The sequence below is a fragment of the Macaca nemestrina genome, chromosome 7 (genome assembly GCF_043159975.1).
Source record: "Macaca nemestrina isolate mMacNem1 chromosome 7, mMacNem.hap1, whole genome shotgun sequence".
Classification (NCBI taxonomy): Eukaryota; Metazoa; Chordata; class Mammalia; order Primates; family Cercopithecidae; genus Macaca; species Macaca nemestrina.
Window position 1 is genome coordinate 8,026,668 of NC_092131.1, and position 129,461 is coordinate 8,156,128.

Genomic DNA, 129,461 nt, shown 5'->3' on the forward strand with positions numbered 1-129,461 from the left:
CAAGTGATACCACCACGGAGGACATGGCCGGGACCAGGAGCTACGTGAAGTGTGGCCACCCGTCATCTCGCTCTGCTCTCCAGAGCTGCTGCGACCATCATGTCCATGTCACAGAGGGGTTAAGCGACCCACCCAAGGCCACCGGGTCAGTATGGGGCGTGAGCAGGATCTGGAGCCAGGCTGTCTGTCTCCACGCTGCAGGAAGGCCATCCCTTGCCTTTGATTGTTTGGCCAACAGCAGCCAGTACTTCAGGCATCTACTGTGTGCTGAGTGAGCCACATGTTGAGGGTCGACAGGGGATAGAGGCGGGATCCCCAGGGGTAGCCATCTGGTCCTGGCACAGTGTGGGTGCTCAGGAAATACTGGTTGAAAGAATGCACTCCAGCAAGCTCTTAGTATGCTCTCGTTGTGTACCTGGCTCACAGCCAATCCATCCCCGCCCCTGGTCCCCACAAAGTACAGGGCAGAACCTGCAAAGGGCTGGAGATACCAGAGGCATCACCCCAGGGCTGGGTCTGCTGTGCCCCCTCAGGCTCTAGGTCTACCCAGTTCTGTATGCAGAGACCAGAGGGAGTGAAATGGCTTAAAGAGAAGGGAGAGAAACTCAATCCGAGAGCTCCAGGAGGGCTTCCTGGAAGAGCTGGCATTTGAGTTATCGTTAAGTGAAAATAAAGTCTGTTCTTTTTCTTTCTTTTATTTTTATTTTATTTTATTTTATTTTTTGCCACAGGGTCACTCTGGGGTGCAGTGGTACAATCACAGCTCATGGCAGCCTTAACCTCCTGGGCTCAGGTGATTCTCCCCGCTTCAGTCTCCCTAGCTGAGCCCACAGGTCTGTGCCACCACACTTAGCTAACTATTTTTTGTAGAGAGGGGGTCTCACCACGTCGCTCTGAGTGGTCTTGAATTCCCTAGCTCAAGCAGTTCTCGTGCTTCGGCCTCCCAAAGTGCTGCATTATAGGTGTGAGCCACTGTGCTCAGTCCAGAAAGTTCTTTCATTTTTTTGTTTTTGTTTTTGTTTTAAGATGGAGTCTTGCTGTTGCCCAGGCTGGAGTACAGTGGCGCCATCTCGGCTCACTGCGACCTCCGCCTCCTGGGTTCAAGCAGTTCTCCTGCCTCAGCCTCCTGAGTAGCTGGGATTATGGGCACCTGCCACCATGCCCGGCTAATTTTTGTATTTTTAGTAGAGACGAGGTTTCACCATGTTGGCCAAGCTGATATCGAACTCCTGATCTCAAGTGATCCCAAAATGCCTCGGCCTCCCAAAGTGCTGGGATTACAGGCATGAGCCACCGCGCCCGGCCCAGAAAGCTTTTCGAAGGGAATGGAGGGTGTTCTAGGAAGACAAGCCAGCAGGTGTGGAGGTGAGAAAGCCCAGCTGAAGAATGGCAGGGGTCTCCGGCAGGGCTGGAGGTTGCAGCAAGCCTGAGAAGAAGGATGTTGCTTATGGCAGGGGAGTCCTCAGGACTAGGGAAATCAGAGGAGGCTTCCTGGAGAAGGGGGCAGATGCTGGCACTGAGGATACATAAGCCTCAGGAAAATGAGAAGTGGGTGGAGCAGCGTGCTGAGGCATCCTGGCAGCTCTTCCATCTGCACTGAGGCCTTTCCTGGCTCAGGGACCTGGGGAGTGAAGGCAGGAGGACGAGGCCTCCATGTTTCCAAAGGAAGCCCTATCTGTGGGTGGGGTGTGGAGGAGGGCTGTGAAGTCACAGCCTCTACTCTTCACCCCTGCACTGGCCATCAGAGAGAAAGAACTGAATCCCTATGGTATAGGCATTTGCCTGTGCTGTTCCCTTGGCCTAGGAATTCTCTGTCCTCCTCTTTCCGTGGGAAGCCGTGGCTGCCCCTAAAGGCAGCTCAGGGGCCCTGCTCCTTTTCCACTGGCCCCACACTCCATTCTGCCAACTCCAACCTCGCTGTGGTCAGTGCCTAGTCCTGGCTGTGTCCACCTCTTGGTTGGCTCTTGCTGCCCTGTCAGATAATGAGCTCACCGTCACTGAGGGTATTCAAGCAGGGCTGGGCAGCTGCTGGATGGGGACACAGCGGAGGGAGCTCAAGCATCATGTAGGGTTAGATGAAATGGCTGTGGGCTCCCTCCCAGGTGACCAACTTGTCCCATTTCCCTGGGACTTCCCCTGTTTTAGCACTGAATGCCCTCCATGGATCCTGGAAACTACCCCCCTGGCCAGCTTCAGACAAATCAGGACTGGTGGCCATCCTGAGTCCCTCCTAACTGAAGTTTTTGTTCCTCCTAACTGAAACTTTAATTTTAAGAGAAAAAAGAGAAAGACAAGGCCAGACCTCCCCTGGAACTGTCTCCTCCACCCCGAAAATTCCCCTCCTCCCTCTGCAACCCCTGGGTGTTAGATTCCAGGACAACTCTGGGGGCAGGGCGGGGGTGGAACCCTGGCACTCTGTGCCTTGGGCTGGGTTGTGGGCTGGGGTGAGGGGGCAGCAGGGAGAAAATCGGATGCAGGTCAGCAAAGAGAGAAGCCCAGTGACTCCCCTGCAAAGTAGGAGGAGCCCCACCTGCCCGGCTGTGGGCTGGACTGAGATAGCTCTGCAGCACTCGGCAGACTTCAGGTATGCACAGGTGGTTTCTGTATCCCCGGGGAGGCGGTGTGACCGGGGAAGGAATGGCATGAGTCCCTCGCTGGGCACCTCTGCTTTGCCTTGGCGTGGCAGCTGGTGTCAGGCACTGGAGGGAGTGGGAGGCATGGAATGGGGGCTGATCTGTCTCCTAGGTAGGTCCCACCCCACCGTATGGGCTTCACACATTGTGGCCCCTCTTGGTGCCTGCTGTCCGGCACACCCAGGCCCATGGGTCAATGCCAGGCAGGGCCTGTGGCCCCATCTTGGGTCTCAACTCCTGTCACCCTTGCTCTGGGCTCCCTGGGATGGGCTAGGCTGATGGAGGGGCATGCCGTGGGACAGAGGGGACCAGTGCTGACCCCCCAGGAGCCCCCATGAGACTGCCAGAGTCCAGCCCGGGGTTCTACAGGTGTGGGATGCACCCTGGTGCTGGACAAACAGTGGGGCTGCAGAACAGAGCCCTGCCACAGCACCCACCTCCCCAGCAGAGGCCTCACCTGGGCCCAAGTGGGCTGTGGGACCAGGGCTGGGAGGAGCCTGGTGTCAGATGAACCCAGGTCAAATCCCAGCTCCAGCAGCCTTCCTGGGTGATGGGGACAGCCTGGCCCCAGCCTTGGTTTCTTGCCCAGAAGGGGTGATGCCCATCGGGGCTGTGGTGAAGATTAAACCAGGGCAAGATGTCACGGAGGGGCATTCCACCTCCCCACCCTGCAGCCATCTGTCTGCCTGCCCCTGCGTCTCCCCCAAGCAGACCGCCCAGTGTCCACTGGCTGGAGCTGGTTCCCTGCGACAGGCCACTTCCCCTTCCTGTGTCTGGCCCCAAGTCCCTTCCTGTTTTCTTTATCATGGGAACATGTGTTGGGAATAAACAGCTTGAGTCCCCTGCTCCCGAGGCCACTGCACACGTGCAAGAATGTGTGTAAGTGGATATGTGTGGTGATGCCTGTGTGTTCACTGGTACAAGTGCACAGGTGCAGTGGGCACGTGTGGAAGTGTGTGCATGCAAAAATGTGTGTGTAAGTGAACACGTGTGATGCATGTGTGTGTGCCTAGGTTGGATGGCAGTGGGCACGTGTGTGGGAGAGTGTGTGTGTGTGTGTGAGAGAATGTGTGGGTGTGTGTGCCCATACAAGCTTGTGATGTCCACATGCGGGAGTGTGTCTGCGTGTCGGGTGTGTGTGTACATGTTGCGTCTCCTGCAGCTCACCCTGAAGCTGCAACCGTTTGTGTGCCCGCTGGCCCCCAAGGGCTCACCTATGTCTGATTTAGCTGGTCTCAATAGCTACTCCATGGTCACCACGACGGGGAAGCCGCTGCCGGGGCCTGAACAAACCTTGGGCGCAGCCTCTCAGGGCCCACAGGCTTGTGGGTGGAGGAGCGCTGGTGAAGGAACTGAGGTCAGGAAGGGCAGGTGGTCAGGGAGGACCTCTGAGAGTCATTCGTGCAGAGACCTGGGAGGTGAGGGATGGGGGTGGGGACGGATAGGACAAGATGGGCCTGGTGGGAAAGAGGTGGGGCACCCAGGAATGGTTCGAGATGGCTGGACAGTGGCGTGAAATCTGGTCGGGCAGGAGTTGGGGCCATTGGAAGGGCACGGGGCAAAGGGAGGGGAACACATATACTGATGCCTGTGGGGCCCAGCCCAGAGCCAGTGCCCTTCCTGGGTTCCCTGTGACATCACAGCATCATGCCGCTTAACCAGGGGAGGCCCTGCAGTGACTGCTCACCCACCGTGTGCCCAGGCCCCTCCCCTGCTGCCACCGCCTGGAGGAAGGCCGGCCCCTGGGTTCCCACACTGTTTGGCCAGCCAGCACCAGCACTGGCGGGAAAGTGTCCCTGGAGGGACAGAGGAGGGTCAGTAATCAAAGGTGGAGAGGCAGCCAAGCATGGTGCAGGTCAGGGAAGAGGCCCTGCTTCCCACCCATGCTTCCCCCCACCGCTGGCACCTGCTGCCCCACACTCACCTGGCCCTGGCTGGGCCTCAGGAGTGCAGCCTCTCCCTGCTGGAGACCCCTCAGCCTTGGGTTCCCCTGTACAGAGTCAGGACAGATGGGGAGCAGGGAGCCTCATGTGGGGCCTTGGTGGCCACAACTTGAAGGACAATGGATGTCCACATTGGATGGCCCCAAGCTCCTGGCTGTGTGGCCTTGGGCAGGTTAGCCCATCTCACTGGATGTGGGGTGAGGACAGAACGCAGGCCACACAGCAGGGTCCTAGCCCATGGCGACCTGTCCGATGTTTGTCCACTGCCTTGGGTTCAAAGAGACACCTCCATATAGTCCAGGTCAGGCCTGACACACCAGCTCCACACAGAATCTGAGACAGACACAGATATGGAGACTCATCTGCACAGCCTCACACACGGGGGGCCGGACAGACACCCGGAGACTAAGGAACAGGAACACGGAGAGGTCCGGAGAGACACAGAGACACACATGTGCACGTGGGGTCACATGCACACACACACACATGCACCTGCTCCAGCATAGCTCTGCGAGCTGGTTCCAAACACCCAGGGCCCCTTGTCCAGCCCAGGCACCCCTGACAGACCGCTGCCTGGGTGGCCTTGGGCAACACTCCCGGCGTCCAGGCTTCCAGCCAGGAAAGAAACCCGCAAGGCCTGTGCAGCTGCACCTGCTGTCCCTGGGCTGAGGGTGTGGGCAGCTCCTGGTTTCCTCGGGTTACCCCCTTACCTCTGGGGTGGCAGCCAAAAAGCCACTGTCATTTGGGAGGGGGCAGGGGGGCAGGGAGGCGATGGGGAGGCCTCCCAGGCTCAGGCTCCTGGGCTCAACAGCAGGGGCAAGGGCCCCAGGGACAGCCCATTCCACCCTCTACCCTCTGGCCCTGAGATGGGGCAGGCCGCACCTCTTGGAGCCTTGTCTATAGCACAGGGTACCTGGAGGTACAGTAAAGCTGGCTCAGGGCTGGCCGCACAGTGTGCCCAACAGGTGAGGTGCAATGCCAGTAAAGCATGACTTGAATCATCGGGGCTCCTCACCCAGTGTCTGCCACTGGCCGACGGGCTCTTGCCCAGGGCGCTCCTGTGCCAGCTGCTGCTCATGCCGGTCCCTGCCTGGCCTTGCCCTGGGCCCACAGAGCCCCATCCAGGGCAGGCTCCAAACGCGATGCAGCTGGCAGGTGTCCTGCCCAGGGACCTGCAGTCTTGCCCTTGGCACCCAGAATTAGCAGGCTGCCTCCCACGGGGTGGGGGGGACCCCTCTGCCTGGCCTCCCGGGGTCTCGTCCAGGCAGTGGCTGCCCAAGAAGTGAGCACCAGGAGGGTGACTATGGTTTCCTCTGGTGAGAAGGATTTACGGGGGAGAGGCTGTGTTCCAGAAGAAATGAGTGTTTCTAAAGCTCCAGGCCAAGGCAGGGACTTGACTCCGTCCCTCCCCACCCCTGGCCCTGGATTCAGAGAAATGACCCTTCCTCCCACTGAGTCCCCTTCCGTCCGCCAGAAATACCCCGGTGACTGCGGGGAGGGTGCGCCTGCGGGGTGGGGGATATTTTTGGACATCCAGAGATGCCTGAGGCTGTCTGGAGCCCGGGGTGAGGTCTGGAGCCCGGGGTGAGGTCTGGGCAGATGTGAATTGAGTCCCGTCAACTGACTCTGGACCAGCATAAAGCGCGCGGTGCCCTCTCGGCCAGGACTGCCAGGAGGGGCCGGCTCAGGATTCTGCCAAGTTCCATCCAGAACCTTCCCAGGTGGGCAGCTAATTGCGGGGACACAGGGCATGGTCCTCTGTCTATCCACACTGGCTGTCTCTGAAGCCCAGCAGAGCCACCGCCTCCAGCCCCAGCACCCAGAGCATAGAGGAAGAAAACCTCCCACCTGGCCATAGCTGGGCCAAGGCGCTCACCCCACGCCCGGCAGCCCAAGGTTCCTGAAGCCACCCCCAACCCAGACTAGGCTATTGGGTACCCCAGAGGGCTGGGCCAGCTCAGGGTCTCCAGCCGCAGGTCGCTAGGGCAGAGGGCAGGGAGGTGTCCAAAGGTTTTAGAGTTCAGCAGCTCAGCCCTGGGGAAGCTGGTGCCTGGGGAAGCCAGGCCCTCAGGAATGCGCAGGCTGGAAGCCTCCTGCGGGGATGCGAGTGTAGATTAAGCACGTCCAGCTTTACAGTGCAGGGGGACAGACTCAGAAAAGGCCGCCATTGGCCGAGGTCACACGGGAGGGAGTGGCAGAGCAGGGCGGGGCCCGGAGGCTCCGGAGCCGCCTAGCGAGGGCATCCCCCGGCCTCCCCGGCGGCCGCAGTAGCCTGCGCGCACTTCTCGCCAGAGCTGCGCGCTCCCGCCCGGCGCGTCCCCGGCCGGCCTGCCAGCGCCCCAGGCCCAGGCCCGGCTCCCCCAGCAGCTGCCACACCTCGCTGCGCCTCGGGAGCCCCATCTGTGAAATGGGGGTGGCTATCCCACCTCCACGTCGTGGCCAGAGCCTGCCACTGCCGACCCCCGGCCTCCCGCCTGACCCCGCCTCCGGGAGCGGGGCTGGCGTCCCCTCGGCCCACCCACTCCGCGCCTCAGGACCCTCCGCGGCTCGGGCCGGCGCCGCCCGCTCGGCCTGGGCGGGAGGGCGAGCCCGCGCTCTGCGCCAGCGCGCCACCGTGCGGCTCTTCCGGGGACTGCGCCGCCTTGCCTGCAGGAAAGCCTCCCTTCCCTGCAGGTGACAATGACCAGAGTCACAGTGCCAGAGCGCGACCCACGTATGGACACTAATTCCCCACCAACCCTAGGAAGTGGTCCTATTATTTGTCCTCCCTTACAGATGGGGAAACTGAGGCCCAGGCAGGTGGGAGCAGGATTTGACCCCAGGTCGCCTAGCTGCATAGCCTTGGGTTTAATCCTATCCATCTTGCCTGGGTCCGGGAGGTCGGCTTCACCTGGACTGGCGGCACTCGCCCATGCACATTGGGATCTCCTGGGAGACTTGAAAACAGTTGGACCGGGTGCGGTGGCTCACGCCTGTAATCCCAACACTTTGGAGAGGCGTGTGGATCATCTGAGGTCAGGAGTTCGAGACCAGCCTGGCCAACATGGTGAAACCCCGTCTCTACTAAAAATAAAAATACAAAAATTAGCCGGGTGTCGTGGCACATGCTTGTAATCCCAGCTACTCAGGAGGCTGAGGCAGGGGAATCTCTTAAACCCGGGAGGTGGAGGTTGTAGTGAGCGGAGATTGTGCCACTGCACTCCAGCCTGGGCAATAAGAGTAAAAAAAAAGAAAAGAAAAAAGAAAAAGAAAAGTTTCTGAGCCCCACCCCAGAGGCTGATTCTCCTGGCCCAGGTGGCTCCCCCATGCAGCCTGGACTGAGAGCCATCTGCCCCTCACAGAAAGCCCAGTCTATGGAAGAGGAAGTGGCTCAGAAAGAAGGGCAGGATGGCCCCACCGGCAGTGACAGTGGGGCTGGGGGGTTCTGGCTCTGCACTTCCCAGCCATCTGGGATTCCTGGGGGGTGCAGAAGACAAGCCCAGGCCTGCAGGGGTAGGGCATGCTGAACCTGTGGAAGGCCACTGGATGCGAAGGGCCACAGGTTTAAGTGCTGACTCCACTATGGCCCAGCTGTGGCTGTGGCCTTGACTTCCCCTTCTGTGAAATGGGGCATAGTTGGCTCCTGTTTCCTGGCAGGATTTGAATAAATCATGGTGTGAAGGCTCAGGCTCAGCAATGGACGGATATTTGCCAGGTCAGCGGCTGGTCAAGCCGGGAACTTGAAGTTTCCAGAGGGAGCCGATCCCTCCGGGCCCCTCCAGACAATGCTGGGTTGCGTCGCTGCAGTACTGTGGTCGGTGGCCTGTGGTCCTTTTAGATGGACTGTGAAGGAGGTGCTGTCCTATGGGGACCAGGTCCAGCCACAGCAGGAGGCAGAGGGCGTGGACTGTGGGAAGCAGGGGCAGGCATGTGGGTACTGGTGAACCTCAGAGAAGGGCTGCAGGGGGCAGGGGAGGGGGGCACAGCAGAGCAGGTCGGGGAACAGTGCCCGGCTGGGGGCTTGGGAACAGGATGCTGGGAGATAGCAGCATTTGGGGTGGCTGTGGGAAGGGGCTGCTTCTGGCTAGGGGTGAGTTTGATCTGGAGGCTGAGCCCGGGCATACCATTCTCAGAGTGGGTGGTGAGTTTGGGGCCCCCCCAGACAGGGAGCTGGAAATGGAGGGGGTGGAGGGTGCAGCTTGATGAGGGGCTGGCCAGGTACCTACATGGTCAGGCGAGGTGCTAGGGGAGCAGGAGGACCCTCTCTTTGCAAGAACGCTGCAGTTCTGGAGGCGTCCCGGGGGCCCAACCCTCTGCCCAGAGGCTGGGGTGTGCATCTCCCACCTGGGCTGGGGAGAGGGGTAGGCTGGGAACCCAAACACTTGTCTCCTCCATTCTCAGAGCCACTCCAGGCCCCACCTGTAATGAGCATGTCACTTACGCCCCTGAGTCTCAGTGTCCTCATCTGCTTGATGGGACCATCCCTTGGAGCCATCATTCAAGACTGTGGCAAGGACCGAAGGAGACCGACAACGCACATCAGGGGCCAGCACACATCTGTGCCTTCCCTGTGTGGGGAGGGGTCTTTCCAGGGGACACATGGCCCAGGCAGGGGAGAGGGCAGCTTTTTCTTTTCTTTTTTTTAAGACGGAGTCTGACTGTCGCCAGGCTGGAGTAGAGTGGCACGATCTCGGCTCACTGCAACCTCTGCCTCCCGGGTTCAAGCAATTCTCCTGCCTCAGACTCCAAGTAACTGGGACTACAGGCACCCACCATCATGCCCGGCTAATTTTTGTATTTTTAAGTAGGGACAGGGTTTCGCCATGTTGGTGATCCACCTGCCTCGGCCTCCCAAAGTGATGGGATTACAGGCGTGAGCCACCGCGCCTGGCCACGAGGGCAGCTTTTTCTCTCTGCACAAAGACAAGCTCCCAATGACTGAAGGAGAAACTCGGGGCAGGACGTCTTCCTTGGATGGGCTCAGAGGACACGGTCCTGGGGAGGAAGGGATGGCTTTTCCCCATCACCACCACGAGGGCTGCAGTCTTACCTGCCCTGCCCCGCTGCCAGGTCAGGAGGGCAGCACGGGGCGCAGCTCCACCAAGCTGCTCCCAAGAGAGGCTCAGGGGCCTCCCTGACCCCTCAAATCCAGCTGTCAGAGCCAGTCACCCACCCAGTCCCAACCTCACACAGCACCCAGGGACATGGCCATGAATACAGCACAGGAACAGGCGGGTAACCTGGGGCAGTCTCTCCCAAGCAGCATTGTCGGGGCATCTCTGGGGCACCTGCGGGCTTGCAGCTTCCAGAGCTCTGCCAGCCTCCACATCTCCCCCTTTTCACAGATGAGCAAGCCGAGGCGAGAGCACATGGCCTGGTTCCAGGTCATTCATGCAGTCAACACACATTTATTGAGCATCGACTCTGTGCCGGGCCCCGGGTGGGCACAGGGGGCTCAGAGACGAATCACACACAGACCCTACCCTTGAGGCGCTGACAGCCTGGGAGGGCAATTGGTCACATCAACGGACACTCACAATACAGTGTGGTCAGTGTGGTGTTAGAGGTAGCACAGGTGACTGAGGGAGCACAGAGGAGGGGCCCCTGACCCGGCTGGGGGTGGCAAGGAGGGCTTCTTGGAGGAGGTGACACCTGAAGAGGGCTTTAGGGAGTGAGCAAGAGTTAGGGTGTCTCGTCTGAGGAAGTGGCCTGTGCAAGGGCTCAGTGGTAGGGACAATGGTGGTGGCTGAGAGTTGGGCAAGGGCCAGTCCAGGAAGGGCCATGGAGTCCGCAGGTGACGGGGAGCGCTGAGGGGTGTGAAGCAGGCAGTTGGCAGAGGGCCCGCTGGAAGCCAGCGTGAAGGGTGGCCCAGGGGATGGGACAGGGTAGAAGGGTGGGTGGCCGTGGGCAACTGGTGGGCGGGCACGGCCCTTGCCCGAGGAGTCTCATCCTGCCTGGGGGCCCCCTCAGCAGGGGGGCGGTGGGGGTGTGGGCTGCCAGCCGCGGGGCCGCAGGGTGCACAGCACTGGGTCCAGTGGCTTGAGCGTGGCCTGCTCCTGCAGCCCGAAGCGCTGCCCGGGCACCAGCCGGAACTCCAGCCTCTGCAGCAGCTTTGCCATGACCACCTTTACCTCCATCTGGGCCCAGCAGACAAAATGAGGAAGGAATGAAGAAGCAAAGACAGAATGAGTGAGTGAAAGAGCAGCAAATGTCACAGCCAGCTCTCCTCCTGGAGGGCCTCCTGTGTTTCGCACTCTCCTCCGTGCAAAACACAGCCAGTCCTCTGGGTCTGGCTCCGCTGGGTCCCGAGCCCACAGCCCAGCAGCCCCAGAGCAGGGGTTCTGAGATGCTTCCTGGCTCAGGATGAGCCACCACCCCTGCAGCCACTCCTGGGCAGAACCACAGCCCTGCCTCTCCTACCTGAGCAAACTGCTGCCCGATGCAGGAGCGGTGGCCCAGGGAGAAGGGGAAGTAGGTGAACCGTGGCCTGCAGGGAAAGAGAGGAATCACAAGGCCAGCAGCCCCAGACATCCCCACAGGAACAACACAAGGAAGACAGCAGTTAACCCATGTCTGGATGAACACAGACTTAGAGCCAGGGGCTGGGCACTTTGCATGCAAAGCATGAACCGCTGACTCTGCCGAGGGCTGGATCTGCATTCTCTCTTTTTCTCCTCCTTTTACCCTCCTGGAAGGAGCTTATGTTGTCCCATTTCACACGTGGAGAAACTGAGGCTCAGAGGGGCAAAGCAACTCACTCCAGGTCATAAATTTACATCCAGCTCTGGGCAGAGCCTGGATCTGAACTTGGGCAAGCTGTGGAGTCCAGCTCTTCCCACCATGGCTTTGGTACCTTAACGTGTTGACCCCCACAGCAACTTCCAGATGCAGCCACGGATGGTCCCATTTCTCAGACAGGAACCTCAAGGTTTGGGGAGGTGAAATCACCCAGCTTCCCAGTATTTGGTGCTGCTTGTGAGCATGGACTTTAGAACAAGACTGAGCTGGGGCCAGACCCCTGCTCTGCCACTTGGGCAAGTTACTTAACCTCTCTGAGTTGTGATTTCCTCTACAGCCACCTCACAGGGATCTGGAAGGCTATGTGGGCTAAGCGGGCGCCTCTGGCTCAGACCAGAGGCCGCTGTGTCTATCCTTCTCCCACCAGCCCCACTCATGGGCAGCTCGAGGAGGGACTTACTTGGGTGCTCCGGGGCCGAAGCGATCGGGGTTGAAAGTCAGCGGGTCCTCAAAGTATGTGTCCATCCGCCCCATGACATAGGTGCTGAACTGTGGGCAAAGGGTCCGCTCATCTCTGGTTCCCAGGTTGTTCCCCTGGCACCTCTTGAGCCACTGAGGCCACCCAACAGGGCTACTTGGAGCAGAGTGGGTCCCACTCTCCTCCCCCCATGGCTTCACCCCCATCTAGGTAGGTGTCGATTGTACTGGCCCCCTAGACAATCCCTTAAGAGTGAGGACAGCTGACTGTGCCAGCTGGGCATACTGTGTCATCCTGTGCTGGGCACAGCCCTGTGGGGGAGCCATCATTATCCCCATTTTACAGATGAGGAAACTGAGACCCAGAGAGAGGCTCAGTGACTCACCTGAAGTCACCAGGCAAATAAATGGCCAAATCGAGATTCAAACTCAGATCTGACTCTGTGAGGCCAACTTCCTCTAGATCCTGAGAACTGTTATATTCAGTTTCTCTTCAACTCAAGGCCTGCTTCGGCAGGGGTGGGAGTGGAGGAGCTGCAGACCCCACCAGCCGTCCACTTGCATGTGTGGTTCCTCCTGAGTGGGGCTGATGCTCACTCTGTGTCCTTGGCCCCCAAACACTGGGACAAAATCTCCTCCTGAGCCTGCTCCACCCCTGGCTCTCTGTGCTGGGGTCAGCGCAGCAGAGGGTACAGGGAGCGCTGGAGCTGAGCTCCAGCAAGTGAGTGGGAGCATCAGGCACGGGGGCTGGGTTTAGGGCACCTGCGATGTGCCAGGGATTGTTGCCAGGCACATGATGTATGTCATCCTACTGACGCTTCTTGACAGGCTGTGGCTTGGGTGCCATCACCACTCCCCCCGACCTAACAAAGAGGAAGCCGAAGGCCTGATGGAGATGACCCAGCCAGCCAGCAGCAGAGCTGGGGATGGAGCCCAGTCTGCCCACTCAAAGCCCACAGGTGGCACCCCCAGGCTGAGAGTGAGCCACAGGGCCTCCCCTCCCAGCTTAAGGGGATCTAAGGAGATGGCCATTACGGCATAGTGGTATTGATACAGGGGTATTCAAAAGAAAGCTCGGCAAAACAGATGACAGAGTGGCCACAGATGAGGCTTGGATGGATGCTGGGGGAAGTGGGGCAGAGCCCTGGGAGGAGAGGGGCTGCGAGCAGGGGCTGGGGCTCCTCCTTCCTCATAGGTAAAAATAAAAAGGATCCTGTCATGGGCTGAATTTTGTTCCCAACAAATTCACATGTTGGAGTCCTAACCCCCAGTACCTCAGTATGCGGCTGTGTTTGGAGACAAGGTCTTTAACGAGGTGATTAACTTAAAATGAGGTACTTAGGATGGGCCCTAATCCAACCTGACTGGTGTCCTTATAAGAAGAGATTAGGACACAGACACACAGAAGGAAGAACACGTGGAGACGCAGGGAGAAGGTGGCTGTCTGCACACCAAGGAGTGTGCCCTCAGAAGAAACCAGCTTCCCAACACCTTGATCTCAGACTTCCAGCCTCCAGGACTGGGAGAAAATAAATTTCTGTTGTTTAAGCCAAAGTCTGTGGCACTTTGTTACAATAGCCCTGGCAAATCAATACAGATGGGTCCCTGCCTTGAAACCACACACAAAATCAATTCTAGGTAGTTACAAGCTCAGCTTTGAAAAGAAAAATGTAAAATTGTTTGAGGACAATGTAAGTGAATGCCCTGAACTCAGAATAGAGAAGGATTTCTTAAACAAGGCAAAGCAAAAGAAGTAATTGTTAAAAATATTAAGAGATGTAGATCATCAAAAACACATTAATGAAGACAAGCCACAAAGATGACAAACATACCAGACAAAAGATGAACACACGAGTTTTTAAAGTAAAGCTCCAGGGCCAGGCACGCTGGCTCACACCTGTAATCCCAGTACTTTGGGAGGCCGAGGCAGGTGGATCACTTGAGGTCAGGAGTTTGATAACAGCCTGGCCAACCTGGTGAAACCCCATCTCTACTAAAAATACAAAAATTAGCCAGGCGTGGTGGTGTGCACCTGTAATCCCAGCTACTTGGGAGGCTGAGGCATGAGAATTGCTTGAACCCAGGAGGCAGAGGTTGCAATAAGTGGAGATGGCGCCACTGCACTCCAGCCTGGGGGACAGAGCGAGACTCCATCTAAAAATTAATAATAAAAATAATAATTAATAAATGTATGCTGTAAAAAAATAATAAAATAAAATAAAGCTCTACATAGCAATATGAAAAAACACACTACCCCAAAAGGGAAACTGAGCCCACATCTCAGAGGCAGAGAAAACAGGGTCAGATGCTCACTCTTAACTGGTTAGTAATCAGGAAAGCACAAATCAAGACCACAGTGAAATACTTTTTTTAAAACACATATTTGGATGGCAGCAGATACAAAATTGAACCATGCTAAGTGTTGGAGACAATAAAGAACAGCAGGTGCTGTCCCTCACCACATGTGGGCGTCTAAGTTGGTGCAGCCACTTTGGAAGACAATGTGGCATTAGTCTGTAAAGCTGAACAGTCGCAGGTCCTACAACCCAGCACTGCCACTTCTGGGTACATGCCTGAGGATCTTGCTCACACACTGCTCCTGGCACACAGACAGAAATGGCATCGCTGCTGTGGTGCTCATAATAGGGACAAACTGGGCACCTCTCAAATGCCTCTCACCTGAGAATTGATCAGCAATGGTGGTTGTCCCACGGCCCCATAGAGAAGCCTACACAAATCTTACCAATCTTTATACTGAGTCAAAAAGCAAGTCCTACAACATATTACTGCATGAGTGCACACAGGCGCGCACACACACACACACACGAGGGAATGGCAAACACACAATTCAGATTAGTGATTCCTTCTCAGAAGAGCAGGGAGTGACTACATCCTAGTTTCCTGGTTTGGTGGGGGGGGGGGGGGGGGAGTTAGGGGCTATTATACATGAATAAATGCCTGGATGAATAGATAAATGAACAAGTAAGCAAACAAAGAGACACAAGGTAAAGGAGGTCCGGGGAGAAAGCCGAGAGAGAAAGAGTTATAAAGTGCGAGGAGGGAAAGAACCAGGACAAGTTTGGGTCAACTGTGAAACTGGGCACTTTCCATATCTGCTCTTCGCCAGCTGTATGACCCCAGGAAATTGACCGAACCTCTCTGAACCTCAGTGTCCTCAGCTGTAAAAGGGGCACCTCCCTTCCAGAATGACCTGCTGTAATCTTCTTCTGAACAGTGTGAGGAGGGGAAAAAGCCCTCACAGGGCTATGGTGAGACTCCGTGAGAAAGAACAGGGCAGCCAGCAAGGCCCAGCACAGTGATGGGAACGGGGCCACGGGCTCCCCTGGTGAGTCCCAAATTCACCACCACTGGGGCAAGCAGGCCAGCCCACCCCAGGGCCCCCAGGGCCTCCACCCACCAAGAGCGGGGTGTTGCCGGGGACTCTGACCCCATCGATCAAGGTCTCCTCTTCCAGCAGGCGAAAGGTGCCCCATGCTGGTGGGTACAGCCTCAGCGACTCTTTGAGGACCTAGAGAAGCCACAAGGGGAGATAACAAGAGAAGTCGGGAGAGGCCACAGATCATGCTGGCCAGTGGCATGCCTGGGACTCCTCTCTTTCCCACCCATAGGCTGAATGTATACCCTCACCCTGGCCTGGGTCCCAGGCCCCTGGGACATCAGTCTCACCATCACGTGGCAGATGGAGAAACTGAGGTCCAGAAGGAGAAGGGAGCTGTGCAAGGCCACGATGGCAGAGCTGGGACCAGGAATCAGGGCTCCCACCATTCCAGAGAGCCACAGCAGAACCCGAAAGGCCTCCTGCCGTGCTGCAGCAGCTCGTGGAGGTGCTGCTGAGCCTGACTCCACCAGGAAAAGCTTAAGTATCTGGAACTCCAGCCTAGCCGGGAAGCACAAATACGGCATGATTTACTAAAGGGCCAGTTTCCAAGCTAAGCTGAATACTGGGATGACCTGGGGAGCTCCTTGACTCTGACATCATTAGTCTTGGGCAGCCTGGGCCTCGGGATACTTTAAATCTTCTAGGGGAGTCTCCTATGCAGCAAAGTTTGAAAACCACTGTCCTAAAAGGTCCTGGGAGGCAGCAGGCCTGATGACATGAATCACCCACATCTGCCCAGAAGCTTCCCTCCTACTCCCCACACCTGGGACAGGTACTGCAGTCTCCCCAGGTCCTCGAAATCCAGGTACCTCTTAGAACCGATGACCTCATCCACCTCGGCCTGCAGCCTGTGGGGTAAGACAAAGACAAGTTCATCTCCAAAGGGAGCCTTTCCCCAACTTAGCTTTAAGAAGGGGACATTGGAAGGAATGGTGAAGACAGACGCATGGGGCTCCCCATCCACAAACACTGTTACTTTTATTTTTATTTTTTGAAACAAAGTCTTGCTCTGTTGCCCAGGCTAGAGTGCAATGGTGCAATCTTGGCTCACTGCAACCTTCGCCCCCCGCCCCCGGGATTCAAGCAATTCTCCTGCCTCAGCCTCCTGAGTAGCTGGGATTACAGGCGCTCACCACCATGCTCAGCTAATTTTTGTGTTTTTAGTAGAGTCAGGGTTTCACCATGTTGGCCAGGCTGGTCTTGAACTCCTGACTCCAGGTGATCCGCCTGCCTCAGCCTCCCAAAGTGCTGGGATTACAGGCATGAGTCACCACACCCAGCCCAAAGACTGTTAAAGAGATCCAATGACAGCCAGATCCAAAACAGTGCCCAAACCATTAGGAACCATGTTCCAGGGGCCCTAAAACATCCACCCTTTGTGTCTGATGTTTGGGATTGGCTGTAGGAAACCAGACTGGCCAACATGGTGAAACGCTGTCTCTACTAAAAATACAAAAACTAGCCAGGAGTGGTGGCAGGTGCCTGTAATCCCAGCTACTTGGGAGGCTGAGGCATGAGAATCACTTGAATCTGGGAGGTGGAGGTTGCAATGAGCAGAGATAGAGCTGCTGCACTCCAGCCTGGCAACAGAGCAAGACTCCGTCTCAAACACAAAAGTATTATCGAGGATGTGGACAAATCAGAAAGAACCCTTGTGCACTGCTGGTGGGAATGTAAAATGTTTCAGCGGCTATGGAAAACGATATGGTGATTCTTAAAAAAATTAAAAATAGAATCACCATATGATCCAGCAACCCCACTTCTGGGTATAAACTCAAAACAACTGAAAGCTGGGACTTAAAAAGATATTTGTATACCCATCCTCATAGCAGCATTATTCAAAATAGACAAAAGGAAGAAACAACCCAGGTATCCATGGACAGATGAATGAATATGCAAAATGGGAGAGATCTTACAATGGAACATTAGTAAGTCCTAAAAAGGAAGGGAGTTCTGACACATACTGCAACATGGATGAACTTGGAGGACACTATCTGAGTAAAATAAGCCAGTCACATAAAAGACAAATACTGTATGAGTCCACTTATATAAGTCACCTAGAATAGACAAACCCATAGAGACAGAAGTGGAATTGTGGTTACCGGTGGTGGAGGAGGGGAGAATGGACAGATTTTCAGTTTGGGAAGATGAAAAAGTTCTGGAGACGGAGGCCAGGAGCAGTGGCTCACGCCTGTAATCCTAGCATTTTGGGAGGTCAAGATGGGTGGATCACTTCAGGCCAGGAGTTTGAGACCAGCCTGGCCAACATTGCAAAACACTGTCTCTACTAAAAATACAAAAAAAAAAAAAAAAAAATAGCCAGGTGTGGTGCACACCTGTAATCCCAGCTACTCTGGAGGCTGAGGCAGGAGAATTGTTTGAACCGGGGAGGCAGAAGTTGCAATGAGCTGAGATCACACTCCAGCCTGGGCGACAGAGCAAGACTCTGTCTCAAAAAAAAAAAAAAAAAAGAAAAATAATAAATAAATAAAAATAAAAAATAAACAAAAAACAGTGGAGGGGGATGGCATTCACAATGTGAATGCCCTTAATGCCACTAAACTGTGTGCTTAAAAACAATGAAAATGTAGAATTTTATGTTATATATATTTTACCACAATTTTAAAAAGAGTGGATTTGGGAGGAGGTTACAATCAGGTGGGCAATGCTGTGACAAGGCGCATGGGGAATAAAAGCCAGCTGTACAGCCAGGTGACAAAACACAGCAAAGCTGCCCGTGAGTAGGTGAGAAGGTGCTGAACAGGCACTCAGCAGTTAACAGTGAATTGGCTCTGGGTGGGTGGGGTGCCATGGGTGGGTTTACAATTATTATAACTTTTCTGCTTTTCCCAAAATTTTTATATGAAATGCTTATTACTATTATACTTACTTTTAAACCCAAGAACGATTGTATGTTCACTTCCGCCCTTCTATGCTGCTGATGACTAATAATGGTAATTGAAGGCCTGACCCCACCTCCCCAGAGCTCCCACCGAGCCCGTTGGTGCGTTCTGAGAGCTCTGACACTTGCTTCAGCCACTCCATGTAACTGTCCTGGAGGGAGCCTGTTTGTATTTAAGGAAACCAATGGCCCGACTCAAATGTCACCTCCCCAGGGACGCCCTCCTTTGTCTTGCCGTCAGAAGACAAGCATGCCCTTGGCACATTAGCAGGGATTCTGCTCCATCATCACTGCCAGGCTCTGGCCAGGCACTGGGTACACTGTGGGGAGGGAAAAGGCCACGGTCCCGCCCTCCTGGAGCTTCCGGTCTCATAGCTGAATAGACATGATGAAATAGTCCCGGGGAAACACATTCATGAGTTGAGAGGAGGCTCAGAGGGGAAACATGGGTGGCTCCTTTAGGGATCCGAGAAGCCCTTTCTAGAAGAGGAGTGGGAGGAGGAGGCGTGTTCTCCAGGGGAAAAGCAGGGACAGTGTTTCCAAGAGAGGGAACAGCACGTGCCAAGGCCCCGGGGAAGCAGGGTATGTTGAAGGGACTCAACCATGGGAGGTAGGGACAGGTGGCCCTCAGGAACAAGACATCAGACAGACCCCTTTGCCAGTCCCAAGATCACCCCCCATACCTTGCCACGATCTCTGGCTGGCGAGACAGCTCCATCACTGTGAACGCCAAGTGGTTGGCAGAGGTCTCGTGACCTGTGGGAAGGGTGGACAGTGGCTGCTCCACATGGGGCCACAGGATGAAGGAGACAGTTTGTCTGCCTCTATGCCAGCCCGTGCTGGCAAGTAAATGGCATTTGCCCCCAGGCATCTGGGTCTAAAAGCCCCTTCCTTGAACCATTGTCTGGGTCTCACTTGGCCCGGGGAGGTGCTCACCTCCATTTTGGAGAAGAAAAAGTAGAGGTGGAGAGGAATGGGTCTCTGGTCACACAGCAGGGAGAGTGGGGAGGGACACAATTCCAAGTCGGTGAGCCCAAGGCCTCTCCTTCCCATGCTGCAGCGCGCACACAAAAGCCCCTCATGACCCTGAGGTTCTATGAGGGGTGGCGGACGTTTCGGGAGGCAGATTTTGACTTTTAGCAGGCTCTGGCCAACGTGATAAAGTCAACCCCTCCAAGTTAGCCTGAGAGGCAACAGACATGAGTTTACTCTAAAGGAGTAGGTGGCTTACCAGGTGGCAACCACTGGCCAGCCAAGGTGCTTGAGGGGCTCCGCTTGAATGCAGAAGGGCCTGTACCTTACAGCAAGTCAGAGCTGGGAAGAAGGGCCCAGCTCCCAGGGTGTGGAGATGGGCCAGTCACACAGCCAGCAGAGCCCTCAGCTGGGGAGCAGTGTGGGAGAACAGAGCAGCCCTGGCCCCAGCTCTGCATCGCTGGCTGTGACTATAGGAGGCCACTTCCCTCCTCAGCCTCAGTTTCCTCACAGGCAAAGGGAAAGACAGACACAACCCACCCTGCCCTCGGCCAGTCCCCCATAGCATCTGGACGCAGGGCTCAGGGATAGACTGGAGGGATGAGACGGGATTAATACACCCTCTTTGGAAGGCTGGATAGAAGCCTGGAGAGTTCCTCAAGGCCCCCATTTTACAGATGAGGAAACTGAAGCTAGGTCTGTCCAGAAGCCTCATCCAGGACCTGGGTTTCCAGTTGCAGGAAGAGGACCAGCCATTGGTTCCGCAAGTCCCTTCTATCCACCGCAGGGAATGGCGCCCTGCAGCCTTGCTTTAACACTGGCCATTTCTAATCTCCTGGGGCATCTGCAAGTGCTTCTCCCACCTAAAGGGCCTTCCTCCATGCCGTTCACCTGTAGACCTCTTCGTCCATCAGTACTTGTCTCTGTCTGTCCACCTCTGCCATTAGACTAGGAACTGTCCCTCATCTTGTTCACCTCCATCTTCCCGGTGCCTAGTGTCAGCCATTTGTTTGTGTATTTCATTCAATGTTCGTGGGAACATACCGCACTGGGCCCTGGCAGAACAGAGGTGAGCTAAACAACCTGACCCTTTGCTCATCAAGTCTGGTGGGGAACAGACCTCACTCAATTACCACAAATAAATGAACAGCTTAACACTATGAGGTGGGTGGTGGGGAGGAGCTCCAGGCCTGCAGCCAGCTTCTAGCTGAGGGCCTGAGGCAGCCTGCGCTTCCCTGAGGAGGAGGCATGTGAGGGCTCACTGACAGGTGAAGAGGAGTTTTCTAGGTGAAGAACCATGTTCAGGAAATATCTGATGAGCAAACGAATGAAGCTGCTTAGCATCTCTTTTTGTGCCAGTCTAATGCAGGCCTCCCCGCAAATTCTGAGTGAGGGGAAGCCTGCATTCACACAGCCAAGCTCTCTGCAGCTGAAAGGCCAGCTTCACACATCCCCACAATTGCCAGCTGCACTACCAGGTCAGATGCCCCCAAGACAGCAAGAAGAAGGGGTTTCTGCTCCCTTTAGCCCAGCCCCCTAGTCCTATGGTGAGCTCTGCTCAGATAGCCCCCAAAATCCCAAAGAGTTGGGTTTGAGGGATCCATGGTCTGCAGTATTTCTGCAGAGCTCCGGGCCCTTGGTCACCACTAAAGCTACAAACCAGCAATGAAGAAGGTGACGAAGTTGTCCAGCAGACCCTCATCGTCCTGGGCCCCCTCTTCAGCTGAAAGACAAGGAGAGTCTCAGTTCCCAGCAAATATTTGCTCCCTTTCCCCACAGCTCATAAAGAACTAACTGTGTTTCTCCTCTTAAGCCAAACAGAGCCAGAGGCGATGAATCACCTGGGGGACGTCCCGGCCCACCCCACCCTCCCCAGTCTGCAGAGGGGGCCCTCGCACCTTTGAGAATCTGTGTGAGGATGTCGGCAGGAACCTCCTCGCCCCTCTTCAGGGCCTCCCGGCGGCGCTGGACCCAGTCCCTGCCCACCTGGCGCAGGAAGCGAATGCTCTCCCGGACCTCCCGGAGCTGCTTCCTCTTCCCTGGCAGGAACTAAACAAGAGTTTCAGCTCCAGATGGCCAAGTGAACATGCATGTTCCCTCTCCCCTCTCCCCCACCACCCTGAAATGACTTTAGCGGCACTGGCAAGCCGGGACGTCAGTAGAACGTGAGAAATTCTAGAAAAGATGAAGCAGACAGGGAGACTGGATCAAGATGGCAAACTGGGCCCAGGCCTCAGTCTCCCTTTCCTGCACCAAATCCTTAGCAGTGGTGGGTGGGATGGCTTAAAACATCCACGTAGCCCGTCAAGGTAAAAAGGGACCCCTGACGGGTGGAGGCAGTTAGGCTTGCATCGAAGGAAGAAATCCCAAGCAGAAGGAAGTAGAGTGCCATCAACCGCCAAAAAGACGGGGCGGTATTGGGGTCTGCAAGCTCAGAGGCCGAAGTCCCAGGGAACAGGAGGGGGCCCTGAGATGAACTCAGCTATCACCTTTCCCCTTTTTTACTTCTTCATTCCTGGGATAAGGAGGTGATATGTGGAGCTGCAGCAGCAATCTTTTAAAAAAACCTATATATTTTAATTGATATATAATAATTATACACATGTATGGGGTGCATGTGATATTTTGATACACGAATACAATGTGCAATGGTCAAATTGGCATATTTAGGATATTCATCACTTCAAACATTTATCATTTGTGTTGGAAACATTTCAAATCTTCTCCCTATTTTTCAAATACACAATACCTTGCTGTTAGTTATAGTCACCCACTCTGCTACTGACACTAAAACTTATTCCTTCTATATAACCGTATGTTTGTACCATTAACCAACTTCTCTTCATCCCCTCATTCACCCTTCCCAGCCTCTAATAACTATCATTCTACTCTTTACCTCCATGAAATCAACTTTTTTAGCTCCCACAAACGTGGGAGGACAGGCACTACTTGTCTTTCTGGTCTTGCCTTGTTTCACTTAACATAATGATCTCCAGTTCCATCCAGGCTGCTCTAAATGTCAGGATTTCATTCTTTCTTATGGGCAAAGAAAATTCCATGTGTATATACACCAAATTTTCTTTTCTTTTCCTTTTTTTTTTTTTTTTTTGAGACGGGGTTTTACTCTTGTTGCCCAGGCTGTAGTGCAATGGTGCGATCTCAGCTCACTGCAACCTCCGCTTCCCCGGTTCAAGGGATTCTCCTGCTTCAGCCTCCTGAGTAGCATGGTGCCCACCACCATGCCTGGCTAATTTTTTGTATTTTTAGTAGAGATGGGGTTTCACCATGTTGGCCAGGCTAGTCTTGAACTCCTGACCTCAGGTGATCCACCTGCCTTGGCCTTCCAAAATGCTGGGAATACAGGCATGAACCACCGCGCCCAGCTACACCAAATTTTCTTTATCCATTTGTCTGTTCATGAACACTTACGTTGATTCTATATCTCGGCTATTGTGCAGGTGTCCCTTTGATATACTGATTTCTTTTCCTTTGGATAAATACCCAGTAGTGGGATTGCTGGATCATATGGTAGTTCCCTTTTTAGTTTGAGAAACCTCCATACTGTTTTCCATAATGGCTATACAAATTTACATTCCTGCCAACAATGCATAAGAGTTCCATTTCTCTCTGTCCTCACCAGCATCTGTTATGTTTTGTCTTTTTGATAATAGCCATTCTAACTGGGTAAGATGATATCTCACAGATTTGCATTTATCTGATGATTAGTGACATTGAACATTTTTTCATATACCTCTTGGCCATTTGTCTTTTGAGAAATGTCTATTCAGATTCTTTGCCAATTTTTTAATGGAATTATTTGCTTTTTGTTGTTGTTGTTGTTGTTTGTATTCCTTGTCAGATGGGTGGTTTGCAAATACTTTGTCCCATTTAACAAGTTGTCTCTTCATTCTGTTGTTTCCTTTGCTGTGCAGAACGTTTTTAGTTTAATATAGTCACGTCTTTTTTTTTTTTTTTTTTTTTTTGAGATGGAGTCTCACTCTGTCAGCCATGTTGGAGTGCAGTGGTGTGATCTCGGCTCACTGCAACCTCTGCCTCCCGAGTTCAAATGGGTTCAAGTGATTCTCCTGCCTGTGCCTCCCAAGTAGCTGAGTAGCTGGGACTACAGGTGCCAACCACCATGCCTGGCTAATTTTTGTATTTTTGTATTTTTAGTAGAGACAGGGTTTCACCATGTTGGCCAGGCTGGTCTCAAACTCCTGTCCTCAAGTGATCCCGCCTGTCTTGGCCTCCCAAAGTACTGGGATTCCAGGCACAAGCCACCATGCCTGGCCACATTTGTCTATTTTCTATTTTTGTTGTTGTTGCCTGTATTTTTGAAGTCTTAGCTATAAAATGTTTGCCTACACCAATGTCCCAGAGCACTTCCCCTATGTTTTCTCCTAGTGTTTTGAATTTCAGGTCTTATGTTTAAGTCTATTATTATTATTATTATTATTATTATTATTATTATGTGAGACATAGTCTCGTAGTCTTGTAATCTCGCTCTGTTGCCCAGGCTGGAGTGCAGTGGCACAATCTCGGATCACTGCAACCTCCACCTCCCAGGTTCAAGCAGCTGGGACTACGGTGTGTGCCACCACACCCAGCTATTTTTTTGTATTTTTAGTAGAGACAGAGTTTCACCATATTAGCCAGGATGGTCTCCATCTCCTGACCTCGTGATCCGCCCATCTCGGCCTCCCAAAGTGCTGGTATTACAGGCATGAGCCACTGCGCCCGGCCAAGTCTATTCATTTTAAGGTGATTTTTGTATATGGTGAGAGATAGGGGTCTGGTTTATTATTCTTCTGCATTCAGATATCCAGTTTTCCCAGCACTGCCCTTTCCCCAGTGTATGTTCTTGGCACCTTTGTTGAAAGTCTGTTTCATGTAAATACATGAATATATTTCTGGGTTCTCTATTCTGTTATGTTGGTATATGTCTGTTGTTATTTTTTAAAGCAATACCTTGCTGTTTTGGTTATTGTAGCTTTACAGGTTATTTTGAAATCAGGTAGTGTGGTGCCTCCAGCTTTGTTCTTTTCGCTCACAGTTGCTTTGGCTATTTGGGCTTTTTTGTGGTTTCATGCAAATTTTAGGATTGTTTTTTCTATTTTTCTGAAGAATGTCATTGGTATTTTGATAGAGATTGCATTGAATCCATAGATTGCTTTGGGTAGTATGGTCATTTTAAAAACAATATTAATTCTTTCAATCCATGAGCATGGGATGTTTTTTGTTTGTGTCTTCTTCAATTTCTTTCATCAGTGTTTTGTAGTTTTCCTTGTATAGGTCTTTTACCTCCTTGGTTAAATTTATTCCTAGATATTTTATTTTCTACATAGCAACTGTAAATGGGATCACTTTATTGGTTTCTTCTTAGTTCATTATTGGTGTATAGAATTACTACTGATTTTTGTATGCTGATTTTTTACCCTGCAACTTTACTGAATTCATTCATCAGTTCTAAGAGTTTTTTGGTGGAGTCTTTAGGAATTTCTAAATATAAGATCATGTCTTCTGCAAAGAGGGACACTTTGACTTCTTCTTTTCCAATTTGGATGTCTTTTATTTCTTTCTCTTGCCTGACTGCTCTGGCTAGCACTTCTATTAATAGTACTACGTTGAATAAGAGTGATGAAGTAAGCATCCTTATCTTGTTCCAGTTCTTAAAGGAAAGACTTTTAGCTTTTCCCCACTAAGTATGGTGTTAGCTGTGGGTGTATCATATACAGCCTTCATTATGTTGAGCCATGTTCCTTCTATTCATAATTTGTTGAGAGTTTTTAATAATGAAGGGGTGTTAAATTGTATCAAGTGCTTTTTCTGCAACTACTGAGATGATCATATGTTTTTTTCCTTCATCCTGCTAATATGATGTATAACATTTATTGACTTGCATATGTTGAACCATCCTTGCATCCCTGGGATAAATCCCACTTAATCATGGTGAATTACTTTTTTGATGTGTTGTTGTGTTAGGTTTGTTTGCTAGTATTTTGTTGAAGATTTTTGCATCTGTGTTCATCAGGGACGTTGGCATGTAGTTTTCTTTTTTTTTTTTTTTATTGTTTCCTTGTCTGTTTGTGGTATCAGGGTAGTGCTGGCCTCATAGAATAAGTTAAGAAGAATTTCCTCTTCTTCAATTTTTTTGAATAGTTTGAGAAAAATTGGTGTTCTTCTTTATAGGTTTGGTAGAATTCGGCAGTAAAGACATCTGGTCATGGGCTTTTCTTTGTTGGAAGACTTTTTAAAATTATTATTATACTTTAAATTCTAGGGTACATGTGCACAATGTGCAGGTTTGTTACATATGTATACATGTGCCATGTTGGTGTGCTGCACCCATTAACTCGTCATTTACATTAGGTATATCTCCTAATGCTATCCTTCTCCCCTCCCCCCACCCGACAACAGGCACCGGTGTGTGATGTTCCCCTTCCTGTGTCCAAGTGTTCTCATTGTTCAGTTCTCACCTATGAGTGAGAACATGTGGTGTTTGGTTTTTTTTCCTTGCAATAGTTTACTGAGAATGATGGTTTCCAGCTTCATCCATGTCCCTACAAAGGACATGAACTCATCCTTTTTTATGGCTGCATAGTATTCCATGGTGTATATGTGCCACATTTTCTTAATCCTGTCTATCATTGATGGACATTTGGGTTGGTTCCAAGTCTTTGCTATTGTGAATAGTGCCACAAAAAAAACATACGTGTGCATGTGTCTTTATAGCAGCATGATTTATAATCCTTTGGGTATATACCCAGTAATGGGATGGCTGGGTCAAATGGTATTTCTAGTTCTAGATCCTTGAGGAATCACCACACTGTCTTCCACAATGGTTGAACTAGTTTACAGTTCCGCCAACAGTGTAAAAGTGTTCCTATTTCTCCGCATCCTCTCCAGCACCTGTTGCTTCCTGACTTTTTAATGATCACCATTCTAACTGGTGTGAGACAATATCTCATCATGGTTTTGATTTGCATTTCTCTGATGGCCAGTGATGATGAGCATTTTTTCATGTGTCTGTTGGCTGCATAAATGTGCAAGACTTTTTATCAGTATTTCAAACTCATTACTCACCATTGGTCTGTTCAGGTTTTCTATTTCTTCCTTGTTCAATCATCTTGGCAGGGTGTATGTGTCCAGGAATTCCATTTCTTCTAAGTTTTCCAATTGTTTAGTGTAGAGTTGTTCATAAAAATCTGTAATGATCATTTGTATTTCTGTGGTATCAGTTGTAATGTCTCCTTTTTAGTTTCTGCTTTTATTTATATGGGTCTTTTTTTTCTTGGATAGTCTATTTATTGGTTTATTGATTTTATCTTTTCCAAAAATCAACCTTGCACTTCATTGATCCTTTGTACTTTTTTTAGTCTTTACTTCCTTTAATTCTGCTATGATATTTATTATTTATTTCCTTCTACTAATTTTGGGTTTGATTTGTTCTTACTTTTCTAATTCCTTGAGATACATCATTTGGCTGTTTATTTGAAATCTTCCTTTTTTTTTTTTTGATGTGTTTACTGTTATAAATATCCCTATTAGCACTGCTTTTGCTGTATATCACATAGGTTTTGGTATGTTGTGTTCCCCTTTTCATTTGTTTCAAGAATTTTTTTTGTTTCCTGCTTAATTTCTTCATTGACCCAATGGTCATCCAGGGGTATACTGTTTAATTCCCATGTATGTGTACCATTTCCAAAGTTTCTCTTGTTATTGATTTCTAGTTTTATTCCATTGTGCTGAGAAGATACTTGATATGATTTCAATTTCTTAAAATTTGTTGAAATTTCTTTTGTGGCCTAACATATGATCTATCCTGGATAATCTTTCATGTGCTGATGAGAAGAATGTATATTCTGCAGCTATTAGATGAAAAGTTATGCAAATGTCTATTCGGTCTATATGGTCTAAAGTGTAGTTAAATCCAATGTTTCTGTGATGATTTTCTGTCTAGATGATCTGTACAATGCTGAGAGTGGAGTGTTGAAGTCCCCAGCTATTATTGTATTAGAGGCTATCTTTTCCTTTAGATCTTTGCTTTCTATCTCTGGGTGCTCTGGTATTGGGTGCAAATATATTTAGAAGTATTTTATCTTCTTGTAGAATTGATCCCTTTATCATTATATAATGACCTGGTCTCTTTTTACAGTCTTTAAGTCTGTTTTATTTGATATAATTATAGCTACTCCTGACAGCTTTGGCTTGTGTTTGTGTGGATATCTTTTTCCATTCCTTTACTTTCAGACTGCATGTGTCTTTACAGGTGAAGTGAGTTTCTTGTAGGCAGCATATAGTTGGGTAATTTTTTTTATCCATTTAGCCAATCTATATCTTTTAAGTGGGGGAATTTAATCTGGTTACATTCAAGATTATTATTGATATGTAAGGACTTATTCTAGTCATTTGGTTAATTGTTTTCTGGTTGTTCTGTATATATTTTATGCCTGTCTTCCTCTCTTACTGTTTATCATTGCAATTTGGTAAACATTCTGTAATAGTAATATTTAACTCCTTTCTCTTTCTCATTTGCTGATCTGCTCGATCAGTGAGTTTTATACTTTCATGTGCTTTCACGATGATAGAGATTATCCTTTCACTTCCAGATGCAGAACTCCCTTAAACATTTCTTGTAGGGCCAGTCTAGTAGTGATGACTTACCTCGGTTTTTGCTTGTCTGGGAAAGACTTTATTTCTCTTTCAGTTTTGAAGTATAGCATTACTGGGTACTATAATCTTGACTGACAGTTTTAAATTTCCAGCACTTTGAATATATTATCCCATTCTCTCCTGGCCTGTGAGATTTTCACTGAACAATCTACTGTTAGTCTGATTCCTTTATATGTGAATTCATGCTTATCTCTTGCTGTTTTTAAAATTCTCTCTGTGTCTTTGACTCTTGACAGTTTGACTATAATGTGCCTTGGAGAAGGCAGACCTTTTTGGGTTGAATCTACTTGGAGATTTTTGAGCTTCCATCATTATACAAAGCACAACTATACCTGGATCTCTATATCTCCTGTACCTGGATGTCTATATCTTTTGCAAGACTTGAGAAGTTTTCAGCTATTATTTCATTAAATAGGTTTCATATGCCTATGCCCATCTCGTCTCCTGAAATTCCCGGAACTGGAATATTTGGTCACTTACTGCTGTCCCATATGTCACAAAGACTTTCTTCAATCTTTTCTTTTCTTTTCTTTTTTTGGTCTGATTGGGTTATTTCAAAAAATACCTCTCTTCAAGTTCAGGAATTCTTTCTTCTGCTTAATCTAGTCTATTGTTGAAGCTTTCAATTATATTTTTATTCCATTCACTGAATTCCTCAGTTTTAAGATTTCTGTTTGTTTCTCTTTTATGATATCTATCTCTCTGTTGAATTTCTCATTCAGGTCATGAATTGTTTTCCTGATTTCTCTGCATTTTTATCTGTGTTCTCTTGTGTCTCACTGAGTTTAATGTCATTATTTTGAATTCTTTTTCAGACATATAATAAATTTTATTTTCTTTGGAATCTGTTGCTGGAGAATTATTGTGTTTCTTGGAAAGTGTAGCGTTTCCCTGTTTTTTCCATGTTTCTTTTGCCCTTATGTGCATCTGGTGTAACAGCTACTTCTTCCAATTTTATGGATTGGCTTTCATAGGGAAATACTTTTCTATAGATGCGTCCATAGTGTTGGGTGGGTAGGGTGCTTTGGATTTGATTATGGATTGGCACAGTAGCATAGTTTCTGTTTAATTTCTTCAGCTGTAATCAGTGTCAGTGGTATCTCTGAGTTTCTCAGTGACTTAGACTGTCGTTGTTAGTGGAGGCCATGCTGAGGCTTTGCTGAGGATGGAGATGCCAGGCAGGCCAGTCCTTGAGCACCACTGGTGGCAACAGTGGTTAGGATGGGCCTGTGCTCAGGCCCGTGGATGGCATATGTGGGCACCAGCAGTAGCAGGAGGGATGGGCCTATCCTCAGGTGTCCTCCAATATTGCACACAGGCACTACCTACGTTAGGCAGAGCAGGCCAATCCCCAGGCCTCCAGATGGCATGCTTGAGTGCAGGCAACAGTGGGTCGTGGGCTGGGCAGGCTTGTCCTCAGGCCCCTGGATGATGCATGTGGGGGCCAGTGTCAGCAAGTGGGGCAGGCCTCTCCTCAGGCCCTCTCAATGGCAGGCGCTGGTTGCAGCAGTCATGGTAGACCATTCCTCGGGCCCCTAGACAATGCACATGGGTGCTAGCAGTGGGTGGGGCATGTCTGGTCCCTGGACAGTGCGTGCAGGTGATGGTGGCTGCAGTGGATGGGGCAGATTGGTTCCCAGGCCCCATGTGGGCATAGGCAGTGGCAGGCAGGGTGCTGCACCTTTCGCAGCAGCCATCTTATGACAATGAGGTGATGTGCTGAGACAGTGAAACAGAAAGACAGAAGGATCCGGAAAATCTGACACCGTGGAGCCATCATAGTCATCCTAGATTGCCTGCTTTGGGGATCATTTCAAATGAGAGAAAGATTAACTCCTAATTCACTTTAAGCCAATTTGATTTTAAGCCTTTACTTTAGGCAACGCATGCAAATCCTGATTCAGAAGTCACTTCAGACATACCAGAACTCAAAACACATTCTGAAAAAAAAAAAATCACTGAAGGAGGTTCTTCAGCAAGTGAAGACAACAGCTCTGGTGGCTGGTCACCAGAGGGGGTGCTGAGGCAGTACCTTTGCCAGAGTGTTGCGGGATGCGGTGATTCCCTCCAACATCAGTTTCACTGCCTGGGACAGAGGCTTCTGGGCACCCAGCAGCATACTGGTCTCCATCCCAAAAGCTGCCTGGGGGAGAGAGAAAGGCAAGGTCATCCCTGGGGCACAGAAGGGCAGCAGATCCAGGGCAAAGCCTGGCATCATTCTGCTAGACACCTGGACTCTGAGTTAAGGGTTTATATGCATCATATCATCAGCTGCTTACGAGAACCCATGATAATTTGATCCCCATGGAATGCTGTGAGGATGAAGTAGCTCATAGTAGCTATTCAATAAACTTAGCTTTCTTCCTTGACAAGATGCATTTCCCCTGAAATGCAACCTTCCTTAAGTGTTCATTCTATACTTGCTTCACAGTGAAGTGAATGAATAGCAAAAATGATAAAGGAATAGCAATGTGATAAGAGGAATCCAGTCACTGTCCCCACACTGCAGTTCCCTGACCTGCCCCACCCCCACATAAAGTGGGGTTTGGGGTTACTGGGGCCACTGCTGAGTCTACTGGGGTGAAGAGCCAAGTCATACCCTCTAGGGAGTGCAGAGTGAAGGCAGCCTTTGGGCTGAGAGTCAGGCAGACCTGAGATCAAATCTTGCTTCTGCCATTGACCAGCTCCAGGCCAGGCCCTGCACCTGTCCCTTGCTCAAGAATGAGTTAGTAGCCCCAAACTCACACTAGGTTGCTTTGAATATTCAAGGAGACAGAATGTATGCAGAATATATGAAGCACACAGGAGTTGCTGGTATGTTAGAGGACAGGAGGGAGGGGAAGAGAAAAGGAAAGGGAAGAGGGAGAGAAGAGACCCCTCTACCCCATGTGGCCCTCCTGGCCCCCATGCCCGACTGTCACCCATCACCTTGGCCAGGATGTCCATGGCGGTGTAGGTCAGCATGTCCTGCATGGACACTGGGGTCTGCCCATCTGCCTTGGCTTCTAGAATCTCCACCAGCTGCTCAGCCTTCTCGTTGAATGTTTCCATTAAGCTAACCAAGGAGCTGGAGAAACAGCACAGGCATCAACGGCCACTGGCCAGCCCAATATAGTGGACTGCCACGTGCCCTCCCTCTCCGCAGAGAGGATACTGTGCAGAGTGAAGGTGGGTGGTCCCTCCCGTCTTTCTGGCCTCCCCTTGAGACCCAGATTGCAGGTTGGAGTTGTAGTAACTGAACTAAACCCTGGGGTTTCACCATTCTCCTCCACTCAGGATGAATGCTGTTCTGTTGCTCTTGTCCTAACAGTTCCACAGGTCCTCTGTTGGTCACTGTGGCCCCTCAGCCCTGATCTCAAAGGGGCATGACAGTGTAGAAACTCTGGGCCTCCTAGAGTCCATGAGAGGGCAGCCCCGGTTCCCCTCCTGCCCCTCTACTCCCATTGCCTGCTCTCCTTACCTGCCCTGCCCTGGGCACCAGCTGCAGCATTTTGTTTTCCCACTTCACTGCCTGTCCTTGAGCAATCATGGTGTCCATCTCTATGTGGAAATGAGTCCTCAGATACCATTTGCACCCCAGAGCTCCCAACCCACATGGCTCCCTCCCAGGCACAGAGCTTAGAAAGACATACAGAAGAATGCACTCCAAACTCACAAAAATGGCAACCCCAAGGGAGTTGGAAGGAGGGGACTGCCACTTTGTACATTACATGTCTCTGAAATTTTGCTAAGAGAAAATGCTGCTTTTATCATTCAAAGAAATGTTCTATTTATTTATTTATTTATTTGTTTGTTTGTTTGTTTGTTTTTCCTAGACGGAGTCTTGCCCTATCATGCAGGTTGGAGTGCAGTAGTGCAATCTTGGCTCACTGCAACCTCTGCCTCCTGGGTTCAAGCAATTCTCCTGTTTCAGGCTCCTGAGTAGCTGGGATTACAGGTACGCGCCAGCATGGCTGGCTAATTTTTGTAGCTTTAGTAGAGACGGGGTTTCACCATGTTGGCCAGGCTAGTCTCAAACTCCTGACCTCATGATCTGCCCACCTTGGCCTCCCAAAGTGCTGGGATTACAGGCGTGAGCCACCGTGCCCGGCTCTAGAAATGTTAATCTTTTAATATTAATCTGAGTACAGAGTACATGTGTATTCTTTGTCCTATTCTTATTCTTGAAACATATCTGAAAATTTGAAATTATTTCCAAATAGAAAGTTTTTAAAAAGAGAAAATGGGGCCAGGGCCAGGGGCTCATGCCTAAAATCCCAACACTTTGGAAGGCGAAAGCAGGAGGATTGCTTGTGGCCAGGAGTTCCAGACCAGCCTGGACAACACAGCAAGACTCTGTCTCTACCAAAAAAAAAAAATAGCTGGGCGTGGTGGCACACTCCTGTAGCCCCAGCTGCTTGAAAGGCCGAGGGAGGAGGATCACTTGAGCCCAGGAGGTCTAGGTTAGAGTAAGCTATGGTCACACCACTGCACTCCAGTCTGGGTGAAAGAGCGAGACCCTGTCTCTAAAAAAGAGAAAGAGAGAGAGAGAGAATGGGAGAAGAAAAACTAGTGTAGTAACCAGCTCTTCATTGCCCATCTAGCCCATGCACACGCCTGGCAGCAGGCGAGCCTGGGGTTCTCCACTCTCATCTGGTCCCTTTGCAACATAAAACACTTTGAAGCATGCTGTTGCTCTTAGGAGGGGGATGAAAATCTTCATCTGAGCTTAAGAGCTGGAGTCCACTTCTTGCTGACCTCTACCTGTAACGTTGCCTTCCTGTTCCAAGGGCCTTTTAGCTCCTCCAAATACAATGCTCCTGCCCACCTTGGGGCTGGTGCACACACATCCCCTCTCCTGGAGCACTCACCCTCCATCCCCTACAACCATCACTACCTGAATGCCTCCCTTTTCCAGATGGACCCTCAAAGGCCACTTCCTCAGGCAATAACTCTTGAGCCCCAGGTAAGTGCCATATATGCTCCCACAACACCCTTGACTTTTTCTCATAACCATTACATGGTTGGTAAGTAAAATTTGCAAGATTATTTGTTGTTGTTTTTTTTTTAAATCACATTTAAGTTGATTATCCAGATAGTATGTGGCCAGTTATTGCAGAAACACTGAATCTCTTACAGCTATTGTAGAAACAAAACTGGGCTACAGTGTTAGGTGAACAATAAAATCCTGACTCCCTTGGTGGACTCAGACCAAGGTCTTCCCATAAAACCAAAATCTAGAAAAGTAGAAACTAGCAATTTACTCTCACAATTTTATTAAAAGTACGAAAGGATATTCTGTGTGGGTAATGGTTGGAGATGAAACTCATCAGTGGTTCCTATTTTTTCTTCATTAGTGAATTAGGATTCATCAAGGCTCAAGAATACTTTCATAAACACTTATAGGCATTTTCTAAAGTTTCTTTCATAAAGCCTTGTAAATTTGGCATTTACAATAAAACAGTCATCTCTAAGATGACACCTTATTGTGAGATTAAAAAATAAAAATATCTGGTGATGCTGTGTAATAATGTGAATGAATTTAATACCACTGAACTGCACACCTAAAAATGGTTAAGATGGTAAACTTTATGCTATGTGTATAAAAAGTTAAAAAAATGAAAATGTCTGTGAAAGCACTTCATAAACTATAAAGCACTGTTCACGAGGTTCTATGTGCTGAGATGCTTCATCAAGACAATGATATGGTTATGTCATGATCATGTGGGCCATCATCTGGTTAGAATTGATGTCTCCCATAACCTCAAAGCTTCCTGAAGTTTGCTTGGCTGGCCTTTGTAACCCTGGCTCTCAGCACAATAAGTATTTTTTAAATAAATGTCTCTTTCCAGTCTATTCCTTCCCATTTTCACTTCTGACAACTTTCCAGTAAGACTGAGGCTATTCCAATTCATTGATTCACTTACGCATTCATTCACTCTATGGGCATTCCTGGAGGGCTTGTGGGGTGCCTGGTGCTGGGCGCAGGAGTCAGGGACAGGGTGCGTCTTCTGCCTTCAGGGATCCGTGGTCTAGTGAGGGAGGTGGACATGAATGGAAGCACTGCATTGGGTGTGACAGGTGCCTTGATGGAGGCATGAACTCAGCCTCAGTAGGTGACATCTTAGCTGGGTATCAAAGGAGGAACAGGAATTCCCCAGAGGTTCACATTGAGGCAATGGGAACAGCAGAGATGCCAGAAAGAGCATAGTGGTATCCAGAAAGGCTGGGGAGAGGGGATGCAAAGGTTGGAGGGGTTTAGGGGCAGACTGAGGGTGAATGGGGTCTGATCTTCATCTCTCAGCTGATAGGAAGCCATTGATGGCTTCAGAACAGGGGAGTGGCATGGTCATATCTGTTTTAACAAGATCTCTCCAGGGTGGTGAGTGGATATATTGGAGGTGGGAAACAGGAGTAGCCAACAAGGAGGCTGTAGCAAGAGTTCCAGCAAGAATGTTTATGCAGTCCTCCACAGATTACATAGTCAAGAGTAGCTTCACAGTGGAGAAACCTGGAAGGCACCACCTCAACCACTGAGCAAACTTAACATGGCCAGCAATGGGACAGATCAGTAGCATGTGCCTCCTGATACAATGCCCCAAGGAGGACACAGCATCACTCTGTAGCATTACCACTAAAGAGGGATAGCCTGAGTCTAACAGTGCAGAGAGACAGCTGACAAATTCAAACTGAAGGACCATCTACAAAACTGTCCTGTCATCTTAAAAAATGTTAAGGTAAAGAAAGCCAAAGAAAGGCTGAGAACTGTTCTAGAATAAAGGGGGCTAAAGTGACAGGGGAATTAAATGAAACACATGAACATGGATTAGGTTTTAGACAAATAAAACAGCTACAACTGCACAAATGACAAATTTTGAATATGAACTGTGAATTAGATAACAGTATTAGATTAATATCATTAATTTTCTCATTTTGATAAACTATAGTTTGTAGTCATTGTTCTTAGGAAATACACATGGAAGTATTTAAAGGTGGAGAGTGCAATGTCTCTAACTTACTCTTAAATGGTTTTATAAAATATGTAGTATATAAAAAATATATGTATACACACACAATGATAAATACATTTACATATACACTCATAAAGAGAAGAAATTATAAAGCAAATGGTGATTTAAATAATAAACAATAAGTGAATCTGGGTAAAAGAGATACAAGAGTCCCTTACACTATTCTGGCGATTTTTCTATAAATTCAAAATTATATCAAAGTAAAAGATTACCTTCTTTACAATGTTAAAATAGAGTTACCAATATGACTCAGAAATTCCACTAGGTAACTATCCAAGAGAAATGAAAACATACGTCCATACAAACACTTGTACAAAAATGCTCATAGCAGCATTTTTCATAACAGCCAAAAAGTGGAAACAACCCAAAAGTCCATTAACTGATGAATGGATAAACAATATGTGGTATATCCATACAATGAAATATTATTTGGCAATAAAAAGGAACAAGGCATTAATATAGATGACACCACGGATGAGCCTTAGAAACATGATGCTAATGAAAGAAGCCAGGCATAAAGGACCTTGTATTGCATGATTCTATTTATATGAAATGTCTACAATGCAAAAATCCATAGACACAGAAAGTAATTAGTGGTTGCCAGCAGCAGATAGGGGAATTGGGAAGAAATGGGGAGTGACTGCTTTTTTTTTTTTTTTTTTTGAGATGGAGTTTTGCTCTGTCACCCAGGCTAGAGTGCAGTGGCATGATCTCAGCTCACTGCAACCTCCACCTCCCGGGTTCAAGTGATTCTCCTACCTTAGCCTCCCAAGTAGCTGGGATTACAGGCATGTGCCACCACACCCAGCTAATTTTTGTATCTTTAGTAAAGATGTGGTTTCTCCATGTTGGCCAGGCTGGTCATGAACTCCTGACCTCAGGTGATCCGCCCACCTTGGCCTCCCAAAGTGCTGGGATTACAGGCGTGAGCCACCACGCCCAGCTGAATGACTGCTTTTGAGGGTGATGAAAATGTTCTAAAATATACTGTGTTGATGGTTATACAATTCTATGAATAAACTAACACCATTGAATTTTACACTTTAAATGGGTGAGCTGTATGGTATGTGAACTATACCTCCATAAAAGTTATTTAAAAAGTAAAATACAGTCATGTGTTACTTAACGACAAGGATACATTCTGAGAAATGTGTCGTTAGGGAATGTCTTCATTGTGTGAACAGCACAGAGTATACTTACACAATGCTAGACAGTATAGCCTACCCCACGCCTAGGCCATACGGTCTAGACTATTGCTCCTAGGCTGTACACCTATGCAACAGGTTACTGAAACACAATGGTATTTGTATATCTGAACATAGAAGAGGCACAGTAAAAACACAGTCTAAAAGATTTTTTTAAATGGTCCACCTGTATAAGGCACTTACCATGAATGGAGCTTGCAGGACTGAAGTTGCTCTGGGTGAGTCAGTGAGTGAATGGTGAGTGTGAAGGCCTAGGACATGACTGCACACTACTGTAGATTTATAAAAGCTAGACACGGGCTACACTGAGTTTAAACATTTTTTTCTTTCTTCAATAATAAATTAGCCTTAGCTTACTAGAACTTTTTACTTTATAAACTTCTCAATTTTTTAATATTTTTGACTCCTGTAATAACACTTAGCTTAAAACACACTATTCAATTGTACAAAAATATTATCTTCTTTGTATCCTTATTCTATATGCTTTATTATTGTTTTTTATTTTTAAAACTTTTTTGTGAAAAACTAAGACACAAACACACACATTAGCCTAGGCCTACGTAGGGTCAGGATCATCAGTATCACCGCCTTCCACCTCCGCATCTTGCCTCACTGGAAAGTCTTCAGGGGCAATAACAGGCATGGAGCTGTCATCTCCTATGATAACAATGCCTTCTTGTGGATGCCTCCTGAAGGACCTGCCTGAGGCTGTTGTACAGTAAACTTTTAAAAAAATATATAAATAGAAGGAACCTACTCTAAAAGAATGGTTAAAATTGTAGTAAATACATAAATCAGTAACATAGTCAATTATTATCGTTATCTATATTATGTACTGTCCATAATTGCATCTGCTAGACTTTGGTATGACTGGCAGTGCAGTAGGTTTGTTTACACCAGCACCACCACAAACATGCGAGTAACGCGTTGCATTTCGACGTTACCATGGCTACAACATCACTAGGCAATAGCAATTTTCAGCTCCATTATAATTTTATGGGACCACTGTCACATATGCATTCCGTCATCGACTGAAACATTATTATACAAAGCACAACTATATCACCAAAACACAAAAACTAAAATGAATAAAAGAAGAAGCCCTGACGAGGAGTGATGAGGTCTGATGGGGGGAGCTCTTGGAGAACAGGAACCCCCATGCTTCTGGCCATCATGGGCACTCAGCCCTTGATGTTCCCAAACTGCATGGGAGCCTCATTCATCCCCACTGGGCCAGCCTGTCTCTCTCTCTCCCTTTTGACTGTTAACACTCTGTCTTTCCCCTTTTCCTTCTCTCCCTTCAGCTGAGTGAGGCCCCCTTGGGTGGACACTTCCCTCCCCAAGGCCCACGTACGCTTCAACAGTCCCCACCGCCTCTAGACAGGCGGGAGCCACGGAGCCTCCGGCCACACTCACCTCCGGCTGAAGGCCAGGTCTATGACCCTCCGCTGCTTGTGCCAACGCTCATAGTTGCATTCGGACACCAAGCCTTGGCCGAAGAGTCTGCAGGAGACACACACTTGATGCAGGAAAGAGGGTGGCGGGTGGGGGGTGGGGAGTGACTGCGTGATGGGCTTGGGGTCACATTTTGGGATGAGGAAATTGTTTTGGGGCCAGGTGGTGGCAATGGTTGCGCCACATTGTGAATGTACTGAATTCCACTAGACTGTACCCTCTAAGGCGGGAAAAATGGTGAATGTTATGTCAGTTTTACTGGAATTTTAAAAATAACTTAAAAAGGAACAGGATGATTGTGAGGCCAACCTCAGTGGCCTCTACATTCCCTGCCATCTGGAGGTTGGGGGAGAAGGAGGAAAGTGCTCGTGACAAGAGTGGGGCCACTGTTTACGGGACACTCATCACATGCCTGGCAGCCAGGGCCTCAGGCTCAATTCTACACCCCACATTCTGGACCACACTGGCCCTCGCTCACAGCAGGGCTCTCCTGACCTCCCACCCGGGCCTTCCACCACACCTCCTTACCTCTCACCAAACACAGTCTGGAGCGCACGGTACATCTTGGAGTCCTTGTTGTACTTGGTTGACATCAGGAACTTCTAAATATCCCCAAGAAACCAACATAGTCTCACGCACCCGTGAGTAGCTGCAAAATGCTCTTCTGAGACATGCCCAGAATAATCACCACTGACTGAGTCCCAGCCGCAGTGTGCCCACTTCCCGTGCATGATCCCACACAACCCTCCCTATCTTCAGGTAACATCAGCTGTGTGGGGATGGTGAAAATGCAGCACAGACGGGCGAAGTGATTTTCCTATGGACGTACAGTCAGGGAGTGTGGGGAGGGCTTGCTCACTCCAATGTCACACTTGGAACCCCGTACCATGTCACCTTCCAGAGCAGCAAAACAGGAAAAGGCAAATGCTGCTCTGAAACCAGAGTGAGAAGGGAGAAGCCCTTCTGGGAGAGGAAGGGCTTCCGGGACATAGGAAGGACACTCGGCACAAATTTCATATTGCTAGCATGCACTCCACCCGGGCAGTCAATGAAGACTCCCTGGAGGAAAACTCAACTTACCTCACCAAGAGCTGGATGGTAACAATAGTAACATTAGCCAACAGCTCTTGAGGCAGGATTGCCCAGTGGTTAACAGTATGGGCTGTGTAGTCAGCCAGCTTCAATTTGGATCTGGGCTCAGCATCCCTGCTGCATCACGTGCTAACTCTGGGACCCTGGATGAGTTACTCACCTCCTCTGCCCCTCAGTTTCCTCATCTTAGATGGATATAAGAAGAGTTCCTCCTGGCAAGTTTGTTGTGAAGAGTGTCAGTTCTACATGAGAAGTGCTAAGAATGGTGCCCGGCACACAGCAGGTGCTCAATAAATGCCAGGTGCACAGCTGCACCCTGCAATTCACTCAATGCCCAGTCAACCCAAGTTGCTGAGATTACAGGCATGAGCCACCACGCCTGGCTGCAGGTGTTGTTTTTATGCTCATCTTACACAAACATGGAGAAACTGAGGTTTAAAATTGACCCAAGGTTACACACATAGTAAATGGTAGACACAGGATTTGAATCCAGGCAATTTGCTGTGGAGAGAGGGGAGAAATGGCTATGATCCAGACCAAGGGAGCACAGGTCCCCTGGAACATTCAGGCAGAGGTGCATGAGTGGGAAGGGGCTGCAGGGGTTGCAGGGCCCAGAGCCCAGAGGCCTGCTCTCTGAGCTACTACTTTATCCTGTGGGTGCTGGGAAGCAGTAAGAGGATGACTCAAATATCAGTCAACCCGGGTGCTGCTAGCTTCTCTGAGATTAGCTCCTGGGAGTCTAACGTCGATTTTTCAGCTGAAAGGAACCCCAGAAGTGGCTGACTTTGTGTCATGAACCACATTCCAGGGACCTCAAATGTACCCCAAACACTGTCATTTGTAACCCAAGTTCTGTCCCACCAAGAGGAAGACTGTGACAGTAAATGCCCACTTTACAGGCCCCTCTCAAATACCCTAGAGTCAGCTGAGGTCTAAGTGAGTCATTCTTAGATTGAACTGAAGATCCCTACCATTAAGGCAGAGTAGCCTTAGTCAGGGTCTGACCAGGTGACCCCTCACAACCAGGCACTCCCATGGCCTGCTGTTCCAGAGGCTGGGGATCCTGTGATGGTCTGGTGACATAAATTGCGGGATGTGAGGGATGCACAGGGAACCCCCAGTGCCTTGCTGCTTCCTCTGGTCACACACACGCTGATGGCACACTTCCACCAAGGAAGGAGAAACTGCTAAGGACTTGCCCTTGTGCCATAAACAATCAGAAAACCTGGGAAATGTACGAAATGTCTGCTTTCAGACACTGGACAACAGGCAGTGCACGATTGTGAACCTCAAGAGAAGGAGGGGGAAAATGTGAGACCTATGACCTACGATTACCCAGCTTTCTACCCAGAGGCAATTCCAGGACAGCAGCACAAAGAGAAAAGACCTAAATGCAGTCCAGCAGATGTGCCAAGTTGAATAGACAGAGATCAGAGGCTAGGCAGACCAAAGGAGGCCAAAATTAGTAGGACAAAGTACCAGGGAGAAGCTATGCATAGAAGGAGCTCCTATGCAGCAATCTGCATGGGGTCCCTTGGGTCTTCGGATGTATGCAATCCATGCAAATGTAGGGTGGAACTTCAGAAGACCGGCCAAAACAACTGCTGGGGAAAGAAGAATTACTGGGTGACTACAGACTGAAGAATTCTCAGAGCTTACACGGGGCCAATAATTATTCAAGTTTCCACTACCCAGAATAGACAAACCTCAGACACAAGACCTTCAGTAGAGGCCCCAGAATGGTCACTCCTTAGCAGTGGGGCTAAACTAGCTCTCAAGTAAAAGTCTACTCTAGACCCACCCTTATAAAAGCCTTAAAGCAAGCCTGGAAAGGATCAAACTGATCTGCAAGTAACTTTATCATCTCTCAGAATGAAGTCAAACAATCTTAAAGGAATATAACAAAATCTAGTGCCCAAAAGTGTAAAATTCACAATGTCCAGTATCCAATAAAAAATCATTAGACATGCCACAAAGCAGGATATTATGACCTATACCTAGGCCCAGATAATGGAATGATAGAACTAGTAGATAAGAACTATAAAACATCTATTACTAATATGATCATGGAACCCACATATCTAAGAAATTCAAAGGATCCCAAATAGAATTAACACAAAGAAAAGTACAGCAAATAAAGTACACCAAGGCAGATCATAATCAATTACTGATATCAGTGATAAAGAGAAAAATCTTAACAGTAGACAGAGATGAAGTGGTATAATATTATTTGAAGATATATTTATATAAGTTAAAGATGAAATTATAAACCCTATGAAAACCACTAAGGAAGAGAGAAAAGGAACCAATAAGATAACAGTGGTTAGCTGGGCATGGTGGTAGTCCCAGTTACTCAGGAGGCTGAGGTGGGAGGATTGCTCGAGCCCAGGAGTTTGAGGCTGTGATGAGCTATGAAACCTGGGGAACAGAGTGAGATCCTGTCTCAATCAATCAATCAACAAGACAATAGTAGAGATGAAACAGAATACTAAAGCATACTTAATCCAAAAGAAGGCAGGAAAGGAGGAATAGGGAACAAACAACAGGTGGGACAAACAGTAACATGGTAGATTTAAACACAGTCATATCAATAATTACAGTAAATGTAAATGACCTAAGCACTCTAATTAAAGGCAGAGATTGTCAGACTGTATAAAACAGCAAGAATCAACTATGTGCTATCTATAAGAAACCCACTTTAAATATAAAAATGCAGATAGGTTAAAAGTAATATAATAGAAAAAGATATACCATGGAACACTAAGCATAAGAAAGCTGGAATGGAGGCTGGGCACAGTGGCTCATGCCTGCAATCCCAGCACGTTGAAAGGCTGAGGTGGGCAGATCACTTGAGGTCAGGAATTCAAGACCAGACTGGCCAACATGGTGAAACTCCATCTCTACTAAAAATACAAAAATTAGCTGGGTATGGTGGTGGGCACCTGTAGTCCTAGCTAGTTGGGAGGCTGAGGCAGGAGAATTGCTTGAACCTGGGAGGCGGACGTTGCAGTGAGCCAAGATCACGCCATTGCACTCCAGCCTGGGCAACAGGAGCAAAACTCCTTCTCAAAAGAATAATAATAATAATAAAGCTGGAATGGCTTAAAGTATACAAAATATACTTAGAGTAAAGAATGTTATTAAGAATAAAGACGAACATTTCTAAGGATAAAAGAGTCAATTCATCATAAACATGATCAAATGTCAAATCCATCCTAAACGTGTACACACCTGATAACATAACTTCAAAATACAGGAAGCAAAATTAATAGAACTGAAAGTAGAAATAAATAAATCTATGATTCTGAAGGGTTCAACATTCCTTGCCCTGCCACTAGAACAAGTAGACAGAAAATTAGAAAGGATTTAAAAGATTTGAATAACACTATTGACCAAATTGACCTAATCGACATTTCTAAAACCCTTTATTCAACAGTAACACAATACACACTCTTTTTAAGGGTTCATTAACATTCACTTTGATGAACCATATGCTGGGCCATAAAACAAATTTCAATTAATTTAAAAGGACTGAAATCATGATGATGAGTATTCTCTCTGACTTTACAGAATTAAATTAGAAATCAATAACAGAAAGATATCTAGAATATTTCCTAATATTTAAAAATTAAATAACATATATCCAAATAATCCATGGTTCAAAGAATAAATCACAAGGGAAATTAGAAAATATTTTGAACCAAATGAAAATAAAACATCAAAATTTGTGGTAAATTTGTGCTAAAGCAGTGCTTAGAAGGAAATGTATAGCTCTGAATGCTTACATTAGAATAGAAAAAATGTTTAAACAGAACAGAAATCAATTGTTTAAACTCCATCCTAAAAATCAGAACAAGAACAAATTAAACCCAAAGTGAATACAGAAAGGAAATAAGAAAAAGGAGAAATTGGCTGGGGGTGGTGGCTCACGCCTGTAATCCCAACACTTTAGGAGGCTGAGGCAGGTGAATCACTTGAGGCCAGGAGTTCGAGACCAGCCTGGCCAACATGGTGAAACCCCATCTCTACTAAAAAAATAAAAATTAGCTGGGTGCAGTGGTGGGCACCTGTAATCCCAGCTAGTCGGGAGGCTGAGGTAGGTGAATCACTTGAACCTGGGAGGCAGAGGTTGTAGTAAGCTGACATCACGCCACTGCACTCCAGCCTGGGCGACAGCAAGACTCCATCTCAACAACAACAAAAAAAAAAAAAAAAAAAAAAAGAGGAGGAGAAATCAATGAAATAGAAGATAGACAAACAATGAAGAAAACCAATAAAACCAAAATCTACTTTTTTGGAAAAATGAATAAAATTGATAAACCTTTTGGTGAACTGATCAAAAAAAAAAAAAAAGAAAACCCAAATCACTACCTCAGGAATGAGAGAGGGAACATATCACAGATCCTACAGACAAAAAAAAAAGAAGAAAATCTTATAAAGAACTTTATGCCAATAATTTAAGCAATTATGTGAAGTGAACAAATCTCCTGAAATACATGAATTATCAAACTCAAGAAAACACAAAATCTGAATGCCATATGTCAACTAGAGAAGGAAATCCTGAAACATGCTACAAGATTAATTAACTTTGAAAACATTATGCTAAATGAAATAAGTCAGATGCAAAAGGACAAATGCCATATGATTACACCTGTATGAAGCACATAGAGTAGTCCAATTCACAGAGACAGAAGGCAGAATAGTGGTTTCCAGGGTCTGAGGGGAGGGAAATGGGGAGTTATTGTTTAATGGATACAGAGTTTCAGTTAGGGAAGATGAAAAAGTTCTGGAGATGGCCAGGCACGGTGGCTCATGCTTGTAATCCCAGCACTTTGGGAGGCTGAGGTGGGTGGGTCACCTGAGGTCGGGAGTTCAAGACCAGCCTGACCAATATGGAGAAACCCTGTGTCTACTAAAAATACAAAATTAGCCAGGGTGGTGGCTCATGCCTGTATTCCCAGCTACTTGGGAGGCTGAGGCAGAAGAATCACTTGAACCCAGGAGGTGGAGGTGGAGGTGAGCCGAGATCGCACCATTGCACTCCAGCCTGGGCAACAAGAGTGAAACTCCGTCTCAAAAAAAAAAAAAAAAAGAAAAAAAGAAAAAGAAAAAGTTCTGGAGATGGATGGCAGTGATGGATGTACAACAATGTGAATGTCTTTAATGCTGCTGAACTCTACACCTAAAAATGGTAAATTTTGTTATGTACATTTTATCACAATTTAAACTTTAAAACATACAATGTAAAAAAATTAAATTTGTAACTTAAAAAAAATTAAAATTTCCCTCGAAGAAAACTCCAGGCCCACACGACTTCACTGGTGAATTCTATCAAATATTAAAAGAAGAAATAACATCACTCCCATACAAACTTTTACAAAAAATAGAGGAGGAAGTTATCACTTCCCAACTTATCCTATGAGGTCAGTATTAACCTGATATCAAAACTAGTCAAAGACATTACAAGAATCAAATAAACATAGAAACAAAAACTCTTAACAAAATATTAGTAAATTGAATCTAAGAGTAATTAAAAGATAATTTATCATGACCAGGAATGCAAGGTTGGTTTAACATTTGAATATCAATCAGTATAATTCACTATATCAATATATATCTTTAAACTTCTTTTCTCATTAAGCATCACAAAAGTCTTTGTGCATGCTTTTTGGTAGCATGCTTTAGCAAGTCTTAAACTGTGTCTATGTTTGAAATTAAATTTTTTATTAAAAATCATTTTTAACATTCTACTAGAGATTCCTGGTTATTCATTCAACCTGTCTCCTGGTCTTGAACCTAAGTTGTATTTTATCCCTCTCAGAGTCACTACAGCCACCCTCCGTTGCAGAGAATTGCCCCACACGTCTGCTGCACACCCACAGTAAGAAAAAAATGCATCATTGTTTATTGAGCAATCGCTGTGTGCCAGGCAGGGGCTAGATGGCTCATTTATATTATTTTAGTTCTATTATTACAACCATCCTGTAACAGAGGCACCATCCCTATTTCACAGATGAGGAAACGGAGGCCCAGAATGATGAAGCAACATGTCCAAGGTCCCACAGCCAGTTGGTGGCAGAGCCCAGAGTTGAGCCCACTTCTGCTAACTCCATAGCAGAAGCCCATTCTTAGAACCTTCATGGCAGACATGATAGATAATATCACCTGCCTTGGTTTCCTCATTTCATTTCTTTTTTTTTTTTTTTCTCTTTTTTGGAGATGGAGTCTCACTCTGCCACCCAGGCAGGAGTGCTGTGGGAATGCCTCTCGGGTTCAAGTGATTCTCTTGCCTCAGCCTCCCAAGTAGCTAGGAATGTTAAGCTGTCTTTTTTTTTTTTTTTTTTTGAGTATTATATCAATTTTTTTTTGAGATAGAGTTTCACTCTTGTTGCCCAGGCTGGAGTGCAGTGGTGCAGTCTTGGCTCACTGCAACATCCACCTCCTGGGTTCAAGCGAGTCTCCTGCCTCAGCCTCCCAAGTAGCTGGGATTACAGGCATGCATCACGACGCCCAGCTAATTTTTGTATTTTTAGTAGAGATGGGGTTTCATCATGTTGGCCAGGCTGGTCTCGAACTCCTGACCTCAGGTGATCCACCTGCCTCGGCCTCCCAAAGTGATGGGATTACAGGCGTGAGCCACTGTGCTTGGCCCTTTTTTTTTGAGATGGAGTTTCACTTTTGTCACCCAGGCTGGAGTGCCATGGTGCGATCTCTGCTCACTGCAACCTCCACCTCCTGGGTTCAACTAATTCTCCTGCCTCAGTCTCCCGAGTAGCTGGGATTACAGGCACCTGCCACCATGCCCAGCTAATTTTTGTATTTTTAGTAGAGACAGGGTTTCACCATGTTGGCCAAAGGACTAATAAGAGTCCCTACTCCTATGAGGATTAAATGAGTCACTAATTGTGAAGTGCATAAAAAAGTACATAGTAAGCACTATTTAAGGAGGTTTTGACATTTTATTTGTTAAATAAATTGATCAATTTTTAACTCATCATAGCCCTGGAGTTAGGGTTATAATTCCCATCTCATAGATGAAGGAACTGAGGCAAAGAGAGGCAAACTAAACATGTGTGCACCAGTTGGGCAAAACTTCCAACCCAAATGGGGACAGCAAGGTCCCCATCTACTCCCCACATCAAACAGCAATGCTTGCAAGAGTCCCCAAGCAGTGGGTGCTTAGAGGGAAAGATGCCATTCCCTTCTGGATCTTTGGGAAACCAGCCAAAATGTGCCTGGCTCTGGAACATTCCTCCAAAGTCTCTGGGACCTGGCTTCACTCCCCCAACCCAAGAAAAGGCAGGGAACTCCCTCATGGAAACCACTCTGCCTCCTACCTTAACCGACTCGGGACTCGTGATGATGACTGAGGTTTTGTGGAAGACGTTGACCCGCACAACAGGTCCATACTTCTTAGCCCTGGAAACCAAAGTGACCCGAAGGAAACTGTCAACCAACTGAGGTATGACTATCACCAACCCCGCCCAGCAGAGAAACAGATGTGTCCCGTCCCAGAAGGTGCTCAATGAGGGCTACCAGAAGAGTGCTGTGCTGGGGCCCAGGAGCCCTGGGGGCAAGGTTCTGCCCTGTTGCTCACTTGCCAAGTCACGTCCCCCACCAGGCCTCAGTTTCCACAGCCATGGAATAGGGTTGGAAACATCCCTTCTTTGATCGTCCCAAAAGGTTGTCCTGGGAATCGAATTATTTGCATCTTTGAAAGTGCTTTGAACAATGTAAAAAAGTGTCACACCAAACAATGACTCTTACCTAGTCACACCCCCCAACCACTTTACAGATGAGGAAACTGAGGCTCAGAGAGCTTCTAACGGCTGGTCTAAGGTCCTGCAGTGGGTGAATGGCAGAGCATGGCTTCCAAGCCAGTCTCACCTGCCTCCACTCAGGGGAGGAACTGCTGAGGCTGGGAGTAACCTGGTCTAGGGAAAGGTGAGGCTGGGAGTCTGTGTGCTGGATTGGGTTGGGGGAGCTGCCCCAAGGGAACCTGGAGTAAGGGCAACAAGTGACAAATGAGAACCCACCAATCCAAAAACACATCTTGGAGCACACGGCCACCAACCTCATCCTTTTTCCAAAAGCAGGGGAGGTGTCCTAGAAGGAAACTAGAAGAAATGGGAAACATTAGGCTTACCAGCATTCAACAGGAAAGAACGGTCCCTTCCCCACAAGATCTTATTACGAGGCCCACTTCACAGACAGGAGGACCGAGGCATGGGGAGGTTACAGCACTGGCTCAGGGACACCAGGCAGTAAGAATAAAGACAGGATGCAAACCCAGGTCTGACCAGCTCCAAAGACCCTCCTGGAGAAGAAACAGGTTTCTTTTCCTGTCTCCCTGGCACAGAAGTTGGGGGCTGGCAGATAGAAAGGACTCGATAATATTGTGTGGAATCACCTCAGATATTCCCCAATACTAACCATGCTGGGCACCATGCTAGGCTTCACCCCTCCAACCTCCCCATATGGCTGATCAATCCGTTATTAACCATATTGTATAGGACATAGGACAGCCAAGATGGAAGGGTGAAGTCATTTACCCACAATTGCACAGCTGGTACCAGGGCTCCCCAAAGCCCTTCTCAGCAAGGGATGGTTTGGTCATATAAATCTGCTGTGTTCACCAACTTGTAAACAAGCCAATGCAGTGTCATCCTGAAGCTCATTCCAGGGGGCCCATGACTCCTGGAATGACTTTATTCCTACCAAGTCTCCTGTATGACTTTATTCCTACCGAGCTCACTGCAGCATCCCCAATGGGTGACAACAAAATCACATTCTCCCAGGGAGAGACGGAGAGTAAATAAACAAATAAAGACAACGTCCAAGGGTGATAGGAGAAAAAGAGAACAGAGTATGGGGAAGAGGAAGTGCTGGGGAATGAGTGTGCGGGTGTCCGTGTAAAACCCATTTATGCCTGGTGTTCCATTATTGGAATGCTAAGCTTGTGGAAGTTATGTATGTCCTGCTGCTCAAGGTCATCGCCAAGGTCTGATTTTTCAAATTCATAAAAACTGTAACCTCAGGAATAAATGGGTTAACACAGGCAGGGCAAGGAATATCCCTCTAAGAGGGTGGTTTGTGAGATGAGACCTGCAAGAAGCGGGAGAAGAGCCTTCCAGGCAATGTGAACAGCAGGTGCCAAGGTCCTGAGGTCAGAGTGTGCTTGGACAGTGTGGCTCAGGCAGAGTACTTGAGGGAAACAGAGTACAAGGTGGGGTCACCAAGACTTGGGGCAGGTCACGTAGAGCCTTGTGGGCTGTGGTCCAGATTTTTGCCTTGACTTTGGTGAGCTGGGGTCCACCGGAGGGTTTTGAGCAGAGCAGAGATGGGCTCTGACTTGGGTTTGAATGGATTGTTTTGCAGGACTGCAGAGAGCAACCAGGGTAGGGGAGGAAGCAGGGACACTAGTGACAGGGAGGGACTAGGAGAGGTGACGAGGGCTCAGAACAGAGCAGGGCAGCAGAGGCAACAACAAGAAGGGATCAGATTCTGAATGCACTGTGAGGCTGAGCACTGAAACGTGCCGTTTGGCTATGGGGGTATGAGGATGACTCTGGGCTTCTGGCCTGGGCTGCTGGAAGAATGGATGGAGCCGACATCTACCAAGATGAGGAGGAGCTGGTTGGGGTGGCAGAGCCACTGTGCCCATCCCCTGCAATTTGCCAGGGCTGTCTCTCGCTCTGCCCACAGGAGATGAACCCACTTCGAGAAGCCCTCCACCAATGACCTCAGCCCCTCCACTTCCGGGGTAGCTTGGTAGCTTTGGGCATGCACTGTACACAAGTCCCCAGGGTTCCCAGGGAATTGCACCTCAGTTTTCCCAAGAGGTAACTTGTTTTATTGGTTTGTTTATCTTCTTTAACCACTCCCCTCCTACTGCTCAACCTGGGATCATCCCCCACCTCCTAAACTACTTACACTTCATTTCTTATCTCAGGATCATCTCAATCTCAGATAAGCAGATGAAATTAGGAGCTTGGCTTGGGACCAGTAAAGTTTGTGGTGGACTCTTGAGCAGGAAGTTACACACTCAGATCTGGAACCCGGGGAAGGGCTGTAGGCCAGAGACATAAATTTGAGAGCCCACAGCAGAAAAGTGGCATTTCCAGCCCAGTGACTGGATGAGGCCACAAGGTAATGGATGCAGACAGAGAAGAGGACCAAGAACTGAGCCATCACTGAGAAGTTGGGAGCATAGGGACAGCCAGCCAAGTGCCCTGAGCTGGAGCGCTAGGGAGGAGGGAGGAGAGCCAGGAGAGTGGGTGAGAAGTCAGGGGAGGATGCGGGACAAGGCGGAGGGGAAATCGGCTCTGCCCAGGCTGCTGGGGGCCAGGTCAGACGAGGATCCAGGGCTGATGGCTGGGTTCGACAACATGGAGATCACCGGGAACCTGGCCCCCAGCAAGTTTGGTGGAGAGGTATGGGGCAGAAAGAACCAGAGGGGAGAAAGGAGAGGCCCAAAGACAGGCAGTCAGCCAGGTGGGTTACCATAGGGGGTGGCAGCTGCAGGGGAACGTGAGGGTGAAGGAAAGGGTTTTGTTCCAAGCTTTGAATTTTTGCATATTATATAAAAATGGGGATGATGTAGAAGAGGAGGAAGAGCGCTGATGGTGGGGGGGAGCGGAGGGGGGTGCTCCTGGGACAGGGTTGCTGAGCAGAGGGGGCAGGTTAGCCTGGGCTACCCTCCCGGAACAGCTGGAAGGTACGCGTGGGCCTGGGGCGGGAGGTGGGCAGCTGCTCAGTGGAGCCCAGGAAGGAAACTCACCGGCTGCTCCCTTTGCTCAGGGAAGTAGGAGGCAAGAATAAAAGCTGAGAGTGCGGATGGAGGGGGAGGTGATGGGGACTGAAGCAGGGAGAGTAGGCGAATAAACGCCCTGGGGAAGGAAGTGCAGGGTGGCCGCCTGCCTGCAGTGGAGGCTCACGCCAGGTGAGTGGCCTTGAACTTACCGGAAGATGGGCTGTGGACATCACACATGCCTGGATGTATTTCCAGAGTAATCTAGTGTCCTCGCTCTCACTTCCCAAAGCTCACATTCTGGGGGAATGTTCTCAGTTTTTAGTCACTTAAGTGAGGACAGAGTCTGGGCCCAGAGCTTCCACCCTAACCCCTGGGGTTCCGTGCCACATGGGAAGGAAGGTGAGTGCCATCTCAGGAAGACAGACGGCACAGAGAGGGGTGGGGTCCCCATGGCCCAGCAAGAAAGGGAACAAAAACCCATTCCTTCTGACACCTGCAGGGGGCGCTGGGGAGGCAACAACAGAGCAGGAAGACCCAGGTGTTAGAAACAAGCAGGTAAGGCTGACACCATGGCCAGACATGGGGACTTGTTGCTCAGCATCTTGGCAGGCATGCCAAGCCCACTTGGCATGTCCCTGGTGATAGACTGGACATGGCAGAGCAGCCCTGGGAGAGAGGAGAGGCAACCCCCCACCGCCCGCCCCCCCCACACCTCTCCAGCACATCCAGTTTCCAGCAACACCATGATTGGCTGAGTGGGGACCCAAGCTCTCCTGTGGGCAGAGAAAGCCTTGGCCAGTGAAAAGAGCAGAGGCCATCTGGAGAGCCCACGGTGAAGTCACCCAGAGGGATGAAGGGAATGCTGCAGTAGTGGAAGAGTGTGAGGGTGAGGGGCCATGATTGTGGCTCATGCCAGAGGGGCAGGGTGGTGAGTGCTCAGTTGGGCACCCAAAGCCCATCAGATGCAGCACCTGCCAGAGCCAGCTGTGGGGCTCCCCCATGGCTGGCCACCCTGCTCCTTGTTGAACAGCCTCACCCCAGCAACTGGGCAAGTAGGAGTAGAACCAGCACTGTCCAGGAGTCAATTTATCCCCAAATAAATAAAAATTGGGAGAGACGGCCGGGCGCGGTGGCTCAAGCCTGTAATCCCAGCACTTTGGGAGGCCGAGACGGGCGGATCACGAGGTCAGGAGATCGAAACCATCCTGGCTAACACGGTGAAACCCCGTCTCTATTAAGAAATACAAAAAACTAGCCGGGCGAGGTGGCGGGCGCCTGTAGTCCCAGCTACTCGGGAGGCTGAGGCAGGAGAATGGCGTGAACCCGGGAGGCGGAGCTTGCAGTGAGCTGAGATCCGGCCACTGCACTCCAACCTGGGCGACAGAGCGAGACTCCGTCTCAAAAAAAAAAAAAAAAAAAAAATTGGGAGAGAGAGACCTTTCATTGTCAAGTTTACATCCACTCCCACATTACCAGGAGAGTAGGGGCTGATGAGGAAAGTTAGAACAGTGACAGAGAAATAAAGAAGCTACAAGTGTTTGTGTGGGATCTGAGTGTGGGGGGTCTGAGTTTTCAGCTGTTACACGGATCCATGCAGTAGGATGTGGTAAGAAAAGCACAGAGGAGGAGCACTCAGGGAGGGCCTCCTGCAGAATGAGGAGGATGAAGAGTTGCCTCTTGCAGCGAGAGGGTTCCTTGCCTGCCAGCTGGCAAAGTCATAGGGTTCCCAGGCACAAATGCCACTACTGGGGACTCAACACACAGATCTCTAGTCAACCACAGTGTCGCCAACCATAGTTTAAAGATCTAGCCTTTTAATGCCAAGGCATCGGGTTTCTGCTAGAAGAGGTTCCAGAACTTTCATTTAGTGCAGTTTTATATTTGACCACTAACCAATTTTTAATCCAAAATCTTTTTATATATGCATTGTTCAGTTCACCTCCTTACAATACAGAGCCCAATCATGATTATATTCATCTTCCTCCCACTCCTCCCTCCGCACCCCACACACTCAGGTCACATGTAGGCTTTGTGGTATAAGATTTGGGAAGAATTTAGCCATAAAAAGGAAAGCAGTAAGGACACATGCTACCACATGAATGAACTTCTGAAACATTATACTAAGTGAAAGATGCCAGACACAAAAGGCCACATATTGTGTGATTCCATTTATATGAAATGTCCTGAATAGGCAAATCCATAGAGATAGAAAGCAGATTAATGATTGTAGGGCTGTGAGGGGTGGGGGAAAATGAGGAGTGATGCCTAATGGGTACAGGGTTTCTTTCTGGGGTGACAAAACAGTTCTGAAATTGATGGCGATGGCTGCACAGTGCTGTGAATATACTAAAAACCACTGAATCATACATTTAAGAATAAATTTTATGGAATGCAAGTTACATTTCAATTTTTAAAAGATGATTTAAGTTCTGCTTTCTCAAGACACAGAGACCAGAACAGGTCATCTGAGTTTATGAGAAGACCAAGTAACGATGAAACTTATCAGAATAAGCACCAAACTCATTCAATTCTAAGTGCTGATGGCTGATCTGAAAACTTGCGAGGGTGATAGTGTACATCACAGAACTTATGGGAAATTTCCACCATTCAACCTTGAATCGCTATTGATCAAGTGTCTACTATGCATGTACCGTGTGCTGCTACATGTCGGGGACGCAGTAGTGACTGAGACAGACAGGGGCCCATGGAAAAGACAGACACTTAACAAGAGCTTGCACAAATAATTACCCAATTAACATTATGCTGTAAAGGAAAATTACAGTGACTTCAGGGTTTATAAAATGAACATAATATTTTGGGGGGAGCAGGAGGAACCTCCCTGAGGAGTTAGCATTGAAGCCAAACCTGGAAGGCTGGGGAGAAGAACCATCCAGGTAAAGTAGAAGGCAGAGGAGCTAAGCAAGAAGAGAGAAAGCACCAGAAGGGCAAAGAGCCAGAAGGGAGAACAGTTGTCTCCCTATGTCACCAGCCACAGAGATCTTTCCTGAACCCATCAAGCAGAGATTCAGGCTTCTAATGCCAATACATCTGGCTTGTGCTGGAGAAGGGTGCCTTCCAGAACGTTCATGTCCTGAGATTTTAAAAAGTGTGTCTAATACCATTGTTTATTCATTCATTCAACAAATATTTATTGAGCTTCTGTAACATGCCAGGCACTGGGGATACACAAGCGAACACCGAGTGTCCCTGTCCTCCCGGGGCTCACATTCTAGAGTGGGAGACAGACAGTCAACAAGTGAACAGACAGTCAACAGGTGGAAAGAAGGTAACTTCAGAGGTGATGGCCCCTGAGAAGTCTGGGGCTGGGTGGTCTTTACACAAGGTGCTCGGCGAGGCCTGTTTGAGAGGAGCAGAGGAAGAAGCCCGCCAGGCCCAGGCTTGAGAAAAGGACCCTGAGGGAGGCAAGCTGCGGGGGGGGGGAAGGGGAGGTTGGGAGGAGAAAGGCTGGGGGCAGTAGTGAGAAAGCAAGAGGGAAGAGCAAGGAGGAGAGTGGGTTCGGAGAGCTCGGCAGGGGCCTCGCGGGCCATGCAGCCGACTTAATTTAGAACTGCATTTAGTTGTCAAGTGATGGGAAGCCCTTGGAGCAGGGAAATGACACATTTAATTTAAGCTTCACAAAGCTAAGCTGGGGGGGGGTGGCAAGTTGCGGGGGGTGTAAGTTGCGTGGGGGTGGGGACCAAGAATTGAATTGTAAGTACTAAGGAGAAGACAAATGGGGTGTCCCAGAACAGAAATACAAACAAAAGGAAACATGACTGAAGTACAGCGTGCTCCAATCCAGGCTGACCCTTTCCAAGTCTCAAAGTTAACAGCGCCCACTTTGGAGGCAGGCTGACCTGGGCTTAAATCTAGGCTTACCAACCGTGTGACCTTGGGCAGGTGACTTCGCCTCTGCGCGCCTCAGTCTCCTCGTCTGAACGATGGGGTAACCATAGCGCCTACCTGAGAGGGCTGTCGCTGACATCACGTTTGTGGGGCCCAGCTGTGCGCGGTGGGCGCCCAGCAGCTGCTGCGGCTGTGAGTAATTTGTTACTAAGAATAGTTAGCGCCCCTCTCCGGGCCGCCGTCTCGCAGCGGCCGCGCGCACAAGGCGAGGCCGGACCCCCGGCCTGGACGCCGGCTTAGACGCGGTCCCCCGGTCCCCAGTTCCAGCGCCCCAGCCAGGCCCCGCCCCCAGCCCCGCTCACCTGGGCCGCGGCGGCCCGGGGATGTGCTCGTAGCGGCTGCGAGCGCGGTGCACGAAGGTGCAGCAGAGGCCGAAGGCGAGTAGGACGGCGCTGCCGAGCAGCAGCAGCCCGGGGCTCATGGCTCCGGGGCAAGCCAGGCCAGGGTCGGGCCGGGCGCCGAGGGGGCCGGGAGGCCGCGAGCCGACTCAGCTGTCAGCGCCGCGCGCCGCCTCGGCCCCAGGCCCGGCGCGACCCAGCACCCTCCCCGCCCGCTCGGCTCCGCCCCCGCCGACTCCGACCCCTCCCAGGGCGCACCGTCCCCGCCAACCACGTCTCCGCCTCCGGCTCCGGAGCTCGGGGCCCTCCCCCGCCCCGCCCCGCCCCCCAAAGCTCCGCCCCAACCTCCACACGGCCCCAGCCCGGGCCCCGCCCCGAGCATGTAGTCTTCACCAATCACAACTCCGCTTCTGGCTCAGCCCCCCAGGCTCCGCCCCCACCTCCTCAGACTCAGGACCGCCCCAGCAGCAGCTCCGCCCAGAACGCGTTGTCCCTGGCAACGCCGATCCCCCTCGCTCTGGCCCGGCGGCGGCGCGAAGTCCTGCTGGCTGGCTCCGCCCACTTCGGCGCCGCCAAATAACGGCATCTTTCCGCGCGCGGTCTTAGGCCCCTTCCTTTCTCCCCAAAACCTGCCCGGAAGCCCCATCCCAGCTTGCAGAAGTCCGCATGACGCCGACTGTTCCCAAACTTCTCCTTGGAACCCCAGAACCCCAAAGTTGTTCTCCAGTTGTCCCGGGGCGCCTCTTCCGCCCGGATAGTCCGCATCTAGCGCCCGTGGTCCGCCAGCGGGGCCCACGGGCTGGTGGCAGCATCCCGCGGGACCGAAGGACGCCTGTGCGCACGGCGTGGCCGGAGGCTGCTCTCCCAGAGACTCATGCGCCTACGGACCTTCCCAGACCAGGCGAAGCCCCACCTGAGGGGCTGGCTCAGGTCCAAAGGAGTTGGAGCGATGAAAATCTGGGTCCGCCCTCCAGGGAAAGCGGGAAGTGTGCCGGGGAGGCGAGGGTAGCGGAGGAGAAGGTATTTTCGAAATAATGATCAGGGCTTCCCCCTCTGTCGTAACGCACGTCTCCTTACCCATCCCGTATGATGATGAGGCCAACTCTGGGCGTTTTAGTTCCCAATTCCTATCCCGAGGGGCCACCCAGCGTGAAAGCCGTGACTGGGGACGGCCAGGTGTGCCCCACTCCTAGCCCAGGTAAAGGTCCCCGGGCTGGAGGGAGGTGCCCAGGGAGTGTAGCTGGTGCTGGGTTTCTGAGAAGAGGCAATGCCCCTGCCCCACGCTTGAGCCAGTCCTGGAGAGGTTGGGGGTTGGAAAACTAAGGGGACCTTCGTACCGCTTTCCCAGGTACAGCCAGGGACAGTCCCCGCCAGGGACATGGGACATGGCTGTTAGGGGTGTGTGGGCTGAGGGACGACGGAGAGGGCCAAGCCTTAAGAGCCGTGCCCAGCACGGAGGAGGCGGGATTTCTGCCCCCCGGGGCCACTGCAGCCTGGACAGGTGGGCAGCAGGGCGTCCATCCCCCCGACGCCTGGCCCGTCCTCCCAGTTGGACTCGGGGAAGTTGGCTTGCCACGGCGCCCCCGTGTGGCGGCGGTGACAAGCAGCCGCAGGCGCACCGGGTAACTCAGGCTGGCCCTGCTGGAGTGAGGTGTGGAATGGGGCCACCAAGTCCCCTGTCGGCTGTGAAAGCTCCAGGGCTTGGGGGCAGTTTGGAGGGAGGATGAGGCTGCAAGAAGGAGGGTGTGGATTTCCTGCGCGCTGGAAGGTGGGTTGGGGTGGTTAGCTAGAAAAGAAATGTGACCGCACCACATTTAGTATCCAGTTTGTGGAACGGCTCCCTGAGATTACACAATGCATCGCACTGTCTGGAGAGGAATTTCTCTTGCCTTGTCTCTCTGGACCCCTGGAACAGTGATTCTGTTAGCAGCAGCGAATCCATATGGGTCTGCAGCAGCCTAAGTTCTTGCCTCCTCAGAAGAAAGAATTCTACTGAGGGGCATAAAGTAGAGTGAGAGGCAAGTTTTAGAGCAGGAGTGAAAATTTATTTAAAAGTTTTAGAGCAGAAATGAAAGGAAGTAAAGTATACTTAGAAGAGGGCCAAGCAGGTGACTTGAGAGAGTCAAGTGCGTGGCTTGACCTTTGACTCGGGGTTTTGTAGATTGGCATGCTTCGGGGGGGTTGCATCTCTCTTCTCCCCTGATTCCTCCCTTGGGGCGGGCTGTCTGCGTGCGCGGTGGCCTGTCAGCACCTGGGAGGGGCCGAATGCACAGTTGTGTTTACTGAAGTTATGCGCACGCTCATTTGAGGTGTTTTTCCCTTACCGGTGTTCCTAGAGGAAGGTCATCTACCAGTTTATCGCTGCCCTTTTGCCTTAGTGTGCATGCTTGGGCCCACTCGCCCAGCTCCTGAGATATCAGGAGGCCAATCACCAGCTTCAGGTGTTTCTATCTGTTGGGAGATTGCCTCTTCCTGGCACTGGCTGCGACCAATTATTTTAGAGAAGCAGTTTATCAACTGCCTGACCATCACCTGATGGTCACTTGACATTCCTGGTTGGAGGAGGGCCCTCTCCTGCCTTGCTCATGTCTGCCTGACTACCTACTGTCACAGTTCCTTCATGGAAGAGCCTGGTCCTGAACAGCTCCAGGCCAGCCTGGAAGCCCACAGAAAGCAGGTGTAGAGCAGCATCAGGGAGCAGTGGTCAGGGTGAACCTCTCCAAATACAGCTAAGGAGAGGAGTGGGCATACATGTTCTCTGACACATCAGGCAGCACCACTGAGCTCTGGCTCAACATGACCATGGCTTACCCCAGGAGTAGCACTTCCAGAGCAGTCTGTGTCCCCACCTGTGAGCCATCAGTCTCCCCTCTCCATAGGCACCAAGCACACAGCTGTCCCATCACCACCTCATTTGATGCTCCCAGCTATCCTGTGATCAGGTAAGGGAACACAGGCTGCACACCAAGGCTTCAGGTCCCATGGCTGAAGGCCCTTTTCCTGGGTGGGCAGCCCTGCCAGCCACCAGCAGGAGGTGCTGCCTGGAAGACGTGGCCAACCACCTGCTCCTTCACTGGAGGGTCTAGAGTAAGCTATTCAGTGTGGCAGCCATTGGCCACATGTGGCTATCCGGTACTTGAAATGTGGCTAGTCCAATTGAGATGTGCTATGTGTAAGATACACACCAGATCTCATAGATTAATACAAAAAAAGAATGGAAAAAAAGGTCACCGGGCACAGTGGCTCACAACTGTAATCCCAGCACTTTGAGAGGTGGAGGCAATAGATCTCTTGAGAACAGTAGTTCAAGACCAGCCTGGGCAACATAGGGAGACCCCCTTCTCTAAAAAAATGAAAAAAAAAAAAAAAAACTGGCTCGACGTGGTGGCGTATGCCTGTGGTCTCAGCTACTCAGGAGGCTGAGGTGGAGGGATCACTTGAGCCTGGGAGTTTGAGGCTTCAGTGAGCAGTGATGGGACCACTGCACTCCAGCCTGGGTGACAGAGCCAGACCCTGTCCCAAAAAAAAAAAGTCATTGATCTATGGGTCACCTATTAAAATGATAATATTTTGAATATGTTGAGTTAAATAAAATACATTATTAAAATTAATTTTACCTGTTTTACTTTTTTAACATGGCTACTAGCAGATTTTAAATTACCTGTTTGGCTCACATTATGTTTCTATTGAATAGCACCAGTATGGACAATGACTATGGCCCCTAGAACAGGAGCATTAGCATTACCCAGGAGCTTCTAGAACGGCAAATTGTCAACCAAGACTGAGTCAAAAACTCTGAGAGACAGGACCCAGCAACCTGTGTTTTAAGCAGCCCTGTAGAACTTGATTCTTCTCAAGCTTGAAAACCACCAGTGTAGATGACACCATACGGGGAGTGGTTTCCCAGCAGGAATTGTTGGGAGAGATGCAGGCATAAGAGGTGGCTCTGAATTGACTGCCTTTACGTGGGTGGCCTGGCAGGGTGGAGGTGCAGTATCCCAGGGAAGGAGAAGGATCTGGCTCTGGGAGAATTGGCCTTGGTGCAAACCTGCCTCTAAAGTCCTGGGGACCACTTACATAATGCCCTAGGAATCTGTCCCTTCATCTGGAAAACAGGGGCAGTGATATTGAGGGTGTCTCATGGAGCTGTTGTCAAGATTAAATGAGCTGACACACCTGACGTAGCTGGCGTGTAATAAGTGCTCAGTAAAAGCTAGTTCTCAGTGGGGGAGGAGGGGAGAGAGGACAGATGCCGCACAAGAAGACTTGGGTTCTACATGTTAGGCTGAAAGAGCTCTTTCTCCTGCTATTGTGTTTCTTCCCAGGTCATTCTGATGCTGGTCCTTCACGTGGCATGTCCCTCCTCACTCTGTTGTAGACAGTTGGCTACTGCCAGCATGGATGCCACCAGCCTCGGATTGAGCTTTCTGTCCAGGAAGCAACCTGGAGTGTACGTGCCACGCACATCTGCAATGCTACCTCATTTTTCATCCAATAATCCTTCTGGTGACCTCTGTTTTGCAATGAGACTCAGGCACAGAGCCAGGACTGGAACCCGGTTTCCAGCTTCCTTGAACCTCCCAAACATGTCTAAGGTATAAACATGGGGACCCCTAGGCTCAGTCTAGGGCCTGGGGTGTTGTAACCTCTGGCTGATGCCTTGAACACAGTCCTGGACACTGGGCCACCCCTGCAGCATTGACCCTGAAGCTCCAGAATTAAGCTGTGTGGCACTGGGCAGGGCAGCCCCTCTCTGGGAATCTGACCCTGGCTATTGACTAGAGGTTGGATTAGAGGGGGTAAGGGTGAAGGCTGTGCCCAGACCAGCCCCCATCCCCAGAGGCCCTAGAGGACTTTAAGGCAAGATCGGAGTCCCTGGGGACAGAGTCACTTCTGAATGTTCCCTCAGTGGCCAGCTGTAGGTGGTGGAGTGAAAGAAGCACTGGACAGGGAGCCAGCTCTGCCCTTCTCTGAACTTGTGTCCCAGTGGGGTAGGGGTGACTTTCAATGCCCAGCAGGAAGGCCCACAGCAGGGTCCCAGAGCTGGACTGCCTGGGCTCAAATTCAAATTTTGGCTGTGTGATATTTGGTAAGTGACACATGCCCTGGGACTTGGCTTCCATGTGAGTAAACGTGCATTAATATGAGGATTACATGAGTGAATGGTATGTTAAACTTTCAGAGCAGTGCGTGGCATGCAGTAAGCGCTCAGCAGAGGTCAGCTGTTGTAGAAAGTAAAAGTTCCTCTTCCAAGTTTCCCTTCTTGTTAAAGAATAAATCATAAGCATTAGAAATAATAGTTTCTAAGAACAGAAAACCAAACACCACATGTCCTCACTCATAGGTGGAAATTGAACAATGAGAACACTTGGACACAGGAAGGGGAACATCACACACCCAGGCCTGTTTTGGGGTGGGGGGATGGGAGAGGGATAGCATTAGGAGATATATCTAATGTAAATGACGAGTTAATGGGTGCAGCACACCAACATGGCATATGTATACATATGTAACAAACCTGCACGTTGTGCACATGTACCCTAGAACTTAAAGTATAATAAAAAAGAAAAAAAAAGAAATAATAGTTTATTTTAAAGACGAACTTCCTTCAAGCCTCCTTGCTTTATGCTAATAACTCTTTGTTAAGCCCTATCCTATGTAACTGTTAGACATGCTCACAGGCACATAGTACATTCTACATCCTTGTATTTTAACCAAAATATCTGTGATAGACGTGCTTGCAGGCATGTCCCAGCTCGCACCCTAGGCCCCTTCCTTATTTGGGAATATTATTACTTTCCTAAGTCCTTTCTTAAGCAACTTCCTCTTTTCCTTTATCCTTCCATTACTTTTACCTATTTAGAAAAGTTTTAAACAGCCAATCGGGTTTTGGTTTAGATTGTGCGGTCTGGCTCAAGCCAATGGACACAGGACACAGTAGCAGGGACAAACTGCGTAAAGGCTAAACATTGCTTCCCTCCTTTGTTCAGGTGTGCTTTTGCCATTGTTCCATCTGTGATGAGCACTCTTTCTGCAGAAAGTAAAATTGCCTTGTTGAGAGAATTAAATTTATGTTCTAGTACTATTTCTTTCCAGCACTGGGAACAAGTATTTACGTATAACAGCTGTCCACTCTTATTACTACTTAGGGCAGGAGTCCCCAAACCCTGGGCCAAGGACCAGTACTGATGGGCAGCCTATTAGGAACCAGGCCACACAGCAGGAGGTGAGCGGCAGTGGGGGAGGGTAGTGTGGGGGGCGAGCATTCCCACCTGAGCTCTGCCTCCTGTCAGATCAGCAGCAGCATTAGATCCGCATAGGAACATACTGTGAACTGTGCATGCGAGGGATCTAGGCTGTGAACTCCTTATGAGAATCTAATGCCTGATGATCTGAAGTGGGACATTTCATCCTGAAACCATCCCCCCAACCCCCATCCATGGAAAAATTGTCTTACATGAAAACTGCCCCTGATGCCAAAAAGGTTGGGGACCACTGACCTGGGGACCATGGAGTCAGTCCCCAGGAGTCAGGCAACAGCCTAGCCCAGGCCTAGTTTGGGGCCTGAGAGGTGATGAGTTGGAGGTTGGGGAGGGAGAGCACCTGGACTGGAGGACTCACGGCCAAGGCCCAAACTGCCCAGAGAAGTATTGGAGGGCCTGAGGCCATACCCAGAGCTCCCTTTGCCAACCCTCCTAATCCATCTCTGAGCAAAACAGCTTCTGGAGCCAGGCGAGCAGGGCCCTGGTTTGGCCACATGCTTGGCCTCAAGGCTTGCTGCACCTTCCCTGGCCTCGTCTCAGCGTGGCTTCATCTGGCAACAGGCCTGGGACACTCAGCCTCCCTGAGCTCGCTTCCCCATCTGCACAGGGAGGAATTCAGCCGGGATGGCCACTAATGGCCTGCTATCTCCTGACACCCCTGCATCAGAGTTCAGAACTCCCTTGCATCCCGGGAAGACGCCCACTCAACCACCCCTAGGCCGCTGGAGGCCTGAGAGGAGCAGGAGGCCAGCAGCAGGGCCACATGCCAGGCAAGAGGAGCCCCCAGGTATCCCCAGCAGCTGCTTCCCAGCCAGGCTGGCACCCCCACACCAGGCAGGAGCCCCAGCACACCCCTCTCTGCAGGCATAGTGGAGCTGGGGCAGTGGTCAGGGTGCGGGGGCTCTAGACTAAGCTGCTGTATTCAAACTTGGCTTCTCCCTTCCCTGGCTTGGTGCCCTAACTAAGATATCTAACTGCTGTGCGCCTCAGTTTCCCCTTCTGTAAAGCACTGAGTATGAGGAGTACAAGAGAGTGACCCTAAAGCTTTCTGCTGCAGCCCAGGATCCTATACTAGCAGCTGGAAGACCCTATACTAGCAGCTAGGAGACCCTATCCTAGTGGCTAGGAGACCCTGCCAGACTCGTGCCTGACCCATGTGCCTGCCCGGCCACCCCTGGTGCCAGTTCCCAGAACTTGGCACAGCATCACTACCTCCCCAAAGCCTTCCCCCCCGGCTGGGTTTGGGTGCCCCACCCAGACCTCTTCCAACCCCCGACATGGGCCACGTCCTGTCCTCACTGCCTGCTGACTCATCAGCTTACCCACCCCCACCCATGCTCCTGTCCGAGGCTGAGCATAGTCACACTTAGTGCCCCTCTGCGGCCTGGCACAGAGCCAGAGCCGAGCATCCCTGGAGCAAAGGAGCTTCCACCTGTGATGTAGGTGGGAGGCGGCAGGCCTCACCCTTTCTCCCGGTTCCCACCCTGGCTCCCACACAGGCGCAGGTCAGACAGCAGGCAGGAGAGTGGTGTGGAAACAGCCACATGGTTGGCATAGCCCTGGGTGAAAAAGTGTCAGTAGTCTCACGGAATCCCCAGCCTGGTCAGCCCCGAGGTAGGGCTGGAGGAATCAGGTCTCCTGGGTTTACACTGAGCAGGGACGGGGATGGAAAGGACAGAGGTGGCCCCAGAGCCCAAACACAGCTTTGAAAGTAGTGGAGGCCCACCCACTCACTGGAGGGTCAGGGTGAAAGCTCTGCCCAGCTAGTGTGGGTGGCTCCTGCCCCGAGAGCAAGCGAGAATCAGGCCTCGGGGTTGGAGGAGGCTGGCGCCATCCCAGAAGCACCCGCAAGGGCTGGGTATGCTGCTGAGTGGCTTCTCCAGCACACGGCCTTGGAGGTCATCCAGTCCTCCCAAAGCCACCCTCCCTGAGCAGGTGCTGGCTCCTCCACGCAGCCTGCCCCTCCAGTGGGGCCCCAGGCCTGCAGCTCACCCTGCTCCCAGCCTCCAGAAGGCTTTCCCTTCCCCACTGGGTGCCTTCCGGTTCTTTCCAGCGCCTCTGACTGCGGGGGTTAAGGGGCGGGGGCAGGCACCAGGCCATACTCTCTGGGCTACCTTCCTCAGGCCACCCTCCGGATGTTCTGGCACCTTCCATTCCAGCTGTGGGCAGGACAAGCCTGGTTTCCCCCACCGCCCTCAGTCTGCCAGCTGTGCCTCTGTTAGCAAAGCCAGGGGCCATGTCCATCCTCGAAGCCTGGCTGCCCTTCCTCCTCAGGGTCCCATAGCAGGCTGTGTTCCTGCTGGTGTCTGGAATGCTTGGAGGTAAGAAAGGAACTCCTCCGGCCCAGGATGGACCATGCACTCCCACAGCCCACACCCCCGCCAACACACACTCCTGCCTTGGGTCTGCGGAGGACACACATGCACTGCAGCGCCTCACACAGGTCCCCAGGACAGGACACACCCGCACCCCCTTCACCCTAGAAAGCGTGTGCACCCGCCGCGGGCACACAGGGCGGAGCGGCCAGGCTTCCCCGCCGGCAGGATGGCCTGGGGGCAGCGGCGTGTTGCCTACAGGTCGGGGTTCTGGTGGCTGCACACGACGCCCGCATCCTCGTCGTGCTCGCAGTTATGGGTGCCCACGCCGTTGTGCTGGCACTCCAGCAGGTTGCGCTCCCAGCCCGCGCAACGCACATTGTCCAGCAGAATGGGCAGCGAGCCGCCCTGGCCGAACTCGGCGCTCTTGACGGCGCGCACGGCGTAGGCAAACCCCAGCTGGCGACACACGACGGCGGCGCCGTTGATGTTCCAGGAGTCGTCGCACACGGTGCCCCAGCGTCCGCCCACGAACACCTCCACGCGCCCGCTGCCAGAGCTCAGGCCCGCGGGCCGTACCAGGCGCACGTCACCATCCCGGAACGCCCGGTTCGCCGAGTTCAGCCGCCCCCGCCGGCGCCCGCCGCCCCTGCGGCTCCCTGGCTGCTGGGTGGGCCGCGCTGGCCGCGGGGTGGGAGGGGGTGGAGCTACCGTGGGGCGCCTGCGGCGGGGCGCCCGGGTGGGCGCCCGCGCTGTAGGCCGCGCGGTGCTCCGTGTCTTCGGGATGAACTCTGCGCAGAGGAAGAGTATGCCATCAGAGGGATCCAGGAGCCCCTGTCCAGCCCTGCTGCCCACCCTTTGCTGCCCTACAACCTGTGCGGAGAGGGCGGACTCAGGGAAGGATGTCCTGGGTCTGCCCTGCACTCACACCCAGAAGATGGGATGCCGCCTGTGCTCCCAGTGGTGCTTCCCAGGTCACCTGGACCCAGCAAGATGCCAGCCTGGACTCAAGCACCAGGGGATTTTTCAGTCATGCAGCAAACACTTGTAACAGCTTTGTGCCAGTCTGCTGTTGCTGTGTCTCCCTACCCCAAGCCCGGCCTTCCTAGGAGTCCCCAGGTTGGGCGGGGGAGCCAGCCCCTGGCACTTCAGAACTCAGGAAGGCAATGGAAAGGAAGGAGTGTCTGGGAAGTCTTCTAAGAGCAAGTCACCGTTTCTTCTTCCAGGCCTTGGTTGTGAGGGTGAAGAAGCTGAGGCCCACAGATGGGTAAAAATTGCTGCAGGTCTATGGTGGCCAGTGGCCAGCAGGCTGGGAATGGGACGCACACAGGGATCCCTGGGGTCAGGGTAAATCTCTCCTCCTCACTCCCAAGGTTGGCACCTGTCACAGCGGGTACGATGGGGGTGCTCTGGTTGTCTGGCTGGGGAACAAGGCAGAGCCCCTATACCCCACCACAGAGCCTGCGTGCAGTCAGTGCTAGGGAGCTGAAGCAGGTGATTCCCTTTGTCCCTGCAGAATGTGGGGACACGCTTGGCCCAGGTCAGCCACAGGAATAGACCTCAATCTCCACTTTGCTGTGCCCAGCCCTACTCCACATCGGTGCAGTGCCAGGCACTGGGCCCTGCCATGTGTGACAGCCCAAGACTGTTCAGTTACCATGGGGAGGGTCCTGGGACCACCGGGCCAGACCTCTTTAATCCGGCCCCACCTCAGCCAGTCCCACTTTGAAAACCACTGAGGAGCTGAGAAAGGGCTTCTCAGCACAAGGCCAAGCACAGGCCAGGGCCTGGAGCACCGTGACATGGGCAAGGTGCTCCCTGTCCCTGCACCCTGGCCCCTGGCCCACACCTCCTGCTCCTCAGGCTGCCTCACCTCTCCCACTGTGGCTCTCGCTGTTGCCTCTGCCTGCACTGCCACCCCCGTCAGTGCATCCCTGAGTGAACCTCCCTCTTGGTGCCAACCCCCCTCGGTGCACTCCCCCAGGTGCACCCCCCCGTGCAACCCCCTCCCGGGTGCATCCCCCACCCTGCACCCCCCTCGGTGCCATCCCCCTCGGTGCCACCCCCCTCAGTGCATCCCCCCATGGGCGCACCCTCCTCTTCTTTTCAGACTCCAGGAACCCCTGCCCCCCACCCCAGTCTCCACTGTTCTGGGTGGGCCCTCACGGTGCCTGGCACACACTTCAATCACAAGGCCTGGGACAGTAAATGTCATCTCTGTCTGTCCCAGCCAGAACACGGCCTGGTCTGACTTCTCACTGTGGCTCTGGCATCCAGCGTGGAGCCAGTAACTAACAAAAGTGCCAGAAACTGCTGAATGAATAAATGGAAAACTCACCAAGCCCTGAAACCAACTGTGACCAGAACTCACTTCCAAAATCACTGAGCTCAGACCCTTCCCCTTCTACCCCGGGTACCTCTTCTGCCCAGGTGCCTAGCCTCCCTCTCTCCTTGCCCTCCCCACCCCCACACACACCCAGTCTGCCAATGGGTGGCCTGCTGAGCCCACTTGGCCTGCTGAAATATTTTCCTTGGCCCACAGAGTGATTTTTAAAATTCTGAACTAGTTGCTAACACTTTGAATTGGGAGGTTGTACCTAACAGGCTTAGAAGGCGAGGACTGCGGTGTCTCACCATGTGCTGTATCCCCAGGGCAGGGCACGTGTCCGTGGTGAATGAGTGGATGGGGGGATTTTCTGCTTCTCTGAAGAACTGGAAGACCTGGCAACATGGGGTCTTTGTTCCCACGTAACTTGGCCCAGGGGAACAGCCCCAACTTGGGGCATCCCCTTCCCCCTAGCCCCAGGCCCCATGGGCAGTCATTTGTGGTGGCCCTGCTCTGCCATCTCTCCTCATCAGGCTTGTCAACAATCTATGAAGGCCCAGCCCACATGCCAACCCCTCCCACAACTAACTCTTCCAGTCTCCCTCGCTTACACACAGATACATCCTCTTTCTCTGTCCCTCCCAAGAACTCAGAGCATACCTTGCCTGGCACTAGCTATTTCTCTCTTGGTTTAAGGAATTGTGACCAATCAAGCAAGACCCAGTTCAGTAAAAGTCCCATCCACCTTACCACCATGTCTAATGTGTGCCAGGCACAGTGCTAGGCACAGGGGTTGAAGAGGGACATCTAGGTCCAGCTGGTAAGACCCGTGTCTGGCTGGAAAGGCAGCCGTTGTGGGCTGCAGGATCTCTCCCCCCACCCTCAGTGTCCCTCTGGCAGGCACTTACTTTCTTTGGGCACAAAGGGGATGAGGCGGCTTCTGATCTTCACCTGAGCAGGCTGGATCTGACACTTGCCAGGTGGTGCCCGCCTGCCAATGACACACAGGAGGTTATCAGTCTCACCCTGGGGACCCATCCTGAGGATGCCCCGTGCCATTGCCTTTCCCCTGCAGTGAGGCAGGCGTGAACAGCAACGATAGTAACAGGCGGCCATTTACCATGCACCTACTGTGTGGCCTGTGGCATCCCTGCCCACTCCATGCCCCCAGGATTCTAGGAGCTCCAGGGCATAAATCCCCTATAACAGCCCACTGGCTGCATGCTCAGCCTCTGCCAGAATAGCACCGGGGCTGGAGGCTTACCGTTTCCCAAGACACTTCTAATCCAGAGCATGGACTCTGTCCTCAGGGTGTGAACAAATGCCAGTCTCTGTCCTCCCCCAGCCTGCCATCAGATTCCTGAAATGCAGCCTGATTCCTGCCCGCCACCCTCTCCCACCAGCTCCACAGCCTTTGAGGCGGGTCTCTCTCAGACCCTCTGGTTCCTGGATTTCTGATGATGCAGAATCTGAGAGATTCCTCTGCCTGGAACCATCTAAAGGACGGGGCAGGGGTGAGGAAAGCAAGCCTTGGGCCTGGAGGCAGAGCTGAGGGATTTGGGGCCTTGGCATGTGGGGTTTGAGAGAGCAGGGAGACAAAAGAGTCAGAGGAGAGTGCCAGGGCTAGGAATTGGGTCTCCTTTGACATTTTTGAGGGCACAGTAGGAAATGGAATTCCGTTTTAATTAGTTTTTGGCCGTCGATCTGTGATTCTTTGGGAATGACCCCATTCCAGGACAGACCCACGTGGGCCCACGACTTCAATAGGATTCCAGTGGAAAGGCCAAGGGGTGAATTAGCCACGTGACACGGAGTGGCCTCCAGACAGGCTTGGCCGAAGAGGGACACAAAAGAGGGACAAGGGTCTTTGTCCCCAGAGGCTGCAGAAACACAACCAGGCACACACGCTTCTCAAAGCTGCAGGAAAAGCGAGGTTTTTTCTTGCTCTGACCTCCAGAGAACATCCACACACTTTGGACAGACCCAGTGGGGCTTTTGTTCCTTAAGGAAATTGCATTAAAAGTCTTTGTTATGCAAAAGGGTAGGATGTCCACCCCAAAACGCCACAGTGGTTATGTGTGGGTAATAATAGATGACCTGACCCTACCTCCTCCACTCCCCATTTATTTCATTTTCCAAATGTTCTATAATGGGACCTCTGTGTAATACGTGTGGGTGCAAAGAAACAGTTATTCCGAGCCAGGAGAATGAAGGGAGGAGAAGGGTCAGGGCAGGAGGGAGGAATCTCGCCCACTTCTGGCTCCTAACACAAGACTGGGAGCAAGAGAACTCCCTAAGTCTTGCTGGGTCCCTCTTTATGACATGGGGACAAGCCAATAGGGAAACGGTGTTGGAAAAACCAAAGATGATGGATCTAAGGCAACATCTGGCATGAATTAGGCACTCATTTGGTATATGTAACATTTCCTCAGAGAAGCATTCTTTTCTGAAAATTGGCAATAACCTAAAATTCCGAGGAATAAGTTATAGTGACTCAGCAGAAAATCACACAGCCATTAGAAATGGTTTTTTTGAGGGTGATGTTTGCAACATTTAGACAAAATGGGCATACATGAAGGAAAAAGAACCAAGTCTGCGTGTGATCCAAATACCACCATATAAATCCTGGCACTGCATAGATAACGATGGTCAGGACCTCATGGAAATGAGAAGGAAGGGATGGAAGGAGGAAGTGATTATGTTTTATTTGATAAAAAGTCATGTCAATAATTTATGTGTGCTTTTAAAACAAACAAGCAAAAAAAAAAAAAAAAAGTCTGTAAACAAGGAAAGTGAGAAGCTGCCACAAACAGGGCAAGCTAAGGAGATGCAACCACTAAAGGTAACATGGGATCCTGGAACAGGAAAAGGGCATTGGAGAACAACTAGAAACATCCTTTGAAAAAGAGTGTGGAGTCCAGGTGTGGGAGCTCACACCGGTAATCCCAGCACTTTGGGAGGCTGAGGTGGGACGATCACTTGAGGTCAGGAGTTCAAGGCCAGCCTGGCCAACATGGCGAAACCCCATCTCTACTAAAAATACAAAAATTAGCCAGGCATGGTGGCAGGCATCTGTAGTCCCAGCTACTCGGGAGACTGAGGCAGGAGAATCACTTGAACCCGGGAGGCGGAGGTTGCAATGTGCTGGGATTACAGGTGTGAGACACTGAGCCCAGTGCAAACTATTTTAAGCACAATAAGTGTTTTAGAATTTTTCTTTTTGTAAAAGTAATTAATTTTTTTAGAGACAAGGTCTCCCTCTGTTGCCCAGGCTGGACTTGAGCTCCTCCCATCTGCCTCCCAAGAACATGAAACACGCCAGCTTGTTTCAGGATTTTCCCAAACGTGGCGTGTCTCAAAGTTCAGGGTAAGTAAACACACTGGGGATTCCTAGGGTCTGCCAAATATGTGGATTCTTGGAGTGCAACCTCAGGCCTTGTGTTAGAGATAAGCACAAGCCATGTCCGCACCGGGTGTTGAAGGGACGTTCGGAATCCTGTGGAAACCAGCAGAGATGTGAAAATCTAAGGGCTGAGAAGCAGCTTAGAAAGCTGATCACTCATTTATTCATCAAGCATTCCTGGGTCCCTGCTCCATGCCATTTTCAGTATCTGGGCGGCCTCTGCAGAGTGAAGAGATACAGGCTTGGCCCTGAGACTCCCAGAGCAGCTGGGAGATAGTCAGTCGTGTAGCCCAGAGACTACAAGTCTGAGTGAGGAGAGCTGAGGAAGGGCTGGACAGGGGCCTAGAGGGCAAAGTGGGTTGGGGAAGGTACTTGAAGAGGGTGAGGTTAAGGCACACAGCAGAGGGGTTAGGGCAGGACTCTGGAGCCAGCGGCCTGGGCCCAACCATGGCTCTGGGCCCCGGGCCCGTGACTTTGTATCTTTGTGCTCATTTCTACCACTGTAAAATGAGCGGCTGAGAGTTTCATAAGCTGCACACGGAAGGAGTTGGGACATGGCCTGGCATGGCACTTCTGGCCTTACAGCTAGAAGGGAAGCCGGGGAGATGGAGCCGGCGAAGGGAGCCCCAGTGTGTTTTCCCCAGTGGAAGACAGACAACAGGAGGATGGGCAGGCATGGGGCGGGGACACACAGGGAGCAGGGTGTCATCTGGGAGGCATCGCAGAGGCAAATTGGGGGCTGGGTTGTGGGAATGCAGGGGCAGCCCAGGAAATGAGGAATGAGGGGCCTGCTAGACAGGAGGAAGACGCAGGGAGGGCGGGCCAGGCAAGAAAGCCGAGTGAAGCCTCCGCCCTCGGCCCCAGTCGCCTCTCCAGCTCCCTCCTATCCTAACAGACCTGTGCTTTGAGGCGTGCAGACCTGGGTCTGAATCCTGGGTCTGCCCCTTGCCGGAGGAACTGAGGCGAATCATGTCCCTCTCTGGGCCTCAGGGTTCTTGTCTGAAAATGGGGATTAATACTGCCCACCTGAGGGCAAGGTGGAGGGGACAAGCCAATGGAGCTAGGAGGCCTGACAGACAGCAGGAGCTCCCTGTCCTGGAGGCCGGGACTCACCTGGACGGGTCAATTATTTTGTAGACAACCCCACGTGGAGCTGTGGCACTCGGCTCCCCTGTCGACATGAAGTACAGCTCCCCTTTGAACAGAACGAAGTGACCAGTGAGACCCCCACCTGGAATACTGTCCCAGCCAGCCCCGCCTCACTACCCTGCTCCCCGCAGGCTTGGAAATCGACCCCAACCCCAGCTAGCCATCATGTGAGGCATCCCAGCTCAGTCTAGCTGTCCAGTCCTCAGAAAGGGAAACTGAGGCTAGGTGAGGCGTTGGGTTGTACCCAAGGGCCTCTGGAGCCTGGTCTCCCGGGTGTCAGGCGCTCTGCCTGGACCCAGCCAGGCTCAGACCTCCATCCACTCTTGCCTTTTCCCGGTGACCCAGCACCACCCCTGTCACCTACCTGGGTTTCATGCCCAGACCCACACATCTCGGGGCACACACGAGGGGGCTACAGCCCAGCTCCCCAACTGACTGCTTCTGGGGGACCCGAAGGCACGTGTGGCTCTCTGAGCCTCAGCTTCCTCATCTCTAAAATGGGCAGGCCTCACTGGGCTGTTATAAGGATTGAAGAGCGCAGAGCGTGGGCCTAATCAGCATTAGCTAGCTATGATTGCGGTCGTCATCTGGGATTTGGGCCCTGCCAGGTCCTCAAGGCCAGGGTGTCTCTCTACTGACAGCGAGGACCTCCCAGGCAGGAGCAGAGTACATGGCTGGGAGTGTAGGTCCTAGCCCCTCTGCTTGGCCCCCTGTGATCTCCAGCAGCTGTGTGATGGCCCCATTCTGAGCCTCAACTTCTCCCCGTCTCAGAGCTGCGCTGAAAATGTAACCGTTAGAGTTCTGAGTCCCTGGTGCTGAGGACTGTCTCAGGGAATGTAGGTTCTCCCTGCTCCTCCCACTCCAATCCTCCCTCCCAACCCCTGCTGCCAGGGGTATCTATGTCCTGAAAACAGGCTGCATTATTCCTACATCACAGCTGAGGAGAAAAAAAAAAAAAAAGAGGCTCAGAGAAGCCAAGTGACTTGTCCTAAGTCACACAGCTAGTGAATGGTTAAGCCAGGACCAGAACTCAGGAAAGTCTGCTGCTCCAGCCCCACACCAATATCGGATGCGTGGTGGCTGGGAGCCCAGACACGAGCCACACATGACTCATCCTGAGGGTTCAGCCATGCTAATACCTCTGTCCTTGTAAAAGGATAGCAGAGAGCTCAGCTGGGCTGGGAGTAGGGAGGGAGGTTTCCCCGCAGAGAGGCTGAGACAGACAGCTTGGTAACAGGTTGGAGAAAAGCATATCCCTGGGGACAGGTGCAGTCAGGGAGGGCTGCATGGGGGTGGGGTCTGAGAAGCAAGGCACAGGAAACTCGGGAAATGCAAAGGGAAGGCACTTGAGGGTTAACTTGTGACACCTGGGTAGACCCAGCTGTGATGGGGCTGGGGGATGAGGCAAGCAGTACACTGAGTGGTCAAAGGCCCTGACCCCCAAACCCAGGGGCACCAGCCCCACTGGGGAGGTCGGGAGAGGGGCTGTAGGCCCACATGGTGATGATGCAGCCTTTAGCAGTGGGAGTCCCCGGGTGAGACGTCCCTGTTGGGAAGTCCATGGCCACAGCCCTAAATTGTTCAGACAGCCTTGGGCCGTCCACTTACCTCTGGGCCTCTTTCTGGAGTGAGCCACCAGGAGCAGCCCTGGTCTCCTCTGTTCCAACCCCCTGAGGAACTCCCTGGTTCATCTCGCCAACCAACCTTAAGGCCCCCCTCTGGGAGGTGTCCAGGGGCCAAGTGGGACATGGTGCCCCTCCTCCATAACCAGGCGTTCATAGTCAGCCACAGTTTCCCCATTGGTAAAATGACAAGGCTGGACCACGCAGACTGCAAGGCCCTTTCCAGCCATGATCTGCTGGGAGCTGTAGCCCCCAACCCTCTGCACACACAGGGAGCCCCCGCGGGTGCTGCCAAGCCCGCCCAGGGCTGCTGTTGAGACTCAGAAAACAATGCTTCAAAATGAAGGCCTCAGAACTGCCTCCAAAGCAAAAGTTTTTCTCTGACCTTCTCCTGTCCTCCTGTCTCTCAGTCCTATTCTCCCCTGAGGTGCCATAGAAACTAGAGTCTCTCTTTCCCACGGCAGATAATAGAAACCAGCACACATTTCCCCCAAAGCCAGTCATAGAACCTAAAAATATTATTGTAACTCTCCCCCAACCTTTCTGTATAAAACTGGCCATTAAGAAATTATCTGAGACCAGGCATGGTGGCTCACGCCTGTAATCCCAGCACTTTGGAAGGCCAAGGCGTGCAGATCACTTGAGGTCAGCAGTTCAAGAACAGCCTGGCCAACATGGCCCGAAACCCCATCTCTACTAAAAATATAAAAATTAGCCAGGCATGGTGGTGCACACCTGTAGTCCTAGCTACTCAGGAGGCTGAGGTATGAGAATCGCTTGAACCTGGGAGGCAGAGGCTGCAGTGAACCAAGATCACACCACTGCACTCCAGCCTAGGCGATAGATCGAGACCCTGTCTCAAAAACAAACAAACAAACCCCCCACAACAACAACAACAACAACAGCAACAACAAAGAAATTATCTGGGTCAGATATGGTGGCTCATGCCTGTAATCCCAGCACTTTGAGGCCGAGGCAGGGGATCACTTGAGCCCAGGAGTTCCACATCTGCCTAGGCAACACAGCAAGACCCCATCTCTACAGACTATTTAAAAAATAGCCAGGCATAGTTACATGAGCCTGTAGTGCCAGCTACTTGGGAGGCTGAGGCAGAAGGATTGCCCAGGAGTCTGAGGCTGCAGTGAGCCATGATGGCGCCACCGCATTCCTGCCTGGATGACAGAGCAAGACTCTGCCTCTAAAATAAAGGAGGAGGAGATGATCTGACCTGTTTGACCCATTTGCAGGTCATCAGACTCCCACTCCAGAGACAGCCCGTAGCCAGAAGGAAGGAATGCAAGCGCAGAGAGGCCAAGAATCCAGACACACAGGCTGTGCTGGCTCTCCCACTCAATCAGCATGAGCTCAGGCCCTTTTTGTCCGATCACATTTCTACACAGCTGCCCATACTTTGTTGCACCTGAGCATAAAAATGGACAATTTCTCGGCTGGGTGTGGTGGCTCACACCCGTAATCCCAGCACTTTGGGGTCACCTGAGGTCAGAAATTCGAGACCAGGCTAGCCAACATGGTGAAACTCCGTCTCTACTAAAAAAATACAAAAATTAGCCAGGTGTGGTGGTGCGCGCCAGTAATCCCAGCTACTCGGGAGGCTGAGGTATGAGAATCGCTTGAACCTGGGAGGTGGAGGCTGCAGGTTGCAGTGAGCCGAGATTGCACCACTTCACTCCAGCCTGGACAACAAGAGCGAAGCTCTGTCTTGGGGGTGGGGCGGGGGGGGGAAGTTCCATGAACTTTCAGAGGGCAAAGGCGACGTTTTCCCTTGGTGGGACACTGAGCCACCTTCCTGGTCTCTGGGGTGTGAACTGTCCCTGGGGCACACTGGGCCAGCAGAGGTACTCATTTTGTAATCTGCAAGTGTTGGAACAATTAGAGAAGCAGCAGCAGGAGCCGGGAGCAGGGGAAAGTTGGTTTGCGTTGGACCCCAGGGCTCCGGGCTCCGTGCCGTCCAGAGGCTGCTGCCAGAACTGTCCCTGGGCCGCCAGTCTCACCGGTGCCTGCTTCTGGTTTTCCACACTCGGGTGTCAGTCAGAGGGCTGAGGAATGGCCTTTTGGAAACTGTACCTTCCTTCCAGGCCCTGCCTCAGTGGGGGAGGGGCACCCCTGCTTCTAAAACACATTAACCCCCTACTGACCAAAAGAAAGGGCTTTCAAGGGCCCAGAGGGCTTAGGAATGGCTGTGGGGGCTGGGGGCTGCCTTTTTGGAAATTCAGATTCTGACAGTTCAACAAAGGTTTCCCAGACTCAGCCCTCGGGGCTCTGGGCACTGAGCCGGGCAGGGGACACCCCTCCAAAGGCCCCTGGGCGGGCGTTGCCTAGCAACCCCAATAAGCATCCATTAGGGCTCACTGGGGGCCCCTGGGCTTTTGTCCAGGAACAATCCTCAGGCTAAGCACAAAGGCAGGAGGCTGGAGCAGGATCCAGTCTCCACTGGCCCCTCTTCCTCTCCCCTCCCACTCTGTCCCTCGTGTTGAAAACACAAGTGCCTAGATTCAGGATCCACTAACCGACAAGAAGGCTGTGTCCACCCGCTTTGAAATAATTATGTGGCTTCATTTAATGGCCCAAATCCATTTGCCATCAGGAACTCCAGGCCAGGGCAGGTCTCTGGGGTTCTCTGGAGGTCTCTGGAGGTCTCTGAGGCTCTCTTCCACCATCTGCCTGCATTTCCACCATTCCAGATCCTTCCTGGCCGGCTAACCGGCATGGATGCTTACCCGCGTTATTAGTCTAGAACTCACGGCAACCTTACCCAGGGTGAGGTGGGGTAAGAGGAAGAAAGGGGCCACTACTTTCATTTTCCATAGGAACAAAGGGGAGCTCAGAGAGGTGAAGACGCCCGAGGAGGTGTCAGAGGCATATGAACCAGAGCAACTCCATCTTAAATAAGAGCTGGGTAAAATAAGGCTGAAACCTACTGGGCTGCATTCCCAGACAGTGAAGGCGTTCTGTCACAGGATGAGACAGGAGGTCGGCGCAAAACACAGACCTTGCTGATAAAACAGTCTGCAGTAAAGAAGCCGGCTAAAACCCACCATGACCAAGACGGCCACGAGATGGTCGTCCTCACTGCTATACACCCATGGGCACCGTGACAGTTTACAAATGCCATGGCAACGTCAGGAAGTGACCCTATATGGTCTAAAAAGGGGAGGCATGAATCATCCACCCTTTGTTTAGCATATCATCAAGAAATAACCATAAAAGTTGGCAACCAGCAGCCCTTGGGGCTGCTCTGTCTATGGAGTAGCCATTCTTCTATTCCTTTACTTTCACTTTACTCTATGGACTTACCCCCAATTCCTTCTTATGTGAGATCCAAGAACCCTCTCTTGGGCTCCAGATCGGGACCCCTCTTCTATAACAGAGGCACCTGCAAAGTCTGGAGCCCAGGGAACATCTTCCTCCCAGGTGGGAACTAGTTCAGGCCTGTGTGGTCCTTCCCCTACATCAGAGACCAGAAGGACCACAGGATGGAGGACCAGTCCCAGGCATGAGCGACCAGCAAGGAGAGGTCTCAGGAGTGCTCACCGGCCTCATCCTCCCCGAAGGAGATGATGTACGGGTAGTAGTTGTTGATGAGGCCTGGGAACTCACAGGTCTGGCCATGGCCCATGCAGATCTCACTGTAGTGCCACTGGCCTGTCCCTGGGTTCTCGTGGAGGGACATCAGACGCCTGCAATGGAAGATGAACTGTGAGGCCATGCCTGGCATGGCACCCAGGGGAACCTACCCACCCATCCATCCATCCATCCCACCCTCCCACCCTCCCTCCCTCTCTCCCTCCTTCCCTCCATCCTTCCACCATCCATCTACTCATCCATTCACCCACTGATCCATGCAAGGACCATACAAAATTCACAGAGCCCAGTGCAGAATGAGCATGCAGGGCCACTTGTTCAAAACATATTAAGAATTCAAGATGGTGACCTCAGAGCATGAGATCAAGCGTGAACCTTTCTGAGCATGGGGCCCTGTGTGACTGCACATGTGGTACGTCCATGAAGCTGTCATTGTGTGCAATCTTCACCAAGCACCTACCAGAAACCCACAGGAATGAACAGGACCAGCCTGGTTACTGCCCCCTGAATGCAGTCCAGCCCACTGGATCCTGCAGAGGGAACAGCGCTTTCAAGAGTTCACCGGTTTCAGAACCTGCCAAGCGCTGGAGCTTCAACGTCTTTGGAATATGCTAACCTTGCTCCTTACTCCCATCGCTGATTGTCAATCACCTATTGATACTTCCAGGTCCTGCTTAGAGATGTCCCCTCCTCTGTGAAGCCCTCCCTGAAGGCCCCCACGCTGAGCTCCCCACACTGTGCACAGGCTCTCTGAGGTTGCAGTGCAGTGGACTGAAAGGGTCTGTCTCCCTGGCTCGGGTATAGGGGTCCTCTTCATCTCTGTCATCCTGGTTCTTGCCTAACCCAGCAGAGGGGCTGGGGAAATACTGGCAAAATTAGTTCAATTTCTGTGGTCAGGAGACTTAGGCCCTCCTGGGAAGGATAGAAGGGAGAAAGGACAATCAGGGGTAAAAACAGAGGCTTCATCTACACCCATTTTCCAGATGAGAAAGCTGGGTCCCAGGTGAAGGGGTGGATCTGGGAGAGGAATCCAACTTCCAGGGGCCCAGGTCAGGTATCTCTCTCAGCTCCACGCTGCAGACTGAACAAAATGTTAGAATTCTCCCACCAGCTTCAGCCGTCTTCATGTCTTTATGCCCTCTCCTTAGGAACCCTATTCAGTTGCTGTCAGAGGAGGTTGCATGGAAATAATTAAGAAATACCAGGCTGGGCACCGTGCCCTGAGTCTGTAATCCCAGCACTTTGGGAGGCCGAGGCAGGAGGATCGCTTGAGTCCAGGAGTTCAAGATTAGCTTGGGCAATAGAGGAAAACCTCATCTCTACAAAAAATGCAAAAATTAGCCAGGTGTGGTGGCACATGCCTATAATCCCAACTACTCAGGAGGCTGAGGTGTGAGGATTGCTTGAGCCTGGGAAGTGGAGGCTGCAGTGGGCTGAGACTGTGCCACTTCATTCCAGCCTGGGCGACAAAATGAGACCCTGTCTCAAAAAAAAAAAAAATTCACTAAATATTAAACATCTTTCTTTCTTTCTTTTCTTTCTTTCTTTCTTCACTTCTTTCTTTCTTTCTTTCTTTTCTTTCTTTCTTTCTTCTTTCTTTCTTCACTTCTTTCTTTCTTTCTTTCTTTCTTTCTTTCTTTCTTTCTTTCTTTCTTTCTTTCTTTCTTTCTTCACTAGATTCTAAGTGCTATTTATGTATTAACTGATTCAGTCCTTAAAACAACCTAGGGGGCAAGCACTATGATCATCTCCATTTTGCAGATGAGGTAGCTGAAGATAAGGAAAGGTGAAGTAACTGGCTTAAGGTCACCCAGCCAGTAAGTGAGCCAGGGTTCAGACCAGGCTGTCTCAGCCTGCCGTTGGGCCTATTTAGTCCTCAGCTTTCTTCTCTGTACAACGGGACAACAAGGTGGTCATGAGGCTCCACAAGCACCCTTGGGGACAGAGCCTGACTCACAGGAAGGTGTGATGTAGGTTTCCCTCCCCCATCAAACCTATTTGGGATGTGGTTCATCCTCCTCCCACACCAGGGTCTCAGTGGGTGGCACTGCCGCCCTAGAGCACGGGGACAAGGCAGCAAGGCTCCAAGGCCACAAAAGCCCCACCTCCTCCTCTCCCCATTAGGAGGCCGGTGCGCAGCCATCGTCCTCTCGGGTCTTAGTTTCTCAACCTTTGCGAGATCCCTGCAGTCCTGGCTGGGGTGGGATGGGGTAGGGCTCCAGGCCCCCATCAGCTGTTGCAGTGACAAGCTGTGGCTTCCCCAGGAGCAGGGTGGCCCTGAGTGTCCAGGAAATTATTCTTATTCTGCCCTCCTGCCCATTAGAACTGCTGTCAGGCCCAGAGCCCATGGTTCTCAGGAGGGAGAGGAGGACCACCGGACCCGCACTTAAGCAAGCCTTCAGTCTTTCATTCCATGAGTTGTGTGTCTATCACAGAGTTACTGAGGCCTGCAACAAAGGCTCACGATACATCTCAGGAGCAAAGGGGGTGGATGTGGGTGTCCGGCCCACACCTGGGGGCCCCGTCAGAGCAGGGAGGCACATGTGCAGGAACAGGCGCACACATACACTCCTCTTTACCAAGGAGCCAGTCCCAAGGAGCCAGTGGCAGCAGCCAGGGGCTTGAGGGCACTAGGTCACTTACCCGGTCATGAAATCCCCAAAAATGTAGAGGCCGTTCAGATTGGGGTACTCGCAGCCCCGGTACACGTAGCCCCCTGTGACCGACTTGCCAATCGTGTGAGGGTAAGCGAAAATCGGCAGCACATCATCTGCGGGGTGGGAGGGCGAAAAGCTGCGGTGAGCCCGCGGGGGCCAGGTTCATCTGTCAGGAGAATTCCGGAGGGATTCCGCGGGGGCGGGGCGACCACGGAGGGAGGGGCGTGCCCACAGCAGGACTGGCGTGGTGGAAAGCGTGTCTGCAGGGGTGCCAGATGGGGATGGGGCGAGGAGAAACTCAAGAGCGCTGCTGGGAGGCCTCCAAGGCACAGGGAGGCTCCTGGTGGAGGCGAGGGCAGTCACCGAGGGAGGCTTTGGCTCACAGCCCGTGGAGTTGGGGTGGGGGCAAATCCAGGGTCAGGGGGTGCCTGGGGTGCGGGTGGTCCCCGAGTGAGGCCCTGCCGCACAGCCCATAGAGTGGGGCCGGGCACAGATCCAGGGTCAGGGATCTCCGGGGCGCGGTCTCCGAGGGAGGCCATGCGGCACAGCACGTGGGGTGGGGTGGGGTGAGGTGGGGGCGGATCCGGGGCCAGGGTCCCTGGGGCGCGGGCACTCACTGAGGGAGGAGTTGGCGCACAGGCTGCGGTCGTAGCACTCGAACCCCTCGCGCGCGCGCCAGCCGTAGTTGCCGCCACGCTCCACCAGGTCCACCTCCTCGAACTTGTTCTGGCCCACATCGCCGCAGAAGAGGCGCCCGCGGCCCGCGCCCGACGCGGGGTCGCCGCGGTCGAAGGAGCAGCGCCACATGTTGCGCACGCCCAGGGCATAGACCTCGGGCTGCGCGGCGGGGTCGCCCACGAACGGGTTGTCGGGCGGGATGCCATAGGGCAGGCCGCGCTCCTTACGGTCCACGTCGATGCGCAGCACCTTGCCCAGCAGCGCCGACCTGCGGGCGGAGCGGGAGAGGGCGCAGCTCGGGGTCGCCCTGCGCCAGGGCGCACGGGCTCCGCGGGGCAGGTGCCGGGGCGCCGGCTGACCGCTGAGCCAGGTACAGGGTGAGCCTAGGCTGTGGGATCAGAGACCCTGGGATGCAGTTCCTCCTTAGCTACTTACAGCCGGCTAACCTCATTCATTCACTCAACATGCATCTTCCACCTTTCTGCGCGCCAGGTCTGTCCCATGCGTTGGACACAACACATCATCTATTTCGTCTTGTCCTCACAGCAGTCGTTTAGGTAGGCGGCTCCTAGTATGATCCCCACTTTACAGATGTGGCAGCGGAGCTCAGAAAGGTCAAATAACGTTGCTCAGTTGCCGCACCACTGGGATCCAGCCCAGACGGCCTGAGCCCAGAAACTCAAGCTCTTTACCACACACTCTGTGGAATGTGGGTGTCCTCCACTGTAATAGTAGAGTGGTCCCGCTCAGTCCACTCAGTCCTCCTGGACTGCGGTATAGGGTGAAAATTCCACTAGAAAAATGACTTGTATTTACAGTTTTCTTCTGGTACCTGGCACTGTGACTGGCACATAGTAGATGACCATTAAGTGTTTGCAGAGTCAGTGAATGAAAGATTGCAATCAAAGCCAAGTGCACCAGAGTGCGGGTTGCTAGGGGAGGGGGAGAGAGCAGAGGGGTGCAGCCCTAAGCTCCAAGCAGCTTAGGGGGATAGCTCATGACAAAAGTGGCGCGTGATGGGAAAAATCTGTAATGTGCTTAAAGACAGTGCAGAGAACATACCATTTTCATCTACGGTTTTTGATGCACCGACTTAATACATCAGTTTCCTTTGCTGTTAGCACTTTGGTGTCCTCCCTCTGGTTTGCTTTTCAAAGCGGGGTTTGTGAAGCTGTATTCCATCATCCTCACATAGCATTAGCCCCACACCTTTCCCTTATCACTAGGGACAGCAAACAAGTGTCCTCTTTCATGGTGGTGAAATGCTCCCACCCAATATATGCCTTGTGATCAAGCCCCTGTTGCTGGCCTTCCACTTTCCCCCGTAAATTCCTCTCATACACTCCAGCCTGCTGAACACCATCCAGATCACACCCGGGAGCCCACGCACCACACACCAGAATTCGATATCTAAGTGGGCACAACTCGTAGCAGCAAAATAATGTTTTTAAGTTCTGTCCAATTATCCACTAATCCTTAATTTCTATTTTCTCAACTTCATTTCTAAACACATCCCAAACGTGAGAAAGCTCAGATGATGCTTACACTGTCACATAGGAAAGGACAACTCACAAATTGTGAGCACTTTAATTACTGTAATCAACATCATACTTGTACTTGCTATTTTTACTTCCTGGGCGGAGGAAGGTTTTATCATTTTGGCTAAGGGAATGGGGGAGGCTGACTTGAGACTCCTGGACATCCTGGTTACACTCACAAGACTGTGTGTGTGTATGTTGTGAATGTATGTACGTAGATGTGTGTATGTGTGTGTATGTATGTATGTGTGTATATGTGTGTGTGCGTGTGGATGTATGTGTGTATATGTGTGTGTATTGTGTGTATGTAGTATGTGCATATGTGCATGTATGTGTGTGCATGCGTGTGTGTGTTGTGTATATGTAGTATGTGCATGTGTGTGTATGTATGTGTGTATATGTGTGTGTATGCATATTTGTGTATGTGTGTGTGTGAGTAAGTAATGGAATGAGATCTTGAGCTCATTTGCTCAAGCCAGGAAATGGGTAAAAGAGCAAGACTACATGTTAACATCTGGGTCTTCCTGAAGAACCCTGGGACAGGAGCTCCACGTGCTGGTGCCACCCTGCGCCAGCCAGCTCACACTTTCCATTCGGCCTGGGGAGCATCCCTTCCCTTCTTCCAGCAGGGCCCCAGCAGGGCCAGGCTGACCTTAGAGAAAATCCCATGTGCCCTGAGGCTCGCTAATGTCACCTCTCAGGCGCCTGTGCCCAGAGGGTCCTGTGCCTGGCCCTGGGCAGCCACAATTGCCTTTACTCCTTGTGACAACCTGCCCGCAGAGTGGGCTTTTATCCCCTCTGTTGACGGCAAGTGACTTGCCTAGGCTGCCTAGCTAGATGCAGGCTGAGCTGGGACCCAGAACCTTTTCTCCTGCCCTACACTGCCTGGCTGAGGAAGGAACTCGCCCTCTGGAAGAGTATGAGAAGCCCAGGGTTATGTAGACCAACCCACTAGCCAACCAAAAGCTGAACATACTTGTTTTGGGCATTTCCGAATGTCCCAAAGGGGTCTCCGGCCATCCCGCCATCTCCGGTGAAGATGTAGAGGTACCCGTCATCCCCGAACAGCAGCTGACCCCCGTTGTGGTTTGAAGCTGGTTCTTTGACCTCCAGGAGTATCCTAAAGGAAGATAAGGGCCCCTAAAACTCAGCCTTCCACGCATGAGCCAAAAACACAAAACAAGATCACGGTCTCTCTTCACAATGGAAAAGACTCACTCTTTCTTTCTTTCTTTCTTTCTTTCTTTTTTTTTTTTTTTTTTTTTTTTTTTTTTTTTTTTGACAGAGTCTTGCTCTGTTGCCCAGGCTGGAGCACAGCTCGGCTCACTGCAACCTCCACCTCCCAGGTTCAAGCGATTCTCCAGGCTCAGCCTCCCGAGTAGCTGGGATCACAGGGGCCCGCCATCACGCCTGGCTAATTTTTGTGTTTTTAGTAGAGATGGGGCTTCACCATGTAGGCCAGGTTGGTCTCAACCTCCTGACCTCAAGTGATCTGCCCACTTCGGCCTCCCAAAGTGCTGGGATTACAGGCGTGAGCCACCATGCCCAGCCTGGAAAAGACTTTTCATATCCTTTATATTAAGTGATTTTCCACGAGGAGCTAGTAGGCAGAACGAGCAAAATTAATGCACTCTATAGTGCCAAGGAGGACCTAAAGGCTCAGAGAGGTTGAGCAACCTGTCTAAGGTCACACAGCCCATAGGTAGCAGAGCTGGGATTAGAACTCAAGTCTTCTTCCGGTCTAGTGTTTTTTTTGGTTGTTGTTGTTTGTTTGTTTGTTTGTTTCTGCTCTCCACTGCTAGCACCTGCCCTGTTACGATTATGGGAAATTGTCGACCTAGTCACTGACACAGCTGGTTTCTTCCTCATCATAGCTTCCCCCACACTAGTTTACTTATTACTTATGTTGAGCACATCTTACGTACTCCCTCATTTGCAGCTTCTAACAGTGGGCAGGATGGTGTGCAGTGCACTCAGCACCACACTCACTGTACTCAGGAACCTCCCTTACTGCCATTACAGGAAACCTACTACCACACTTCCCAGCCAGCTGGCTTCCAGTTCGTGTTGGTGGGTGGAAGGGAGAGGCCAAGTTTCTTTGGCTTCTAACCCTGCCTCCAGCAGTGGTGGCTGTAGAGAGAGCAGCGTTGGCTGGTGAACGTGGACCCCTGGGTTTCCACCCAGCCATCTTGGTACTAAGAGCAGCAAACTCCACAGCACAAAGGACTTTTTCCCTTCGTTCCTCCAACCCAAGAATGGTAGCAGCTTCTTACAGTTACCAGTCTTTAAGTAACTTAACCTTCCTCCTCTCCTTCTCCAGCCCTCCCAATGCCTTAGTCATCCTTGTGTTCAGTTTCCCCTGACTGAAATACTCAGGGTGGTTTAGGTTTTCCAGGATTGGTCACTACTTTCTCAATCCCTTCTTTTTCTTTCTTTCTTTTTTGAGACTTTATCACCCAGGCTGGAGTGCAGTGATGTGGTCATAGCTCACTGCAGCCTCGAACTCCTGGGATCAAAAGATCTTCCTGCCCCAGCCTCCTGAGTAGCTGAGACTACAGGTGCATGCCACCATGTCCGGCTAATTTTTTAATTTTTTGTAGAGATGAGGGCTCTCACTGTGTTGCTCAGGCTGATCTTGAACTCCTGTCCTCAAGCGATCCTCCCTGCTTGGTCTCCCAAAGTACTGGGATTAGAGGTTTGAGTCACTGCACCCAGCCTATTAATCCCTTATCAATACAAATAAGAAAAAATTAGATACAGAAAGGTCAAGTAATTTGAACCCAGGACTTTGATTTTTCAGAGCCGAGACTGGAGGCCTTTTCTTTTGAGGCCTGTGCATATGATCTGGTGAGCAATACAGAGCTCCAAAGCCCAAGTTCTCCACGGAGAGAACAGCTCAGGCTTTCAGTCATCCACCCGGTATTGGGATCCCAGGTCTGGGAAGAGACTGACAGTGGACAGCGGACTCAGGCTAGGATAACCACTCATTCCTGGCTGCCCTAAGCCTGCTGTGCCTACCTCTCTCCCCACGAGTGAGTCAAGTTCTAGGCTTGACTTTGTGAGGTCACCAGAGGACCTTTGCTGAGCTCCTACTCTGAAATATGTTCATCTATATATTTTGTGTTCCACCTCAAGTCTTTATCAGGAATCCATTTTTAAAAGTCTCACCACTGAAGACACATCCATTCTGTCCCTCCATCTCCTCTCTGTCAGGTCCTTGTGATAAACTTGGTCTCTCTTGGAGAACTGGCTATACAGGCTCCTGTAAGATCCTGAGAATTATGTTTCCTCCTTTTGCTCTGGCTGCCAGGAAGCTCATAGTCAAAACTAATGCTGTGAATCATAAAGATTCACATTAGCCTTCATAGCTAACATATTTGATTTCTTCTCCTTTTTATACATTCAGTGTCAAGATTTTACAGTTTTATCAAACACACAATGTGCTGTTCTTTGCTAATTTGCCCTCAGACCCAGTCCTGGCCCTCCCCCTACCTCCTCTCTCTCTACTGCAGGGGGTCAGCTCCTGTGAACGACATTTCCCAGGCTTCGTAGCTAGCTGGCCTCCAGCGAGGTCAGCCAGTGGATAGCATTGGCAGGAGCCTGGAGAGGGAGGAGCACTTCTCTGCTTTAAGCAGCTTCTTGGCAGCCGCTGCTCCTCCCTGGCTCCACCTCCTCCTGCCCAGGCCAATTATGGTTCCAGCTTCCACCGGGTATCCCCAGCTCCAGGGTCCCAATAACCCCATCTTCTCACTTTGTCTTCCCCGTCCAAGGGGTGGAAGCAACTTCCTCCAATTGCTGACCTCAGAGTCGCTGCCTTCCCCAGGTTGCCCCCCCGCTTTTTTTTTGAGACAGAGTCTTGCTCTGTCATCCAGGCTGCAGTGCAGTGGCAGGATCTTGGTTCACTGCAACCTCTGCCTCCCAGGTTCAAGCAATTCTCCTGCCTCAGCCTCCCAGGTAGCTGGGATTACAGATAGACACTACCAAACCCAGCTAGTTTTTGTGTTTTCAGTAGAGACGGGGTTTCGCCATGTTGGCCAGGCTGGTCTTGAACTCTTGACCTCAAGTGATCTGCCTACCACAGCCTCTCAAAGTGCTGAAATTACAGGTGTGAGCCACCGCGTCTGAGCCCTTTCATCATTTCTAAAACCCAAGTAACTGACTCCCAGGATCAAATTCTACCTACTGAGTTACCTGATACAGGGTTTATTTCCTACTGAACTCAGACTGATATGTGTGCCCCACGTGCGAGGTCAGGTCAGACCCATTTTGAAAACAGTTGGGGCATAAATCCTCCACAGGGCACAGGCTCTGCAGGCGTTGTTGAGGGGAGCAGAAGCCCGGAGGAGGAACAGAGAATTTAGGGGCAGGAAGGAGAGCAAGTTCTCTGGGGCAGCGGATTCGGGTGGGAAAAAGGAGCCAGTAGGGCTCAAGAATGGAACCTTCGGCCAAGGCGGGCAGATTGCCTGAGCTCAGGAGTTCAAGACCAGCCTGGGCAACACAGTGAAACTCCGTCTCCACTGAAATAGAAAAAATTAGCCAGGCATGGTGGCACGTGCCTGTAGTCCCAGTTACTGGGGAGGTTGAGGCAGGAGAATTGCTTGAACCCAGGAGGTGGAGGTTGCAGTAAGCAGAGATTGCACCACTGCACTCCAGCCTGGGCAACAGAGCGAGCCTCTGTCTCAAAAAAAAAAAAAAAAAAAAAAAAAGAATGGCACCTTCAGGCCAGAGCGAGGCAGGCTGAGGCAGACGGCAGAGGGTGGGCTTTGGAGATAACAGATCAGGCTCCCAGCTCTGACGCTCCCTTCCCGTGTGACCCAACACTTCACCTCTCTAAGCCTCCACTTTCTCATCTGTAAAATCGGAAAAATAATACTAGCCTCAGTGGGTTTTAGGAGAATCAAATGAAATGAAGTGCCTGAAACAAAAGAGCTGGTGGAGAAATGTCGGGCCTCGCAGGCCAGATGGAGGGGTTTGGATATGATCCCCGTGTGAGGTCTGTTCTGCAAAACTGTCCTTCCCCAGGCCCCAAAGCATGAAATTCAGCACCCCTACCAGGTGTGTTAAATATTCACAGTATTTGAGAACAGGATACCAACTGGTGCAGTCACACCAGTGCATACGGGTACCTGCCCCCACCCAGGCCCGGGTTCCCCAAGGAAGCCACCTCTCAGAGCTGTGGTCCACGGCGTTCTCATCATCCTCAGAGACCCTGAACTCGCTGATGCGGATCCACTCACTGGTGCGGATACCCACTGAGTAGTAGACGTAGAGCCTGCGGTTGTGCCAGAAGCGGGGGTGAAAGGCAATGCCCAGGAAGCCACGCTCGTCACCCTGCCAGGGCGAGGTGAGCACCGCCCAGCTGATGTTCAGGAAAGGCTTCTCCAGCCTCGAGCGGTCGGGCAGGTAGGCCCACACCAGCCCCACCTGCTCGGCCACGAAGAAGCGGTGGGTGCCATCTCTGGCATGGACCATGGCCACGGGGTTGCGCAGCCCGTTGGCCACCTCCTCCAGGCACAGCTGCAGGCAGCCCTTGGCATCGGCCACCACATGGCCCAGGTTTGAGTTGAGGTTCTTGTTGACCAGCAGGTAAGGAAAGCAGTAGTCCGTGTCATCCAGGGACAGGTAGCGGCAGAACCTGGCACGGTTGCCCTCCAGCGCCCGGAGCTCCTGGTCGGTTGATAGGTGACGGAACAGCCCCCGGCACTTATGCCACATGTCCAGGCAGTAGTCCTGGCAGAGCCCGGGCACCGTGCGCAGGGGTGTGAACGGGTCCTCAGCGTCATAGAGGTGGGCTGCATACGGAGAGCATTCCTGCAGAGACAGCGATGGCTCAGAGATGCTTCGTGGAGGTGCTTACCAGCTGTGTAACCTTGGGCGGGTCCCCCATCTCGCAGAGCTTCAGTCTGCTGATCCATAAAATGGAGACAATGCCATCTGTCTGTTACCATGATAAGCCTCCGTGACAGTAGCAAACCTTAGGTCTTAATGTTTGTGTTGTTTTGTTAGAACACAGAACAACACTATTCCTACTCCTATTAATAGCAGCAGCAACAGCAGCAGCTACTCTGGAGCACCCGCCGTATGCCAGGAAGAGTCTGAGGCACTGCCACCCATCCTCTCTGTGTTAACAGTGCACCTCCGCCCCTACACCAGCACAGCCCACTGCTGCACTTAACTTGGGTTCCTGCCCAAGGCTCACCCCCGATCCTCCCTGTCCGCACCCTCTAGTACCTTCTGGCCTCTATCTGTTGAAAACCAGTAAAATACCAAGTGCTCTCTGACTTGGCTCTGCCCATGGACAGCTCCACCATCAGCTCCTGCCTCTCTCCACCTCTCCAGCCTCCTGTCTACCTTCCATCTCCTGATATTCTGATATGGCTTGGATCTGTGTCCCCGCCCAAATCTCATGTAGAATTGTAACCCCCAGTGTTGGAGGAGGAGCCTGGTGGGAGGTGACTGGATCACAGGGGCGGAGTTCTCACGCATGGTTTAGTTTAGCACCATCCCCCCTTGGTACGATAGAGTGAGCGAGTTCTTATGATATTTGGTTTTTTAAAATGTGCCCCCGCCCCACCACCATCTCTCTCTTGCTCCTGCTGTCGTCATGGGACATGCCCGCTTCCCCTTTGCTTTCTATCATGATTGTAAGTTTCCTGAGAACTCCCCAAAACAGAGGCCACTATACTTCCTATACATCCTGCAGAACTGTGAGCCAATTAAAACTCTTTTCTTTATAAATTACCCAGTTTTGTTTTGTTTTGTTTGTTCATTTGTTTTTTTCAGACAGGGTCTCTCTCTCTCTCTCTGTCACCAAGGCTGGAATACAGTGGCACCATCTCAGCTCACTGCAACCTCTGCCTCCTGGGCTCAAGAGATGCTCCTGCCTCAGCCTCCTGAGTAGCTGGGACTACAGGCGAGAGCCACCACACCTAGTTAATTTTTTTATTTTTTGTAGGGATGAGGTTTTGCCATGTTGCCCAGGCTGCTCTCGAACTCCTGAGCTCAAGCCATCTTCCCACTTCAGCCTCCCATAGTGCTGAGATTACAGGTGTGAGCAACTGCACCCAGCCACGTATTTCTTTATAGCAATGAGATAAGAGACTAATACATACTCCCTGCCATTTCATGCCTCTGAGCCTCAGCACAGGCTGTCCCCTTTGCAGGTATGCCCTTCCCCTACTCTTCTCTGGCAGGCAGAATTCTCTTTATTCTTAAATCATGACCATGACCATGGGAGAAAGAGTGCTAACCAATCACAGCAGTTCCTGGGGTTTGGGGCAGATTGTGGGCCAGGCACCAGGTCAGTGAGCCCGTGCATCTGCATTTCCTCCTCAAGGCAACCACAGGAGGGAGGCCTGTTCTTCTTACCACTGCACAGAGGTGGAAGCAGACAGCAGAAGGGAGCCACTAGCCCAAGGTATCATGTCACATGCTGATGGGCTGGGGTTGGAGCCATGTCTGCTCAGCTCGACCTGCCAGCTCCCTGCTACCCATCCCCAAACGCCAGTTAAGTGTCCCCACACCACTGCACCCTCTCTGCACCCTATCCCTACCCAAAGCAGAGGCCACAGCTCCAGGCTGTCTGCAGGCCTTCCTGTTAGAGCCGCCGGCTTGTGGCGTGGTCATTCTTTCTATCTGTGGCTGACACCCTCCCCCACCTGTGAGTCCGCCAGGCCAAGGCCGGGTTTGAGTCAGCTCTGGGCCCCCCAGAGGCTTCGGGGGATGCTCCTTCTGCAGTGGGGAGGTGCTGACAGTCACGTACTCCCTCCCCTCACAGGGAGGACCAGGCTGGCTTCCAGCAGGAGGCCTCTGGGATGTCTGGGGGAGGACTGGGCATGGGGGATGGCAGGCTGCCTCCCAGTGTGTTCTCAAGTCGCAGGCCAGGGCCCACTCACTCCTGTGACATGATTGTGGCTTTTGTTCATGCCACAGCCTGTCCTTCTGGCCCCTCTACTGCTGTGAGGCCAGGTCTCACCTGACAGGCCAAAGGCCACGTGGCAGAATGTCTTGAGGTCCTGGTCAGTTACTGTCCCAGGTACAGACCAGGGTGCCATGTCTTACATGCTCCCCTCTGCCAATGAGCCGGCCAGATGGCCAGGCCTCGGGCCGCCGTGTCTGCTGTCCCTCCCCTGGTTCCCCGGGAACCACCTGTGGGTCAGCCGGCAGCTGCACACGGACCAGGGAAGGGCTGTGTGCACACGTGCCTTCTTTCATCTTTGCAAGGTAGGGTCATTGTCACTATTTTATTTTATTTTATTTTATTTGTTTATTTATTTTTTGAGACAGGGCCTCTCTCTGTCTCCTGGGCTGGAGTGCAGTGGCACAATCCTAGTTCACTGTAGCCCTGACCTCCTTCGCTCAAACGATCATCCCCACCTTGGCCTCCAGAGTCGCTGGAACCACAGACGGGCTCCACCACACCCGGCTAACTTTCATTTTTATTTTTTGCAGAGACAGGGTCTCCCTATGTTTCCCAGGCTTGTCTTGAACTCCTGGACTCAAGCAATCCTCCTGCCTTATCCCGCCAAAATTCTGGGATTACAGGCATGAGCCACTGCACATGGCTTGACTCCTATTTTACAGATGAGGAACTGAGGCTTAAAGAAGGCCACGTGCCAAGAAGTAGCCAAACCTGGGCTCACACCCAAGCCTCATGATGCCTGGACTGGTGTTCTTTCCAGATTAGTCAGCAACATTTCATTCACCAAGAATTTACTGAGCAGATATTGTGGCAGGCACATCTTGGTTCCAGAGACACAGTAAGGGGCAGAATAGACATCTGGAAGGCAACAAGAGCCCTCCATTCACCAAAGCTCAGTCCAGAACTACAGAGGGAGCAAAAGTTCCCCCAGGGAGCCAGGCCGAAGACCTCGGCATCCACGCCTCCTAATCACACAGCAGACACTTCCTCGTGGCCTATGTACTCTTACTTACACACAATGTAACATGGTGCCCAGACCAGGGTAGTCCAGAACCAGGAAGCGACAAGAGTGATTGCTACTGGCAAGAGGATGATCCGCAGCTTGGCCTCAGTGTGTTTAGGGGCAGGTGGCAGGAAGCCCACAGCAAACCAGCCCAGTATCGCAGGCTACAGCTGCCTGGGCCATTCAGTGCAGGGCAGAGAGCCCCCATCTTGCCCAGAGTTTGCCATCCCATGTCACTGACACTCGTGACTTATGGCTCTGGGTCCTGAAGGTTTCTTATGTCCACCATTCATTTTTTGAAAGACCAAGCCTTTGCGCACAGTGTCCTGTCCATCAGATATTCGCTCCTCACCTACTTCCTCCTCTGCAAACTGCTATTCATGACTCAAGGCCGACTCAAAGGTCTCCTCTTGTCCTCCATGCTCCTAGGGCCCTGAATGGCCCATCCCTGGCCCTTACGGATGCTCCCAATGCACTCTGTCCATATCTCAGGCACGACACTCTCTCCATGGAATCTTGTAGCTTACAGGGTGAGTTCTCTACAGCAGTCACTGCTCCACCGCCAGGGGCGCTCCAGTCAGTCGGCTTGGCTAGGATTTCATTATCTCTTTGCTTGTCTGTCCACTCTACGGACTGTGGGACACAGTGGGGCTTCAAGGAGGGAGGCAGTGTGGCGAAGCGGTTAGGAGAAGGGTTTTGGAGCCAGAGCATACATTCCCCATGGGGAATGCTCCTTAACCTCTCTGTGCCTATGTCCTCATCTATAGAACGATGCTCCTTAACCTCTCTGTGCCTATGTCCTCATCTATAGAACGGGAAAGGAGTTCCAACCTCTTAGAATTGTTGGGAGGAATAAATGGAGAAGACGCCTGTGTTTGTTCAGTAAATATGAGCTATCAGCATGCAACCAACATTCAGGAAGCCTTCTCTGAGGTATGTGGCCTTGTTCCTACACTCCTTGAGGAATCTCTGGCACCTTCCTGTGTGTGTCAGTCTCCTGAAGTGACGAAGGGGACTTTTGAGACTGGGCCTGTGACTTGCCAACTGCTTTTGGGCCCAGCATCCAGCACAGGGCTGACTCCTAACAGGCTCATGCTGAATACACGAGCCTGTAGGGCACATTTCACAGAGATCTCCATCAGAAACCATGCTTTGATGATTTCAGCGGCTTAGAGCGGCAACCCCAGTCACAGGGGTGGTTACTGATGTGGAAGCTCACACCAGATGCACTGGGGGTGCCACACGCCATGGCTGTCCTCTCTCCTCCAGAGGACACAGGCACTTACTGGACAAGCAAAGCCCCAGGAAAGAGTCTCCCATCTCCCCAAAGCAGGTGTGAAGGCCTGAGTGCCTCCACACTGACAGACATCTATAAATAAGGCACCTCCATCACCTCCCCATGTGGAAATTAGGAGGTGCCAAATGCAGACTCCTCCTTGGCTAGCAGAGAGCACGGTCCTCCCACCAGGGTGCTCCAGGAGGCCCCGTCAGTGAAACTGTAACCCAGCCTCAGCCGCTGTCTCTAAGCTCACTCCAGACATGAGGTCACTCTCAGAGACGCCTGGGCTGAAGTGTTAGCAGTCACTTCACTGCTGGTTGCTTAAGGCCAGGCTGTCCTGGGAAGGTTCCCAAGACAAGAGAGGTGCCCTGCCAGGGAACAGCATCAGGACCGACCCTTCCCTTCCTCCATCCACCTGCCCCCCTCACTGCCCTGCTGAGTCAGGCACATAGCGAGTGCCTCATAGACAAATGTGGCATGGATGCAGGAACTCTGCTATGTGACGGGGGTGGGGAGACCAAAGGACCTGGTCCTGAGGAGCCCCCAGGCTGCTGAGGGAGGCAGATGCTTGGCCAGACCATTCCCGTGCCCTTGAGGTGCACAGCATGGGAATCCAGCAGAGCCCACCTAAAGGTGGCCAGCCCACCCTTTGTTGCATTCTGGAGCTCCCAAGGGCCCCCTCCTCATCCTCCCAGAGCCTACTGCTTCCCACCTAGATATGTGTTCACATTAGTGAGTGTGGTCCATGTCCCCACCTCAACCACCGCTGAGCTGTGTGACCACTGGGCAAGTCCCTGCCTCCCTCTGAGTCTTCCTTGAATCGGGCTCCGAGCCTCACCTGGACCCTTCCCAGGGCTGGGCAGCCAGTGAGGGCCAAGGAAACCCTTGAGAAATCCAACTGCAAACATTTACCGAGCCCCTAGTATATGGCATTTAATCTGCATGGCAACCCAGGGGGGTGGTTAAGGTTTTATTTTTTATATTATATTATATTATTATATCATACTATATTTTTGAGATGGAATCTTGCTGTGTTGCCCAGGCTGGGGTGCAATGGCTCGATCATGGCTCACTGCAACCTCTGCCTCCCAGAGTCAAGTGATTCTCCCACCGCAGCCTCCCGAATAGCTGGGATTACAGGCATTCCCCAACATGCCCAGTTAATTTATATATTTTTGTAGAGATGGAGTTTCTCCATGTTGGCCAGGCTGGTCTCGAACTCCTGACCTCAAGTGATCTGCCCACCTCGGCCTCCCAAAGGGCTGGGATTACAGGCGTCAGCCACCGCACCCAGCTTCATTTTAAAGACACTGTGAGGTGCAGCAGTGACCTGCCCAGGTCACGAAGCTGGGGAAGTGACAGAGCCAGGATCAAACTCCAACTCCAAGTCAGCCCTCTTGTCCTTCCCCACACCAACTGCCCCTGCTGGCCGAAGGCTGGGACACAGCCCTGCCCACTGGGGCCTCTCCACCCCAGGCCTCTCACTGGCCAGATGCTGGGGCAGGAATGCCTTGTCCTGCCCCATTTCTGTATTCAGCCAGGCAGCATTTGCCCACCTGGGTGTGGTCAGGCACTGGGGCCTCAGACTCCCACAAGAGGAAAACAAACAGCGGTGGCACTGCCAGGTGTGCACAGAAGCGGGGGCTCCACCCTCAGAGGGAAGATGGGGGGCCCAGGAACTTCAACACATAGCTGTTGCTCATTCCTGAGTGAGCTTCTGCCAGGCCAGGGCGCCATCCCCAGGAGAGGACACAGCACCCAGAGAGGTGATGGCGGAAGTGGCAAGGGCATCAGGATGGGGGTGGGACTCTCGTGGGGGGCAGTGGCCCCAACCGCCGCAACAACCCCTGGCCACACGTTGACCACGCCCACGGCAGGGCCCCCTGCTTTCACTGCCCCGGGGACAACACAGACACAGAGGAGCACTGACCGGGACAGATGCCTCTCCACCTTGGTACCCCGACAAGGGTGCAGCTGCTCGGGGTAGGACGCTGGGGGCTCGACTCAAGGGGACCGGGGCAGAGGAGCCCCCAGCCTCTGAGGAAATGATGACATCATCTGTCCGTCCCTCCTGCTTCAGGAGGGGAAACTGAGGCCCCGAGAAGGCCCAAGTCACAAAACGAATGAATGGCAAAGCCAAGAGTCGCCCTGGGATGCGCGGTCTCCCCGCCCCGTGCCAAATGACTCCCTTTTGCGGCCTAGAGTTCCCGAGTCCGCCGCCCACTCTTGGCCTTCGCCCCCGCGGGGTTCCGATCTCTGCTCCAGGACCCGGCCGCCCGCGCCCCGCCCCTCCCAGTGGCCGCGCGCCCGCTCACCTGGCACAGCAGGTCCCTCGCGTAGCCGGCGCACGCGGCCCACTCGGCGGTGTCCACGCGGCTCGCCAGGTCCCAGAAGCGGCGGGTCAGTTCGGCGTCGCGCCCTTCATCGCAGCAGCCGAAGTCCGAATACTGCGCGCAGAGGCGCAGCAGCTGCGGCGGCCGGAAGGGCGGCCTGAAGTCCAGGCACTGCGGATGCGCTGCGGCCCCGAGCACCCAAAGCGCCAGCAGCGCCCCGGCCCCGGCCCGAGCCATCGCTTCGCCCCGCGGGGGAAGAGGCGGAGGGACGGCAGCCCGACTTCCCTCCCGGGGCGCTCACAGCGGCGGGGAAGGGGCGGGCGCTCCCCTCCCCTACACGCAGGGCCTCGAGTTTGGGGACCTCCCCTTCTAGGAGGCCACCTCTGGTCGGGGACATGCGGCTGGACTGAAGGAAGAGGGACGCGGCGCAGAATGCGGTACGACCTCTTTTAACCGCTTTCCCAATTCAGTGGGAGTGGCCGGGTTTGTAGAAAGTCCCGGTGTGTTTTCCCGGTTCCGCCTGGGGCCCTGCTTCCTCCCCACAGGGCGCTATTTAGCCAGGGAGGCGCAGGGCCAGAGGGCTGGACTCCTGGGCTCCGGTTCCACCACCCACTGGGCTAGGGGAAGGGATGCCCGCAGCCGGTCCCCGAAAGCTCTCAAGTAAGTTTAAAAATGGGGGCGCGAGGGAAAGGACAGGGGGTGTTGCCCCAGGACTCTCAGGGAGAAGCGAAACCTGGCCTAGGGGTGGGGAGGGGGGACGGAGCAGCTACCGCAGTACACTCTTTGCCCTTACTGTGTGCTTCTTCCCAGTCTCTGCTCCTGGGGCAACGGATTCTCCTGCAGCCCAGGACCCACTGGGGCTTCCCACTTCCACTCTCGCATAGGGAGCACTGATGAGTCTACCCCCTGGGGTGGGCATCTAGCCCTTTGTTCTGCTGCCCCTGCTGAAGATTCAGACCCAACCCTGTCCCACCCCCCAACACACACATACAGACGCGCACACACAGCCTCACCTACCCCAGAATCTCACAGCACCAAAACCACCCAGGCATTTTCTCAAGTGGACCTCAGCATTCGCTCCTCCCTAGAGTGTCCTTCCCCATCTTCTCTGTCCAGTGAGCTCCTACTCCATCTTCATGGCCCCAACGCACACATCCGTCCTCTGCAGGTCTCTTTGGACTGTCCTGGGGGACCGTGTTTCTGCCTTTGGGCTCGTGCTCCTGGCAGAGCTGGGGGTGGATTAGATGCAGCAGGGCTGGAGCGCTCAGAGGTCTGTGGCTCTGGCCTGAACAGGTACAATGTAAGAGTCAGTGTCTCTGCTTGAGACCAAACATCTCTGAGTATTTGAAACACAGGATATGTAATGCAGGGACTTGAAGTCAAAGAGGCTAAGAAGCCATACAGGGCTCAGTGAAGTAACCTTGAGATCAGCAACAGTAGGAACAGTCCCCAGGTCCTTGATGCAGGGAGAGCAAATGTTACCGGAGCCAAGGAGCTATGGTCACCTTGTAAAAGCTGGACCCTCACAAGGCCTGTCTGGCCAGAGCTGGAGATAGCCACCGTCAGAGATTCTGCGCAGAGAGAGCGGGAGAAATACCCCGGCTTCGCCCTGCCACCTCCCCTCCAACTCTCACCTGTGACTTTCATTGGCTGAACCTAGCAGAGGGCTGCTAGGGTGGGAAATGCGGACTGCAGGGGCTCCCTGCATAGAGAGCAGGGCACAGGCAGAGCCAGGATGGAGTCGGAGGGCACACAGGCCCAGGGAGGGCATCTACGATGGCCCCTACTTCCCAGCTGGGACTCAGAACTGGGTGATAGTCACACATCAACACAGGGCTCCAAACGGGTGTACAGAGGTGGCAGTGACACAGAGCCTGGGCCATAGCCATTAGGTTTGGACTCCTACAGCCACAGAAAAATGTCAAACACAGCCCAGCCCCAGCCAGAGTAACATAAATTCTCACCCTAAGACCTATTTATCTCAGTTCCTGTTATCTAGTATACCCTGACTGGCTTTCCAGAAAAACAAGGCATGAAAAAAGATAAGAAAAGTCAGTCAGGGGCCAGGCACAGTGGCTCACGCCTGTAATCCCAGCACTTTGGGAGGCTGAGGCGAGGGGGATCACCTAAGGTCAGGAGTTTGAAACCAGCTTGGCCAACATGGTGAAACCCCGTCTCTACTAAAAATACAAAAATTAGCCAGGCGTGGTCGTACACGCCTGTAATCCCAGCTACTGGGAGGCTGAGGCATGAGAATTGCTTGAACCCAGGAGGCGGAGTTTGCAGTGAGCGGAGATCGTGCCATTGCACTCGGCCTGGTTGACAGAGCGAGACTCTGTCTCAAAAAAGAAAAAAAAAGAAAAAAGAAAGAAAAGTCAGTCAGAAGGAGCATCAGAGCCAGCCTGGGACATGACACAGATGCTGAAATTACCAGACGTGGAATTTAAAATAACTATGACTAATATGTTATGGGCTCTGGTGGGAAAAGTTGACAACATTAAGACCAAACGTCTCTGAGTATTGACAAGGACATTGCAAGGACAAATGGGTAATAGAAGCAGAGAGGGGTCCACCTTAAGAAAGAAAATTAAGGTCGGGCACAGTGCGTTATGCCTGTAATCCCAGCACTTTGGGAGGCTGAGGCAGGTAGATCACAAGGTCAGGAGATCGAGACCATCCTGGCTAACATGGACAAACCCCGTCTCTACTAAAAATACAAAAATTAGCCAGGCATGGTGAAGGGCGCCTGTAATCCCAGCTACTCGGGAGGCTGAGGCAGGAGAATCACTTGAACCCAGGAGCAGAGGTTGCAGTGAGCCCAGATCACACCACTGTACTCTAGCCTGGGCCACAGAGCGAGACTCGGTCTCAAAAAAAAAAAAAAGGGCTAAGAATTTTCTGAAATTCATGACAGATACAAAACAACAGATCCAGGAATCTAAGAGGCATAAAGCAGGATAAATATCAAAAAATCGATAGCGAGGCATATCCTATGCAAACTACAGACAACCAAAGATGAAGAAAAACCTTGAGAGAAGCCAGAGGGGAAAAAGTACCTTACCTATGGAAGAACAAGGAGAAAAATTACAGCAGACATTATTAGAAACCAGGCAAGCCAGCCGGGCGTGGTGGCTCACACCTACTTTGGGAGGTTGAGGCAGGAAAGCAGGAAAATTGCTTGAACCTGGGAGGCAAAATTTGCAGTGAGCCGGGATCTCACCATTGCTCTCCAGCCTAGGTGACAGAACAAAAGAAAAAGAAAGAAAGAAAAAGAGAAAAAGAGAGAGAGAGAGAGAGAAAGAAAGAAACCAGGCAACCAAGAGAGAGTAGAGTGAAATATTTAAAGTGGTAGAAGAAAAAAATAAAAATAAAAACCCCATCAACCTAGAAGTCTAGATCCAGTGAAATTATCCTTTAGGAGTGAAAAAGAAATGAAGGCTTTCCCAGAAAAACAAAAATGGGAGAAATTCATCACCAGCAGATCCGCCCTACAAAAACAAAAAAGCATTAAAAGAAGTTCTTCAGGCCAGACGCAGTGACTCACACCTGTAATCCCCACACTTTGGGAGGCCGAGGTGGGTGGATCACCTGAGGTCAGGAATTGGAGACCAGCCTGACCAACATGGTAAAACCCTGTCTCCACTAAAAATATAAAACGTAGCTGGGTGTGGTGGTGGGCACCTGTAATCCCAGCTACTCAGGAGGCTGAGGCAGAAGAATTGCTTGAACCCGGGAGGCGGAGGTTGCGGTGAGCCGAGATCACACCACTGAACTCCAGCCTGGGTGAGAGAGAGATACTCTGTTTTTTTTTTTTTTTTTTTTTTTTTTCCTGAGACGGAGTCTCACTCTGTCGCCCAGGCTGGAGTGCAGTGGCGCGATCTTGGCTCACTGCAAGCTCCGCCTCCTGGGTTCAAGCCATTCTCCTGCCTCAGCCTCCCAAGTAGCTGGGACTACAGGCGCCCACCACCACACCTGGATAATTTTTTATATTTTTAGTAGAGACGGGGTTTCACCATGTTAGCCAGGATGGTCTCGATCTCCTGACCTCGTGATCCGCCCGCCTTGGCCTCCCAAAGTGCTGGAATTACAGGTGTGAACCACTGCGCCTGGCCGAGATACTATAGTTCAAAAAAAAAAAAAAAAAAGTAAAGAAGTTCTTCAGGGAGAAAGATGATATAGGTCAGAAATTCAACATAGTGGATGGTTATGGCAAATGGAGGAGTGACATGGATGACAGCAACGTCATAAGAGATGGGAGGAAGGAACTGGAAATTCTGTTCTAAGTTATCACACTACACATGAAGTGGTATAGTGTTATTTGAAGGTGGACATTTATTAGGGGAAAAAATGTATTTCCTCTATAGTATCTGCTCAAATTTTTCTGCAAATCTAAAATTGTTCAAAAAGTCTATTAATAAAAAAACCCAGCTGGGCGCAGTGGCTCACCCCTGATATTACAGCACTTTGGGAGGCCAAGGCAGGCAGATTCCTGGAGCCGAGGAGCTTGAGATCAGCTTGGACAGCATGGCAAAGCCCTGTCTCTACAAAAAATACAAAAATTAGCTTGGCGTGGTGGTGTGCACCTGCAGTCCCAGCTACTTGGGAGGCTGAGGTAGGAGGATCGATTGAATCTGGGAGGTTGAGGCTGTGGTGAGACAAGATTGCACTACTGCACTCTAGCCTGGGTGACAGAGCAAGACCCTATCTTGAAAATAAATAAATAAAAATTTTAAAGTTTTAAAAACCACATAAACAAAATATGTATTGCACACTCTAGCCCAACCATTAAAATAATTGTAAAAGAAATATAATTGATATGCCTTAAAAGAAGGTAAAATGAAACCATACTAATAAATGCTCAATTTTTAAAACCAGAGAAAGCAGGTAAAAGAAGGGAGGTAGGACCGAAGAACAAGTATAATCAGTAGAAAAGAGTTATACATATTGTAGATAGTAATCCATCTCTATCAACAATCACTTTAAATCTGAATGATTGGAATAGATCAATTAAAAGACATAGATTGTCAGAGTGAATTAAAAAATAAGGCCTAGGCCGGGCACGGTGGCTCACAGCTGTAATCCTAGCACTTTGGGAGGTGGATGCAGGAGGATCACGAGGTCAGGAGTTCAAGACCAGCCTGGCCAATATGGTCAAACCCCATCTCTACTAAAAATAACAAAAATTAGCCGGGCATGGTAGCGCGTGCCTGTAGTCCCAGCTACTCCAGAGACTGAGGCAGAAGAATCACTGGAACCCAGGAGGCAGAGGTTACAGTGAGCCGAGGTCACACCACTGCACTCCAGCCTGGGCAACGCAGCAAGACTCCATCTCAAAAATAAAAACAAAAAACAAGGCCTACCTGGCATGGTGGCTGTTGGCTCATGCCTGTAATCTTAGCACTTTGGGAGGTTGAGGTGGGCAGATCACTTGAGCCCAGGAGTTCAAGACCAGGATGGGCAATGTGGCAAAACCCTGTTGCTACAAAAAATCCAAAAACATTAGCTGGGTATGATGGTGTGTGCCTATAGTCCCAGCTACTCCCAAGGCTGAGGTGGGAGGATTACTTGAGCCCAGGAGGTCGAGGTTGCTGTGAGCCATGATCGCACCACTGCACTTCAGTCTGGGTGACAGCGTGAGACCCTGTCTCAAAATAATAATAATAATAATAATAAAATAAAAATAAACAACCAAGGGGCCCAACTATATTCTGTCTACAAGAAATCCACTTTAAATATAAAGACTGATAGTTGAAAAATAAAGAGATGGAGAAAGATACACCATGCTACCATGAATTAAAATAAAGCTGCAGTCACCACATTCATTTCAGATAAAGCAAACCGTAGTGATAGAGAAGCCAGAAGCTGGTTGCCCAGTCTCCACCAGTTAGGCAGCTCCCTGAAGGCAGGGGCCCCGCTGTTGAGCCCCCAGGGTATGATATCTGGCACATGCTGGGCATCTTATTTGTAAGAACAAATCAGCACATGAATGGACAAAAGGATGAAGGAGTGAATGAGTGAAAGGACGAGGGAATGAATGAATGATCAAATGCTCTGACTTGGCTATTTCTATAACCCGAGCTCCTGCCACAGCTGGACAATTCCACCAAATGCCATCTGGAGCCAGAGCTGTTTGTGTGGCGATGGGGTGTGCACCACCAGAGCAACAGAGACAAAGCTAGTCCTTTGGGCCAAAGGTGCCTCACGCTCCTTCTAATGGAAACACAGCTTCGGAAGCCAGACCTGGGGCTGAGAAGTTTCCCAATTTTCTTCAGCAAATGATTCAGGGCCCACAAAGGCTGCCTGGCACAAGGGAGCCACCTGGCCCTGCTTCAAATTTCCCATTAAGGACTCTTCCTCAACCCAACCTCCGTTTCCCTATCTCTTGAGTGGGAGTGGGGAAGAGGTGAGACCAGGCCTCTGCTGGCCCCTCTGGGGCATGAGGGTGTGGGGTCCAGGAGCATTGCCCACATTTCCAGGAGCCCAGCAGGCACCATCGGCTGCCACTACCAGGGCACACAGGCCAGTGGACACCCAGCGCCTCTCTGACCAGACTGAGTTGGTGTGGGCACCTACGCATCGGCTCCCACACACCAGGCTCTGCTAATTCCATGGTTTTGAGTCCCTTCTTCAGAAAGACTGGGAAGGCCTCGGGGCAGCCCGACAGGCCTCCCGTCCCCACTGTCTTGAGGAGAACAGCCAAGGTGTTGGTGAATCTGTTCTCCGCAGGGCCCAGGCCTCCTCTGCCACTCTTAGCTGCAGCAGGAGAATGTGCCAGGACCCATCTTGTGAGTGCTGGGGAGTGACAGGGTCATTGCTCTGCCACCCTGGCAGCTGGGATACCCGTGTGATATAGATCACGGCCAGGCAAGGGGCCAGCACAGACCTCAGGCCAGAGCTGGCCTTCATAAACATCCTTATGGAAAATTACCAAGAACAGAAGAAGGAACACCCAAAAACACACCACCAGACTTCACCCGTGCTAATATTCGACGACGCTCCCTTTAGGTGTCTGAAATCCTTTTGAAAACACTGTGTGCCTCAGTGTGAGAGGCCATGTGGGTTGGTCATGAAGAGCAGTGGGTTCGATTATGGCTCTGTAACTTACTAACTGTGTGGCCTTGGACAGGGCACTGGACCTCTCTGGGCCTTGGTTTACTCAGCTGTTAAATGGGGCTAATCAATGAGGCCACTGGAAGAGTGCCTGGCATGTAGTATATGCTCAACAAAGAGGAGCTATGACAGGCCCAGTGGGCTTCCGACACCACGGCCTCACGTGAGCCTCAGAACCTTTTCCTCTGCTCAGGGAATGTTCCCTGAAGGTGGCTGTATGCAGATTCCACAGAGAACACAGCACAGCATCTGGCATGTTCTTAAACTTTGTATAAATGGTCTCTTGCCACACTTTTCTTTTCTTTTCTTTTTTTCTTTTTTGAGATGGAGTCTTGCTCTGGTGCCCAGGCTGGAGTGCAGGGGCACACTCTCGGCTCACTGCAACCTCTGCCTCTTGGGTTCAAGCAATTCTCCTGCTTCAGCCTCCCTCGTAGCTGGGATTGGAGGCACCCACCATCACACCCGGCTGATTTTTTTGTTTTTTGTTTTAGTAGAGACCGGGTTTCACCATGTTGGCCAGGCTGATTTCAAACTCCTGACCTCAAGTGATCTGCCTGCCTCGGCCTCCCAAAGTGCTGGGATTACAGGCATGAGCCACCACACCAGTCTTTTGCCACACTTTTCTTTTCTCTTTCTTTCTTTTTTGTTTTTAAGAAGGATCTTTCTCTGTCACCCGGGCTGGAGTGCAGTGATGCAATCACAGCTCACTACAGGCTCAGGCAATCCTGCCTCAGCCTCCCAAGTAGCTGGGACTACAGGCATGCATCACCACGCCCGGCTCATTTTTTATTTTTTTATAGAGATGGATGTTGTGTTGTTCAGGCTGCTGTCAAACTCCTGGGCTCAAGCAATTCTCCCCCGGGGCCTCCCGAAGTGCTGAGCTGATATGCACGCACTGCCACGCCTGGCCTCTTCCTGTACTTCTCTTTTTGTAACTTCCTTCTTTCCCCTCCATTTGGTGTTGGAGATTCGTCTACACTAAAGGGCAATTCACTCCATTTAACTGCTGTCTAGAACTCCACTCTGTAAGCAGTGCCACCGTCTGCAGATCTTGCAAGTCACCAAAAAGCAGCTCAGACTGTCCCTGAAGTCCTGCCTGCCTGACAATCTGCTGGGCTCTCTTCAAAACATCTATTTTAAAATTTAAACTTGGAAAAGGAAAAAGAAAACAGAAGACAGAAATGGGCATTTATTAAAGAGCCACAACTGTGCTAGGAGCTTTGCCTGTGCCACGTCATGCGGGCCTCATGTCAGCACCAGGTCCCAGTGGGACCCCGTGGACCAGGAGGTCATCTTTCCCCAAATGCTGCCCCACTCCGACCCATATGCCAACGGAACTCCACCCCCACTAGGTATTTCTGAGTCTCAGGGGCCATGCATAGACTCGGGGGCAAGTATTCTGAAGCCTCTATGACATCCCTTCCCACTCACACCCACCACCTGGACCAGTCACTCCCCACCACGTGCACATGAAGAAGCTGATGCACAGAGAGGTGACAACAGCTAGTCATGATCAGGTCACAGAGTGGAGGGGTCAGGATTTGAACCCAGTGCCCGGTGGCTCCAGAGGCAGAGACTCTTCCTGAAGCCACAGGTGGAGCTGGTGGCAGTGGAAGGCTAGAACCCAGGGCTCCTGACACCCAGGAGCATGCTCTGGCTGAGACCCTCTGAGATCAATGCATGGTAGGATTGCTGCTCCATGTTTCAGCCTTGCTGAAGGCACGAGATAACTTTGCACGAAAATGCATGTATATATGTGTGATTAATTTGAAAGAGAAGCACCAAGCCATAGCCCAGCTCTCCCCTGCCTCCGGAGGCTGGTCATGCTGATCAAGCCTAGCAGGTAGCTCTCTCTGTCCCGCCGTGTCCCTCCTGAGCTGCAGGCCTTGTGTCTCTGGGCCTGCGTGCAGCCTCTGGCAATGTAGAAAATGAATGAATGAATGAATGAATGAGGTGGGCTCACCACTGCAGGAACGACTGGGGAGGGTGAAAGGGGAGCCTAACCTGCTAACCACATAACTAATGATGCCCTCAGAGGAGGAGACCCCAGAGTCCACGTCTAACCCCTGACGGCCCAAGCAGGGAAACTGAGGCCCAGGGAGGAAGAAGCTCAGCCTTACTTTCCTCTGGATGCTCTGAGGTCACTTTCCTTTCCTGGAAGGTGGCAGGGGCCACCCCGACCCCTCATCTGATTCCCCTGCTTCTCAGTCCAAAGCCACTAGATTCTTCACAGCAGGGGCAGGGACAGGGCGCTCGCTACACTGTGAGATTATTTCCCGGGAAGCACCCCACCTGCCCGAACTCTTCACCTGCTTTGCCCCTAAGTCCCACTCAGGACGGCAGGCGGAGGGTCCTGGCTCTCCATGTTCTCTGGACGTCCCAACTGTCCAGCAGCCAGTATTTCCCTGGGGCTCTCCTATCGGGGCCTCTGGGACGCTTCTTCCCTGGGACCCCCACCCCGCAGACCCCAACTCTACCTCCAGCTCGTTGAGTGTCCCTCCCCGGCCCCCACCCCAAACCCACTAGATCCCTTCTGGGTCACCACTGAAGACCCCCAGTGGGGATTGCTTCAAACTTGCCCCTCAGAGGGGAGGTAGTGGGTGGGAGCAGGACACAAGAGCAACCTCGAGCTGCTGACAGGTGGCATGGGTGAAGGAGATGGGGGCTCATTACACTGCCCTCCAGTCTGTGTGTGTTTGAAGTTTTCTGTTAGAGGAAGTTTGCAAATCAATTCATCAACAAAAAGAAACGAATGAAAAACGACAGCACCCCCGCTGTGGACTGCCAGCCTGGCTCTCGGCCTGCCTTCCTCCTCGACTTGCCATCGCTGCCTGACCACATCCCCCCACCCCCCAGCTAATGGTCCTGGGGCCAAATTCACCATCTTTCTAACTTACTGCGTGACCTTAGAGAAAGCCCTTGCTGAGCCCCCGTTTCCTTATCTGCACCACAACCGTGTGGGCCTAGCCGTTCTGGGAGATTCCGATTTCAAATGTTCTAACATTTCCCGTGCTCTGTCCTGTGAAATACGGTTTCTCGGTGCTCTTCCCAGGAGCTGGGGCTGCGTAGGGTGTCGTAGTCAAAGAAGTATGGGAAATGCCACATTCTAAGTCCCTCTTAGAGATTGAAGAGACAACTCTGCATGCTCTGAGAAGTCCCGCAGCCAAACCCCGGTTCGTTTATTTGCGCCAGTGAGACTTATTTTCCCCAGCACACCTGTGAACACTTCCAGCCCTACATCTAAATGAAAGCCGTCACCGGGGGGCTTCCCTCACCTGGGTGGAGAAGAGTTAAATGGAAAATGTAGTGGAAAGGACCCCCCAGTGTGGGGGCTGACAGATGCCACCCCAGGCCCCAGGCATCTCCAGCCCCAGCCTCAGTAGAAGTGCATACGCTTGCACAGACATATACGTGCCCTGTCTTGCTGCTCAGAAGCCCTTGGGGAGACATGTCTACACACTCTGAGCTCACGTCCCCAGGGGGACCTTGGGCTGGGAGATTTTCCAGTGCCAACTGTGGGCACTAGCGCCTCTGCGAAAACACCTCCGCAGCCTCCCTTTCCTCACCACCGAGTCCCATGAGGACTGAACAGTAGCTTTGCTCCTGCCCCGCCAGGCTTCCACATGTCCCTGGGCTACAGCCCTGCATGGAGACAGGCCCTGACTTCACACTCAGTGCTGTTCTCACACACCAGGGGCTTACTGATCCTGTCCTGGACGCAGGGGAGAGAGGGCAATGCCAACGGAAAGCTATTAGAATGCCTGTTTTAAACCAAAACAGGGATTTGGTTTAAAATTCCAAGGGACAATCCTAGCATCTGGACATCAGAGCTAGGAAACAGCCTGCCATGTTACAGATGGGGAAGGTGGAGGCTGCCTGCTCTCCTGCTCGGGCCCCAGCAAGGATGGTGGCCCCTGTGAGGGAAGGCGGGGTCCTGAGTCCTTCCTACTGATTGCCCTAGATTTAGTAAGCAGGATAGTTAAATCCAATTTGGAACATTTTCCAGTCTCATCTAAGCCTGTGGCTGCCCTGCCCAGGACCCCTCCGCAGTGCAAATCCAATTGTGATTTGCACCCTCATCCCAGCTTCAGGACCCCCTAGCTGGGCCCAGACCTGGGTCATCCCTCCCAACTCTGCAGGTCTCAAGCCACAGGGACCCACACTCCATGGGCTGTGACATGCCTCTGGGGTCCCCAGAGTGGCATGTCTCACACACAGTTCTGCTTAGTTCCTTTGGGGGGGTCTGCCAGGCATCACAGACTCTCTCCTAGGTGTCCCCACAGTGCCTGTCAGCCTGGCTTCCCCGAGGCTGCAGCTGAGACCACAAAGTAGAAAGGCAAAGGTGTGCAGGGGTTGGCGCACCCTCCCCTGGGGGCGACATTCTGGGCTGCAGGGTCTTGCAGGAGTTCCCTGGGGCAGCTCTGTCAGTATCCACCTTTCCCCCAGCCTAGCTTCAGCCATGTCTCAGTTGGGGCTGATTGAAGAGTAGTTTGAATGGCAGCTGCCTTCCCCAGTATGCTGGGCTTCTTTCCTTTCTGTGTGTCTCTCCTGCCCCTGGGAGGCTCCACTGTCTCTCACACGAATCCACCCACCCAGTCCACCCACTCACCACTTGGCCAGACTCGCCCAGATGGGTCTGAGTCTCAGCTCCATGAGGCCTCAGATGGAACTCTCCCTCTACCCCATCCTCACTCCCCCATCTATACATGCAAATAGTCTGTCTCTCTCTCTGTCTCTCTCTCTCTCTCTGTCTCTCTCTCTCTCTCACACACACATACACACACACACACACACACACACACACCGATTTGTTCATAGTGTGGGTTTGAAATAGCCTGAGGCTGGCGAGAGAAGGAATCACATGACTGGCTCAGACTTCTAAAGGATGTGATGAGCTGAGGTGGCGGCCAGCGCACCGCCATGCAGACACACGGGGAGGGACTTCAGTCTTAATGCTTGCCTGCATAGCACAGCACAGGACGCAGGTCTTGGGGCAACACCTGTGAGCAAGTCCAAGTAGAGATGGGGGTGATGGAGTCACCCAAACGCCGCTGTGGTCCTGGCTGCATGAATAGAGATCTAACACTCAGAAAAAGGGAAGTGATAGCCCGCCCAGAGCTTGGCTACTCAGAACCACTTGGTGATAAGGTCAAATGGGAGCATATTTAGAGGTGGGGGGAGATGTGGGATGGGATGAGGACTGGAGGTTCTCAACAGAAAGGAGGAAGCAGCCCTGCCCTGCGAAGCCCAGAGAGTGGAGCTGGGGCCAACAGAAAGAGGGTTTCAGTTCAGTCTGACGAACGGGCATTGGGTTTCCCCCAGAGGTAGTGAGCTCACTGTCCTCAGAGGTAAGTCAGTAGAGGCTGCAAAGTTACCTCTGAGAGTGCAGATTCCTGCTAGGGCCTGGATAATATTTAAGATCTACCCCAATGCAAGAGTTGGGGATTCTCAGACACACAGGCACCTCCACGCGTGTGCAGAGCTACTCCTGTTCCTTCTCCCTGCCCCTACCTGGGGTCAGCAGCTGCAGATGAATGACAGAGACTCCAGTGCAAGACCCAAAACACAGATCAGGCTGTGCCTGGTAGATGGGCCAGATGCTGGTGGTGTTGCTGGTGTCACCCCCACTGGCCCTGCCCCGTGTCCACTCCCAGGCTCGGTCCCAGGCCCCCATCCCGAGGGAATCCTCCTGGTCTGGCCTTGCTTTTAGAGCCCACCCCTCATCCCAGGATGTCTGGGGCATGGGCTTAGAGCCAAAGGAGGGGCTCCAGGGCACTTTAGCCAGTAGGACAGTCAAGGCCCACGGCAGGACCATAGGGAGGGCAGAGTGGAGGGTGGGATAGGGCAGAGTTGAAGGCCAAGCATGGTGGCACACACCTGTAATCCCAGCTGCTCAGGAGGCTGAGGAAGGAGAATTGCTTGAATCCAGGAGGCAAAGGTTGCAGTGAGCAGAGATTGTACCTTAACCGGGGTGATAGAGCAAGACTCCGTCTCAGGAGCCAGAAGTCACAGAGGTGCCTACAAATTCTGAGCAGAAAAGACCCTCAGATCATGGCTAGTCCAACCCCACGTGTCCCCAGTGTCCCCACATGGAAATGAGGCCCAGAGCGCAAAAGTGACTCCCATGTCAGAGTGGTGTTGGGGCCAGGACGGTAGAGGTCAGTTACAAGCTTAACTGTGTCTCCCCCAAGTTCATATGTGGAAGCCCTAACTCCAGTACCCCAGAAGGTGACTGTATTTGAAAATGGAACTCAGCCGGGCGTGGTGACTCACGCCTGTAATCCCAGCACTTTGGGAGGCCGAGGTGGAGTTCAAGACCAGCCTGGCCAAAATACAAAAATTAGACAGGTATGGTGGCACATGCCTGTAATCCCAGCTACTTGGGAGGCTGAGGTAGGATAATTGCTTGAACCTAGGAGGTGGAGGTTGCAGTGAGCTGAGATTGTGCCACTGCACTGCAGCCTGGGTGACACCGCAAGACTCTGTCAAAAAAAAAAAAGAAAGAAAGAAAGAGAGAGAGAAAGAAAAAGAAGCAAGAAAGAGAGAAAGAAGGAAAGAAAAAAAGAAAGAAAGAAAGAAAGAAAGAAAGAAAGAAAGAAAGAAAGAAAGAAAGAAAGAAAGAGAAAGAAAGAAGGAAGGAAGGAAGGAAGGAAGGAAAGGAGAGAGAAGAGAAGAAAGAAAATGGAGACACTGCAGATGGAATTGGTGAAGGTGAGGTCATTAGAGTACATCCTAATCCAGTAGGACTGGGGGTCTTATCAGAAGAGGACATTTGGACAGAGGACATGTGTGCAGGGAGAAGGCCATGTGCAGGTGAAGGCGGGATCCAGTGATGCTTCCACAAGCCCAGGAACACCAGGATTGCCAGCAGCCCCCGGAGGCCGGGAGAGAGACAGAGGACAGAATATCGACCCTGAAGCCTCAGAAGGAAGAACCATTGCTGCTGACACCTCGATCTCTGACTTCCAACCTTCAGAACAGCGAGAGAATCGAAGTCTGCAGGCGCAGCAGCCCTAGCAAACTAACACAGAGTCTGTGTGACGGGGAGGCCGCATGTCCTGTTCCTGACACCCACATGCTACGTGCTGGCAGCAGCCTTGGGTGGTGGACCCTTCTCCTCTGTCATCTCTCGGGCTTCCTCCACACTCCACAGTGCCTATCACTATCGTCCCACTTGCTCCTCCTGGCTACTTCCTGGGTGAGTACTATTATTAACCCCCATCTTATAGATGAGAAAACTGAGGCTCAGGGATGCTGAGCTGGAATCTAAGCTGGCTGAGACCCAGTCAGATGCAGCCAATGAGAGCACCCAGTGTAAGGGTGTGAGCACCCCACCACGGAGGCCAAGGCCTTTCTGTAAAGGCTGACAGAGGAGGCGGAGTCAGATGATGAAATGCAGTGGAATGACAGGGACCACGGATGGACCAGGGGCTTCTTCCAGGTTGCCTGCCCGGTGTGCAGTGGGGCAGGTCCTGCATTGGCTGCAGCTTCTACCAAATGGCCTCAGTGCCCTGCCCAATGCTGAGATCCCAGAAATTAGATTCTGAGCTCCTCTGGGGCTGAATCCATAGCCACCGACTGGCATCCGGTGGGGGCTCAGCCAATACTAGCTATCCTACAGACTCCCACAGGGCTATCTCAGGAAGTGGGTAGAAACCAGGGCGATGCATCTCCACTCATAGAGAGAGGGTCTTTCTACACTGGGAGCTGGCCACTTAAGGGATGAGCACCCCATCACTGGAGGCAGGCAAGTAAATAGTTGCTGAGCAGCCGCCTGTCAGTTCTGCTGTAACTGAGGGGAAAATGAGAACACTTCCACTACGCTCCTTTCTGTCCCTGAGCCTATGAGTCTATGACTTCTTAAATCTTTAGCGTATTTATATAGTTCAAAAATCAGAAAGGGTCAGGCGTGGTGGCTCACGCCTGTAATCCCAGCACTTTGGGAGGCCGGGGTGGGCAGATCACTTGAGGTCAAGAGTTCGAGACCAGCCTGGCCAACATGGTGAAACCTTGTCTGTACTAAAAATACCAAAAAAAAATTAGCCAGGTGTGGTGGCACACACCTGTAATCCCAGCTACTTGGGAGGCTGAAGCAGGAGAATCACTTGAACCCAGGAGGTGGAGGTTGCAGTAAGCCAAGATCGTGCCACTGCACTCCAGCCTGGGCTGGAGATTTGAGATTACATCTCAAAAAAAAAAAAATGAGAAAGTTCAAAATGAAATTCAGTGAACATGGGTCCCTCCTACCCTATGCCCACGCCCCTGCCCCCGCCTCCCAGGGAGCCTTCCAGAAAACCCTGAGTGATGCCAGTCTCTTATGTAATCTCCCAGAGAAAGCCCATGCCTGAGCCAGCATACTCAGTCTTTATTTTTAAGATAAATACATATTCATGTTATTTTTTATTTATGTTCTGCCTCTTGTTTATTTCACTGATTTTCAGTGGCATAGTCCAGCCTGTGGCTGTCCAGCAACCTGATGATATGGAACAGTCCCCTGGAGGTGTGCACAGGTATAAGATGGGGAAAGGCCCACCTCACAGGGCTGCCAGGAGATGATGTTTCCCTGGCCTGGCACCCAGCGCAGTGCCTGGCACGTGGTCTGGGTCCCCAAGAAAGTTCCTACATCAGCTGGTGTCTGGGAAGGATGTGCCTGGGCCCATGTGGCTGCAGCAACTCCTCGGGCCGCTAGGGGGCCCCTTGGTGCCGCCGGTCTTGCTGGTGGCCACAGCACAGCGCTGCGATGACCAGGACAACAGGGGAGGCTCCTGGGAGGCAGGGAGGCACCTAGGCTTGGAATTGGCATCTCGAATTTCCAGAAGCACTACCTCGTCTTCCATTCTCCTGCCATCCTTCACAGTGGGCAGAGCAGGTACGGGCTTAGCTCTATGAAGCCAGGGAGAAACTGAGGCCAAGAGGGGAAGAGACCTAACTGAGGCCACACAGCAAGCTAGAAGGGACCCGCGGGACAGTGCAACCTCCAGCATGCAGGCGGGGAGGGCTCCAGGAGTTTGGGAACAAGAAGCTGGGGTCACCTATGACCCCCAATTACCTCCCCAGAAAAGGAAAGAAAATACATGTTTACCAAACCTTGTTGGTGTTGTTTTCTTTTCTTTTCTTTTCTTCTTTTTTTTTGAGTTGGAGTTTCACTCTTGTTGCCCAGGCTGGAGTGCAATGACACAATCTCAACTCACTGCAACCTCTGCCTCTCGATTCAAGCGATTCTCCTGCTTCAGCCTCCCGAGTAGCTGGGATTACAGACGCCTGCCACCAGGCCTGGCTAATTTTTTGTATTTTTAGTAGAGACAGGGTTTCACCCTGTTGGTCAGGCTGATCTCCAACTCCTGACCTCAGGTGATTCACCCACCTTGGCCTGCCAAAGTGCTGGGATGACAGGTATGAGCTGCCACCCCCGGCCATTGGTGTTGTTTTCATTCAGAGAGGACAGAAAGGAAGAGACTGCCCCCACACAAAGCCACGGCACACCTGCCCCATCCAGTCCCATGGCCTCAGCACCTGGGCCCTTTGCCATGCTACCTGGGGCCCTGAGCTCCTGCCTGCCTGGGAGCACTCACAATAGGACCTTGGCAGGTCTTGCCTCTCTCCAGGCCTCGGTGCTCCCACCAGCACTGGTCGTCTGGCCCATCACAGCAGTCCCTCATGGCCTGCCACCTCCAATCCATCCCCCTCTAGGACTGCCAAACTGATCATGCATCTTCCCTGCCTAACAGCCGCCCCTCCCACTACCTAAAGAATCAGGTGCAGACTCCCAACAGTCCCCCAAAGCCTTAACTCATCTCAGCATTAAAATAAAAATAAAAATAAAGAATCAGGTGCAGACCCTTGGCCAGGCATTCCAGCCCTTCCTCCCTGGGGGCCTCTCCTGCCCTCTCCTCCCAGCCCATCCTGACCGTGCTGACTCTGCTCTGTCCATTTGTAATCCCCAAATGTACCTTTCCCATCCTGCATTTGCGTGTGCGCCTGCCTCTGTCTGAGCTGCCATGGACAGTCCCCTTTTTTGCCTGGTGACTTCCTTTCTAGCTCTCAAGGCCTGTTCCAATGCTCTCCCCAACTCAGTGTGTTCTCTGACCAAGCCCAGCTTACCTGGACTTCAGCAACACTTTTCTGCCTCTTGCAGTTGCCCCAGCTTCCTGGGCTGACCTTCCAGAGCGTTTGTTAACCCATGCTCCACTGAAACAATGCCCAGACTTGTCTCTCCAGCCTGAATGAGTATCAGAACCTCTACTCATTCATCTCTGGCACCCTGGCACCTGGCACAGAACCTGGCGTCCACTAGGGGCTTAGGAGATGGGTAGTGAATGAAGAAATGTAAACAAGGATGGATGGATAGATGGACAGATGGATGGGCAGGTAGATGGGCAGATGGATGGACAGATGGATGGATGGATGGATGGATGGATGGATGGATGGATGGATGCACATGGATGGATGGGCAGATGGGTGGATACATGGATGGGAAGATGGAAGAGTAGATGGATGGATAGAGGGACAGATATGTGGATGGATGGATGGGTAGATAGGTGGGTGAGTGGACAGATGGATGGATGGATGGATGAATGGATGGATGTGTGGGTGGATGGATGGGAAGATGGAAGAGTAGATGAATGGTTAGAGGGACAGATAGGTGGATGGATGCATAGGTAGGTAGGTGGGTGAGTGGATGGTTGGATGGATGGATGAATGGATGGATGTGTGGGTGGATGGATGGATGGGAAGATGGAAGAGTAGATGAATAGATAGAAGGGCAGATAGGTGGATGGATGGGTAGGTGTGTGGATGGATAGATGGATGGATGGATGGATAGCTGGACAGATGGATGGATGAAAGGGGTGGTGTGACATTGTGAGTGAGAGCTCTGGTTCTGGGCTCTGACAGACTCAGGTTCAAGTGTCCTGGTGAGCACTAACTCCATGTCACACACAGTCCCTGGTGCGTTCCCTATCCTCAGCCATTCAGTGATGTATCACTCTCTTCCTTCACTGCCCCAATATTCCCCCAGGGGTAAGCCCTGCATCAGGCTCTGCAGGGTGGCTGGGATGCTTCAAGGGAGGAGGAACAGATTCAGGGAGCCAGGAGAGGGGAGCACAGAGGAGCCTGCAGGCCCGGCTTTCAGAAGGCCTGAGCTGGGCACTGTAGCCCCTGAATCCTACGTTGTGTCACCTAGGCATAGAGTATGCAGGGCAGACATCAGGGAGAGAGGAATCCTGGTTATGACCCAGATCCCCAGGACCTAGAATACTGCCTCAGAGAGCAGAAAGAAATTACCCCAGCCCTTCTCAGGCCTGTGTCTACGGAGCCATCCCTTTCAGGCAAACTGCAGTTTGGGCACCCATCCTGTTGGGAGCTCACAGGGCCAGCTTGGGGCTGACATAGGCACTGGACTACCTGATCTACAGGCTGTGGCCTTGGCCTCCAAGCCCAGAGTGGGGGTAGCTGGATGGGCCACGTCCTGCAGGCCAGGAATGGGTCCGGAGCAGTTTCCACGTCTTTCCCACAGTCGGGGCTGGCAGGACAGAGCAGAACAAGATCCAGCTGGAATCCTGATGGGAACAGGGAAGCCGGGAACCTGTTTTGCAAGCTCCCTGCCGTCTCAGAGCCCCGAAGATCGCACATGCATAGACACACACACACACACACACACACACACACACACACACACACACCTGTATCCCCATGGCCAGCAAGCTCTCTGGTTTCACCAGCCCATAGTAGATGCCTGCTGGGGTCATGGGAATGTCACAGCCACAGCAGCCACACATTGACTACATGAGAGGCCACCCATTCTCATAGAGTCAAAGTCAGTCTACAGTCATCTCTCAGTGACTCCTCCAGCATCAGGCCGACCACTTCTCTGGCTGCACCCGCCTGACAGGATAGCAATGCAGGCATTCATTGAGCATGGATGTGGGCCAGACACAGGACTAGCTCACTTCATCCTCACAACGACTTTGAATTTTGCACCGTCATGCAGATGGGGAAACAGAGCAACTTGTGGGGAGTCTTGCCCAAGGTCACACGAGGAGTGGGCACAAGCACTAGGCTTTGGGCTCTGGCAGCCTGGACCCAGGGTCCATGCAGGAGCCTTTCACCAGCAAGAGCAGGAGCCTTTGAAACTCAGGGTTCTTGGCTGGCACGGGGGACTCTGTTTTATAAAAGTGGTGAGTGCCTCTGGTTGAATGTTTAATGTTCATTTCAAGGAATCTCCACTGTATCCATCACCAGAGCCCTCCAGGGCAGATGGGGCATTGGAGAGGCTGCCTGCACCCAGCATTGGATGGAGGGTGGGGTGAGGCCCCAGGCTGCTGACCCAGGCTGCAGGATGGGCTTAGCCTCCCGTCTCCAGCATTTTCCTAGTGCTGGTTGGGACAGGACCCTGCCTCATTGTGGGCACTGGCCAGCCATCTGTCCCCAGTGACGCAGCAACCCAGACCTGCCTGCCTGGAGAACAGCCCTCCACAATAATAATAATTATGACAACTATTATTAGTGTTCTATTGTGGTGACGGTAATAACCAGCTTGGCATCGTGGTCAGGAGACCAGACTCTGTGCCAGGCAGACCTGGCTGCACCTCCCAGCCACCCCTTGGCTGTGGGACCTTAGGCCAGTACCTTGACCCTCCCTACACCTTAGCTTCCTCCTCTGCAGATGGGAGGAGGCTGCTCAGGTGCATTGGTTCCTGCTTGCAGGGGGCGGGGCTGCACAGGCAGAATTCTGGACAACCTGGCCTGGAAGCCACAGGAAGGCAGGCCCCGCAGCACTGTGTGTTTTCAAAGCTGACCTACCTGGCCTCCCAAGGGAACCCATGATGAAAGCTTCCAGCACCCCTTGCCAGTCATCAGCCCACGCGCTGCTTCACCTCCTGTAATGACAGTGCTGGGCCAATGGCTTACCCACTTCGCTTGGCAGGCACCGTGCAATTTTCATTAGGTCACGTACTCATTATTTCTCCAGATGACTCTCAGCCAGGGAGATGTGAATTTGATGGGCTGCCCACTTTACAGATGGGGCAACTGAGGCGTGCAGCAGGCAAGGGCTTGCTTCCGGCCTTGGAGAAGGCAAAAGGTCAGTGGTTCAAGTAGGGATTCTGAATTTGGCCTCTGTGGTTCCCTGAAGTAGGTTCCTGGGTGGAGTGGAGAATCACGGTTGCCGGGAGTGGTGCAGGGAGGAGGCAGAAGCCTGCAGAGGCTGCCCAGCCCCAAGAACAAACTCACACTCACTCACAGGCCAACTGCTTGGGCCGCTGCCTGCTCTGCCTCAGATCCTCCAGGATGGAGACGTGGGGGACAGGGAGCTGGATCCCACTCCTGCTGCTGTCAAGGTCGGAGGAGGGGTGGGGTGTGCCTGGGTTGGGAGCTGGGGCTGTAAATGCCTGACCAAGTGGGAGTTGGTAAGAAGACAACACGGTCTTGCCCCTTCCTGAGCCCTGGCCCAGGTGCTGTGTCACGGACTTTGTAGCTCCTTCTGTCCCCATCATAACCCCGTGGGGTCAGTGCTGCTGCTGGCCCATCCACAGATGAAGACACACCCGAGATGCGACTGCTCAGGCCACAGAGCTGATTGGCAGCAGGTCTGCCCCTGAACCCAGGCCCGAGTGCCCCCAAACCCTGCTTTATCTCATCCCGTGCTCCAGGGAGCCACAGCCAGGGAAGAGGAGAAGTGGCTGAGTGCCATGGCCGAAGCGAGGGTGGAGAGTCAGCTCTGGTTCCCATCCTGGTCTGCCAAGCTCTTGGCAAGCCTCAGGCCCTTCTGAGTTTCCATTCTCTCACCTGAAGGGGTGAGTAGCTCCCCTGTCTGGCCTGGCTGCCTTGTGGGCTCAAAGGCAATGTGAGAGGTGCCCATTTCATGCTTGGCATATAGTAGGTACCCAAGTAAAGTAAGTTTCCATCTTCCTTTTCCCTCAATAATAAAGCAAAGTGTTCCCTCTCCTAGACAAAATATTACATTTTAGGATGAGTGATGATGGAATTGTAGGCAGTTTGTCGGGCCAGCACTGGCGGGGCTGCTAGGAAAAGATCTCTGAGCTCCTCCAATCACAGGTACAGCAGCCTCGGGAGGGGAGTCCGGCGCTGCCTGCTGCAGGCAGCAGCCTCTGCATCCTCTTCCTTTAAGAGTCTTTCAGGGCCAGGTGTGGTGGTTCACATTTGTAATCCCAGCACTTTGGGAGGCCGAGGCTGGAGGGTTGCTTGAGACCAGGATTTAGAGACCAGCCTGGGCAACATAGCAATATCCTGTCTCTTCAGAAACAAAAAAAATCAGCCAGGTGTGGTGGTGCACTCTTGTAGTCCCAACTACTTGGGAGGCTGAAGTGGGAGGATCACAGCCCAGGAGGCTGAGGCTACAGTGAGCTGTGATCGTACCACTGCACTCCAGCCTGGGGCGAGACTCTGCCTAAAAAAAAAAAAAAAAAAAAAAAAAAAAAAAGCGTCTATTGTCATCTCAACTGCACCACTTCCCAAAACTCACCAAAATTCTCCCGGGCTGAGTTCTTTTCATAATCTCATGCTAATGGAGAGTGATTTCCGTGGACTCATACCTCAAGAAATTGTGGCTCTCTCAGAGCCAGCCTTAAAGGATAATAGGCATTCAAAACTGCTAAGGCAGCTCCCGGGCACCGTTACACCCCTATTAAATCACATACACCATTAAAAGGATAAAAGCCCGTGCTGGCATGCACGTGTGTGCATGGCTGTCTTCCTAGGATGCTCTTCCCCAGCTCTGCCGCCTGCAGGAATGGGAGCCTCCTTTCAGGCTCAGCACACGCGTCTCTGCAGTGACGCCTTCCCAGCTCCCCATTCAGAATTGCCGCCCTTCCTGGCAGTTCCCTAGCACATGGGTCTTGTTTACAGCACTTTGCACTGCCTCCGTCTTAACTCCCAGGTAGGCTATGAAATTGATGACAGGGATGAAAGCGCTCATTCATTCAGTTCACAGCATGCTGAGTGCTTTATGCTCTTGGCCTGTGATTCTCACTAGCGCTCTTTAATGTGGCGACCATCCCATTTTACAAATGAGGAAAGTGAGGCTCAGAGAGGTTCAACCATGTGCCCAAGCCTAGCTGATCCCAGGCCTGGGCTCTTTCAACAGCACGGTGCTGCCTCTGCAGGGGCTGCACCCTGGGCTGGGTTGTGGGGATCTCAGGACCCCTCGGTGGAAAGGGTGGCCGAGCAGGTAGGCAGACAGGGCCAGCACAGTATGTTGCTGGGGACACTGGGAACCCTGGGGTTTGGTGGGAGCCAGACAGCTTGGGGGGATCATGGGAAAGAATTTCATAAAGCTGTGTCCTGGCATGAGTCAGTCAGGTGAGGAAGAAGGATAGGGCATTGGTGGCAAAGACAGCACCATGTCACACAGCCATGTGACAGATGACAGTTGTCGGGGAGCAAGTTCTTCATGCTGTCATTTGAGCAGGATGGAAATTGTGGGCTGGAGAGCAGGGCAATGAGGAGAGGCCATGACTCCCTGGACAGAGCACCCCAGGGGTGACACTCTGTAAACCAGTGCAACCTAGAGTTAGAGGGTCTCTAAGGGTGGGCCACAGATCTCTGCCTTCATCCCTGCCTGTTTCAATCGAGTCTGGATGGAGCCATTAGAGCTTATCAGGTGTGCCAAAGGCAATGTCCCATGAGAACGTTACATTTCCAGAAACCTCAGAAGGTGGAACCAGAGACTGAAACCAACAGAAGGGAATTGAACAGGGAGAACAAGAATAGCCTGCTTACAGGTGCGAAAGGTCAATTGCGCAAACTGACAAGTTGATGGCAAGGTCCTATTTTCCCCCTGCCTCCTGAATTGTGTTTAAAAAGTGAATCTTTGGCCAGGTGCGGTGGCTTATGCCTGTAATCCTAGCACTTTGGGAGGCCAAGGTGGGCAGATCACAAGGTCAGGAGATAGAGACTATCCTGGTTAACACGTTGAAACCCAGTCTCTACTAAAAATACAAAAAATTAGCCAGGCGTGGTGGCAGGCACCTGTGGTCCCAGCTACTTGGGAGGCTGAGGCAGGAGAATTGCTTGAACCCGGGAGGCAGAGGTTGCAGTGAGCCAAGATCGCATCACTGTACTCCAGCCTGGGTGACAGAGCAAGACTGTGTCTCAAAAAAAGGGAATCCTCTGAGGTTGAGATGGAGGGATCTGTTTGCTGGGGCTGCCCACAGGAAGTTCTCTAAAAACATCTGTGGTCAGTGGGTCCTGGATGGGTGTCCTGACCTGGGCGAGTCCTTGGGAGGAATCAGCCAGTTCCCCTGCACCAGGATGGGGCTAACTCAGCAGAGCCTGTGAGGCTCCAGTGCCCACTCACAACAGCTGGGGTTGGTGTAACCCACATAAAATCCCCCAGTCCCACCCAGGAACAGGCATCCCAGTTGCCTCAAGATCAGAGAGGGCCTTCGCCAGCTGAACAGCAGAGGTGGGTGGTGAGGACAGAGGGCGGCCTTCTGTGCCTGCGATGAACTATCACTTGAGCCCAGGAGTTCAAGACCAGCCTGGGCAACATGGTGAGACTCCATCTCTACAAAAAAATACAAAAATTAGCTAGGCATGGTGGCACCTGCCTGTAGTCCCAGCTACTTGAGAGGCTGAGGTGGGAGGTGGTTTGATCCAGGGAGGTTGAGGTTACAGTGTACTGAGATTGCACCACTGCACTCCAGTCTGAGCAACAGAACAAGACCCTGTCTCAAAAAAAGAAAAGTGGGCGTAACATAAAGAGTAGGGCAAGTCGTGGTCAGGTGGTGACCTAGGGTGGGTACTCACAGCAAGCACTACCTCTATACCTCTGCAAGATGGCCATGCTCTCTTAGCTTGTTCACCTCTAGGGACAGGGAACTCACTACGTTGAGCCTGGGACAGGGCAGACCCCAGTCCTGCCTTCGGAGAATCCGCACTCTGGTGGGGAAGTGAGCTGGCGGCAGGGGCGGGGCCAGCCTCCAGGTCTGACTCCTGCTGCTCTTTCAGAGGGTGTCCCCAGAGGGAAACAGGCTAGAGAGCTCCGGAGATGGGCCCTGCCCAGAGGCCTGGCCTCCCTATGTTCTGCAGGCAGAGGGAGAGTGACCCTTGTGCTCAGGCAGCCGGCCAGAGCCCTGGGAAGCCGAGACCCCTCCTTCCTGTGGGAAGCTGGTAGGCCACTGCCCACAAGTGACCCTCCACAGCAGCCCCTGTCCCCCTTTCCCTCACTGCTCCTGACCCCCCCACACCTGAGTGGTGACAGCTGGGAAGGGCTGATGCCTGCCCTCGGCCCCCCTTGGGGGAAGAAGGGGCTTCCTTAAGGAGGAGCCTGGACACCCCTCTTCTCTTGCCCCTCAGAGGCTGGATCTAGCCAGGGACTCTGACCTGGATGTGGGGGTGCTGGGATGCAAGAGGCCCAGGTCAGGGCAGGGGTTCCGGACCCTCAGCCAGCCATTCCTGTCCGGCAGGTTGGAGGGGCCAGAAGCGCTTTGTTGTCTGGAAGGGCAGAGGGATTGTCTGCCCACTGGATTTCAAGGCCTCCTTGCTGCCCTCTCCCAAAGCTGCTGACAGACTTGACTCCCTGGGGAGCTGAGGGACGCTTTTCTTGTTTCCTGTGACCTCCACAGAGAAAAATCCATCACCGGCTGGCTGAGCAATCCAGGCGGGTCCAAGAAAGACGGCATTGAGTCACCTGGGTCCTCATTGCCCTGACAGCCGTGAACGCATCATCCAGCTGGTAATTAGCTCTTACAGGAAAGGGAAAGGTCTGTCATTTTCCTCCGGAAGTGCCACGCGGGGATTGCCGGCTGCCCCTCCTTGAAGCCAGAGAAAGGCCGGATCCTCATCCTGGGGCCAGCCTCTGTTAAGGATGTGGATTAGGGGGTGGGAAAATATCCCTCCTTCCACTCAGGAATCCCACTTCTGGGAACTTACCCCAAGGAAACAATCCAACAGGAAAGCAAAGCTGTGCACAAACACGTTCCCATAGGAGTTCTGTATAATAGAACCAGCGCCCAGCAGCGGGAACAGCCATGCACCACGGCTGGGCTAAATATCACCCGGCTGTGAAATAGGGCAAATGAGGAGGATGGGGGACAGGGGGCTCAGAGGTCCTGGCTTAGCACTCAAGCGTTCCTGAACTTTGACATCCCAGCCTGATCCCTACCCTGACACTGGCAAATACACCAGTTCCAGAACTCAGAGGTGGTGACTCCCATCTCCAGGTAGGGGACCTAGCAAGTATCCCACTGAGTCTTATCATCATGCAGGTGTAAGAATCCCTGCTTACATTGCAGCTTCAAGGATGCATTTATTTAAACTCTAAATATATATATATATATATATATGTATATGTATAGGTGTGTGTGTGTGTGTGTATACGTATATTTTTAGATGGAGTCTTGCACTGTAGCCCCAGCTGGAGTGCAATGATGCAATCTCGGCTCACTGCAACCTCTGCCTCCCAGGTTCAAGCGATTCTCCTGCCTCAGCCTCCCAAGTAGCTGGGATTACAGGTGCCCACCACCACACCCGGCTAATTTTTGTATTTTTAGTAGAGACGGGGTTTCACTATGTTGGCCAGGCTGGTCTCGAACTCCTGACCTCGTGATCTGCCCACCTCAGCCTCCGAAGGTGCTGGGATTATAGGCGTGAGCCACCGCGCCCAGCCAGCTGTAAGTCTTAGTTGTGGCATCTGTAAAATGGACCAGCACCAGGGCCAGTCCCCAGGGTGCCGGGAGGGATAGTGAGATTATGGTGAGGCTTGGTGAGGAACAGCCCATTGCAAATTACACAGCTCCTGTCTCCCTCTCAGCCTCCCCAGTCCCCAGGCCACACAGGCTGCTTTGAGAACATCCCAGTGCCCAGAGCTGTGCCCAGGCCTGGCATGATGTTTTTGCAAGGCTTCTCCATGCTCCTCCTGCCCGGCCGGGCCCTGCTCCGGGCTCTGCAGAGAGGAGTGAGCTCCAAGGTGCACTGGCCAGCCCCACACACCAGATGTGCACCCCTCCCTTTCCTTTTCTACCTGCGTCCCTGAGAGCCAGCAGTGTTCCTGGGGTGTCTGTGCCCACACCGGCCTAGGCATTGGGAGGGGCCCCATGGAGAGGAGGCACTCGAAGGAAGCAGCTGAGCTGAGTTCCAGAGAATCTTTGAGAGAAGGAAAAGCCAGGCAGAGGCCTTGCCAGTGCTGTTAGGTTTTCAGCTGGCTGGGTGAGGCCAGAGTGAACCTCAGGTAGTGGCTGTATGCACAGGTCAGGGCTGGAGAGGTAGGCTTTAGGGACATCAGGCTACAAGGGGGAGTTGGAAGCTGAAGCTCATGCATCTCCTGGCAACCATGAGGCAAAGAGAAGCCCTAAATGTGGAGCCCAGCAGGGAGCTGGGCGTTTCACTCCTTGGGTGAGTCCCTCCTAACGGGGCTCAGTATCTCCAAGCGTCCTCTAGGATCAAACCAGTCGAGTGCTCCTCAGGCCCAGGTGGACCTTCCACGGGTCCGCCAGGCAGCCCGGCCACTTCCCAGACCAGCTCTCCCACGGGCTTCCAGGACAAAGCTCTGAGATTCCCAGGATACCAAGTCTTGTGCAGCCCCGGTTGGTGCCAGCCCTTCCTCTTTGGTAGCTGGCAGTGTCCCCTCTCTAGGGCAACCCCCACCTGCTTGGTGAAGGGCTCCCTCTGACAGACACTGAGGGTGGGATGTGTGACTAAGAACAGGTTGTACGGTGAAGGGAAGGGTTTGTAGCTGCCCCGCTGGGAGCCCCTGGACCAGGCAAGGTGCCTCCCTGCTCTGAAATTCCAGCTGGGACTGCCTGTCCCTTGCTGTTGGGTGGGTCCTCCGCCTGCCTTCGCTGGCACACCTGCCATGGGAGAAATCTCTATGGACCCCCAAACTCATGCCCAATAGTTCCAGTTTCTGCAGGTAAAATGGGTACAGTCATCCCTGCCCACCTTGCAGCCTTGTTGGGAGGATGGGAGAAGGAAACAGCCCAGAGCGAGCTTTGCAAACTGGAAATGACTGGGGAAACTGAGGGGCTGACCAGGCTTCCTTCTCCAGCAGGCAGGCCCGGGCCTGGGGTGTTGCTGGTGATGGTCTGGTCTGCGAGCTTCCATCAGGCAATATTCCTCGCCCTCCTTACTTGTTTCACATGCCACAGCCCAGAGCTAGGTTTTATCACTATTTAAATAAATTATATTGATATTTAAATAAAATAATGCACGCACTTAGGGTAAAAACAATCATGGAACACTAAGATGCTTGCAAGGAAATGAGATGGTTCCCCACCTCCCCTCCCTTTCCCCACTCCCCAGAGCAACCAGTTTCCACATTTAGTTGTTCTTTCTGGCTTTGCAGTCTCCACATTTCTCATAAGATGTTTACGTTGCTATTTCTTGATTTTTCAATTCTAGACATTTCTGTTGCTTTCTCATGGTGACAGATGAGGCTTCAGCTCTCTGAAACCCTCCCACTCCCGCCTCCCCTCCCTCAGCCTCTTTAGAGGGCTTTATGCATTTCTTAGTTAATAGCTGGTTAAGGGTTTTATGATGATGATTGCGTAAATATTATTCCATGAAAGTCAGGAAGTGGTCAATGACGGTTTCTTGTACAGTTTTGTTTGTGTGTGCCCTGGAGTGAATGCATTTATTTATAACTTGCAAGGTATTATGTGTCTCTTCTTAATTTTTCATCTGATCTACTCTAAACTGAGTGCTGGTGTTGTCAAATGCTCTGACAGTCTGTGATCTACTCTGTTTTGCCCTAAGCTCCGCATCTTCTGCTCTGGGGCCACTTCTCTGTCCCCTGGGAAGGATCCTCCTTCCTGGGTGATCACACACTCCCTGGTTGTTCTCAGCTCCTATGGGAGCATGTGCAACCAAAGCTTCCTAGAAGGTGCACAGTCGTTATATTCTATTTAAACTTAAATTTTATTTTGAGGCCTTGCATTTTTGCAAGGTTTACAAGGTTGAGCCTTCCTGTGGGCATAAAATCCAGGCAGGAAATCCTTTTCCCCCAGATTTTAAAGGCAACTGATCGTTCTGCGGTCCTCTAGCTTCCATTGTTGCAAGGAGAGGTCCAATGATAGGCTTATTATTATTATTATTTTAAATTTAAAAACACATGCACAGAGTTTCAAACATAAAACTATAAAGCTTATTTAAAAAAAAAAAAAAAGTCCCTGCGTTATCTCTCTCTACCCAATTCCTAGTTCCCAGAGGCAGCTTTTCTCTATATTTGATTCTGCAACTTTTCTCTAGATTTGGAAACAACACACTTGTACTGTTCCTTACTGACCCTCCAGCTTGTGACACTCTCACTTACCTTTCTCTTACGGAGGAGGAGGCTTCAGGCCACTTACGTCCCCACCCCTCCCCACACAGGCCAATCCCCTCCCCCATCCTCCCAAGATTGCTACCCCATAATTTCTGGTCAAATTAGTATTGTTTACATATTACGCTATGCGACAGTCACGTATCACTTAACGACAAGGATATGATTTGGGAAATGCGTCATTAGGTGCTGTCATCATTGTCATGGAGCATACAATGCTAGACGGGATAGCCCACTACACACCCAGGCCAGATGGTCTAGCCTATTGCCGCTAGGCTACAAATCTGTACAGCATGTGCCTGTACTGAATGTTGTAGGAACTGTAACACAATGGCAAGAATGTGTGTGTCTAAACATAGAAAAGGTACAGTAAGAACACAATATTATCTGACGGGACCACCATGGTGTGTGTGACCCTGACCAAAATGTGACGAAGCAGCACGTGACTCTATATAAACATTATGGCCAGCCGAGCCATGGTATGGCCTGATTGGATTTCCTTCCTTGTGCAACTTCTGGGTTTCCCTGGGGATTAATAATTGCCTCCTTGTTTTGACTTGCTTGTTTTTTTTCTGGGCTTTTCACCAAACTTTGACAGAGCTCTAATATTCCTCTCCAAACAGCCAAGCACCCCCAGCAAGGGAATCCATGAGCTTGGGAGCCTCCTTTTCTAATCTGCGCTGATTGCTTCTGTCTGCAAAGCCCTCACTCCGGGCGTCCCTTTCTGTTGTCTGAATCGCATGTCTTGTTTCGTTTCCTTCCTTCCTTCCTTCCTTCCTTCCTTCCTTTCTTTCTTTCTCTCTCTCTCTCTCTCTCTCTCTTTCTTTCTTTCTTTCTTTCTCTTTCTTTCTTTCTTTCTTTCTTTCTTTCTTTCTTTCTTTCTTTCTTTCTTTCTTTCTTTCTTTCTTTCTTTCTTTTTCTTTCCTTTCTCTCTCTTTTTTCTCTCTCTCTTTTTTTTTTGAGACGGAGTCTCGCTATGTCACCCAGGCTGGAGTGCAGTGGCGCGATCTCGGCTCACTGCAAGCTCCGCCTCCCGGGTTCACGCCATTCTCCTGCCTCAGCCTCCCGAGTAGCTGGGACTACAGGCGCCCGCCACCTCGCCCGGCTAGTTTTTTGTATTTTTTTAAATAGAGACGGGTTTTCACCGTGTTAGCAGGATGGTCTCGATTTCCTGACCTCGTGATCCAGCCGTCTCGGCCTCCCAAAGTGCTGGGATTACAGGCTTGAGCCACCGCGCCCGGCCTCTTTTTTTTCTCTTTCTTCCTTTCTTTCTTCCTTCCTTTCCTCTCTGCCTTTCCTCTCTCCCTCTTTCTTTCTTCTTTTCTTTTAACTGCCTTCCTTTCTTTTCTTTCTTTCTGACACAGGGTCTCACTCTGCCACCGAGGCTGGAGTGCAGTGGCACAATCGCAGCTCACTGCAGTTTCAGCCTCCTGGGTCAAGTAACCCTCTCACCTCAGCCTCCTGAGTGGCTGGCAGCACAGTCATGCACCACCAAGCCCATATTTTTACATTTTCTTTAGAGATAGGGTTTCCCCATGTTGCCCAGGCTGGTCTTGAACTCCTGGGCTCAAGCAATCCACCCCCTTTGGCCTCCCAAAGTGCTGGGATTACAGGCGTGAGCCACCGTGCCTGGCCTTCATGTCTTATTTCTTGGTTCAATTCCTAATTTTAGAGAAAGAGTGTCTGGGAAATAATTTTTCTTTTTTTAATTGGAAAATGTCTCACTCTACCCTCCCACTGGACTGCATCGGTACTGAAATAGTTTTCCTTCAGGATGTTGAGACATCACTTCACGACCTTCTAGTTTCTGGACTTGCTGTTGAGAATGTCAACATTATTCTGATTCCTTTTCTCTGCACTCTACCGAACATGGTTTGAGGATTTTCTCAACCCTGGTGTTGTGAAGTTTTACAATAATGTGCCCAATATGGTCTTTTTTCCACTTCTCTGCTGGCCCTTTTTATGGGGAGACTTGTGTCCATGAGTCTCAGATTTTTTTTTTTAATTTCATATCTTTATTACTTTCTTTCCTTTCATTTTATCCCATGAGATACGGGACAAAAAATCAGGGCATTAAGTGAACGCTATCCTGACCTCCGGAAACCCTCGTCCCTTCCCGCGTCACTAGGCATATGCATTCGAAGTAGCACATTTGAGGATTGTTTGGGGAATCTGGATAACCTTAGAGAAAGATCTCTAAGGTCAGATGCTTGGGGAGGGGGGTACCCCACAGCAATGGGGGTGTCTCCTTCTAGCTCAGCCTGATGCCAACAAACAAGTGCCTCCTGTAGCCCAGAGCAGCTCGGGCTGCTAAATCACTGTCTCCCAAGATTCTGATGGACTTGGTCTGGGGCGGGACCTGAGCATCTGCATTTCACATGCTTTCCGGTGATTCTAAGGGTGGTTGGGGCTGAGTCCTAGGGCTGACCTGCTGCCCTTGCTCCGAGAGCCTGACCGGCTAGCTGCCTCTTGGGCTCTGGTTTGCTCACAGGGGCTCTGTGAGTTCAGGGTGCTGAGATCCTCATTGCAGAGTTCTGTGTCCTGGTGTTGGGACTGAGCTGGGCGAGCTACTCTTGAGAGAAGGCTTGGCTCTTCAGTGCGGTTTTCAAACACTCAGAAGACTATGGGCTCCGGGGCACCCACAGGACTCAACCCTTTCCCGAGGAGAGCATCCCCTCCCACCCCACCGTGTGGCCTGGGGTTCACACCTCCTTTTCTTGTCACTTGACTATCTCCTCATCCTGCAAGGAGGATGAAATGGTCCTGTTTTTAGGTCCTGATCCAGAGGCTCAGAGAGGAGGTGCAGCTTTGCCTAGGGCCACCTTGCTGGTAAGGGTCAGGCCAGAGACACAGACTCTACATCCAGGGTTTTTCTACTTAACTCAGCTTCCTCCTTTATCATTCAGTCATTCAACAAACATTTACTGAGTTCCCAGGCTCTATGCTAGGAATTTTAAGTTTATTTTTATTTTATTTATTTATTTTTGAGATGGAATCTCACTCTGTCGCCCAGGCTGTAGTGCAATGGCATGATCTCAGCTCACTGCAACCTCCCCTTCTTGGATTCAAGTGATTCTCCTGCCTCAGTCTCCTGAGTAGCTGGGATTACAGGCGTGCACCACTGCGCCCAGCTAATTTTTTTTGTACTTTTAGTCGAGATGGGATTTCGCCATGTTAGCCAGGCTGATCTCGAACCCCTGACCTCAAGTGATCTGCTCACCTCAGCCTCCCAAAGTGCTGGCATTACAGGAGTGAGCCACTGTGCCCGGCCCGGAACTTTAAATTTAAAAACACATTCAGGCCTGGTGACGTGGCTCACACCTATAATTCCAGCACTTGGGGAGGCTGAGTGGCAGATCGCTCGAGCCCAGGAGTTCCAGACCAGCCTCTACAAACAATATAAAAACTAGCGGCGTGTGGGTATGCAGCTGTAGTCCCAGATATTCAGGAGGTCGAGGTGGGAGAATTGCTTGAACCCAGGAGGTCGAGGCTGTGGTGAGCCGAGATGGCACCACTGCACTCCAGCCTGGGCGACAGAGTGAGACTCTGTCTAAAAAAAATTAATTTAAAAAAAAACACATGCATGGAGTTTCAAAAATAAAATTATAAGGCTTATTTTAAAAAAGCAAAATAAATAAATAAATAAATAAAAAACAAAAAGAAGTTTGTCATTGGGGAACAGTGGGCCTCCTGGTCTGGTTGTTATGGTTACTTGTGTCGCCACTTCTCTCTGGCCAGCTGGGGCTCCTCAGATAACTTCATTTCAGTCCAGCCTCACCCGGGGCAGGTCACGACAAGGCCTGGGGTGCAGGAGGAAATACTGTTACTGCTGTTGTTGTATCAAACAGGAGGGGCTGGGAGGGCTGGGCCTGCAGCCAGCAGAACCCACATTAACAATTAAGGACTTTGCGACTTTCATTCCACCCTCACTGCATGAAATATTCAGGCACCGGAGGAGATTGGTCTCAGATCTCTGCAGCGGGCAGGCCAGGGCAGGGCCAGGTGGGGCGGCTTTGTGGGGTTGTAGACCTCAGGCCGAGGGCAGCACCCAAGGCCTGGCATGTGTGCCATCCAGAGGCTGTGGGGGCTGGAGGTACCTGACCCAGAGGGTGCAGCTGCAGACTCCCCTAGGGCACCCCCGGGGCCAGGCACTGAGAGTCCCAGAGAAAAATAAGGCTTAATCCTCCAGGAGGGCACAGCTGGGGAGGAGGCAGAAACACCCCCATATCATGGGTGGGCCTGGGCCTCACCACTCCCAGCAGAGTGGTGCAACAGTTACAGAAGTGCACAGCTGGGGCCAGGCGCGGCGGCTCAAGCCTGTAATCCCAGCACTTTGGGAGGCCGAGACGGGCGGATCACGAGGTCAGGAGATCGAGACCATCCTGGCGAACACGGTGAAACCCCGTCTCTACTAAAAAAATACAAAAAACTAGCCGGGCGAGGTGGCGGGCGCCTGTAGTCCCAGCTACACAGGAGGCTGAGGCAGGAGAATGGCGTAAACCCGGGAGGCGGAGCTTGCAGTGAGCTGAGATCCGGCCACTGCGCTCTGGCGACAGAGCGAGACTCCGTCTCAAAAAAAAAAAAAAAAAAAAGAAGTGCACAGCTGGACTCCGAGAAAGACCATGTGTCTGGGGCCTGGAATTTGTCACTTGATGTAAACCCTGTAATTATCTTATAAGTAGCATAAATCGTGTTACATTGTATTTGTGTACCTGTGAAAGCATCAATTTGATTAATACAGACACTTCAATTAAATCCCAAGTGAGTAAACCTGCTGTGCTGTTTCCTCTTCTTCTTCTGGGTTGCCTTCCTAATACATGGGGCACCTCCAGTATGAAATTTGGCCTGGGCCTCTCTTGTGCTCTGAGAGCCTGATAAGGCTTGGCTCTGTGTCCCCACCCACATCTCACCTTGAACTGTAATAATCCTCACGTGTCAGGGGTGGGACCAGGTGGAGATAGTTGAATCATAGGGGCGGTTTCCCTCATAGTCAGTGAGTTCTCACGAGATCTGATAGTTTTATAAGGGGCTCTCCCCATCGCTCGGCTCTCATTCTCTCTCCTGCCACCGTGATTGGTAAGTTTCCTGAGGCTTCCCCAGCCATGCGGAACTGTGAGTCAATCAAGCCTCTTTCCTTTGTAAATTACCCAGTGTTGGGTATTTCTTCATAGCAGGTGAGAATGAATTAATACAGAGCCTCAAGAAAGACAAAGCAGGTTAAGGAAAGTACAAGCATGACTTTCCACCAGAGTGACAACCCCAGACATCACCAAGGATGGGCAAGGCACACCCCATATCCTTCTGGCAGGAGTGTGAATTAGCCCCAGCTCTTTGGAAAGCACTTTGGCACTGTCTAGCCAACCTGTGTGTACTGTGTGACCCGGCCATTCTCTGTCTTGGTATAGATGTGAGCAAAGTTCATACTCATGTGTGTTGGGACACGTATAAGAGGGTCCACAGGGCATTGCTTGTAGGAGCAAAAAAAAAAAAAAAACCAAAAAAACAAAACAAAAAAACCCCCAAAAACTAGGCTGCGCATGGTGGCTCCCACCTGAAATCCCAACATTTTGGGAGGCTGAGGCAGGAGGATCACTTGAGGCCAGAAGTTCAAGATCAGCCTGGGCAACATAGAACCAATCTTTCTTTAAAAAAGGCCAGCCATCGTGGCTCACATTTGTAATCCCAGGACTTTGGGAGGCCGAGGTGGGTGGATCACCTGAGGTCAGGAGTTCGAGACCAACCTGACCAACATGGTGAAACCCTGTCTTTACTAAAAATTAGCTGGGCGTTGTGATGGACGCCTATAATCTCAGCTACTCAGAAGGCTGAGGCAGGTGAATCACTTGAACCCTGGAGGCGGAGGTTGCAGTGAGCCGAGATAGTGCCATTGCACTCTAGCCTGGGTGACAGAGTGAGACTCTATCTCAAAAAAAAAAAAAAAAAATTTCAGATGGTAAGAGCCTGTAATACAAGCTACTCAGGAGGCTGAGGCAGGAGGATCATTTGAGTGAGTCTAGGAGGTTGAGGCTGCAGTCAGTCATGATTGAACCATTGCACTCTGGCCTGGGTGACAGAGTCTCAAACGTACAAACAAACAAAACTAGAAACAAATGTCCTTCAACAGGAGAAAAGTAAAGGTAATATATGCATGCAGTGGATCTAAGATAGCAGTGGTTCTTAGCCAAGAGCAATTCGGCAATGTATGAAAATATTTTTAGTTTTTAAAACTGGGGACAGGGGTATTACTTCCATCAAATGGGTGGAGGCCAGGGCTGCTGGTGAATGTCCTACAATGCACAGAATAGACCCTCACAAACATGCTGAGGTTGAGCAACCTCGCTATATGGCTATGAAAATGAATGAACTATAGCTACATGTGCCGACATAATGAGCACAGAAGCACACTGCAAATGAACACATGAAGTACTATACCATGAAGACAGAGTTCAAAAGCATGCAAAATCAAACACTATCTCTTTCTGTGTGTGTGTGTGTGATGGAGTCTTGCTCTGTTGTCCAGGCTGGAGTACAGTGGTGTCATCTCTGCTCACTGCAACCTCTGCCTCCTGGGTTCAAGCGCTTCTCCTGCCTCAGCCTCCTGAATAGCTGGGATTACAGTCACCTGCCACCACACCTGGCTAATTTTTGTATTTTCGGTGGAGATGGGGGCTTTGCCACGTTGGCCAGGCTGGTCTCGAACTCCTGACCTCGAGTGATCCGCCTGCCTTGGCTTCCCAAAGTGCTGGGATTACAGGTGTGAGCCACAGTGCCTGGTCTAAATACGATCTTATAAGGGAGAAATATGGTAAGCTGAAAGCACAGGAATAACCAACACAACACTGAGATTCCTAGATACCCTTGGGTCGGGGAAGGCTGGGACCTGTGACCAGGAGGGGCTGCAGGAGCATCAGAAGCAGAAGTAGTGATAATTTAGTCTGGGTGGTGGGCTCCCAGGCATATGCTTCTCAGTGTTCTCTGTTAATATGAACCAGTTCATCATAAGAATAATGTTAAGTGCATTGAGGCGATAGCCAGCTCTGCTATCCCCAGCCCCAGTATGTTGAGCCTCCCCCTTGTCTTGCTCCATCAGGCGATGGTGTGAGGAGATGTCAGCAGCTAAAGGGGCAGGGGGAGAATTTCCATGGCTCTGGTTGGGAAGTCATGGAAAGGGAGGGGTTCAGATGCTGAGAGCCCCCATCGATCTCTTTACTTCCATTCCCACTTGGCTCTGGCTCTGGCCTGCCTGGCCTTAAAGCCCTCTCTAACTGTCTGCTAGTCTCAGTGGATCTCCCCTCAAACCTCCTGTTGAGTGCTTTCTAATCACATGCAAGTCTGGCCAGATCTCTCCTCTGCTCTAAGCCTTTCTGTGGCTCCCCACTGCCATCAGATGATACTTGAGGCTTTTTGCCAACACATGAGGCCCTTTGGGCTTCAGCTTCACCCTTGCCCTGTGATATCAGTGGTTCTAGGCAGCCGTCCTCAGCCGTCCTGTGCAGTGTGGACTTCCTGAGCTCCAGAAAGTTGCCTGGCACACTGGTTAACAGTGGGGATGAAGGAGCCCATCCTGCCCTAGACCTCTCACTGCTGCCCCTGGGGGTCCAGCATGTAGGGAAACTGGTAGTCCCAGCTTCATGCAGTTTTCCCACCTATAAATGTGGGAGTTGAGACACATGACCTCTGAACTCTGTGTTCTTGAGGATCTCCATATTCTGGGCTGGACCCACCCCAAAAGGAAGAAGTTGGCAGTCCAGGGCCATACCCAGAATCCTTTGTAGCACAGTCTGCCAGGGACAAGCATGGGGTTTCCTGGACAATCCTTGTTTCACTGGACCTCAGTGTTTGCCTCTGGAAAATGGGAAGACAGTCCTGGTGCAGAGGATGGGAAAGGAAGCATGGCTCCCCTCCCCAGAGCTTTGCAACAGCTCTGCCAAGTGCTTGACACTAGCTCTGTCAGGGAGGGCTTGGATGAGAATACTGGGGCTCTGAGAGGACAAGGGACTAGTCTAGGGTCACCCAGCCAGACAGTGATGGAGTTGCTGGGAGACTGAGCTAATGACAATGGCATGTAGTGATCTATCAGTAGAAATAGCTGGAGAGCTCTGACCACAGTTGCCATTCAGAGGCATCAGAGTCACAGAGCCTTGGTCACAATGTGGAAAAGTCTGAAGCAGGAGGAAGTGGGTGGTGAACATGGGTCCAGGCACCTTGCCGACACCCAGCATCACAGAACCAGAGTCACAGCGGAAGAGACACCGCAGAGCATCCACCCCATTCCTCCTCCTTGAGAAGGGATACTGAGGTGTGGGAGACAGTAGTCTGTGGGGTCAGATACACTCCAGAGCTCAGATGGTCCTGGGTTCGAATCCTGATTCAGCCACTTGCTAGTCACGTGACCCTGGGCAAGTGACTTAACCTGTGCGAGCCTCAGTTTCTTACTCTATAAAATGGGAACAGAGGGTTCTTACCACATCAGTGAGGAGTCAGTGAGACGATCTAACTCTAGCACAGTGCTGGGTACCTAGAAAGTGCCCAGTCAACGTTGTCCATATTAGTGACACTTAGCCACTTTTCAGTGGACCCTGACTTGCTGCTGGCAGCCTTTCAGGATGATACCTCATAGTCTGGCCCAGACCTGGTCAGCCACCATTGCCTCACTGTCCTGAAAAAGATTCAGCTACCACCACACACTCTGTTGGCCATACCAGAGTCCTTGGGTGTCCACAAGCCTCTGAACACTGCCTGTAAGTTCACGCCTAATGATCTGAGCTTCTTGGAGGCAAACAACCAAGCCAACAAGAACCCATGTTCAATCCTCGAAGGGCTAATGACACCTTCTCATAGGTTTATTATAACCCTCAAAAGATGGCAGGTTAGAATCATTGGCATATACCGAGTCCAGGATTAGTGGCAGGTGCTGTTGGTTATTATCGTTGTCATTGCTATTATTAGATATCAGAGGCCCCAGGGAAAGGGCCCAGCTTCCTTCTGAGGCTTACAAAACCCTCCTCTGCCCAGCTCCATCGCTCAACCTCTTCCTGACTTTCCCCACCCTGCTGTTCCCTCCTGTACACCCCAGCTGCAAGGTGTAATAGTGTCTCTCCACACCCCTCGCCTGCTCACCTTTGGGCCTTTGCTTGTGCTGCTTCCTCCACCTGGAGCCTCCTCCCCACTCCACAAGACGACAAACTCCTTCAAGATTCAACTCCTCTAGGAAGCCATTCCCAGTGCCTGAGCACGCTCCTATAATGATGTGTTCTGCCCATTCTCGTTGGCGGTACTTACCACAATGCATTGCAATGTGTATATACATGCCCATTTAAATGTGTTTGTGCATAAATGCATATATACTCATAGATTTCCTCTATGTTGACTGAGCTAAAAAATGAAAGTGACCTTGGGAAAGGCATCTCCCTTCTGGGGCTCTGTTTTTCCCCACCTTCAAAATGAAGGCCTCAGACTCAGTCTGTCATGCACTGAGAGGTTTGACATTCACTCAGCAAACACCAAA

General features: G+C 51.6%; 2 protein-coding genes across 3 annotated transcripts; both read right to left on the reverse strand.

Moving 5' to 3' along the window:
• Window positions 1-9,947: 9,947 nt before the first annotated feature.
• Window positions 9,948-53,675, reverse strand: CYP46A1 (cytochrome P450 family 46 subfamily A member 1). The gene is made up of 15 exons (XM_011717029.3): window positions 53,441-53,675; window positions 46,516-46,596; window positions 45,817-45,898; window positions 37,916-37,989; window positions 37,349-37,435; window positions 30,646-30,784; window positions 29,750-29,860; window positions 20,943-21,093; window positions 20,705-20,767; window positions 18,756-18,828; window positions 15,934-16,018; window positions 15,189-15,299; window positions 11,754-11,842; window positions 10,976-11,042; window positions 9,948-10,692 (listed from the first exon to the last, which is right to left on the reverse strand). The coding sequence occupies exons 1-15, from the start codon at window positions 53,557-53,559 to the stop codon at window positions 10,522-10,524; spliced, it is 1,503 nt and encodes a 500-aa protein (XP_011715331.1). The 5' UTR covers window positions 53,560-53,675; the 3' UTR covers window positions 9,948-10,521.
• Window positions 53,676-55,499: 1,824 nt separating this feature from the next.
• LOC105467429 (HHIP like 1) lies at window positions 55,500-92,465 on the reverse strand. Of its 2 annotated transcripts, none has more exons than XM_011717031.3 (9): window positions 91,549-92,465; window positions 84,195-84,841; window positions 80,007-80,150; window positions 77,432-77,760; window positions 76,801-76,927; window positions 74,107-74,252; window positions 68,897-68,978; window positions 65,289-65,371; window positions 55,500-62,845 (listed from the first exon to the last, which is right to left on the reverse strand). In XM_011717031.3, exons 1-9 carry the CDS (start codon window positions 91,801-91,803, stop codon window positions 62,310-62,312), a joined length of 2,349 nt encoding a protein of 782 aa, XP_011715333.1. In that variant the 5' UTR covers window positions 91,804-92,465; the 3' UTR covers window positions 55,500-62,309. The 2 variants fall into 2 exon arrangements, with proteins under 2 accessions (XP_011715333.1, XP_011715334.1); XM_011717032.3 differs by having other exon boundaries at window positions 55,500-55,727; window positions 91,549-92,463.
• Between the last annotated feature and the right edge of the window lie 36,996 nt (window positions 92,466-129,461).

Excerpts from the sequence above, each read along its gene's own strand:
- CYP46A1 (XM_011717029.3), bottom strand. The coding sequence starts at position 53,559 with ATGAGCCCCGGGCTGCTGCTGCTCGGCAGCGCCGTCCTACTCGCCTTC. Across the intron at positions 45,899-46,515 it reads CAAGATGTGTTTTTGGATTG|GGCTAAGAAGTATGGACCTG; the intron begins GTGGGTTCTCAT and ends TTTGGTTTCCAG. Across the intron at positions 10,693-10,975 it reads TCGGGCAGCAGTTTGCTCAG|ATGGAGGTAAAGGTGGTCAT; the intron begins GTAGGAGAGGCA and ends TGCTGGGCCCAG.
- LOC105467429 (XM_011717031.3), bottom strand. The coding sequence starts at position 91,803 with ATGGCTCGGGCCGGGGCCGGGGCGCTGCTGGCGCTTTGGGTGCTCGGG. Across the intron at positions 80,151-84,194 it reads GTGGACCACAGCTCTGAGAG|GATACTCCTGGAGGTCAAAG; the intron begins GTGGCTTCCTTG and ends ATCTTCCTTTAG. Across the intron at positions 74,253-76,800 it reads TTTGGGGATTTCATGACCGG|GCGTCTGATGTCCCTCCACG; the intron begins GTAAGTGACCTA and ends CTTCCATTGCAG.